The sequence below is a fragment of the Pygocentrus nattereri genome, chromosome 8 (assembly GCF_015220715.1).
Source record: "Pygocentrus nattereri isolate fPygNat1 chromosome 8, fPygNat1.pri, whole genome shotgun sequence".
In the NCBI taxonomy this organism is placed as follows: domain Eukaryota; kingdom Metazoa; phylum Chordata; class Actinopteri; order Characiformes; family Serrasalmidae; genus Pygocentrus; species Pygocentrus nattereri.
In genome coordinates this window covers 44,003,787-44,147,965 of record NC_051218.1, presented here as the reverse complement: position 1 = coordinate 44,147,965, position 144,179 = coordinate 44,003,787, and the positions used below count along the sequence as shown (strand labels likewise).

Below are 144,179 nucleotides of genomic sequence, written 5' to 3'. Positions count from 1 at the left end.
CACCACTTTTTTTCTCTCAATTAGTCACCAAACAAGGCAATGGTGGTCAAAATTTAGATTGCATGAATGCCAAATTACTGGCTTAAAAGCAGCATCTCTGGTTTTAATACCATTATACATTTTATGATTATGTATTTTGTGGTTGGTTAGCGTAGTGGGTAACAACTGCCTTCCACACTGTAGACTAGGGTTCAATCCCTGCCTTGGCAGACACCCTACACTATACCAATAAGAGTCCTTGGGCAAGACTCCTAACACCACCTTCCCCTACCTGTGTAAAAATAATCAAATTGTAAATCGCTCGGGATAAGAGCGTCTGCCAAATGCCATAAATGTAAATGATTAACAATTTTATTGTCATTGTATGTTCTATGCAAGGTTAAAGGCACTTTGACAAGATCCTGTAAACAGATCTTTCTTTTTCTTGATCGTGACCTGCATTAAATCCTTGCTTGCTTACCTTGTAGATGGTTCAGAGGGCAGCCTCTCTTTTAGGACACGGATAGTGGCAGCTGCACATGTGGGGTCCTCCTCCTCGTCACGTTGCTTCCTTTCGAGTCGGACAAGAGTCCGGGGCATGGGAGGAGCCGCAGGTCTGACCACAAGTTTTGATGTGATTGGTTTGGCCACAGAGGTAGACGTGGAAGGCAATGGATCAAGACCTTAGAGAACAAAGTGAGAAGACCACAGTGAGCTTTTCATGTGTAAGAGCCACACGCTTTGAATGTGCAGGCTACTTATAAAGTGCTTTTATTTATCAACACAAGTTTAAAATCCTTACATATGTTACAAATAACCTTCAACCACTCCTTTTTGATGTCTGGATCCTTTGAAATGCTGCAAAAATAGATTTTGCTTCCAAACAACCAAATATTCAGTTGTTTTTAACCACACTTTCTATTCTAATAAAACTGCTCTAGACTGTCTGCAGTAACAACACTCCTTATCACTTCAACACAAATGAAGTGACTGGCCAGTCATATGTAAATGCGTTCATGGTTGCAACATCACAACCATGACAAATTCAAAACAGGCTGTTTTTGCAACTTTGACTTCACATATGGACATAAATAGAAAAAACAAATTGGCCATAATAAATGGCCCCGAAAAGCATTTGGACATTTGTGCATACTTAAATCTATAAGTTAATAGTGTTTGGAAACAAAACATCAAACCAAAAGCCATTTATTTATAAAAAGACTAATTTTCTTTTTTGGTATTATTACAGAGGCAGCTGGTGTGTCTCAGACGGTTTTTATCTAAGCAGTTTATTTGCAGACCTCCGTCTTTTTACATCTCTGAATTCACAATCCCATGAACACAAACTCACTGACATCACTATAAGAAAGGTTTACAGTTCCCTTGGAATTCTTCCCCAGCCTTTCTTCACACAAAGGATCTATCAACAGTTTCATGTTTGTTGCTAAAAGTGTTTTCTTTTCACAAACAAATATCATTTTGTGTTTTATGATAATATAAAGAGCTTCATTACCATTTACCAACGGTTCAATGGTTAAAATGTCCAAACTCTTTTTTTGGGCCAGTGGACGACCCCTTTAAATCAGAGCAACTGAAATGGAGCCATGGCAGAGAGGAAGCTCCCAACATTATTAGTCCACTTCAGCAACACTGCTGAAATGTCTCTTGGGTGGGCTGTGGGGGTCTAAGCAGGGTATGCAGGGGCTTAAGCTGAGCTTTAGAGTGACACTGAGATCTAAGACTGACTGACTCCAAACCTGCCCCAAATCCCAGGAGTGTGGCCAAATTAAAACTTTAAAGGAGTGGTTTAAACCTCTTAAGGGTCTGATTAGGGAACACCTGACCACTCTGAGTGTGGGTCATCAACCACGTGGACTCAAGGCCAGGTTTACAGAAAAGCCTGTCGCTGCAACCTCATTAGAATCAGCGGGAAACGTCCAGACCCTTCTGTTAAAAACTTATAAACTATGTGTTTTCTACCCTAAGAAGTACAGAGTAATTTTGCTAAACTGTTTAAACAGAATTGTGCAATTACCTGATTAATTACATTTTAATTTGGTTTACTTATCGACAAGCCTGAGTCGATATTTTTCCAAATCTAAATGAAAATAATATCTCATCTACTTACAAACACAAATGTGGTATCAGTTTGTCAGTTTAGAATATGCACCTTCATCAAAATCCCCTTGGTTTCTTTAGTGAGCCATGAGTGAGAAATAATCAATATTAAACAACATGCTTTTGTTGTACTTGGTGGTAACTGTGACTTACGGTTTCATCAGCTTTAAAAGCATAAACTCTACTCATACAACAAGTATAAATTATTACTTTTTGCCTACAGTGTAACTAAATTTAAGCTCTATAATAGACACAGAAGGGAATGTGAAAAAGTCGGAGACCTTTGTTTATTTCATTTTCCAAAACAGCCATTAAGTACAAGTTACTCATTTTCAGGTAATATTTCTGAGGAGATTAGATGTAAAATAATTCCTTAAGGAATGGGAAAGTCAAAGGAAAGTAAGTGGAAAAAACAGCAGTTTCCAAAACTGGAGTTCAAAAAATGATTAAAAGTTATGGAACAAATGGAACGCCTAACAACCATGCAAGACCTGGTAGGCCACCAAAACTGCCCCCATCAGATTAACAGCACTTAAAGCTTTCATCTCTGAGAGAGAGGAGAACATCAAGCTGCTTCAGATCTGAAAACATCCACAGGTGTTTCTGTCCATCCTTCCACTGTGAGAAGATGACTTGGCGCTATGGGTCTGAAAGAATGTGTAACTGTTAAAAAGCCCCTTTGATCTAAGCGTTGGCCCTGTCATGAGGAGATCGTGAGTTCGATCCCTGGTGATGCTCCAGCCGTCCGTAGACAGGAGTCAGGTGGAATCGTGTGATTGGGGGAGTCCAAACTAGCGGGTAGAAACAACTAAATTGGGGAGAAAATTGGGTAAAAATTAAATTAAAAAACAAAAAAGCCCCTTTGAGAGTCCAGACCTCACTGAATGTGTTTGAGATTTCTTGGATTGTGTGAAAGAGAAAAGTACCAACTTTTAGAACTGAACTTTGGAGCTGTGGAAAATATCTGTGCAGACTTCTTTGAAAAACTCAAAGCAAGTCTCTTGAAAATAACGGAAGCTGTAGTAAACGTACAGGGCGGACGCGCTAAATACTGGCAAAACTGATCTCACGTTTAGTTGCTGAGGCTTCTGTAGAAGTTTCTGTTACATACGTCTCCTGCCTTTTCACCCAACACTGAAAAATGAAAAAACGTGTATTTGAAAGCCATTCTGAATGGAAATGAAATACACGAAGAGTGGTCTCTGACTTTCGCACAGTACTGTACACAACACAACTTAAAAAAAAAACAACAAAAGTGTTTCCTGCAGTGTCTACAAACAATCCAACACTCCGTGGCGGTGCGGTAGGAAGCGAAACATTTGGCAAAGGTTTTCACTTTCCTGAGCCTGATCCCTGAGGCATACAGTTAATCCAGGCTCACTTGCTCCCCACGACTTATTGCATCATAGCCAGTCTCTGGACCACGCAGTCATGAAATACGACCAAATCCTTTCTTTTTCTGTTCAAATTGACCAAAATGGTAGCTATTTGTCTGAAGCAATAAAGTTGCAGGTGTTAAAGAGATAAATCAATAAGAGGAAATAGAGAGGCCCAGCAGTAGACACAGAGTGGAGCTGCCAATGGTGGCATTATTGATTTTCCTGAGTTCAGCAGGCCTTGTAATTAAAATGTAAATTTGAGAAAGAGATAACGTCCTGACAGGAATGCCGGGATAAAGGGATAGATAAAAGATCAGCAGTGAAAGGAGCAGAGAGAGAGAGAGAAAGAGAGAAAGAGCGAAGGAAAGAGAGACAGAATGGAAGAGACGAGAAAACAGAGAAATGCTCTCCAAATGAAACAATTTTTCTCCAGACGAGAGCTGCAGGCCGCCTTTGAAAGGAGTGGGAGAAAAAGATTAGCGGGAAATGAAGTGAAGTCGTTTTGACGGCTTAATGTAATGCTAAATGAAAGCGCTGATACTAACTCGTGCTGATTGATAGATCTGGGACCAGGTTAAGATGGTGGTAAATCCAAATGATATTTTCTGTGTCACATTTTAAGTGTGCCTGATATTTTAAGCATGTTTTTGGCCGGTCAGTCCAGACCCGCAGCCTCTATCGAGCAGGTTAAACTGAGAAACGCTTTGGCGCCGGGTTTCGTCTATTGTGCTTCACTTTTAATAGCTCTAAAAATATTCCCGGGCACAAAAGCCAAATTATTTTCAATCATTAAGCTCTGGAATCATCTTAGGAGCTCAATTACTGTACGGTGCGTACTCATCACTCCTGCGGAAACTGGTTAGGAATGAGTCTAATTCATTCGCGCAGAGCTCCGTGTAGAATAGACCTGCCTGGTTGTGTGCAGAGGATAGATGCTCCCAGAGGTTTAGCCCCCCCGCTGCAGTAAGGGCAGGTGGACGTTGTAAATTACAACACTGGGCTAATGGGAGCTCATTAACACCACTGCATTGTTAATTTGGCATGGCCGGCACACTGATCATTACATACTTTACTAATCAAAGCAGCTTGGCTCCATGGAAATTACAGCCTAATGAGTCTTTAGTTAATACCGCTGCAGAGACAGTGGGAAGATTATGTAGCAAATAATAGAATTATCTGCAAGTGTGTGTGTGTGTGTGTGCGTGTGTGTGTGTGTGTGTGTGTGTGTGTGTGTGTTACAGCGCTCATCAGATGGTGAAGGGTTATGAACAGACATTGACAACAAACAGAACACCAAACATGCAGGTTTCACAAAATCATTACAAGTCATTACTGATTATAAAGACTTTTGTTACTTAGTAGCCAATATATTAGTAACTAAGTAAGCCAATATAAAAGTAATTACTCAACAAAAAAAAACACTAAAAAAAAAAGTTACTAACCAGATATTCTTAATATTTTGAGTTCACTGAATATCAAATAATAAAGTTAACAGAACGCAAGACACAGATTCTTGTTCTATTAACAACCATGAAATGTTTAATTCACTCAAAATTTTAAGGCAGCACAGCAGCTTACTTTTTAAGATGCCATTTTTACAGTATAATCTAGTAATTGTGTTGACAATTAACTAGTTTGACAAGTAATCAGGCCCAACAATGAAAACATAGCACAAAAAGAAAAATGATCAAAATTAGAGGATCTGTTTCTCTCTGGGTTGTTCCATGCCAGCTCACAGAGAGCTTGTAGGTCATTAAACCATAAAGAAGCCACTGCACAGCTGTAATACGTTTTGTATGTTAATCAGACAACACTGTTTTGTTTAAAAGGAAAATATTTAAATGAAGCACCATTCGTCACTTAAATGATAAACCAATGTGGAACATATGGAGAAGCTTTAAATACTGCATCCAGAAATGATCCAATTCACAGATTTGCTCCAAAAAGAGGAATACTACATAAAACATGTATTTGAAAAGTAATTAGGTTCAATTTCATAGATATTCAATACTGAACAACCCAACATGAAAAGTACATTCTCTAATAAATTAACCTGTTTATTAACATGAAATCAGATCTTAAGTGAAATATTATTCTTAGCGTTTATACTCAGTAAAAGCCACAGTATGTAAGATGTGGGGATTTGGAGACCTCTCTGGTGGAAACGTGTAATTGCACTCAAGGTGCATTGTGAGGGTCTTGAAAGAGCGTTCAAAAAGAACTCAGTCAAAACGTGGTGAAGGGTGTGTCTTTTAAGTGAATTGCCTGCCACCATCATCACATCTTCCTCAGTATAATATTGATTTTGCATTTGAGAACATCAAGCGGGACCTTCTTCTCTTCGAGTCGGATCGTGTGACGTTAATATGTAAAGACAGTGGCCGGAGAAGCATCCATTTTTTTGTTTAGAGTTTAGGGCAGGGGTGTCAAGCTCAACCACTAAAAGGGTCATATTAGGAAATCTCTACAAATTTGTGGTTTAGTTTTACTTAACATTTTGCCAATGACCCCAACTGACCATTGTTTATTTAAAATAAGCCAAAACAGAAAAAAAACGGAAAACTTGAACGATTCAAAAGTAATTGTAAATAAAAGATTGTCTTATATAAAACAGGAGACTACATTAGCCACACCTCTTTAAATGTGCTCAATGGACAGCAGGTTCGTTTTAAAACTGCCCATTTGCTTGAACTGCACACCTGGCATATTTTTTGTGGTGCATAGATCGTTTTTGGGGAGGGGGTGGGAGCACAGCTTATGTTGAGTGCATGCTGGGAACTGTAGTGCAGCTCATGGTGAAATGGGCCAATATTGATAGAAAATGTAAATAATTGTGGGGGCCAAATTGGATGGTGCCATCTGACTTCGCGGCGGCGTGTGAGACACATGGGTTTTACAGGATGACTCACAGCTGCGCATGGACACCATATTTTAGCATGTTTTTGTTTTTAAGCTTTAAAGTGAACATTTAATAATGCTTAATTGTAGCACACCTCGGAAATTCTGCGCGGCTAAATGGGTCAAGTTGTTTTTGCTCGAGTTTGTTCATGGAAATCCATGACGTGGCCAAACAGGGCCACAGCGAGCTGAGTGGAATGACCCTACTGTAACAGAGAGCAGTAAAGAATTAGAAAAGCCCTCTATGATCTTTGCTAAATTTGTCCAGAAGGTTAAAATTTAAACAAGGATTTTTAAAACATATTCAGGTTTGCCATTCGGTCATAAACTTTAACAGTGGACAAGATTTTGTGTCAAATATAATCTTATTATTTAGCTTGCGCCTGACCTACTGCTTGACCTCTGTCGCTTTGTGGGCAGCGTCCTGTCAATATGGTTGTCCTTGCACAGATGGAGTCTTCTGCGTGTACAAACAGTCGGCTGTCAGAACAGATTTTTATTGGATGCCCCCAGTGACTGTGGGATTGGATTGATTTAATTGATTTAAACCAGGCTTAAATTGATTCATTACTGCCAAAGGAAACCCAATGAAGTTTATAATAGGTGCTGTTATTTGCAGGGACAGTATCACAAAGTGTGTTTCAGTCCGGATTTGATAATACTTTGTAAAAAAAAATGTTAAAGGCTTATTTATTATGTGGTCAAGCACTCCGACGTCCCTCCGCATAACGTCAACTTCCTAACTCCAAATTCTAAACCCGAGCCGCTTTATTCTCTGTGGTTTGACGACCACTCTAAAGTAAACATGGTGAAGTATCTCCCTCTAGTAGCCCTAGTTCCACAAATAAATATTCCCCGCATGTCTTATGATCATCTCTATAAACAAACATGACACTTCACAAAGGATTTTAGAGCCTTTGTACTTGTAACTCGCCGCTTTGATTGGCCTGCAGGGTGCAGTGATACGCTATGAGAGATTATTGGGGTTTTGGGTGCAGCTAGAACTCATTGATGTCTAATGAGTGTCTGCCTCAGTGCTGGCGTCTGCACCTGAACAAACTCACCATACTCCGCTCGCAGATGCTCAGGGATATGTGGCTCATAACCCTCCTTCTCTGGCACCTCCTCAAAATCATCATCGTCATCGTCATCGTCCTCTCCGGCTTTTATCTAGTGTGGAAAATAGAGATGAAAATTATGGCAAATTCTTCTGAAAGATAACTGACTGTAATTAGTCGGCGATTAATCGCTAACTGACAAAAATCACAGACGTCAAGCATGAAAACCTCAAACGCAGCACTGTTTCATACAAACAAGGCTCTGTTGGAGGAAAACCGCAGCCTAATGTAACAGATATGACAGTAATGTAATGCAGCCTACTCACTTATATTTAGATATTAACAACCCAAGTTAAACATATATGGCATAACTATTCATAAGTATAGTTTTAACAACAATCGACATAGGATTACACAACATTTTAAGCTTTGGTGTCACGTGACATTTGCAGGCTTAAGGCTACGCTAAACAGAAGCTGGTGTTTAAAAAAATAAATAATTAAATCATGTCATGTGTCTAAATGTCCTAGTTGTGATGAGGCTGTAAACCCACATTTAGGATGATTTAATTTCTGCTGTATCCCTTTCATAACAACCCTGGCACGAGAGTTTACTCTAGAAAACTAAGGCCTGTGCATCATTACGGACCCATTAAAAATGTTGTTTTTTCCTTTTTTAATTTGCCCTCACACAATCTGTCTCTCCACTCTGATGTGCATCAAACCTACATTTCACAAGTCTCCAGAAAAGGAAGACAAGATTAAGATTAAGACTGAGGTGTTTATGCTCACTCTATTCAACACTCTTTTCACATGCTCGCTACAAGTAATCCGATCCAAAATGACATGCATGCGTAGTTACCATGACAGCAAGCATCACATGATTCCAGTCAGAGTGAGATGAGCAGCAGTGAGCAGTGATTGTGTTTTTAATTGCTTTAAAATGACGTCAGACTCAGGAAAACGTCCTTCACATGTCCTTATTAAAGAAGGCCGAGAGGAAGACGTCGTGCTCTGAGACACATAAGCTGGACGTTCATCCCACCGCCGTCTTTTAAAGCTCAGAGCATGAACTTCGTCCTCTGCAGACCGACAAACATGCAGGACGTACTTAAACGTTCCGATAGGGAATGTAATCGGATTCAGGCGTTTACACTGATATTATTCTTATATTTAACGGATTATTTACACAATTACCCTCCTCAATCAATCAGACAGAAACTGTATTCCAAGTGGCCTCAATCAGACTAGACTACTCCAATTGAGGTGTTTACATGGACGTATTCTTTTCCAATTGCGCTATTAGTCGGATTATTAGGCTGCATATAAACGTGGCTGGTGAAGAGCGCCGTATTCAAATGGAGAGCCCTCCCCCGCTGCAGGTTAGCCTCAGTGAGCTGATAGACTAGACATGCAAACTTTGCAAAGCAAAAGTTTGAGCATTGTGTGCATAACATCTGTAAGCATCTGCTTTGGTTATAAACTTGTAGGTGTAGTGCCATTCTTTTTGTTGTTGTTACTGTAGCACAGCAGAGGAGAAGTAAGCCCAGTAAATCAGATGTTATGGTTTTGAATTATGAAGCATTTTAAAGCACTTCTCTGCAATGGCTTATAAACAGCTCTGTCCACAGTTATTTTCAGGTCTGAAAAGGGAAATGAGTCGGATCTCAACGATTTCGGGGCAAGTTCTGTTAATGAAGTTGACACATATGTCCACTCTCTCATGTCTTTCGCCCCCTTCTCGGGCTCATCTAACACCCTTCACTTCAGCGAACAAATTAATGCAACAGCCCTTAAGACGGTGTCAGGGATTCCCCCGAGGGGAAATGACAAGGCCCATATGTCGAAATATAACATGCTTGTTAAAACCGGCATTGAAACAGGCGGTAATTTGGGCAACTGGAACAAGCGGCGTCCTTACACTTTTATGTATACAGTTAAAAAAACATTCATGAAGCCGAACTGAAAACCAACCTGTTCAAATGTTAAATGTTTATTGGAAATTAAATTCACTTTTTAACTGAAAACATTGGTCGAAAAAACTGATGCATCAGTTAATCAACATCTCAGAAAGGCGAGACTGAATATAGTTGAGGGGAAAATAATAAATGTGTTGTTTTTTTATTCAAAAGTTTCCAGAATTTTTCCAAAATTAGCAAAAATATTTTTTTGCCGAAAAGATTTTAGTTAAAAAAACTTATATCATAAAACAGAACTCACAGAATTATTTGGTGTGATCACCACTTGCCTGTACCAGCACAACATTTCTAAGAAAAAGCCCTGGATTTTTTCAAACAGCTGCAAAACAGGAGCATAAACAAGTCTTGCACATTTTTGCTTGGCATAAAAGCAAAAAAATTAACAGATAATTTTCCATTTTCCACAAACGGAAAGCCTCCTATTCACATAACACAGCACAGGAACACAGACGATCAGTACACCACAGATTTGTCTATGAAATTAGGTACCTCAAACGTGCCCCCCCGACCGTTCTCCACAAGCGCTTGTTTGCAAAACTGCTTACCCATGGCCTAGAACCTCAGCGGTTCTTCCCTCACTGATTAACACTCAAATGGGATTGACTATGGCCTCAGGATATTCCAGAGATTTACAGCGCCCTGAATGGCAAACTATGCAGTAACGTCGGAGCCCTTTACATTTTAATTCAAACTCGTAATAGAATTTCCAGTTGACCACATCCAATTTTTTTTGTAGCCGTAGTCCATCTGACCATTGTGGCATCTAATTGTGGCCGCATAAAACAGTGCTCCTTTACATTTGGCCAATTTTCCCACATCTGCCTGCCTGTGGAGGAATTAAACAGGTCAGACTTCCTTCAAACCTTTCCAACATTCTTGATGTTTTGGACAAACAGCATCTATGAGAGTGGATCAATGAAAAGAGCCAATTAAAAAAAATGACTACCATTAGAGATTCAAGAGAATAAACGACTTTCAGAGCCGTGTAAATCTAGAGAAATCTGCACTCAAAGCCCAAACTGCAGGCTTAGCCACTCTCACGCTCAAGAGAGCCAGAGGAGGAAAGGGGGGAAAAAAGGAAGAGAACAAAGAGATTGACAGATATGCAGGTAATATTGGGTTATCTTAGCCGCAGCTAGCCAGGTGGAGGTGTACCTGATAACAGCTCTTTGCGAGAAAAGAGAGCTCAGCGGGTGAGATGAGGGTTTCTCACCCTTCAGTCTCAGTCTCTGGGTTAGCATCAAGCAATCACTTTAAGGAGATCAACCCAACACCAGCCACCAGATAAGGAGACGATCCAAAGGAGATCCAGCTTGTAAGACTCTGACTGCGGTAGCTCTTTGTTGTAACCCTCCTACGGCTTCAAGGAAGCCGGCAACTACTTAAAACTTCAAGGTTCTGCATGAGATATAAGTCTGAAGGGATCATGAATCCTCTTAGGTTGCAGTTTAAACCTCAAAAATCAGAGTTGTCATCTGTGTCGATTCAAAGCTTTCGATGGCAGATATTTTAGACTGGATTGGATTTGTTATTATTTATTATTAGTGTGTACAGTCTTATTTTGTGCATATCCTATCCACCTGGGCCATTTTTAGACATTTAAATAAACGGAAAAATGTTTGAAGTGCAAACCCAAACCTGTCAATATGGAATAGTTTTTTTTCCCATATTTAAGCAGCAGAACACAGAGGGAGTGTGTTGTTGTGAAATAATATCACAGCCGTGATGTTACTGGTGATAACTCCCTCCTCGAGTGCTCTACTGCTTTAATACAGCAGTTAAATAAATACAGTAAGAAATGAATAAACTGGCCGTGAACGCGGCGTTTAATATGTTTTAATGTTCAGTTCCTTCCTCCTAATTAGAGCTCCTTAACGAGCAGCTCGTTGCTACGTCAGAGTAACGAGCTCCGCCCACTCGCTGCTCAGCCGGCAGTTTGTTCTCCAGCTCCTTACACTAAATTCCCAAACTGTCGTCACCACTGAGCAGCTTTTCAGTCGGCAGCTGTGACAGAAGAACAGCTGAACAACCTGGAATCAGCCAGAAATGAACCCAACACCATTCGCCAGACGTGTCTGACCAAATCAGACTGAGCCGTAAAACGGAGCCAATATCAGGTTCAGCTCAGTTTGGTCAGTTTGTCCAGATCAGTATTGATGTTGTTTTGTTCCAGCCGGTCTGTAAAGCTTCTTACAGCCCGTTTAGTTTGGTGAATGGTGTTGGGTTCATTTCTGGCTGATTCCAGGTTGTTCAGCTGTTCTTCTGTCTCAGCTGCCGACTGAAAAGATGCTCAGTGGTCACGACAGTTTGGGAATTTAGTGTCGTCTCATCTTTAGAGTCTGACCAAATCGGCTGTCGGTCAGATGTGGTCTTAACAGTGTCCGTTTTCTGTTTGTGTGCAAAGTTAGAAGTAAATACGTTCAAATAGCTTGAGCGTCTCCTACAGCTGTCGAAGTGGTTGCTAAGCACCTGCGTCTCAGTGGAGTGATACAGGATTGCATGGCTGGAACTAACTGTTGTATACAAGTATTTAATAAATTATGTAATTATACTTAAATAGTTCAGCAAAACAACAGACATATAAAGGTTCAAGTCCCCAAGATCCCAGGCAGATAAAACAACATTCCTGCTTTGTGTATATGAAGCTGACGTAGGCCTTTTTCAGATAAATGTCAAATTTTCATAATAAAGAGGAAGCAAGTGCAAAGATATGTTTGTTTATTATTATTCTTCAGAAACAGGAACAGCAAATAATTCTTTACTATTGAGCTCTGAGGTGAAACTGATACCCATTGTTTTAATACCTGAATCCATAATATACAAACCAATACAAAGTTATGCATTTGGGGCCTTTAAACACTAATTTAACAGGCTGCCTGGCTTGCTGGTGGTTTGAGGTGGCAGGTGAGCTCTGCTCCCCCCACCCACCCCCCACAACACCTCTCCCGCCTGGAGCCTGCACGTGCTCATCCATCACCCGACCTGTAAGTTTTGTTATCACTCTAACACTAATCAAAAGAGAAAACTGTCACCGGTGCTGACCTGTGGAACCTCCCAATTATGCTCTTCAGGAATGACAGGAGCACTTAACTTCCCCAGCTGGGTAAATGACCACCATCAATCTATACAGAATAACAATGAGCCGCAGGCCTGCAAATTATTATTTCTTTTCTTTTTTTTTTTCTTTTTAAGGTATAGAAAATCCCGGGCCGGAATTTATGAAAGGTGAAAAGCAACCCAAGGCTTTCTTATCCCCCTCCTCCCCTCCTCTCCTCCGCTCCACTCGGCACGAGAAACCCTGCGCTTGGGGAGGCGTCCGCATCAGCGCTAAACAGAATTTATGCCTTTTAATTTACTCAAAAGGTGCTTAACCGTTCCCTGCGCTACAATGCATAACAGAATGCCAGTTTTTAAATATGGGGGTCGTTTTCATAAAATGGTATACATAATGTGTGTGCCCTTCCTTTTTCGAGGGCATTGCGCGAGGTGCAGTTCCCAGGCACGTTTTTTTTTTTTCCATTTATTCTGCTTAATTGCCTCCATGATTACCTCTATATCAGGCACTAAAGGGTGATCAAAGCTCGCTTTGCCTACTCCTTTTTATTCCTCCGCTTTCTTTTTTTATTTTCTTTTTCATTACCGCGGGCGGGCCGTGTTGACAATTGCAGATTAAGGTATAAACTGTCTTTGGATGAGGTCTCAATTACTCGCGCTGGCAGTGTTGGCTGAGTGAGGCGCAGTGATAGCTGCACTTTTACTGGAGCCGCGGAGGAAAACAAGCCCTTAGCCGAACACACAGCCGCACTTTAAAAGGCCAGAGTCTGCAAATCTGTTCTAAATGTTATACATAATAATGAGAGCATGTGGGGAGAAGGAGGCATATACCTCTGAGAAAGGCACTGCAGGGCACTGGCTACTTAGGCCTTGTAATAAAAGCAAAATCAGAAATGTTTAAGAAATGAATACCGTGTAATTAGTAGAAAACATGGGTTTCACTTGTTCGCACAGCGTTCACCTGTTTTTAGTTATTAGGTAAACATTCAAACAGTTTTACTCATTTCTTTCTGGTTAAATGTTGCATTATTAGCTGAGAATTGGCCCTGAATTCCTGGTGGAGATCCTTAGACCAACATAGTGAACCTGTATCTTAAAAGTAACTTAAATTGGGGGGGGGACTTAACATTATTCCCAACACTGGTACAGTTTTTCATTCCTTGCAGCAAACAATCGCGGAAAAGGAGATTGCTATTTTGTTTATAAGTGTTGTCTTTTTTTAATCTAATGCAGTTATTTCCACCTTGATGGATTAAAAAGCGGTGGAAAAAGATTACCAAAAGAACAGAACCGAAACTCTTGGCCAGCCGGCGCTATTTTATTTTTAATTCACTTTAATTCTGCTGTGATAAAATCTGCACTGCCAACTTGTGATGGCAGCATTGTAAGTCTTCTACAGAAGAAGCCGTGGTGAAGAGAATCGGTCTCTATATGGGGGCATTTCGCTGACACAGTCCCAGTTAACGTATGGAGCCCACTTTTTAGTGTCTCCTTTGCATTTAAAACACACCATTTGGCTTGCCTGCCTCTATAACTCGTAAGGAATAAAGAACACTTCTTTTCATTTCTCTAGTAAAAGTGCTCCTGGAAAGTTTTTCGGAAGGAAAAATGGCTCCACAGTGAGCGCAAAGTCTGACCAGCATACTGAGCTAAAGTGCGCATGCTGTTAACAAATTGTGGTTGGAATAAAACCTTGTAACTTCGCCGGAAAAGGACAAACATTCCTAACTTTCAATGAAAGTTAGCAGAACGAGTTTTTTTTTAAAAAGTAATTTTAGAGCATTTATGTTCATCTGAACATCATTAACTAAATATTGTAATGAGAAGTCGGCCTTTTCATATGACATAATAAAAATAAAATGATAAAAAGGTTAACAGCAACACAACACTACATTTATATGGCATTTCTTATTGTCTACTGCTCCTTGCTAATCACAGACTGGTCTAATTAAAACAAATCAGCAATACAACTACACTTGAACTAACGCTAGTTTGGGCTTTTAAAGTTTTACATGATGAAGTGCATTTAAGGAAATTCAGTTAACCTCTTAAACTCCTTGGGACCACCGGTGGGTCCAAACCGCACTCGGTCATGTTCTCCATAACGTTCATACTCCATAAGCTCCATTCAGAAGCTGGGCGTCGTGTGAGGCTGTAGCTCTTCTCTCCAGTCTAATAGACGGTGATGTCATTTTAAACCCTTATAATAAAAGAAGCTGAACTTTGTTTTTCTACTGAAAGTCGACCCATTTTTCCCCAAATCTGGGCTCTAAACTATAAACAGACGGCGTCTCTTCAGTGATCTGCTCTGGAAACATCACTTTTAGAAAATAACACAAAGAGCGTCGGAGATTTTTGGCTCTCAGCAGTAAATTGTAAGCGTATAGTGAAATGTGGAGATCATAAAACACACGTTCTGTTCATTTGAGGGGCTTTTACAAAATAAATAAATAAATAAATAAAAACGTACATTTATTTCATGCAGTTACTGAATAATGTGCCTCACGATTTGGTCATGAAAATTCAGTATAAGAGGTTAACTGGGTGTTTAGTAGAAACAGTGAGATATCATCTCCCAGCAAGGCAAAAAGGCCTAAGCATTAACAGAGCAGGTCATGCAGAATAAAAGTGAATATTAAACACCACGCGTGCTCCCGAGTAGACCGCTTAAAGACATTCGCGGTGAACTCTATTGATTGCGCGGCGGCTGTGTCAACCTCCGTCTCCTTGGCTGGGAGAGGGGGCAGAAAATGAGGTTCCGGTTAAATATCCCCCACTTATGAGGAAAAACACATTCCAGCAGGGCCAAAAGTGCTCTCTGCGCCCTCCCAATATATTTTGTATGGTCTAATTAACTCTGTAAGCAATCTCAATTACTTTGTGCCCAGGGAAGCGGCCGGCGGGCGCACTCCTTTAAGCAAGTCTGTTATCCTTTTAAAAAATGATCCGAGGAGGCAGCCTCGGACAACTGAACTCTCGACTTCATTTGTCTTTGGCCAAGTTTGATGGCTATGCGTTTAAAAACCCATTCAATCTTATAAACTAAAAATTAAATGTACTCAGCTGTGATGGTCCTCCGTGCATCTGCTATTTATATGCTAATCTCCTCTCTTACTGGGAAGGTCTTGCAAATTATTACAGCAAACCAATAACTCAGGTGTATGGACTGGCAGGCTCGCTGGCCGCCGAATGGAATGAAATGCTCCGAAGCTTTGCGGGGTACTCAGGCTGCCCGCGAGAGAGAGAACCTCGTGAAGTTGCCCGCCATCGTCTCTAGAGGCAATTTAACGTTCCTTTGCCACAAAGCGCCTCTTTGAGACAGCGCTTCACTTTAAAAGCGACCAACTTTGCATACATTATTCTAGTGATATGTAGGAGCCTACTTTGAGATGCATGTTCTGGAAGGTAAGGACTGCTTGCCTTTTATGGAAATAACCTTCAGGTGTTTCTTTGCACCATTTTAAGCACACAAAAGAAAGAAAATACAACTCACTGATGGTAATGCATTAAAAAGTATTCAAAAGCTGGTAGGTAAACATATCAGTGCTGTCGGAAGAAAACCTTGTATCTCCAAAATGGTAACTTTACAGAAGAAGGAAAAAATATACTTTACTCTCAATGCAAGTCAGTGGAAGCAGAAGTTTTTCCAAGTCATTTTGGGCCGTTTCTTTTGGCCCAATTATCATGAAATTTACACACAACATAAAGGACAACAGGCATTTTTTAGATAGTCAAAAACGAAAAAAATGGACATATGAGGTTTTGTTCCGACAACAGCGATGCGCCACTGAAGACAGAATGTTTTTTTTGTTTAGATGAAATTGGACTACCACTTAAAGTCATCTCCTGCTTTTAAACATGGCCTGAAGTTTGATTAGCGATTATAGGTAAGCAATAGTGACGTTGGTTTGATGGTTGCTGAAAATGTGGGTGATGTAGATAAACAGCAGGTGATGGATGGAGGTCTCTTAATTCACCACAGTGTAATAGGCCCTCTCAGAAACTGCTGCTGTCTGGAGGATTGGAGTAAATGAGACCTCAACGCCCCTAGAGCCCCAACGGTTCTCCCCTGGGGTTAAATTCGGGTCAGGTATGGTCAGATTTGATGAGTAAATTTGAAAGGGATCCATTTCCATAAAACTCCTAGAATTTAAATACTATGACGCATTTAATGTCTATCTTGTAATGAAATGTAACCGCCAGCAGAGAATTAGAGACAGGTAACAAACTAGATTAATAAATTAAATCAAAATTAGGCAGAAACAATGGGCAGAATGAGAAAAAAGTGAAAAAATAAATCTTAATTTGTAGAACTGCACTCTGATGATTTTTAAATCGGACCTGATCGATGTAAATATTTTGTGATCAATACTGATTCTTAAAATTCCGATACACTACTTTATATAAAACATCTATTTTTGTATTTTAGATTTTCTTTTTATACGTATACTATAATATTTTATTTTTGGAGCAGAGAAAAAAAAATCTAATTTAAAAAAAGAAATTTTTTTAAAGAAACTTTTTTTACATTTTTACTGAAACTGAAATTCCCTTTTTCAAAATTTCTAGAAGATTCCAATCATTCAGATGTAATTTGATGTGAAATGATTCATTGTACAGAAAACATCTTTACAGTGCTGGTTTTAGGAACCAGGAGTCATAGTGTCCACAATGTAAAAATAGCCAATTTTATCCAAAACAACCGGTGAAACTACATGTGTCTAAGTGTTTATATGGAATGATAATAATAATAAAACTGTTTTGCCTCACAAAATGAAATGAAATAAATACATATTTTTATTTTATATATATCTCTGTGGAAATTCCGTTTAATGTTTCACACACTGGGCTGCTAAATCCACATAAATCTAATTAAACGGTCCCAACTAAACTCCCTTACTAATGAAACATGGTTGGTGTTCTGGGTTCTTTAGGTTTCTCCAAATTATTCTCAGAAAAGCATGTTCTGACATAATGTGACCATTTAGCATAACGATAAATATTTTTATATCGTCAGTAACCAGTCTGGCTTTGATCCATCATCGGGATCTGTCGTCACATCAAACGAGCCAGTAATTAGCTATATTTTTGCCGATATCAATAAAACTGCAGGTTAAGACTCTGTTCTTAGCCATTCCCAGGTGAGGTCAAGCACAGATTAACAGTTCAGGCCTTTGTTTCATATTTATGAATCAGTTTGGATCCAAAACGTATTAAATTTACGTTACAGCCAAACCCTTTGCTTAAATCCAGCTTAATAAGGTATTACCCTGGAATTGCAGAAAACACAGTAAAGAATCCCTGATAGGTCTGGAATGAAGAAAGGAACCTCGATAGACGTGGTTTATCTTGAATTTGCCAATGGGGGGGTGGGGGGGCGGTGGGGTGGGGGGGTACCACTCTGAGACACATCAATTATTGCTCTTCCTCACCGTCCTGATAAGATGGCTTATCGGTGTAAACAATGCAATATTCCCCCTGGCCGCATGGTAAATGTGCTCCCCTTTTGGGAAGTCGAAAAGGTGTCTGCTCTACAAATTCAGGGTGCTTAACACAAAACCCCCGTGACCAATAATTAAACGGAGGCTGCGCGATCACAACACAGCAGTGCATTACGCCTGCTCGCAACGTCAACAGCCGCCGTTATCTGATGGGCAAGCTAAGAGCGCCAAAGCTTTATGTATAAGGTAAACATTTCCTTAACGTCATCATTAGAACAACGAGAGAGTAAGTGACCCCTCGCATTTTATTTGTTTGTTTGTTTGTTTGTTTGTAAATTTACGTTGAGTGAAGCACTGTTATTTGTAATGTTATTTCAGGTCTTATGCCATTTGAATTTGAATTTTATGCCAAAATAAAAACAGTTACATGTAATTAAGTGTAAAATCCACAACTTAAAGGAAAAAAGCAGTTATTTAATGTTTTTACATTTCTTTTTGCAATATTACCATTTGACAAATCAGCAGACGTTTATTGCATAGCCAAAAAAAAAAGCAATTCTATCCGTGTCAGGGCTATGATAAAGCGAATAAAGTAATGGAATGCTTTTAAGGGTAAAAAGGAAAAACTAATTATGATAAAGGGCTTTAAGTTGTTGCTTTATCACAAAGCACTGGCTTTTTGCATTGGAAATGGCCGCTGACAGTGATAAACCTTTATAGGGTGCGGTAAAGCGCTTTGTCACTGTCACTCGCCTCCGTTCCCTCTCCCCAGCTCGCTCTTTTCGCCCAGTTAAAAGCGGATATCATGTGTCATAATGATGTGTCTCCTAACTGCTAGGTGTGTCCCATTCCGCCCTGCGCTGCGCCGATCTCCATTAACAGCCGAGCTGTGCCTCCTGACTCGCTCGCCGAGCTAATCTCAGGCCTGATGCATTGGCTCCTCGCTACTATTGTCAGCGCATTTGCAAAATGTTCCACTACCCATTTGCTCATTGCTGTAGCGATTTAGTTGGAAATTCTGTCATCAATTTGAAGTTATGGCACTGAATGGCGAGTGGAGAATTCCCATGAAAACTGATATTCCTTTAGAAATTACAAATATTAGACTTCTCCAGTCCTTTCTAGAAAACAGTAAAGTGGAATCTCTTATAGAGTGATCAAAATCAGGATGTTCTCTTGCACAATCCCGCTGAACTTGGACACATCAGTCTCATATGTTGTGAAATGGTGCCATCTCCTGGTGAACGCTGGTTACTTATTTTTGCTTTACAGTCAAAGGAGCGTCTTTTATACGATCTTATGTCGCTGCTGTCATAACAAAAAACCTCACATCTCCATTTTTCTCGATTTTCGGTTTTTAACATAATTTGAAAATGCCTGTTGGCTTCTCTTTTCCGTGTAAATTTCATGAAGGATGGACCAAAGTGAATGGCCAAAAATGACTTGGAAAAAACTCTGGTTCCATTGACTTACATTGAAAGTCAAGTATGTTTTTTCCTTCTCCTGTAAAATTACCATTTTGGAGATACGAGGTTTTCCTCCAACAGCAGTAATATACTCTTATATACACAGCCTGGCAGAAAGAAACTGAGGGAGGCTCACCACTCTTCTCCATCTTGTTTTGTAGTCTATATGAAGCTCGTCATGTTTCCTCAAAGCTTTCTCGAGAGATTTCTTGAGGTCAGTGGCTCGCCTCATCAGCTGCTCCTCCACACCAACCTTCGTAAAAACCTGGAGACCAAAGCATACAGAATTAGAGTTCCTTAAAACACAAAAAGAAGTGCATGAATAGTTACTAGCTTGGGTTAAAAGGGTCAAAATGCAAAGGCAAGAGTGAAAACATAATTAATATGCAGCCCCAGTACTGTGGGCTGGAAACAGTATTATTACTAGATATTTATTTAATTTCCAGTCAACATGGTTCTTATGTTGTTAATATGTCAGCGTCAGGAAAACATTTAACAGAAAATTTACCTCTGATTCACCAGGGTATATTTTGGTTTTTCCATCTCAATTTAAATGATCAGGCAATAAAATATTGCCTAATATAAAAGGCAACTTATTCAATAACTACATGAAAAAGATTATCATTTTTATTTTATTTATTTATTGGGGTTTTTTTGGTAAAAGTTCCCCTCAAATGAACAGAAAATGCATTTTATGATTACACATGCTGCTATATGCTTACAATTCACTGCTGAAAGCCAAAGCCATTTGGGGAAAAACGGGTCGACTTTCAGTAGAAAAACAAACTGAGTTCAGCTTCTTTTATTATAAGGGTTTAAAATGACATCACCGTCTATTAGACTGGAGAGAAGAGCTACAGCCTCACACGACGCCCAGCTTCTGAATGGAGCTTATGGAATATGAACGTTATGAAGAACACGACCAAGTGCGGTTTGGAACCACCGGTGGTCCCGAGGAGTTGAAGAGGTTAACTGAATTTCCTTAAATGCACTTCATCACGTAAAACTTTAAAAGCCCAAACTAGCGTTAGTTCAAGTGTAGTTGGATAAACTGATTCTGAGCTCTCAAACTGTGGCCACTGCATACCTGAATCCAAGACTGGACAACAGGAAGGTGTCTGCTGCTGATGAGTCTGTGCAGGTCTCTTATATTGTTCACTACTGCCTCATTCTCTTCAGTCTCCTTCACATTCAAATCTAGGGACAAACACAGATTAGGTCACAAAATTACAAATCATCAAATAATATGAATTATTGTAAGTATGACCGTTCTTGATGCACATCACCGGAATCTAGTTCAAAACAGGGCTGGGGTTGAGGCTGGCCTGGCTCAGGCCCTCTGGGATGACTATTAAAACAATGTGTCTGATACAGAAATGGTGTATTAAGAATATTACAATTATGTTAATTATTACCATTATTATTAATATGGTTTGGTATTTTATGTATGTGTATATGTATGCATGTATATATCATTGGAATACTGACCGACTGCTTTTAACCATACACTGACCAGGCATAACATTATGACCTTATTTCTACGCTCACTGTCCACTTTATCAGCTCCACTTACTGTATAGCTGCACTCTGTAGTTCTACAGTTACAGACTGTAGTCCATCTGTTTCTCTGATACTCTGTTACCCTGTTCTTCAGTGGTCAGGACCCCCATGGACCCTCACAGAGCAGGTACTATTTGGGTGGTGGGTCATTCCCAGCGCTGCAGTAACACTGACGTGGTGGTGGTGGTGTGTTAGTGTGTGTAGCGCTGGTCTGAGTGGATCAGACAAAGCAGTGCTGCTGGAGTTTTTTGTTCTTTTTATGTTCATATCACCATAAAAGTAAACATAATCTTTGTGATGGGGCAAAGTGAGAGGAAACCAAAGAAGGCACAATGGCTCCACTGATTAATCACATACTAGTCGACAGATTGACTAATTAAAGAAATAACTGCTAGTTTTAGGTCTACAAATAACATTAGAGATCAAAAGCCAACTAACCTAAAGACACATTCAGGTCCAGCCGATAGGTATGAGACATCAGCCCGGTGCTACGGATAAACATGTCCCCATCCGGACCCTCCTCCATGTCAGCCTCTTCGCCAGGCTCCTCTTTCTCCTCAGCATTTTTGCTGTCCTCTGCCATCCTTCCATCACCCCCATCGCTCAGGTCTTTGCTGCAGCACGGCTGTTCATCCCAGACACCCATGTCTCGGTCAGGCTCAGCACATGCTGAGGTCGCCCTGCTGCTGGGCACGTTTGGCTCGGTGCTAAACAGGCTGAAGTTGTCCGGCATGAGCAACGTCATGCAGTTGTTGATCTCAGTCAGGGATTCCTCGATCTCGGAGTACATTTCTGAGAAAAAAAGATATTTAGACACAATGAGAGCGTTTATAACACTTAATAGTCTGATAAAAGCAGAAAATCAGATTCTGTCAGTAATCCGATCAACAGGTTTAGATGCACTTGGAGTCTACATGCCCTGCGATGGACTGGCGACCTGTCCAGGGTGTATCCTGCCTTCAGCCCAATGGCCGCTGGGATAGGCTCCAGCAGATCTGAGTATGGTGTTTACATGACCATTTGAGTAATCGGATAAGTGCAGAAATCTGATTATGATCGGATTATTGAGTGCACTGACTGCACTCAATGTTAAAGATGACCTTCACAAATGTCTGTGAAGTTATTCTGAATGAAGTCATTTTCTCTTCTGAAGATTACTTTCATAAGAAACGGCGTAAGGGCTTAGATATAATAGAAAGATGTGTAGTCATACCTTCCATCTCCTGCTTTGCCTTTTCAAGCTTCTCTTTATAAATTCTCTCAAGTCTCTGCTGTTTCTCCTCCTGTCTCTTTCGCTCAGCCAGCGTTCTGGCTTCAACATCCTGAAAATCTACCTGGGAAAAAGAAGGAAAACAAATAGGTTGAGGTAGCTTGCACCAATAATCAGTATTGATAACCAGTACAGCACAGTGCAGTTACTAATCCATGATCACGCATTTTGCCCTCATTTCCACCACCACGTGAACCATAACAGAGCTGAGCTTGTGCAGAATCTGATTACCCATCTAACCAGCGTACCAGGTGTAAGGAACCAGGACATAAGGGTGCAGAAGCGTATAGTATAGTATAGTCACATCACTCAAGTTAGACAAATGCCATATTTAAAAAACAGTAGCTGCCAGATACTAGATACAGTTAAGACCTTCTGAGTAGACCATTAAATAAATGAGCTTCATATAAAACCAGAGGAAAAACAATCACATCAACATGTTCTCTGCCTCACCAACCACACGACCATATCTACACATAACATCATACAGACAGGAGTGTGGATCCTGTCCCACTTTCTGAGAGTAATATTCTTGAAATAGTGGAATTCTGGACATTATTTTTCTTAAACTGCCGCTCTGTAATGGTACTGGATGCAGTCCAGCAGCGATGTTGACCACCTAAAATTGTCGGCACTGTTGACGTATCTGACTGGATTCGACACGGCATCTAGGTGTGTCTGTCTCTGGCTGTACCACAGTGCCTAATAACACTGTACCACACTGCCTAATAACACTGTACCACACCGCCTAATAACACTGTCTCACACCGCCTAATAACACTGTCCCACACCGCCTAATAACACTGTACCACACCGCCTAATAACACTGTACCACGCCGCCTAATAACACTGTACCACGCCGCCTAATAACACTGTCCCACGCCGCCTAATAACACTGTCCCACGCCGCCTAATAACACTGTCCCACGCCGCCTAATAACACTGTACCACGCCGCCTAATAACACTGTCCCACACCGCCTAATAACACTGTCCCACACCGCCTAATAACACTGTCCCACACCGCCTAATAACACTGTCCCACACCGCCTAATAACACTGTCCCACACCGCCTAATAACACTGTACCACACCGCCTAATAACACTGTCCCACACCGCCTAATAACACTGTCCCACAGCGCCTAATAACACTGTCCCACACCGCCTAATAACACTGTCCCACACCGCCTAATAACACTGTCCCACACCGCCTAATAACACTGTCCCACACCGCCTAATAACACTGTCCCACACCGCCTAATAACACTGTACCACGCCGCCTAATAACACTGTACCACAGCGCCTAATAACACTGTACCACACCGCCTAATAACACTGTACCACGCTGCCTAATAACACTGTCCCACACCGCCTAATAACACTGTACCACGCCGCCTAATAACACTGTACCACAGCGCCTAATAACACTGTACCACACCGCCTAATAACACTGTCCCACACCGCCTAATAACACTGTACCACAGCGCCTAATAACACTGTACCACACCGCCTAATAACACTGTACCACAGCGCCTAATAACACTGTCCCACAGCGCCTAATAACACTGTCCCACACCGCCTAATAACACTGTCCCACACCGCCTAATAACACTGTCCCACACCGCCTAATAACACTGTACCACACCGCCTAATAACACTGTACCACACCGCCTAATAACACTGTCCCACGCCGCCTAATAACACTGTACCACGCCGCCTAATAACACTGTACCACGCCGCCTAATAACACTGTACCACGCCGCCTAATAACACTGTACCACGCCGCCTAATAACACTGTACCACGCCGCCTAATAACACTGTACCACGCCGCCTAATAACACTGTACCACGCTGCCTAATAACACTGTCCCACACCGCCTAATAACACTGTACCACGCCGCCTAATAACACTGTCCCACGCCGCCTAATAACACTGTCCCACACCGCCTAATAACACTGTCCCACACCGCCTAATAACACTGTACCACGCTGCCTAATAACACTGTACCACAGCGCCTAATAACACTGTACCACGCCGCCTAATAACACTGTCCCACACCGCCTAATAACACTGTACCACGCCGCCTAATAACACTGTCCCACACCGCCTAATAACACTGTCCCACACCGCCTAATAACACTGTCCCACACTGCCTAATAACACTGTGTCCTTGTGAAAGTAAATCAGATTTAGCACCAATCTGCAGGAAAAATGAACAGCCATTCATTTAGACTGAAGGATCTGTAAAGACTTACCTTTTTAACTTTCTTGAGGAAGTGATAGCCCAATGCCAGCTTCTTATAGGCCTCTCCATATGTGGCCTGCCATGCCTGCACAGTCTGGATGGCCTGGCTCTTGAGCTTCTTGGCTACTTCTTTAGGTGGCGGCAGCGGCTGCTCAATGTCCGTCTCCACCGTTAGCTCTAAAAACTCCTGGAGGTTAGTTACGAGGAGGACTCTGAAGTGGTGAGAACGGCTGAACAGCTCAGTCGCCATCTGGAAGGCAGAGAGGCGAATCTCAGCGTGATCCTGGTTTAGCTGGCTCATGATGAGGTGATAGAAATGGTCGATGTAGTCGTTGGAGATTCTGCAGGGTGGAAAGATAATTAAGGAAAACTGTGAGTGAACGTTTGGAGACATACGGCAGGTGACGGTAGGTAAAATTAGTAGCTTGGGTTGAAAAAACTGGATCCTTTCAGTGAGATTTAATCCCATCAACTACCATTCAGTCCATAATATCCATCTTACTTGCAAATCTTTTTAACTTCTTTCATTTTTGCTTCATTGAGCTGTGGTTCTCCAGAGGTAGTCAACTCCTCCACCAACTCAGACAGCTTATCCCGCTTTTCTTGGTCCATCCCGTTACCGAGTTGGGAAGCCACCTTGACTGTGAGCTACTCTACATGGGAACCTGGAGGGATAAAAAGACTATTTTAAAGGAGCTGTGGAGAGAAAAGTACTGTCAGGATTTCTTCAGCTGCATAGCTCCAGTGTTGGCATAAAGCATTTGCATAATGCATTCTGGGTATTGTAGTGCAAGAAAATTATTGTTTTCTGTGCTTCCTGTTGTTGACTACTTATGTCAGTAGTTTATCTTTAACATACATGTCCTTTATTGTAATTTTACATGTCATCGCTGTTCAATGAAAAACAAGGATCTCCAAAATAGAAACTTTACAGGAGAGGACAAAAACCTTCTTTAGCTTCAATGTAAGTTAATAGAAAATTTTTTATTCTAAGCAATTTTGGAGCAGTTCTATTGGTCCAGTCATGATGAAATGTTCTCACAAGGTAAAGGACAGCGGCGGAGTTCAAATGATGCAGAAAGTAAAAATCGCAACAAATGGAGACACGTTTTTCACCGGACAGTGAAGATATATTAATAAAAAACAGATAGACAGACAGACAGAAAGACAGGTAGATAGAGAGACAGACAGGTAGAGAGACAAACAGGTAGATAGAGAGACAGACAGACAGACAGAAAGACAGGTAGATAGAGAGACAGACAGACAGACAGACAGGTAGATAGAGAGACAGACAGAAAGACAGGTAGATAGAGAGACAGACAGACAGAAAGATAGGTAGATAGAGAGACAGACAGACAGAAAGATAGGTAGATAGAGAGACAGACAGACAGACAGACAGGTAGAAGGGTAGACAGAAAGACAGACAGACAGGTAGATAGACAGACAGACAGACAGACACACAGATAGGCAGGTAGATCGACAGACAGGCAGACAGACAGATCTACACACAATACAGAAAGGACAGAGAACGGTGAGGTCTTTCAGCCTGAGGAGTACCCACCACATCAGTGCAACACACACACACAACGGCAGACACGACAACCCCAACTTACAATAACAAACACATCAGGACGCTGCCCACCACCGACGGACGGTCACCTAACGCCACCCTCAGTGGACCGATAACAGAACCACTTCAGAACAGAAGAGGTCGGATCATCCCCGGAGAGCAGAGACAACAGCAGAACCCTCCCGGCCCGATTCTGGACTCGTCCGTGTGAACGCAGCTAAGCAACTGAAAACGCGGAAGGTGACGCCTTTCAAAGTAAAAGTTTAACACTACTAGTAAAAGTCTTAAATTATTCAAAGTTAAATGTTGTTGTTGTTGTTTTATAATAATAATAATAATAATATATTAAAATATATATGTAAATATACATAAATGCATCACGCAAAGTGCTAAACCAGAAATTTAATAATAATAATAATAATAATAATAATAATATATTAAAATATATATATATATGTAAATATACATAAATATATCACGCAAAGTGCTAAACCAGAAATTTAATAATAGTAATAATAATAATAATAATAATAATATGAAGAAAACATAGAAATTAAAAAATAGAAATATAAAAACTATTTTATATAAAATTATTATTATTATTATTATTATTATTATTATTATTATTAGTAGTAGTAGTAGTAGTAGTAGCAGTAGCAGTAGCAGTAGTAGTAGTAGTAGTAGTAGTAGTAGTAGCAGTAGTAGTAGTAGTAGTAGCAGTAGCAGTAGCAGTAGTAGTAGTAGTAGCAGTAGCAGTAGTAGTAGTAGTAGTAGTAGTAGTAGTAGTAGCAGTAGTAGTAGTAGTAGTAGCAGTAGTAGTAGTAGTAGCAGTAGCAGTAGCAGTAGTAGTAGTAGTAGCAGTAGCAGTAGTAGTAGCAGTAGTAGTAGTAGTAGTAGCAGTAGTAGTAGTAGTAGTAGTAGTAGCAGTAGCAGTAGTAGTAGTAGTAGTAGTAGTAGTAGCAGTAGTAGTAGTAGTAGTAGCAGTTCCCTGCGACGGACTGGTGACCTGTCCAGGTTGTATCCTGCCTTCCACCCAATGACTGCTTTGAATTAAATTGTGAAAAGCTGTGCCGTCTGTACAGAATGTGTACTTCTTTTTACTTAGAAAATAAACAAAATGTTCACTTGACCAGCGGCGCCCAAACCTCTACAGATGGCTGTACAGAAGCTTAATTAATAATTATTGGGTTAATATTGTAGCCAGCCTTTTCTTGTTGAAAAGGACATTTATTGTTGTTGTCCTTATTCATGTTGTTGTTCACAACCTTGTTTTCAAGTATGCAAAATGTAAATAATGATAGAATGCAATTATTTGCAGGTCATTTAAACCCCAAATTTAATTAAAAACACCACAAAAATGAAATAAAAAGTTGAAACTAGACAGACAGATAGGTATATAGACAGACAGGTATATCATTTTTTTTAAACAATACGAAAACTTTATTTTGAATTTGATGCCAGTAATTTCAAATTTTGATTGACCACAGGACCCTTGTCCGCTTCACCTCAGTCCATTTTAAATGAGTCCGGGCCCAGAGAAGGCGGCAGCATTTCTGGATCCTATTCATATTCAGTTTCTTCTTTGTATCGTAGAGTTTTAACTCAGCATTTGTGGATGTAGCAATGAGCTGTGTTCACAGACAGTGGTTTTCAGAAATGTTCCTGAGCCCATGCAATGATTTCCAATATAGAAATATGCCTGTTTTTAATGCAGTGCCGCCTGAAGAAGATCACAGACAGCCAGTATTGATTTGCGGCCTTGTCCCTTCCCGGGATTTACAGAGAGGCTACGGAGATTTCTCAGGATTCTCTGAATGTTTAATGACATTATGTGCTGTAGATGATGAAATCCCCAAGTTCAAGGCTGTTCAAACACACTGTATTCAATGCACCAGTCAATCGCCAGGTTTAGGAGGCGTATTACATCAGAGAAATCAGTCAACTATGTTGGTCCAGCCCTCCGTTCACCCCTCAACCCACCCTTGCTCACTAGGCCTTTCCTGGATGTTCTTTATACCCAAGCAAAGCTCCTAGTCTTAAATTTGCCCTGTCCCAACTTGTTGTGCTGCAGGTGTCAATTTCAGAATGAACATATATTTACAAAAAACTATGAAGTTGATAGGATATAATATTAAATATCTTGTCTTCATTCTGTTTCCTTTTACATTGTGAATGGACAAATCACTTTTATTTGCATTTAACTGTCCTAACATTTTATGGAATTGGGTTTGTTGTGCAGCCTCTCAAAGACATTTTACACAAGCTCATGAATATGAATTATATTTATATAAGTTGTTCGGATACACTACTCACAAAAAGTTCGGAATATTTGGCTTTCAGGTGAAATTTATGGAAAACGTAAAAAGTTCACGCTACAGTGATGTTATATCATGAAAGTAGGGTGTTTAAGTAGAAGCATGCGGTGGTGATTTCCTCGTCTCAAACAATTTACTGAAACAAAAGCCGACAGCAGTGGTGGGTAAACCCCAACAAACAATCTCGGTGTCTCGATAACTCGTCATGCGCCCTTCAGCATCAACTACAGCTCAACAACGACGTCTCCTGCTGTTCAAAAGTCGACTCGTGGGCTGCTGAGGCACGGCGTCCCACTCTTCTTGAAGGGTGGCCCTCAGGTCATTGAGTTTCTGGTGTACAGAGTTACGAGCCTCTGCACGGCGACTCGGCTGATCCCATAGGTTTTCTATGGGATTCAGGTCTGGAGAAAGTGCAGGCCGCTCTATTTAAGGTACCCCAGTCTCCAGCAGCCGTTCCCGAATGATGTCACCTTGATGAGCTGGAGCATCGTCGTCCATGAAGATGAAATGAGGCCTGTGTTGTTCATGCAGAGCCACAGTGACTGGATTAATGATGTTATTCAGTAGTTTGGGCCACTGGGTCACTGTACCCTTCACAAAGTGTAGGGCAGTTCTGCATTGACTGGACACACCTGCCCACACTGTAACACCACCAACACCACCACCACCACCTCGCCGTTAAGCTCCTTGTTAGAGAACAGCAAGTCGTGCAAAAAGTACTGAAACACTGAACAGCTCAAAAGTTTAGAGAAGGTCACATTAAGTTCACCTGTAAATGTTAGAGTGCGTTTTAGGTTCATCCTGAGATTTCACCTGAAAACCAAATATCCCGTCTTTCTGTGAGTAGTGTATATTTGCACATGAGCACTGATCCTTTATCTTTAGTGTCCAGGCCTGTTACACTTCCATGTTGGTTCCTATAACCACCACTGTAAGAAATCAGAGTCTGTCAGCTTCTCTACAATAAAACTTTTCACATCTGTTCACTCTGAATGACTGTCTCTGTCTAAGGGTAGGGTGGGGAACTTTGTGTTTCAGCACGGGGGCGTTTTTCAGCTCAAACACACCCCATTCAATTCATCACTTAATTGTCAGGTTTGGTAGGTGTGTTAAATCAGAGAAATGAACTGTCTTGGACTCCTGCCCTCAGGTCCGCACCCCTGCCCTAAGGTGTGACGGGTGTTTATATCAACAACCAATTCAGAAAGAGATTTTAAACACAGCTGGTGTGGGCGGGAGGTTTTAACGAGGTAACAATGAAAGGCGTTTTTCAGATATTGATATGGATACACGTGAACAAGGCTTTAGTCAGACTTAGTGAGATGCTTAGTCCTTTAACAACTGGATTTCTTGTGTTCGTTATACATTCAGAAAAAGATCATTTTTCAAGGGCTTTAAAGAAAATGTCAAGCTTGACACACTAGAATAGGGGTCGCAACATGCAGCTCTTTTACTGTCTGGTTTCGGCTCTCTGGAGTTTTTAAACACTGTGTCCACTCACTGTCCACTCTATTAGACACTCCTACCTTGTCAGTCCACCTTGTAGATGTAAAGTCAGAGAAGACAGCTCATCTGCGGCTGCACGGTTTGTATGAATTCAGAAAAAAGCCGCGTCAGTCTCGACTGCATATGTGGACATATTTCTATATTGAGCTCTATTTACACAAAGTTAGGTTAGTTCATCATTTATGTTGAACAGACTCTCCCAAAGTTTTACGCTGCTGCGCTGACGTTGAACCGCGTGCTGCACTGGGTCGGTATGACCAACAGGTCAAAACCAGCTCTAAACAAAGTGACCGCTGGGCCCTGATTGGTGCTCTGGCTTTGCGCTTCTTTCGTTTAGACATGTTACGTTTTTATACACACAGAAACCAAAAGGAACGACAGATTTCTCAAAATGTAGGAGGAAAAAGTCGGATATTAGACTCTGAGATGTAGTGGAGTGAAAGGAAAAAGTCGCCCAAAATGGAAATACTTAAGTAAAGTACAGATACAGAAAAAAACTACTTAAGTACAGTAATGAATTACATTTATTTAATTACTGTCCACCACTGCTATGTTGACCATGCTACTGATGAATTTGCTAACAGTACTAGTCTAGTAAGAGTTATGGATGTTCGTACAGTGTCATATGTCATGATTATGCCAACATTGACCTTCACGCTCCAAAAGCAGGGATAATAGAGGGATCTCAAAAGGTTGTTGGCGTAGTTCTTTAAATAGAAGGGAGAAAATTGTCCATCACTGTTTATTCCTGTATTAAGTTGCTAACAGTACAAATGATATTTGCTGTTTTACCTTCAGTGAACTTTATTACTTTTTTGAAAAATCTGTTTTTTGTAAACATTCTAAATACAATGCCTGGCTTTTGAACTTTACGCCGGTAACAGTCTGGATTGTTCTGGAGAACACAATCCATTGTTCCAGGAAACAATCTGCAAGGTTGCTTCATCAGATCACAATACACGTTTCCTATTGCTCGATGAGGAATGTTGCTACATTCGTCACTGACACATTTTTGGCAATGTGTCAAGCCTACAACCATCCCAAGTGATCCCTCTCCTGAACGTATCCTGTTACACCCAAGGCCCATAGCAACATCTATTTAAGATTTGTTTTAAACAATGCACGACTTAAACTGGCTTTAAACGGGCCCTGTCCCAATTTTCTTGGAACATGCTGCAGGTATCGATTTCAGAATGAGTGTATGTTTACAAAAAAACTATTAAGCTGATAAGACATTAAATAGCTTGTCTTTGTATTTTTTTTTTCATGAAATACAGTTTAAAGTGAATTTACAAATCACTGCTTTCTGTTCTTATTTGCATTTCACCTACAGTCCCAACATTTTTGGAATTGCTGTACAGCCTCTTGAAGACGTTTTACACAGGCTCATAAATATAACATTTACGTCAGTTGTGTAAATATGTTTCGGCGTAAACGCTGGTCCTATGTCTCGGATTAGCGTGTCCGGGCCTGTCACAGTTCCACACCTGGCCCTAATATCTTGATCTTGGTTACGCCAAGATTGCAACTAAACTCTGTAGAGCTGGGTGAAGTGTTACACACCCCCGTCTCAAATTCTGGCCCTAAAGAGTGGCTTGGACAGAAAGCACAAACCTGAGCTTGAGCTGAACTGAGCTGTTTCTGCAGGGATCCCTGTTGTCTCTTTATTCCAAAAAACACTTCTGACAATGTATGTATATTCTTTCATCTTCCGTATTATAGGATCAATTCAAATCGCCTGTTTCCCATCATTATGATTTCAATCGCTTGCACAATTGGCTACAAACAAGTACAAAATGTCCAAAAGTTTGTAGACGCCTGCTCATCCAATGTTTCCTCTAAAATCAATGGCATAAATAGGAAATTTGTTCCCCTTTGTTGCATTAGCAGTCTTTTCTCTTCTGGGAAGGCTTTACACTAGATACTGAAACATTGCTGTGAACATTTGATTGCATTCAGTCACAAGAGCTTTAGTGAGATGAGGTACTGATGTTAGGTGATTAGCTCTGGATCAGTGCTTTTCTATGGAGATTACACAAACTATACATGGGCAGTAGAACACCTACCAACTTTAAAGTGGCTAAATTCATAAAAGAGAGTCTGGATACTTCTGGACATAGACTGTATAAGTTCTTTTTGCTGGGCTATTTTTATTTGTACTTGAGTCATTATTTGACAGAAGCACCAATACTTTTTCTGCTCAGGTCACTGCCTGTATTACCCCTCTGATGTCCTTCATTCTGCCTTGAGTTGTTGCTCCTGGGTCAATTCTAGCACAGGCATGGATGTTGATCTGTCCAACAGAGGGTGATTTTTGTTCCTGCAGCCATCAGGTCGATCAACTGTCTGTCTGTCTGTCTGTCTGTCTGTATATCTATCTATCTATCTACACTATATTTCCAAAAGTATTCAGTCAGTTCTCCAAATCATTGAATTCAGGTGTTCCAGACACTTCCATGGCCACAGGTGTATAAAGCCGAGCCCCTAGGCCTGCAGACTGCTTCTACAGACATTAGTGAAAGAATGGGTCGCTCTCAGGAGCTCAGTGAATTCCAGCGTGGTACCGTGATCGGACGCCACCTGTGCAGCAAGTCCAGACGTGAAATTTCCTCGCTACTAAATATTCCACATTCCACTGTGGAACTGCTGAGTCAATCACTACAGACCTCCAAACTTCATGTGGCCTTCAGATCAGCTCAAGAACAGCGTAGAGAGCTTCATGGAATGGGTTTCCATGGCCGAGCAGCTGCATCCAAGCCTTACATCACCAAGCGCAGTGCAAAGCGTGGAATGCAGTGGTGTAAAGCGCCGTCACTGGACTCTAGAGCAGTATTTTTATGAATTTCAATCAGGCTCCTGACTTCACTACTGTACTGAACTGGCTTTTGTAACAGTCATTCTATGGAAACATCCATTTTTGTGTTCCAAGCATTTACACTATATTACATATTACAACATATTACACTTCAAAAAACACGTTAGGTTCACAATTTATTTATATTTCAAAATAAAACAATAAATCATTTTAACAATTTTAATAAGAATTCCATGCACCACAGAAGAGCTTATCCTCACAGTCATATGTGGTGAGGCCATGTTTTGAGGTAAGAAACATGTTTTTCTGTAATTTTAAGAATAATCTATACATGACTATGAAATATAAAAAAGTTGCTGTCCCCAGGACTCGTGTCACTGGTGTTACCGCATAAAAAAAAAATCTCATATTTTGAAATAAAAGTCACACCGATGACGTCACTCGACCTCCTTTTACCTGCTCTCTGAGGATCTATGAAGAGAAGCTCATGGTGAGTCCGCTGCGTCTCTCAGTTCTCAGAGATCTTCTCATTCAGCTCATGACCTCATATGAAGCCTTTAGCTGACGTCACTGGTGTGACCGACTTTATTCTGAGCTAATTGTGAAAATATAGAAGACAAATGAATTAAATTCCATATTTGAGTGGATGTTCCATGACGGACAGCGTGTGGTTTCATTAAAAACTTCTCTGGTGTTTCCTTTATCATGTGTAACACCAGTGATGGTCAGCAACACCAGTGACTCCCATGGACAGACAGAAAAGTGGACGTTTCTGTGGAATGACCCTCAAATGAACTTGCCTATTATGATGATCACGTTTCATGGCCAGTTTAAGAATCACAAATAAAGTTTAGTAAGTTTGAGTTTAAGCCACTCCACCAGTGGCAGAGCTGATCTAAGATCACAAAGCTGAAGCCCCGCCTGTGGGATGGTGCTGAGGGGGCGGGAAGGAAATAAGTAGGTGGGCCGCTTTCGTCCGGCTAGTTTCAACCTGTAGACAGTCGTCGGTGAGACTACCAGTGTCCTGGTTCGGTCCACAATGCTCGTGAGAGTCCTTCTCGTCCTCCTCTCCGTGGCTGGTGAGTCCCGCAGGGGTGTTGTGGTGGGAAACTGCTTTAGGCCTGGTGTTTCATCAGAAGGCTTCGTTATCTGCTCCTCCAGCAGGTTTCAGGGTTTATGGGTGTGTGAGCTCAGGACTGAGGATTTTACGTGCTTTCTCTTTCTCTTCCTCACAGCGTTGACCAGAGCAGCCGCAATCCCTAACCGCGTGAACGACGGAATGGTGGGTGGAAGCCTAACTGTCTCACCGTCTCGCCGTCTCACGGCGTGGCCTGGTGTCTGTTTGCTCTGAATGTTACATAAAACCTGCTTGTTTTCACAGCCTAACTGTGACCTGTACCACCTTCCCATTTGCACCCGGGAGTACATACCTGTGTGTGGATCGGACGGGAAGACGTACTCGAACGAGTGCATGCTGTGCCTCGAGAACCTGTGAGTCTTTATACTACAGAAAATCGCCCCTTCTCTGTCCGCAGAGACCCTGAGGTGAAATGCTGATTAGGGGGGCCACTATTTACTGTGTTGCCTACTTATCACTGAAGTCGAGACCACAGACTATATTAGGGTCTTGCATTACTATAGTAACAATATTACTGTCGAACATGTTAATATATCTAGGCCTCAAATAACTGTACACAAATTACTATATTAAGACATTGCGTGTTAATATACTGACAATTTTACTGTTTCATTTACTGTATTATGGCCACAAGTTATTATACTGAGACCTCAACTAACTATATTTAATATATATGTTACTAGATTGGGACCTTGCATTACTATAGTCACTGTTTTACTGTTTAATTTACTGTATTATGGCCACAAGTTATTATATCAAGGCCTCAAATAACTATATTGAGGTCACAAATTACTATATTAAGACCTTGCGCGTTAATATAGGGACAATTTTACTGTTTCATTTACTGTATTATGGCCGCAAGTTATTATACCGAGACCTCAACTAACTATAATATATACATGTTACTAGATTGAGGCCTCAAATTACTAGATTAGGACCGTGCATTACTATAGTCACAATTGTACTGTTTAATTTTCTGTATTATGTCCACAAGTTACTATATTGAGGTCTCAGATGACCATATTGAGCTCACAAGTTACTATATTGAGGCCCCAAATTAGTTATGAGAAATTGAATGTGGCCTCAATATAGTAATTCAAGGCCATGCTTTATTAAAAATTAATCACCTATTATCTCAGAGTCTCTGTATGTATCTGACAGCATTATACCAGAATATTGACTTGGTATGTATAAATTGTCATTTATTTATATTGACATATCTTAAAATAACCAGTTCTCTTGGAATCATCTGTCCAAATAAGGAGTTAGAAAGTTTCCAGAAAGTAACTAATGTTATGGTAAGTTATTCATTTGTGATACTAAGTAATTATTTTGACATGGTTGATATTTTTATATTATTTTGGCTTTTTTCATGAAGGTGTTTTTGTGATTACCGTTAAGTAAACCGGGTGGATGCAGTGTGGAGAACAAATCGGCGACGCTGACTGACAGTTGTGTGCAGTTTCATTAGACTTTTGGGAATAACTGATTGGGTGTGTTTTAATAGGAACTGATGGTCTAAATTCAAATATAAGGAGTAAATTAGTTTTTTTGTTTTTGTTTTTTCTTCTCTTGGAAGTGTAATTGGGTAAAAGTGCAAGTATTTGGTTTCAATACTGTTGGAGTAAAGTACAAATATTCCAAAATAATACTTAAAAATACAATACATAATTATGCGAGCATTTTCCACCCTGTCAGTAAACGGAAGCCAACACACTTCCCTTCTTTTGTTTACAGGGAGAAGAAGACCAGCACTCACATAGTCAGAAAGGAGGCCTGTTAGGTCAGACGTCCACAACATCAGCTGGCCCTGCAAACCAAATATGATCTTAATTTTTTAATACCATGATTGCTTTGTGATCTTACCATTTTAATTTTCTTTTATTTTGGTCTTTGTAGTATTCTAGCTTTTATCTTAATTAAAGAGTCTTCAGTTGTATAAGAGTTCGAATGTTCTTGGTGATCTTCAGTGAATTTCTGCACTCGTCAAAATGGGCTGTTTTGTTACATTAACAACATTACTTGCAGTATCACAAGCAAAATAGTCTTCAATCTACTTGCTGTGAGCGTCTCGGGTCATTTTTTTGAGGTTTCAGGTGGATGTAGAGGTCAGTCATGTGGGGTCATCAAAGTTTGTGTTTAGATAAGGTCCTAATATAAATGATAATTACTTTTCCAAGTGAATTTACTTTCATGTCTGCATGGCAACCTGAGAAAACGTAAAAACTGTAGTAGCTTTGGTTTCATCTCTCATATCAGGATGGCCAACTTGGTTCCTGGAGGACTAGTTCTGGCCTTTATCTACCACACATGGCTTATTCTACCTCATCTGCTTCCAGTTTGCTCCTCTAAAACCTGAACAGCCAGATTAGGGTGGGTTAAATTAATAACTAAGTATTGAGTAAGTTTTCCAGGAAGAGTGTTGGGCGGTTGCTGTCTTTATCATTTGGGATTCTGGTACATTTAAATCCACCATGCCAGTGTTTCCCAGCAGATGTCTAGAGTTCCACCTTCATTTGCATGGTTTTGTTTACTGTCATCATTGATACTTAATGAACAAGTCCTTCTTGAAACGAATCCAGTTTGAGCGAATGCTAGACTGTGCCATGCAGGTGGGCCTCCAAGGCTGAGCTAGGCACCATTGTGGAGTTGGTGGTATTCAATGGCAAAACAATAGCTTTTCTTCTAAATCACCCATCCCCCATCTAGGTCCCCAAAAGAGCTACCTGCAGGCTTTAGCTCCAACCCTGTTATAACACTATTGGCTGAGTTCTCAGACATTCCTGAAAAACTAATTTAATTTTAGTCTTAACCCACTACTGCATGCTTTATGAGGGCAATTTAAAAACTACACTTTTTGCATAAAATGGCTTGATTATTAAATTATATAATCATAAAATGATGCATTAAGATTAACAATCGGACCCAAATATTAAATTCAGAAACATTTTTTTAAATAATGTGTGCGGGGTGTTTTTGGAGTATGTTGCCTTGAGGCAACAGTGTGAGACTATGGCAAGAAATGACCTCTCTGAAGTGGTGAGACCTGGCTTGTGACTGGCTAAGTCCATTCTGTGGTCACACAGTGTTACTTCTAGGCAACAAACATGTTTCTGCAAATTCTCATTACAAAAAAATTGATACTGAATGTTAAAAAGGCTTAAATGTGTCTACAAAGACAGTGACCCTATATGCTTTTAATTGACGTACTTAAACTCTTCCCTTTATTGTTAACCCTATTATTGTCTTTAAATATGCATAATGTTATTGTAAAGTGAAGAAAATGTTTGTTGCCCTGAGGCAACATCGTGCAATAGAGGGTTAAGTGATCCAGTTCAGTTTTTCAGGAATACAGAAGTGCTCCAACAAGTTGTTCTACAAGGGTCAGAACTAAAGCCTGCAGGGAGCTCATGAGAAGCCTGGTTTGGACTTAGAGCTTAACTTTAAGCCATCTTGAATCTCTCATTTTGTTAGTACCTTTATACATAAAAACAGGTTTTAAGGAAACCGGAAAGGCAGGTATTCATTTGAGTAGAAGTGTTCATATCAAAAGAACAGCCAAACCCCGGATTAAAATCCCACAAACTGTCCAAAATTTCATTTTTTGTTGAGATGCAAACGAGGTCATTCGGAGTGGTTTGGTGTGAGACAGTGCATTGTAGTGAGATGTCCAGCCTGATTTCTTTACAGTGGTGGTGATGGGAACCAGGGGTCACAATGTCTACAATGCAAACAGAGCCATTCTAATTACTATAGTGAAAATGAGTTTTTATGTGCAATGTTGCTCATGGTAAAAATAGTGGTGAATCTAACTATTTGCGCACCGTTTTGTTTTAAATTGACTTCTTCATGCAGCAGGCACCTTTTAAAGAATGTTTTTGGCCAAAACCTCCTTAAAACGATCATAAACCTGAGTATGAGGCTATAGCTCTTCTGTCCAGTCTAATAGACGGTGATGTCATTTTAAACCCTTATAATAAAAGAAGCTGAACTCAGTTTGTTTTTCTACTGAAAGTCGACCCGTTTTTCCCCAAAATCTGGGCTCTAAACTATAAACAGACGGCGTCTCTTCAGTGATCTGCTCTGGAAACATTACTTTTAGAAAACAACACAAAGAGCATCTGAGATTTTTGGCTTTCAGCAGTAAACTGTAAGCATGTAGTGATATGTGGAGATCATAAAACACATGTTCTGTTCATTTGAGGGGCTTTTACAAAAAAAAAAAAAAGAATAAAATCAAGATTTACATTTATTTCATTATTTCATGCAGTTTCTGAATAATTTGCCTTACGATTTGGTCACGTGAATTCAGATGGACAAACCAAAAACCAAAATATATTCTGGTGAATAAGAGGTTAAAGAATCCAATTCAGAAATTCTAATGTTTGAAAGTCTTTTAGTAAATTACAGGAGGATGTTCCCCCTGGGATTTCTTCAGCTACAGGAAAAGAATGCATTTAATTTCTCTTTACATAAACACAATTCTACATAATCACACAGCCATAAAAAAGAAATAAATTTTTACAAAAAAAAAATCTCTTTATATATTTATATATATATATATATTTATATATATATATATATATATGAAAAGCAGTCCTTATCAATGCCTTCTGACACTGGGTTCCTGTTGGGGGCGTTGTTGTGTTCCTTGTGCTGCAGGTTTAGCCTAATCTCGATTAAGTGCAATAAATGTCCAAATGCATCAGAAGTCATCATACATATAAAGGCATTTTTTATCATCAATCAGACACATAGTTACCTTTAAAATATCAACCCAGAATCACTCTCATTGCCCCGCTCTGCTTTTATCAAGTATACAGTGCTAACAGATGCAGCTCAGCGTCCCTCTGATGAAATTCATATATTCCAGAAATCCAATCTATACAAAACATATCAAATATGATTGTCAGCTTTGTTTAGAGGCAAACTTCAAAAGGCACTAAAATGTCTGAGCACAAATCAGACAAACCCCATTTGTGGAAAGAAAAAAAAAGGTATCTAGGCTGCCTTTGGCTTCATGGTTTAAAACAAGCTTGAAATTGCTAGGCAGAAGGGGTGGTGAAGGAACGCTACGGGAAACAAAGCTACAGAGCAGCCCAGGAAGGACCCACAGTTGGACAGTCTTGTGCTGAGTTCGTCGCCGAGGGGTGCGTCTGCCCCGTTACGGCCTGTAGGTTTTGATCACGTCCTTGATGGGTCTCCGGCAGATGGGACAGCAAGCGTTGATCTGCTTTTTCAGCTTCAGGCCGCAGTCGTTACAGAGGCACATGTGTCCGCACGTATAAATGACCGTGTCCACCTCCTGATCAAAGCACACGGTACACTCGCCGCTCTTGCTGCCCAGTGGTGTCTCGGGAAAGGCGAGGCTTGGCGAGAGCGGGGGGCTGAGGGGAGAGCTGGGGGCCGTCACTGAGGAGGAACACACATAACTGTCACATTCCAGACTAAACATGATATGTCCCATGATATTTACTTCTTCTTCTGAGGTTTGCAAAGAAGTTGGGACAGGCGACACATCAGTCAACAGTGCCACAGTCAGAGGGCTATGAAAAACAACGGGCCTCATTCACTAATATCTTCCTGAAGAAACATCAGATTCATGACGTGATCTTAAACCACCAAACTGTTTCCCTCTCAGTGTGTAGATTCTGTTCTAAGGACAAATTCCAAATAAGAAAACGTTTCTAAGCGTCAGAATCTTTGGGAATACTGTGTAAATGGGTTTTAAGAAGAAATTTCTTCTGAAGAACAGTTGGTGGAATGAGACCCAATGTTTTTTTTATTCATGCATGAATAAACCATTTTAGAAGAAGCAACTAGTAACAATAAATGAAAAAAATAAGATGTAAAATGGCCTCTAATCCAATCAACAACTTGTTATTATATCATTTATGCAGTTATTATACATGCTTGTTGTTGACAGGCTTTTATAATTGGACAAAATCTGTGTTTTTATGATGCATGAAGCTGTTCGGTGTTCTCAAAGTGCTGACTATATTCACTGTGTGAATATATATATATAGTGAAATAACTATAACTAGGCCTTTCACGGTCATAAAATGCCAACTGACAATTAATTACCATATAAAACAATATTGACTAAAGTTTTTTTGTTCACTATATGCAGCTTTTAAAGAAAATGCCTAAAGTGGCCAAATTGGCTGACTAACCAACCTGATGACTGACGTGTTTCTTTATAAGACACATGATGCATTTTCCGTTTTTGCTATGATGTAAACAGATTAAACTTAAAAGTGAAAAACAGTGGAATATGATTAAGATCAGCTCATATAATTGTGATCAGACAATTATGTAACCCTTGTGACAGGCCTAACGATGACATACATGGCAAAAATGGCATTTCATTAGGTGAAATTATCCTAAATCTAGTCAATATTTCTGAAAATTCGCATTTTGAGATCTTTGTGAGCTTTTGTAAAGAATTTTTAAGTTGTATCTAGACATTTTACATCAAACTATCTCACTATATTGGCAGATCATTGTTGTTGTAGTAAGAAATATGCTTTATGGAAATATAATATATGGTTGGTTAGTGTAGTGGGTAACACCTCTACCTTCTATGCTGTAAAATACCCTACACTATACCAATAAGAGTCCTTGGGCAAGAGTCCTAACACCACCTTCGCCTACCTGTGTAAAATGATCAAACTGTAAGTCGCTCTGGATAAGAGTGTCAGCTAAATGCCATAAATGTAAATGTAAATATGCCCGAAACAAGCAATATTATCTGCCAAAATACCAAGACTTGTCTTACTAAGGTGACTTAGAACAAGTAGGACACATAAATAATTTATAGTATTCTTACAGCAGAAATGAGACATATTAGGTGTATTAGTTGAATTTAAGATAATTTCACTTGACAACTTAGCATGTTTGCAGTGTGTTGCCCAAATAACTGTTGGGTTCACATGAAATAATAATAATGAAATAGCAATTTACTAATACTTACAGTATATTTACTATACTTCCAGTATATTTTATAGAACTCAGCTTGATAATGAAAGGCTTTTCACTGTAGGAGTGGAAGGGGCCTGTTCCAAATGCTGCCCTACTCCCTGTGGTCCGCCTTCAAGGGCACTAGGTTAAAACTTGCATCTGGGACACACTCATGCAACGTACAGGCTATAAGCATAATGTGCTGCCTGAGGACCCCTTAAACTCAGAAATGAGTAATGGGACATTATGCGATGTGCCAAATTGAAGAATGGGACAGGGCCCAGGTTTTTGCCAAAATCCAAGGAGTCCGAAGGCCACTAAAGCCTGCAACGCTGCGGCCCACCTCAGAGGTCTGAGTGCTGTTGAACACAAGTCACCAAATAGCAAGATTTAACTGGTTTTCTATTTTCTTCTATTTCCTCTAGTTACTGCAAACGACAAAGAAAACATGCTCATCTTTTTTAAAAACACAGGTGTCCCTAAACTTTTTAATATTCCCAGGCACTGAAGCCAAAGCTGCATATAGCAGTCAGCTAATACGGATTAAAGTGTACTCAGCATTAAAGGGAAGCTTTGTGTATTCTCACTCACCCAGAGAGGACTCGGAGGCAGATGAGGATCTGTTGACACTGAAAGCAAGGTCGGAGTCACTGTCGTCAGATGTCGTGCCTCGGGACACGGAGGGAGAAGTGGAGGGACTCGCCTGCAGAGTTCCTGGAAGGCAGAAAGAGGGCTATGGTTCATCATTTCTGCCCCAGGCAGAATTGTTTGTCTCTCTAAGAGAAAGGCTGCATGTACCAGGTACCATGTACCATCACTGATCAGTTTAAACTTTCAAATTCCAAAAAAACCTGTTCCTTATGCTGTTTCCGCTATGTACTGGTTATCCAGTGCACCACAACACAACCCATCAGCCATACAAACAGCATAGCAATGCGTTACGCATCATTGTCAAATGTTAAATGTGTGCCGACAGCGTCTGGTTCTGAAATCCAGCAGCAAAGAATATCATATGGGACTTATGTCATGTTGCTTAACTTGTCTTTCCTCTGTATGCACTGTTGACTGAACAATATATCAGCCTGCATAAGCTCACAGCCTGTCATGCTGCTATAAATCACATTACTGGGCTCAGAAGGACTCGGGTCCTATTTTCTACAGAGCGAAATAGCATCCCAAAATAAGACAGACGAAAGGATGTGCCAGCAGTTATTTCTGGGGGCAAGAAAGTTAGCCTGGGAGAAAACAGCTTAATGGGACTGGGCAGTAATGCCTACTCTCCAGCACAGAGGAGCTAAAAGACTGGGAAGAGCTGAGCTAATCTTTTGCTGTAGCCTGCAAAAATGTCCAGTAGTAGCAAAAACACCCAGAGCACTTGTTTAAGAATGATCTGTGCTGGTGTTTTGGTATTTTGCATTTTTCTTGCAATATTATAAGACTGTAAACACACTTGTACTAAAGGAACAGCTTTTGGTTTTCACAAAAAAAAAAAAAAACGGCACTGGGGGCAGGAGGTCGGCACCAGGCTGACTGTATAGAGCAAATGTCAACATGACAGCAAAGGCAAATTGTTCATTTTAACCTTTTATGCTGCAGGGTGTATTTTGATTTGTCCATCTGAATCTACATGACCAAATCTTAAGGCAAATTATTCAGTAAATGCATGAAATAAATTAAATTTTTTATTTATTCATTTATTTTCTGTAAAAGTTCCCCTCAAATTAATAGAACCTGTGTTTTATGATCTCCACATTTCACTACATGCTCACAATTTACTGCTGAAAGCCAAAAATCTCCGACGCTCTTTGTGTTATTTTATTAATGTTTCCAGAGCAGATCACTGAAGAGACGCCGTCTGTTTATAGTTTAGAGCCCAGATTTGGGGAAAAACGGGTCGACTTTCAGTAGAAAAACAAAGTTCAGCTTCTTTTATTATAAGGGTTTAAAATGACATCACCGTCTATTAGACTGGAGAGAAGAGCTACAGCCTCACATGACGCCCAGCTTCTGAATGGAGCTTATGGAATATGAACGTTATGGAGAACATGATGAAGTGTGTTTTGGAGCTACTGGTGGTCCCGAGGAGTTGAAGAGGTTAAATACACTTCAGACATTTTGCATATTTATAAAACTGCAAGTTCTTATTTTTACTTGTCCTCCTAATTTTAATCAGTAAAAAGTGCCGTATACTGATCTAGATCTCAACTCAGCGCCCAGAAAGGTACACAAATTTGCCCCAAGTCAGCTCCCAGTACACCTGTTCCAGGCATTCGGTGTTCTTATTCACTTGGTTCAGGTATGCTGGGAGATAGTTTTACACACGTAGAGGAAATAAACTGGAACAGCAGCCACTGGTAATTTCATAGCACAGCAAATAAAATCTTGTAAAGAGGAGCGCCTTTTTTAGCATTAAAAACGGATGATTTATGTGAAATTATTTGTAGTCTTTGCATTTTTTCAAAATTGTTCTTATTAATCAAAGTAAATAGGATTCTGTCCGTTTATGTCTCAACATAACATTTTAATAAGTTACGTCAAATGACAAAAGAAAAGAAAATAGAAACAACTGAAATGACAATTTGACCTTTAAGTAGTCCGTGATATCATTATTATTATTATTATTATTATTATTATTATTATTATTATTAATAGCTTGCAGGTGAACTGCAGGTGAAATTCAACTTAAGAAGCACTTTGTCATTAAGAAATGGGTTGTGTTGGTTATTAGTTTATTACCGGGTTTAGAAAGTACTTTAATCATTTAGGAAGGACTCTCTGATGAATGAGCGTTCACTAAGTATTTAGCATTGAACAGCTTTGTAAAATGCACTCCAGGTAATTAACCAGCTCATCCTGAGTTAAATTGGGTGAGTTATAGCAGGAAAACCACTAAAACATGCAGAACAGGACCAAGTTTTGGAATCAGTGCTTCTTAACTCTAGTCCTGGGGACCCACTGCTCTGTTCTGTCTTTCCTGCCCCAACATATCTGACCCAGCTCATCAGCTCATGATCAAGTCCTTCGCATGCTGGACCTGGTGTGATGGGGCAGGGAACACTGGAAACTGCAGGGCAGTGAGCCCTCAGGGCTGGACTTATTATCTAGAGGTCCCATTTCGACACTTGCCTAATATCCTGAGTCGGTTGACGGCGCCATGCAGGGCAAAGAAGGCCCACAGCACTTGTGAGGAGTCGACGCACAGCAGGCGTCCACGAGCCGCTCCGTTCACCCCATGATGCACCTCTCCGTTGGCCAGCAGGGTGAAGCTGAGCACATCGCCTGGTCCAGGAACAGGGAAGCCCCTATACACCACCCAGTACTCTTTGCGGTCCAGTAGCACGTCCGGGTCGGCTGGCAGCTCACCAGCATGAAGAGTGCTTGGGTCGCAGGAGGTCATCCCAAACAGGAGAGCTCCGAAGTAGGGGAGGCCCAAGTGGCCCACCTCCACGTACAAGGTCTCTCCGACACGCACAGGCCTGTCGCTGAACACCAGAGTCCGGCTGCTGTCCAAGAAGTGGACGCAGGCGACCGCTCGGTCGTTGGACAGCACTACGTCAGCCCCCCGCACAGGATGAAAGTGCAAATCAGTGTCGAGGGCTGGGAGTATACCACGGCTGGCCCTCTGGATGCTGAAGGATGCAGAGGAAGAGGGGGCAGACGTGGAGGAGGGGGAAGAAGAGGAGGAACAGCAGGGACTGAGCTGGCTGTAGCCGCCAAGTTGAAGGGTGGCCATCTTGGCCGCGGCCGCCTGGTTGGTCTCCAGCTGGTTGTTGCTGTAGTTAGCCGAGTCATGGTTGCTTTGGGGCAGGTAGGCGCTGAGGCGCGCTGCACTCAGGCAGCTCGTGCCCACGCTCTCAGCAAATGTGCTCTCTGAAAGAAAAAGTCAGTGACTCGGTCATTTAAAAGGGCATTAGAGTTATTCTGCTCCAATAACAGTGTATATGACTTTTCAAAGGAGAGTCGCAACCACAAAACGAAATGTTCGCAGAATCAGTAGAGCAGAAAAAAAACTCTGCAATTCTTCTATTTAAAGAACTACACCAACAACCTTTTGAGATGCCTCTATTATCCCTGCTTTTGGAGCGGGAAGGTCAATGTTGGCATAATCATGACGTATGACACTGTACGAACATCCATAACACTTACTAGACTAGTACTGTTAGCTAATTCATCAGTAGCATGGTCAGCATAGCAGTGGTGGACAGTAATTAAGTAAATGTAATTAGTTACTGTACTTAAGTAGTTTTTTCTGTATCTGTACTTTACTTAAGTATTTCCATTTTGGGCGACTTTTTCCTTTCACTCCACTACATTTCAGAGTCTAATATCCGACTTTTTCCTCCTACATTCTGAGAAATCTCTCGTTCCTTTTGGTTTCTGTGTGTATAAAAACGTAACATGTCAAAACGAAAGAAGCGCAAAGCCAGAGCACCAATCAGGGCCCAGCGGTCACTTTGTTTAGAGCTGGTTTTGACCTGTTGGTCATACCGACCCAGTGCAGCACGCGGTTCAACGTCAGCGCAGCAGCGTAAAACTTTGGGAGAGTCTGTTCAACATAAATGATGAACTAACCTAACTTTGTGTAAATAGAGCTCAATATAGAAATATGTCCACATATGCAGTCGAGACTGACGCGGCTTTTTTCTGAATTTCTACAAACTCCATTTCATTTTATAGTAAATGAGTTTGGGCTGGTTTATGTTTATGAACAGACGCCTACAGATCAACATAGTAAAGGAGCTCATCTGTGATCCTGAGTTTAAAGCCAGTTTTTATTCAACTTAAACTTGGAACTAAGTTGTAAATAAATCTGAAACTGAAACTTTGCTTGTGTGTAAAAAGTGATTTCAGAGCCACTCGGTTCTCCCTGATGGAAACTGTTTACCTTCAGTGTTTTGTGCTTCTGATCATTTTAATAGACGTCAGCGTCACTAATTAATGACGTTCTATTAAAAGACTGGTTTACCAAGAGAGACGCTGGAGGACTTTCACCTGAAATGAGTTCATGAAGCCAGTCTGGTTATAAAAATGATAACAGGACATCAGAGCCAGAATTACTCTTTTAGTACTTTTACTTTATACTTAAGTACATTTGAGGGAAAATACTTTAGTACTTTTACTCAAGTGGAGGTCTAAAGGGAGGAACTTCTACTTTTACTGGAGGAATATTTTACCTTGGGGGTCTCGACTTCAACTCAAGTACTAACTATGTTTCACAGCATCTCTGTTTGAATATATGTGACAGGGCAGAAACAAAGCCTCCAATGGAGCTGTACTAATCAGAAAGATTCTGTCACTCCAGCACCAGACACTCGGCTTTATTATCAACTTCTATCTCTGGGGTCATCTCAAACAAATTGTGTATGCTGAGAAAATCCGCAACAAACACCACCTTCAGCACCGCATGTGGAGGCTTGTGACAGCATAAACAATAAAATAAGATAAAAGTGTCCTGTGACTTTTGACTCACCCTGTACATTAAAGGTAGCTTAAGCCACAGCTCCACAAACAAAAAACACAGATTTACCGGCTCGGATTTGAGTCTTTATTCCCTAAACATGCGTCAGTGAGGCTTCAGTAAACTGTAATGAACAGAGGCCTCTCTCTCTTTCTCTCTCTCTGTCTCAGCTCAGGTTCTTGTGCTGCCCTTAACGAGAGCCTGATGCTGGTTTGGCATTGGCAGTGCAGACCGTGATAAGTTCAAGCTCATTTGTGATGTACAAAAACTGAGCTCCATCGTAGCACCACATAAACTTTTTTGGATGTACTGAGCCTCTGACACAAATATCATTCAACACCTCCAAGAACCATTTAAAACAGGTTTTTGAGTGCAAGGGGTCTTTAAATGTACCATTACTCTTCTTGCATTCAGTCAAGATTAACGTATTTACTGTACTTTTCTGGAATTTGACCGGTGTTGCTTTTTTACTCCTTTACGTAGTCCTGCTCTAAGTTTAATTTATCATGTGAAGTCTGACGAGCTAATCAAGGCACACGCCTTGACTGACAAGCTAGACACAACATTTGCATGTGTCTGGTTTTACTCCACTGGCAGACTTGTGGCCTCCCAGAATATCAGTCTCAGCAACAGAGGAACACTTACTCTCCAGGGATACGCAGCGGCCCTTACCAAATATGGCCAGGGCTCCCGACGGACAGAAGATAAACAATGTCACAGAGCATCAGGGAGAGTGGAAGAGAGGGAGTCACTGGTTTGTATCTGGTTTCTTGGTGCTCCTTTTGGTCTCATATGCTGTGAGTGTGTGTGGCTTTTAGGAGGAGTGTGTAGGATATGATTCACCTCGTTGCCACACACACTAGAGCCGTCAGCCTGTCAAGGTGTGATAGTGACCCATGGCACCTCTGCCACTATGACGTCCGTTCCTCTGGCAATATGCCCCTGTCCACTACTCAGGGCCCCCTTCCAAAGTAGCTGAGGCTCAGCTGGAATCTTATCAGGGCAAAAAAAAGCTCTTGAATATGCTGCTATCCTAATTGTCTTGCACTGCTGCCAGTGCTACTTCTGTGAAGCCAGAATGGACCAGATAGTGGGCTTCCACTGCTGGGAACTACCTTGAGCTGGATGATGTGACATGTGTCTGTACATGTGATTCTTAATCCTAGTCTTGGAGTTCCTACCCTGGACATTTTGAAGTATTCCAAGCTAGAACACACCTGAACAACTAACCAGCCCTATTTACTAAGAAACCTCAATGTAGAAACCCCAACGTACACCACTGGGGAACAACTACTAAGGTACTGTGCTACCAAACTATTACTGATCTAATAGACATGCACAGAATTAGAATCAGACTTTTTTGTTATCCTGACTTTGAAACCAATTCCTTCATGTCAAAAAAATATATATTGTGTTAAAGTCACCTAAAAAAGGCACCTAAATAATGTACATTAAAAAAGGCAGCATTGTAGCATTAACTTCTATTGAAAGAGACACTGATTTCACACAGGTTGTGGTGCTTTATTCTCCAGCTGTTGTTGGCCACAGCCATGCCATACATAAGCAGAGTTTTCCCTAACAGCTCACGTCTCTTGTCTCCGCTCTCTCTTGGCTCCTAGCCCCGCCCTCTACAATAAGAGTCCTTAGCAAAATAAACCCATTGAATAAATGCTGAAGAACACCAACCTAAATTTTAAATGTAAACATCTCTTGAACATGCCACTGTATTTAAACAGGCAGTAAGGGTAAAACACTAATATAAGACTAAATAAAGACAAAATTAGTAGAATAAGTAGTTACATCAAGGTGCTCACTTAACCTTTTCCAGATTTCTCCACCAGCAAGCCCAGTGTTATTTGTAGTAGTAGCTGGTGTACCTTGCTTCAGCCACTAATTCGATCAATTAAATCAGGTGTGCTGTCATGGATTTGAAAAAATCTGGAACAAAACCTCTACTCGAAGTAGCTTGAATGGTATCAATTACTTCTTTGAAAACAAACAATTCTTGTTACGTTCTACTGTTGGATTACTTTTGCATTTATGTTGATGCTACATACGGGTTTTATGAGCAAACATACCATTTTTGTCCGGATAAACGGTTTAAAACGATTTGCGCCTTTTGCACAGTACTGAAACTTCATACCTATGATAAAAAAAATCACACGTTCTTATTTCTTAATTTAAAACGTCTATTTCAAAAGCTGTAGTCACAATATAAAACTCAGCAGCCTTGGATTTCTGAAGATGAGTTATGTTCAGAGACACTGCTGTATCATATTTGTATTTGTTTCGTTTAAGTGTGCTAATGTTAGTGACATACCTATCAGCCAGTCACCAGCCTAGATTTTATAACAAGGATGTTTATTGGCTCCCTGACCCTGATAAAACTGACTACTTAAGCGCTGAAATTTTGTACTGAACAGCGTGGGATTTTTTGTGCTACTGCAGTAATTTTGTACCATGCCATAAAAGTAGGCAGAATGTTAATAACTCATACCGTACGAACTCTCCAGTCGAATCACTGACCACCACAGCTCCTGACTTTTGTACCAAAGATTTTTTAGTGTCCACAATATAAACCACATAGGTGTCCTAATGTAGGCCAATAAAGATGGACTTGTGACTTGTGCTATTAACAGTAGCTTTGTTTTATGTTATCTGTTTGTATATTTAAACTGTGGCATTAATTGAAATCACATTCTACACTATGCTCCTCATTGCTGTCAGAATTAATCCTTGGTAAGATGATGAGGCCTTTCTCTATGCAATAATATGCAGCTTATAGAGCTGTAGATATTTTAAGAATCTGTGTGAACTTGGGAAACTGCAACACAGGTTTGATTGCTACAACTCACCTAACAAAGTGACCTCTTGTGTGATCCCGTAGATGTCAATGATGGCCCAGAGCGGGCAGCCCACGCTCAGGCCGCAGTGGAAGAGGATGGGCTCGCCCTCATTGATGGTGTAGAAGACACGGCCATGCCTGTCGGCCCAGAAGGCCAACACGTTATCCCGGGCGGCCAGCCTCTCCGGCAGAGCTTTTGCCCAGTACCCGGGCCGGGTCACCAGGTCAGGACACGCATACTTTGGGATGTCGGTCGATGCAAGCTCACCAGGGTCCAGGCTAGTAAAGCCAAAGCGCAGCGCCCCGCTCCAGCCGGTATGGACCCCAGACAGGCGCAGACGCACCTTTTCATAGAGACGTACAGGCCGCTGGCTGAAGGTGATGCCATTGCAGAAGCTGTTCTTGCGCGTGGCACGCCGTAGCTGCGCATCCAGGCGGATGTTCTTCCCCTTGGCATGCGGATGGAAGCGGGGCAACTCCAGGTTGGTTGGCTGCTGGGCGGATGTGCGCCGCTCCACTGCCACTGCACCATGCTGCAGGGCGTAGTACTGGCGGCTGGCCACCGGGCGGTGCTGCAGACTCGCATCTACTGGAGCAAAACATTAAGACGTCAAACAGTTTAAGCTCAATTCTGGTCCTTTGCTACAAGGAAGAAAACAGCTTGTATGTCAACTCACTGATATTAGCACATCATTCAGTATTAAACTCCAACTAAGTCAAACACTTAAATTCTCAGGAAACCACATTTCAATTCCTCACTTTCAATTCCACACATAGTTTCGTAGCCTTTAATGTATAGTAGTTACTACATATAAAGATTTAAGATTATCCACTGAACAGTAAGCCTGCAGTTAAGGAGTTAAATCTTAAAAGGAGAATTCAACAAGAAGCAAAGGCTGCTCCTTAGAGAAAACACTGCTGAGTTTATACTCGTCTTATGACATCAATTATTTACATCCAAGTCTCTCAAGACTCTTTCCCACCCTGTCCCATTAACCAAAATACACTGCACTGTATCCGGTAACCCTCTTCAGACGGGGAGGGAATATGGGGGGGGGGTGTTGGGGTGGGGGTTTGGGGGTTCCCACAATGTCCCTTCTTCCTTCTGACATCCCACATCTGCTGATGCTGGCTAGATAAATACACCCTCCTAATTTCACCCTAATGAGAGCATAAGGAGAGCATTTGCCTTTCACCATGAACTTGGTGCTCAAGGGCATGGAAATGGCATCACCCCTGGAACAATAGCATACCACTGGCGGCACCAAAGGCTACAGTGATGACAGCATTGATGGATGTCCCACCAGCCAAGGCAAATATAGCTGTATCAAAGCACAGCAAATCTATGGTAGTAGAAAAAAATGGTACAATTATTCTGTCCACTGTGACCACCTGTACTTAATCACAACACAGGTGAGGCTGGTTTCTCATGCTCAGGATATGAAATACACACTGGTTGTGTGCTTATGAATAAATAAGTATCAAGGGAATCATTTGAGCAATAACTGCTTCCAAACTGCTTTCATTAAAGCAATCAAGCAAAGGCACATGAGCAGTATAGTGTATATAATGTATACAGTATATAATGTTCATTTACATTGCATTCATTCTGCCATAGGGACGGGTAATATGATGACAGGCTGTTGTTATCTTGATAAATTATGTCACAATAGGCTTTTCTGAACGTACGGTTCACATCCTCAGTACTCAGAGAACACTGACCAATGCTTCTTTAAAAAGGGTATAATTGGTCCTGTTTAACTGCATTCAGTGCAGTGCTTTATGTACATTATTGAAAATAAATGTACTCATGTTTTCCCCAGCCCTTCCTAAATGTGGCACTACTATCAAACCTCCAAAAAACAAAATATTGTGATGCACATTCATCATTTACACCAGGGGTGCACAGCTCCAGTCCTGGAGGGCCAGTGTCCAGCACAGTTTTGAGGTTTCCCTACTCATACACACCCAATACCCCTGCCAATTAATGGATGAGTGTAATCAGGTGTGGTTGAGCAGGTAAATCACCAAACTGTGCTGGACCTCCAGGACCGGCCCTCCAGGACCAGAGTTGTACATCCCTGATGTACACCCTTAAATATAAAGGTACCAAAAAACATTCTTTATGCTGTGCTGTAGAAGAATCACTGGTTCCCTAAAAAACTTACTTTTCAAGGAACCACAAAGCATTAGGAAGAAAGGAAGAACATTCTAGAAAGACCGTTTACACTGGACCCGGATTTGTGGGCTCGGATCTGGATTTTTTTTTCTGTAAAGCTGCTTGAAAAAAGCGCTATATAAATAAACTTTGACTTGACATTTACTTGTAAAGAACCTTTACATTATGTGAAGTTTCTTCAAATGTTTAAAAGGTTCTTCACACTCACAGACAAGATTCGTTAAGATTAAGTGACCCTTATTAGTCCCACAACAGGGAAATTTCACCTCCAGGTTTAACCCATCCGTGAAGTGAAACACCACATACACTCTAGTGAGCACACACACTAGGGGGCAGTGAGCACACTTGCCCAGAGCAGTGGGCAGCCCAATCCACAGCGCCTGGGGAGCAGTTGGGGATTAGGTGTCTTGCTTGAGGACCCCTCAGTCATGTGTTGTCGGCTCTCGGGATCGAACCGGCGACCTTCCGGTCACGAGGCAGGTTCCCTAACCTCCAGCCCACGACTGCCCCCAAGGAGCCAACTAAGGCTCTTCCAAGGCACAGCTATTCTCTAAGACTCTTCTGTGGTACTTGAAAATACCTTCAGGTATTATGATGTTATGGTCCCTATCGTACCACGTGCTTCATTCAGTACCCTATTAAATAATCATCAGATAATCACTCTTAAATTCTTTTAACTGCAGGACTGGATTCCAGAGGAACACTGGCAACTTGCTCCACCGTCAAATGTTATTTGCTCATTGATTCAATGAGACTGGATTTCTGTTTATCGGAAACCAGTTAGTTGAACATTACTTCTAATTATATACGAGTCCATGATGCAGCAAAAATGCCAGCATCTGCTACATCTCAGTGAATCTCACAGCAAGAGCATGTTGTAAACCTCCAAGCTGCTGTTACCGATCTGATCACCTTCCTATTTGCACTCAAAGTGCTGCCATTTAGCCACTTCCACAAAAAGGATAAAGCACACCTGTTACAACAAGCAGAGCACGCTGCCCGTTCACTTCTTGGCTTTTTGTGTGAATCATCTGATGTTTTTATGAACTCCATAAGAACAGATCACAGCAGAGTGTCTGATTAGTCAAATGCATGTAAAAATAACCGCACATATTTTTAGTAACATGGATGATGTACATGATGCACGTCAGATTCTTTCATGGGAATCTTACAGTTGTCAAGCTCTGGCACTTTGTAAGACATGAAGATGATTAGAGTCAGTACTGTGGATGGTCAGGGGGTATTTTTAGGGAGAAGAAAGGTGAAAGGTGTTTACATCCACGTAATTGTTGGGACCCAACCAACAACTTTCATATCAATGCTGATCTTAGGAGCTAGAAACTGTGCTAAGTGAGAGTATTGGCTGGTATTATTTTATAATTATACAGGGTGATTCAAAAAGACTCATCCGAATTCAAAGCACCATATTTTTACACCAATCACAACCCAATTGAAAAAGGGGGTCACAGAGTTTCTGACTGTCAGTGGAAGATGGTTCCCTTCAGTCTGAGATGCGACCCCTGAGCAGAAAGCGTTCTGTGTTCTCCATGTCAATAAGAGTGAATCTGTCATAACTGTGTAGCCTGATTTTCGTGGGCAGTGAAGCTCCAGCAGCTCAGAGCGTTTGGCGCTGGTTCCACAGCACTGGATGATCTCCGAAATCCCACTGAAAGAGCCGTGAGAGCAGCGACGCCCGACACGCTCAGTCCAGTACGGGATGAGTTTGATTGTGGTGTTGGTGTCGTCCGTACAGCTGGAGGAGGTTCAGACTGAGACCTTGTATAATTACATAATAAACTTTATAACAGAGCAGGTACTATTTGGGTGGTGGATCATTCCCAGCACTGCAGTAACAGTGACATGGTGGTGGTGTGTTAGTGTGTGTTGTGCTGGTCTAAGTGGATCAGACACAGCAGTGCTGCTGGAGTTTTAACACCTCAGTGTCACTGCTGGACTGAGAGTAGTCCAACAACCAAAAATATCCAGCCGACAGCGTCCTGTGGGCAGATTCCTGTGACCACTGATGAAGGACTAGAGGATGACCAACACAAACTGAGCAGCAGCAGATGAGCTGTCGTCTCTGACTTTACATCTACAAGGTGGACCGACAAGGTAGGGGTGTCTAATAGAGTGGACAGTGAGTGGACACAGTGTTTAAAAACTCCAGCAGCACTGCTGTGTCTGATCCACTCGTACCAGCACAACACACACTAACACACCACCACCACGTCAGTGTTACTGCAGTGCTGAGAATGATCCACCACCCAAATACTACCTGCTCTGTGAGGGTCCATGGGGGTCCTGACCACTGAAGAACAGGGTAACAGAGTATCAGAGAAACAGATGGACTACAGTCTGTAACTGTAGAACTACAGAGTGCAGCTATACGGTAAGTGGAGCTGATCAAATGGACAACGAGCGTAGAAACAAGGAGGTGCTCATAATGTTATGCCTGATCGGTGTATAACGTTTTAATTGTTGGGAAGTGTGGTGGTAATTTAGGGAAAATTATTCTGGACCTTCCTTCTCTACAAATCGGCCAGTCAAATCACGCACAAATTACATTACCGGACCTCCTCTAATAAACCTAATCCAGCTTGAATAGAGTTTAGGACTTATAATTCATCAAACTCTGAGCTCCTTTAGTGACAGAAGTCCTGTCTGAATCAACCTGAGTGATGTAGTAATAAATCCAGGTAATATAAGGGCAGCTGTTGGTGACAGGGAGACAAGTCCGACCGCTAAAATGGAGCTCTTGGCACAGTTTCTTATCCTCAAATTCACGTCAGGACCACTGTAATCGAAAACGTTTTGAAGATGGGCTACTTAGAAGAACGGAATGAGAGATCTGAAGTTTGATTTTAGTTTGTTTGTTTGTTTATCTGGATCTACTTAATTGTAGCGTAATTCGGGGTATTTTGGGGGATTTACATAGATACGGTATCTCTCAAAAATCGGCCAGTCCAATTACTCCCAAATTACATTAATGGCCCTCGCCTGATAAAACTACAGAGCCTTAGAGCCTTATATAATATAAAACTGCAGCATGCGGGGTGGAGCTACCCTGTCTGTAATTTTTATAATTTTCTATGTTATAACATGTTATTTTCACACTAAAGGTTAGGTCTGGATATATTTTACGTGGTTTTGTGATTCTAACCATGATGGCATTTTGTGTTGCTCTTCTATATTGAAACAGGAAGGTTTTATTGGCCAATCATGTGAGTTCTGCCCTTATACTTCTCTAAACGTTCGAAAGGTTCCAATAAACCACCAGTGCATTGCCTACGATTGCTGATTTTGCTTTCAATACCTTTTTAATATTTTGGGGTTAATGCTGGTCATAACTAGTGTCACATGGGTTTTCCAGGGTTTAGTTTTACTTCTGATGATCACGACATTAGAGCGAAAGACCAAACACTGAAAAAAAGGAAGCTGACATTAAAAGGGGCCTTTACGTTTTATTTTCCAGGGTGGGAAAAAAATTCCAGTGTTAGATAAAACCCAGCTGACTGCGAGGAGATGGTGTTGAGGAGATGGAGACCAAAGGTCTTTTTTCATAAACAGAGACGAGGCGCAAGGCATAAAACACTGGAGTCGCCTCCTCACAAGCTGTGTGATTTAGGGACCTTTTCCGCCACTCCGTGCACAAGCGAGGGCGAGATGAGAGCCGTGAACTGCACTTGTGAAGCGGAGCGCGGTTTTGCTCGCCTTCCAAATATAGATCTGCCTGATCTGACGGCAAACCAGCACTGTGGCAGACGACGATGCTGCAGTCCACTCCTCCAGCGCCTCGCTCCGGCACAGGCGTGAAAGGCCTCGTGCCATCTTGTCACATTTCTGGAGCAAACGCCGCAGGCTTCAACAGGCTTTGTGTCTAAACCAGGCCCCGAAAGCAAGAAAAGACACCCGCAGCAAGAAAATGCAGAAGTCGAGGGTTTGAGGGCCCTGATAAGACACATGCTGAAAACATGCCAGCTGTGTTAACGTTAGGGTGCCAACACTGGGTTCGTACATATCTTCTAAAATGTAATTACTGCAATAATACCAAGTGTGAAATTATCACTTTCCAGTATGTAGGCCAATTGTGTAACAAAATACACACAATATGCTTGATATCTTGTCTAAGATGTACCTTCAAGTGTTTCATAGTCATAATTAAAAGACAGTTTAGACAGAATGTCCTAGTTGGCACGTCTTGCACAGATCTATGAAAAAATATCTTGCAAGACAACTTGGACGTTTCGGCCCGTTTTGCTTCAAGAATGTGTTCATGGCGAAACTGAAACAAAACTGATTGCTCAATAGTGGAGGGAGGAGGTGATGACAAAGCAATTTCTGTCACAGCAGCCAAGCTCAGCGGTGGACAGCGCTGACCGTCACTGACAAACAAACCAGTGGTGGACAGTACACTGACCTTTTGGGACGTTTTCAATGATCTGTACTTTTTCCACAGCATTTCAATTAGACTTTTACTTTCATTACACTCGTTATATGATGCACCCCCCAAACTGAAGCAAACTAATCATAGCACACCGTTCCCGAAACTCCCCCCTTTAAATATTGATTGACCAATTATAGCTTTGTGACTGTAACTAGGCCCCAGTTTTACAAGACAACGATTAATGGGCAGTCGTAGGCTGGAGGTTAGGGAACCAGACCTGTGACTGGAAGGTCGCCGGATTCGATTCCCGGAGCCGACAGTACCTGACTGAGGTGCCCTTGAGCAAGACGCCTAACCCCCAACTGCTCCCTGTGTGCTGTGGATAGGGCTGCCCACCGCTCCGGGCAAGTGTTGTGTTTGGTGTATAATTGAACTGGATTGAACTAATTTTGCTTACTGCTATATGATGAAGCTACTCCCTATCTGACTGTAATTTGCAGGATTTTTGCCTTTAAGCTCTATTAGGCTTCTGAGAGATCATGGTGTAACATACAGCCTTCAAACGGAGACCGAAGATATTTTTATCTGCTCCTTTCTGAAATTTTGAATGTACAGTGTTGTGCAAAAGAGGAAAGTCAAAGGAAAATGTTTGAAAAAACTGCAGCTCTTAACGACACTCTTAGCAACCATACAAGACTTGGAAGACCACCAACTGTCACCAACACATAAACAGTAATCAAAGTTTTGAGCAAGAGGGGAAAATTAAGCTGCTTCAAATCTGGAAATATCAGGTATTTCTGTCCATCCTTCCACTGTGAGAAGACAACTCAGCGCTATGGATCTAAAAGGATTTGTAGCCCACAATAAGCCATTACTGAGAAAAGGAAACAGACAAAAAGGAAGAACCTTAGCACTGCCACACCGAAACTTGACATCTGAGACGTGGTTTTATGGACTGATGAGTCTTGTTGGGATTACTTGGATCATTAGAAGCAGAAAATGCAACCAATTTCTAAGACTGGACTTCAGAGGGGTGAAAAATTATCCCTGCAGATGTCCTTAAAAAGGGGACCTACTACATACTGAAAATCTTTACATATACTTCAGTGCTGAAGGTCTTGTGTAATTCAGTGTTAATTACATGTTTTCTGCTTTGTTTGCTGGCCCTAAAATGTATATTTTAATTGCCGTTTTTGACTGGAATGACCATTTTTACTGGTTCTCTGGTCTCTGATGTTTTGTACAGTACTATTTTAATCCTAAGTACTTGGAATTGCAAAGGTGAAATAGACAACTACTGGGTCTCTTCTGTTCTCTTCCGCCGCCGCAGTGAGTGGCAGCCAATCTATCTATCTATCTATCTATCTATCTATCTATCTATCTATCTATCTAGCTATCTATCTATCTATCTATCTATCTATCTATCTATCTAGCTATCTAGCTATCTAGCTATCTGTTCCATACTACAGTTAACATGTCAGTAGTTTATCCTCATCATAGTTAATTTGGTTAACTTGCTTGTTTCTTGTTTCTGATTAATGCCATTTTTCAGATGATGCGCATTGCTTAATGTAATTGGTCCCTACAGTGAGTGACCTGAGCCTGGTGCTTACAGTCAGGGAATGTGACAAGAGAGGCACCAGAGAGTGAGAGAGTAATCTGGCCAAGCACAGTTCGCCAGTGCGGCACTTTAATGTCTGCGAAGAGCTCCCCTCTGAGGACTAACACATGTGATGTAGTCTCGTTTATTTTTAGAGATAGTGCGCCATTGTAGCACTCTCTAATCCTGCAAACACCCCAAGGAAAAGTGGGAAAAGGGATCGCAAGGAGAGCCCGTTCGCGCGTTTTCCAGCTGAAAAAGGCGTCCAGCTGACATTCCGTGACCCGAACCCACGCAGTTCTCACAAAATGCCTCAATCAGTGTGGGCTTCTCTCGGCGTGGACAGCAGGCTTTGTATTTTAAAGGAAATGTCCATAGCTCAGCGCAGTGGCTTAGCTGTGCATATTTATTTGGGCCACATCTAATGCAACTCAAAGCATTCTGTCCATAACTGCGCATCAATTATCCATGAGCGAGGCCTATCACAAGGCTTTCCCAAAACCAAAATTTTCAAAGAAACCATTGTATTTCTACTTTAATGCACATCTGCTTATCATTTCGAATGCAGTGTTGCAGTCACGTACATGCTAAGCCACTTAATAGGGCTTTGTGTTTTGTGGGGAAAAATGTTCATCATTCAAATATCAGTGGGGGCTATTAAATGCAATTGCTCCACGCACAATTGATTACTGGAGGGTGGGGACAGCACACAATGAGGGGTAATGGATTGCAGTCTGGAGCTGCGTTCCATTCAGGGGCATTAAAACAAAGATTACTTTACATTAGAGGGCATGAAGTTAAAGGACTGACATTATGCACCCACTGCAGGAATGTTTTAGAGGCTTTGTATGCCTGATCTGAACCACTGAAAGACCACAGACTGTTAAATTAATATGTGTTATGTGGTTTAAATCATGTCACATTTTGCTTATCTGTAAAAGATTTTTCAAATATTCTGCATAAGTAAATTGTAAAAATATGCCATTCCAGAAAAACTTCACAGTGGTAGTGATAGGAACCAGACGTCTGAAGTGTTTAATGCTTCTGAAAACCTACCTCACAGAACGTTTCTATGAAATAAATATACATAAACTGCCTGATGGCAGTATTATAAGTATTATAATAGCTTTTTGACCTAAAATTTAGATTTTAAACCTATTCATGGAACATGCAGGTTGCAAAATAGGCAATATAGTCCCCAAATAAAACATTTTTTTCAGATTTACCACAATTGTACAACATTACATACAAAACCAGTCACAACGTGGGAAATATGATAATATATTATCAGTACAATATCATTACCGTGATAAATTATGCTACAATATGCTTTTCTGAACATATTGTTTGTATCGTCAGTACCTGTAGACACTGACCAACTGCACGTTTCTTTATAAAGAGAGCAAAATTAGTCCCGTTTAACTGGATTTAGTGCAACACAGTATGCCAAATATTGAATAAAAATCATTACACTCACAGTTTTTGATGGTATTTTTTAAATGTAGCATTACTGCTTCTTTTTCCAGTTCCAACTAATCCGATGTCTGAAAAAATGTATATTGTGTATTGTGAAAATTTCCTGAACTATCGTGATATTTTTTTTGTATTGCCCATCATTTTGAATGGTAAATGAAAAGGGTATGTTTGTGTTGTCGACATCGTGACCCCTGGTTCCTCAACAATACAACATATGGCAAGAAACCACTCTCAGTAACTTTGTGCACACATCAATCATGACTTATGCAGCCATTTGGAAAAGACAGAGGCATTCCCCTCTAAAAAATATCACATGACTGAGACTAGACATCAGCTCGTTCTTTAGAGGAATAGCCTGCGGACCTAATTTCTCAGTAATTATTTATACATTTTACAGTACATTTATTTATACCATTTACAGCTTACTGCACTGCTCTGTTTATTTGTTACACTTATTTTTTTAATATTAAGAATAGGCGTTTTTCCCCTCTTTCTGAGCTATTATAAGGACTGAACTCCACGTTATGAATAAATTCTAGACTGTGACATAAGCTGCACTATGGTGATTTCATATTTATTATTATATATACGTAACTGTTTATGCCACTGAATACCCTCACATGTCTGAAACAGACAGCGCAGCTCATTTGGGTGACGAGCTCTGCTGAAACCCTTCAGAGACCCTTCGTGCCGTTGCAGCGGTAGAGCTATGATGTAACATGTAACTGTGCACGCCGAACCCAATTCGGTGCTAATGATGTCATTCATCCAAGACAGGCTATATGGTGGAATCGTGTCACTTTGTTCTGTGATCTATGAACAGCATGATGAATAATCACCAAAGAAAACAACATAATCAGGAGGGCGACAATAGCTGCTCTAAAAATACCAACTAAGGTCATTCAAGCATTGTCAGCAGTGCATACCTGGCAATAACATGAACAGATGAATGGATTCCAAGGGGCACAGACAGCTATCACACAAAAATATGGAGTCAGCTGAAAATCTGCATAATTACTTTCCGCATATGATTTAACGCTGTGTTTTTCGAAGTGATCAGCATAAGCCGAGGTTGGAACGTGCAGATCGTGTTTGTGCAAATAAAAGGGTCAATTTATCGCTTTTACTTTGGCTGATCTGTGTTGCCATGTTGACGTCAACGACGTGATGGAAGTAAACTCATCTGCTACACCTGTAGCAACGTCATAGCATATTTTGGATGTCACATTATGATAAAAATCGCCAGTTGCCTCTTATTTTCTGCTAGAACATTTTATTTGATTCATGTTATTTAAATAGGAGATTTTTTTTGTTTATGAATACAAAATGGCAGTTTTAACCAATTCATGCACAAATAATGTTTTTATACAGGGCGATTCAAAAAGATCCAACCGTGAGGCGCCGAGGAACCAATCACACTCCAACTGTAAGAGGGGGTCATAGAGTTTCTGACTGGCTCCTTCAGTCTGAGAGGAGATGAGACCCCTGAGCAGAGCGTTCTGCGTTCTCCACGTCAATCAGAGTGAATCCGTCAGAACTGTGCAGCGGGATTTTCATCAGCAGTGAAGCTCCAGCAGCTCAGAGCGTTCGGCGCTGGTTCCACAGCACTGGATGATCTCCGAGATCCCACTGAAAGAGCCGTGAGAGCAGCGACGCCCGACACGCTCAGTCCAGTCTGGGATGAGTTTGACTGTGGTGTTGATGTCGTCCGTACAGCTGGAGGAGGTTCAGACTGAGACCTTTTAAAGTTACATAATAAACTTTATGCTCATTTAAACCGTTTACAGCTCACTGCACTGATCTGGAATGATTTACATATGAAATAAATCACTTTGGAAATGTGATAAAAACATTTTTATCACTCTGTATTGAAAGTTTGGGTAAAGCACTGGGAATGCATTAGTGTGTTTCATGTGTTCATTCATGTGTGAGAGTTTTGAGGAAAACAAGCTAATAAACATCTGCCAATTTGGCTATAAAGAAACCAGAATTTGAATCAGCTATAAAAATTTAAAAAGATCAACGCATCCTCCTCTTACACAAATCCCTACAAGTCGCTTTGGATAATTCCAATAGAATTAGTAGTAGACTACATTCCTACAGGACAGTAACAGACATTTACCCAAAGGCAATAAATACTGTAGATTGATTATGACTGAAGTATTGTGCAGCACTATAGAAATCCTACAGTATCGCCATAGATTGTGCCCTACAATTAGTCCCATATTACTGCATGTAAAGGAAAAGTCTTTCCAAAAAACCCTCTATTAAGATCGTTCAGAAACTAGACAGCAACTTAGGGTGGCCTACTTAACTCAAAGCTGGAAAAACAGCTCCTCCGAGGTGTGCAAGAGGAGGACCAGGTTGTGACATGACAAGGTTTCTCTCATGATAAAGAATGAAGTTCTTCAGACAGTACGCCTATTTGTTTTCCCCACAGCTGTGCAATCTGATCTGGACTCACACGCAAGTTCATCAGAACTGATCAAGCACTCACTAGAGATCACTAATACGCGACATAAGCAGCTGCTTAGGGCTTCTCGACTGCCAGGGTAGCCCCCAAACAACTTCTGGGTTATTACTGCACCGTTTTATTGAGCAACATGCTCAAGTGAGGAGGAGCAGGTCTGGCTTCTGATGTTTTTAAAAACAATGTACACACCTGGAGCCAAAAAGCAAAAAAAGCTTGACGATGAAGGTACGTTAACGTTATGCTGTTTGTTTTGGCCTGTAGTTGGACAGTAGTGGACCGGAAGTCTGTCTAACAAAACAGATTCGAAAGGATTTCTGAAGTTTCAGCTTCTCAAAACTTGACAGCCACAGCAGCGTTCAACTCATTTTAAAACAGAGGTTAACAACTTTCTCTGTCAATCCAGTTTTCGATACTCAGGCTGCGATTAATCCACGAAAGCTTGGCGTTTACGACAAACAGCCAGTCGTGTTAAACGTGATTTAATTAAGGGTTTCCAGGGTGTCCAAAGAAAACCATGCATCTCCGTTTTTGTCGATTTTTATTTTTCCACATCACTTCAACACACCAGCTGTCCTTTACATTGTGTGAACGTTTCACGATGAATAGACCAACAGAAATGCTCTAAAATCGCTTGGAATAAAATCCCTTTACATTAACATACATGGAAAGGTAAGAGGGTTCCTGCCGTCTCCTGTAAAGTTACTATTTTGGAGATTCTTGCTTTGTGTTTGGACAGTGACGATAAATAAGTTTGGCCCAATATTACTGGAATTGGGCTTTACATAACCAAGACATATGGCTTATTTTGATTAATACCATCCTTATCAAAGAAATAAGCACCTTTATTATTACTAACATCATTCTTATTAGAAAAAAAAGGCGTTCTCCTTTATACATCTGCTGTTATTCTGTCAAAATATGCGTAATATCCAAAATAGATACGGCATTTTTTTAACATAACTCTTCACATGTAGAAACTAAAGCAGTAAAAAAGCAATGCTGTCGTCACGGCAACCAGGGTGGATCTAACTAAGTTTAAAGTCAGCTGAGAACACAACAAACACTGCGGATCAAGAAAGCTGAGAAGGTCTTCTATCATTTAAACTGCAACTTATTAGAATACACAACTAGAAACTGGCCAGTTCTAGATGTTTATGATTCAGACAGCTTATTATTATCAGACATCACGCATCATTTTACAGCTCACAGCAAGATGGGGGCCCCCAAAGGGTCCCCAGAAGAGCTAGACCCAGTCCAGGAACCAACACCTGAGCTAGCAGGGTCAGTCTCCAGCCTAACAGCACCACGAGGACTGCTAGATATAAGAAAGCCCCCCTATACAAGGCCATGAAAAGAAGCATATCCCAACACTGTGGACCACAGAATCTCCACTGGAACATCAGGTGCGTCAGTGAGCCCAACGCCAGGCTTGTCCATCACGCTCTGTCCAAACGCGCTGACGAGCAGCTCGTATTCCGCGTTAAACTGGAAAATCTACATTTCTCTACAACTCGCCGCGCGGCCGCCGTCTTCATCTTCCGCTCCCACGCAAAACACAGGAGCAACGCAAAACGCAGAAACGATGACAGGCGGCAGACGGTCGGGGTCTCTACCCGCAAGATCTGCCCTAACACGAAGCCCTGGCGCTTCTCTTACCTAAGAGCGGTTTGGGCGCAGTGTTCCCCATTACTGCGAGCGGTTCGCTTCCCTCGGTGGCAAGTGGACTCCGGATGCAGCTCCTCCTCGTCCTTCCATCTAGAAGCGAAATGTGGTGGAGCGATCGTGGAGAACCTACAGCCGCGTTTGGTCAGCGCTGAGGAGCGCAGGGTTCTGCTGCCCCATCGCACCGAACGCGCTCATCCTGTCTGCCAGGCGTGCGTGTGTGGAGCTCTCTCCACAGCGTTCGCCCTCATTGGCACTCTGCCGCCCCCTCCTTCCCTCAGAAAAAAAGGAAAACAGAGCCTTCACTCCAGCTCAACTTTAAAGCAGCACACAGGCACACCACCCACATGCAGCACGCCACTCATCACGCGCCCTAATTAACGCCCCCCTTTCTCCAAAGACAGCTCCCACCACAAACAGCGCTCACCATGAACTACTGCCAACACTTGAGGTTCACGACTTTGTCCCACTGTTTGTCATCCACAGGCCTGATGTGAGCGCTGACACCGGGGTCATTCTACAGAAACGTCCACTTTTCTGTCTGTCCATAGGAGTCACTGGCGTTACTGATCGTCAATGGTGTTACACATAAGAAAGGAAACACCAGAGACATTTTTAATGAACAATGCATTTATATCCAGAACCTCCCCTCCATCATCCAAAATACCTGCTACAGAGCATCAAACCACACGCTGTCCATTTTAGTTGGAACATGGAATCCATATTTTTTTCACAATTAGCTCAGAATAAAGTCGGTCACACCAGTGACGTCCGCTAAAAGCTTCATATGAGATCATGAGCTGAATGAGAAAACCTCTGATCACTGAGAGGCACAGTGGACTCACCATGAGCTTTTCTTCATAGATCCTCAGAAAACAGGTCAAAGGAGGTCGAGTGATGTCATCAGTTTGACTTTTATTTCAAAATAAGAGTTTACTGTTGCGCAGTAACACCACTGACACGACTCCTGGGGACCACAACTTTCATGACACACTCACCGGCCACTTTATTAGGTGATTTTACCTTGCTAGTAAAAGGTTGGGCCCCCGTTTGCCTTCAGAACTGATTTAATTCTTCATGGCATACTTTCAACAAGGTGCTGGAAACATTCCTCAGAGATTTTGGTCCATATTGACATGATAGATCATGCAGATTTGTCGGCTGCACATCTATGATGCGAATCTCACATTCCACCACATCCCAAAGGTGCTCTATTGGATTGAGATCTGGTGACTGTGGAGGCCATTGGAGTACATTGTCATGTTCAAGAAACCAGTTTGAGATGATATGAGCTTTGTGACCTGGTTATCCTGCTGGAAGTAGGAAGCACTGTGGTCATAAAGGGATGGACATGGTCAGCAACAATACTCAGGTAGGCTGCGGCATTTAAAAAATGCTCAATTGGTACTAAGGGGCCCAAAGTGTGCCAAGAAAATACCCCCCACACAATTACTCCACCACCACCAGCCTGAACCGTTGATACAGCGCAGGATGGATCCATGCTTTCATGTTGTTTACGTCAAATTCTGACCCGACCATCTGAATGTCGCAGCTGAAATCGAGACTCGTCAGACCAGGCAACATTTTTCAGATCTTCTATTGTCCAATTTCGGTGAGCCCGTGCGAATTGTAGTCTCAGTTTCCTGTTCTTAGCTGGCAGGAGTGGCACCCGGTGTGGTCTTCTGCTGCTGTAGCCCATCTTCTTCAGGGTTCGACGTGTTGTGCGTTCAGAGATGGTATTCTGCATTCTTTGGTTGTAACAAGTGGTTATTTGAGTTACTGTTGACTTTCTATCATCTGGAACCAGTCTGCCCGTTCTCCTCTGACCTCTCACATCAACAAGGCATTTTCGTCCACACAACTGACCGCTCACTGGATATTTCCTCTTTTTCGGACCGTTCTCTTTAATGCAATGTAATTATCTATTTGTGTTAACCAGCAATTGGAGAGGTAAACCTAATAAAGTGGCCGGTGAGTGTATATTTTATCATATTTATTTGCCCTTTGTTTTCTTTATGTCATTTAAATCATATATTTCATGGTCATGTAGAGATTATTGTAGTTAAAATTGCAGAAAAACATGTTTTTCTTCAAAATATGGCCTCTGCCTTCACACATGACCACGAGGACGAGCTCCTCCGTGGTGTTTGGAGTTCTATGTGATTGATTTAAAAACCAATATTGCTAAATTGTGGCTCAAGAAGGTGTAATTGTCAATACAACTATATAACGAAGTTGTAACCTAAGCATGTTTCTGAAGTGTAATACATCTGTAAATACTACAGACACAAAAACGGACGTTTCTGTAAAATGACCCATGTGACTTTCTTAGTTTGGGCCATCTTGAGATGTTCTGAGCATCTGGTTGACACAGTGTAGTGGGTAACGCCTTCTACACTGTACAAATAAGACTACCAACACCACCTTTGTTTAAAATGATCAAATCACTCTGAATAAGAGCGTCTGCCAAATGCCTTAAATGTAAATCTGCTCAAGTCACAAAGTGACATGTTCCTCGAGCTGAAATTGCTAACAGAAGTTCATTGTGATAGTCAGATCTAAGGAATGGAGACAAATCCCTTGTTAATCTACCACGTCTTCCCAAAGAAAAGCTCCTAAATCGCCAAGGACAAATCATCATGCACGAGATTACCATTTTAAGTTTTAAAGGCTCTATAAAAGCCTGTTTGGGAATTACACAAGCCCTTATGAGGAAATTCCCTGCATCCCAACCCCGGCCCCCCATCCCTATCCTTCCACAGCCTTGACCGCTGGGATCCTTGCAAGCTGTTTCCTGTCTTCTGAACCGAAACCGTCTCTGAGGAGCTCTGTCCAAATGGGCTGGGTCTGTGATTGCCGGCCACGTGCCAACGTCTGTCCAGTCCGCCGCCAAACCGCCTGGGGGGAGGCTATAGGCTCACATTAAGCCCTGCATGTCACCTAGCATGTGTGCTCGGACGGCAACAAGAGAAATGCCCCTTTTTTCATATTCACACACATGGAATGAAGTCAAGTTGCTTTGAACATGTTCCACTCCAGCTGATGTAATTGGTAGAAATATGACTTGGCTCCACTGGGGGCAAAGCAACGTACTCAACACAGATGGGAATAGGACAGAAATTGGAAGACGAGCAACATATTGTTTAATTTCCAAAGTCTGGCCTAGGAGTAGGTGTCATCAGCATTGCGTGGAAATAACTGGAAAGCACTCTGTTCCTGCCTTCACTGCACTGCGTTACACATTAGACCATCCCTCCTTCAGCAAAGTGCTTTGGATTCCTTGTCTTGATGTAAAATGGGAAAAAGTGAGGATGTATGTGTGGCATGATGGATCACCAGTCCAGCGGCTGCTCCAAAATTCCAAGGCGGAGTTAAAGTAGTTAGCCCTGACGGGTGGTCTTGACAAATCTGCCTTCTGACAGAGCGGTTGAAGGTTGAACGGATTTCGCTTACTGAGAACAATTCTCCTTCTGCAGTCGCAGCAGGAAATAGTAGCACTCTTAGCTCACACAGGAGACATTAGAGCAAAACCGAAATTCCTTGACGTCCTTGTCACAGTTAGAGAAGAAAGGGCGGCAGTGGCCGTGGGGATTTACGCAGGAAGCGTGCATGAGACAGTGAGCGTGGCTGCAATATTGCTTGTGGTGTAAACAAAATATCACAAGAACAACGGCTCTTTGTTTTTGAGTTTAATCATATTTACCCTCAGCGTAACAGGATAAATGAGTCTGATAACTCGAGCCGTCAGCAGAGAACAAAAGGTTTTGAGGCCCGGACTTTGATCGCGACAGCACGTGCATGTCTCCTCATTAGACACACAGTAAAATCATCAGTGTTAAATTAAGTTCTTACGGAGTTAAATGGACTCCCGCCGAGTTTAATTTAATGCCTTTTAATTCCAGAGGCATTACTCCAACACTACTCGTCTGAAGGCCCACAGTAATGGAGAGATAATGCTGGTTCTCCTTGAAAAGAGGCCTGAATTTTAAGCATTTTTCCCAAACATCTCAACAGCATCTGCTCTCCTCTGGTCCAGTTAACATGAAGGAGTCACTCCGATTTCACTGACAGGCCAGACGCTCTGGGCATGGTCAAAAGTGTCAGACAAGAAGAGAATGTGACTCAGCATCAGAGTAAACATGGGGCAGTTCCCTTAGCTATTCCAGGATAAAACGGGTGAAGGGCACATTCAGGGAAGGTCAGTGGTCAAAAAAGTCCTTGTTAATACAGTCCACACGACTGTGAAGACAAATGCTTTTGGCCAACGTGCATTTGGCTAAAGCTCCTATAGAATTGAGCAATTTTGTTTCTAATGAAGCAGTATGCTTTTCTAAGGGATGAAGCTGTCATAATGTGCAAGGAAACTTGGCCTATCATATCGAAATCGTTGCCATGCGGTGGAGTGAGTGGTCCTTGGACTGCAAAGTGTTAGATTTGCAGTCTTCTAATTCTCGTTCGGTTTCCAAGGCGCTGCAGAAATGCTAAGCAGATGGCCGATTGGGAGGATTGCATGTGGTTGTCTGAGCAGCAGGGAGCTTTTGTCCAAACCCCAACTCACAGATCTAATGACAAAGTGAGTCATAAGCACCCTCCAAGAGGACCCGGGGTTTTCATTAAACACATGTGCAAATACCTCAAGTAGAATTTATTCTCTAAATCTAATTAGAAAAAGATCCCTGCAATATGACTTCATTCTGACAGTGTTTTTTTCCCCCTTAGGTGATCTATGGCTTTATAAACAGTACTTGCATGACCTGTTGACTGAGCGAGCAAAGGGAAGGCCATTTGTCATGTTTTCTATTGGACAACACAGAAAACTCTAAAGAAGTTGTCGACTGGAGCATTTGATGTCAGCCAACGTCTGTATGAAATCCAACGACAGCATTTGTGTCTAATCAGAGTTCTTTAAAATGAGAATTATTGCCATGTGCTCTGTGCCTAGCAGGTTTTTCTGATTTCAGGAGAAAGCCAGGGCTTGAGATTGCTAAGTCGGGGTGTTCTGGACAGACATTTTTTTAGTTCAAATAAAGAAAGCTGACCAATAATAATAATAACAATAATAATACGTAGAACCAATTGTACCCATGTGCTGTGAAAGGATCAAATAGTAAATGATTAGAGTAGTTCAGCTCAAAATCTTGCTAGTAGGCACTACAACCAGCCTGTACACTTAAAAAAAAACAGAAATACATAATAAACAGCCCAGCGTTTATTAAAATTCGTTAATGTAAATCAGGGAGTGCTGATGGGAGATAAAAGTTGGTTCACCAAAATAAAGAGAAACATCCATTGGAAGTACAGCCCCATTTCCAAAATGTGCAAAATGGAAATAAAAACAATTTTCAATGATGCGCAAATCATTCAAACCCTATATTTCTTCGAATATATTACAAAGTCAACATATTAAATCTTGAAAATTAGATATTTAATAGTTTTTTGAAAAATATATGCCCATTTTGAATATTATGCTACAAAATATGTTTCGAAAAAAGTTGGGACGGGGGCAACAAAAGGCTGATAAATTTGTGTGATACTAAAAAATACCTAGAGGTTAAATGGCAATAGGTCAGTAATGTGATTGGGTTTAAAAAGAGCATCTCAAAGATGCGGAGTCTTTCAGAAGTAAAGATGAGGAGGAGTTCACCACTCTGTGAATGACTGCACCATCAAATAGTGCAACAATTCAAGAATGTCTTTCAACATAAAAGAGTAAAGAACTTTTGCTTTTCATCGTCTACGGTACATAATATCATTAAAAGACTCAGAGAAACTGGAGAAATCTCTGTCTGTGAGGGACGAGGCCAAAAACCAGTATCTGCTGGCCGTGATCTTTGGGCCCTCAGGCAGCACTGCATTAAAAACAGACATGATTATGTAGTGGAAATCACTGCATGGGCTCAGAAACACTTCTAAAAATGGATCCAGAAATGCTGCCACCTTCTCTGGGCCTGAGCTCATTTAAAATGGACTGAGGGAAAGTGGAAAAGTGTCCAGTGGTGCGACAAATCAACAATTTAAATACTTTTTGGAAATCTTGGACACTGTGGCCCCGGGCTAAAGACCACTCAGATTGTTATCAGTGCACAGTATTCATGATCGTTTAGGGGGGCATTAGTGGATATGGCATGGGTGACATGCACATCTGTGAAGGTGCCATTAATGCAGAATGATATATACAGGCTTTGGCAACATATGCCGCTGTCCAGATGACGTCTTTTTCAGGGAAGGCCTTGTTTATTTCAGCAAGACTATGTCAAACCACATTCTTCATGTATTACAGCAGCATTGCTCTGTATTAAAAGAGTCCAGGTGCTAAACTGACCAGCCTGCAGTCCAGATCTGTCACCCACTGAAAACATTTGCTGCATTATTAAATGAAAAACACAACAATTACCCCGAACTGTTGAGCAGCTAAAATCTTATAACAAACAAGTACAGGAAAATATTTCACTTTCAAAACTACAGCAGTGTCTCCTCAAACATGCCCCCGTGCCAACTTTTTTGGAACGTATTATTGGCGTCAAATTCAAAATGAGCAAATATTTTCCAAAGAACAATAAAATTTCTCAGTTTGAACATTTGATTTGTTGCCTTTGTACTATTTTCAATGAAATATAGGCTTTAAACCATTTGCACAACATTGCATTTGGTTTTTATTCACATTTAGCACAGCGTCCCAACTTTTTTGGAAATGGGGTTGTATATAAAGGCTGTCATATTAGAGAAAAGAATAAGGAGAATAGATCTCTCTGGTGTGGTTACTCTTTTGACGTTAGTGATATGGCTGGTCCTGCCAACATGTCTCAGAACAAGGGGTTTGTGTCTTTAACAGATGTGGACCACTGGCCTCATTTCCCCCAGCTGTGCTATTGTGCTTGCATTCTCTGGCAAGACAAACGGATGCACGGCTACCTTAGTTTAAGGAAATGCATACTATCACGTAAAAAGAGAACAACAAACTCGTTTCTCCTATGTGTGAAAGGTAACACGTATTGAGCAGGACGTAGAACAAGTCATTCATCTTAATGTATTTTAACTGCACTGATAAGTAAAACAACTGTGTTATTGTGTATACTCCCACACATACATATGCAGTACTGTAGCAACGTCAGAGACCTTTTACTTATTTAATTTCCTGTCAAAACAACCATTAAGCACAAGTAATCCATTTTTAGATATAAGAGATTAGATATAAGACAAAAGAGAAAATAAGACATAAGAGAAAAGTCAAAGGAAAATAAGTGAAAAAACAGGAGTTTCCAAAAATGGAGTTCATAAAATGATTAAAAGCTACAGAGAAAATGGGACCCCTAACAAGATCTGGCAGAGACCCAAGACCATCGCATCAGGCACTTAGCTTTCATATTTGAGAAACAGGAGAAAATCAAGCTCCACTCTTGCTTCAGATCTTAATCAATGCACAGATAGTTCTGTCCATCCATCCATTGTGAAAAGACAACTTAAGGCTATGGGTCTGAAAGGATGTGTAGTTGTCTCCTGTGATCTACAGGCTGCAAATGAGCCTAAGGTCACCATACCCAACACAAAGCATCAACTAGAGGGGTATAGCCCCCCCCAGCACTGGACTGCAGTCCATTGGAACTGCATTCTCTGGAGTGATGGAGCTCCATCCAGTACAAGTGGGCTGAGTTGGGGTGGCACTCGTGATCCAGGACTAATCGTCCAACATCACCCGACCTTATTAATGCTTGTGTGGCTAAATGCAATCAAATCCTCACAGCAACGTTCCAACATCTAGTGTGACCTCAGCTTCATATCTCCAAAGAATTAGCAGTGGGCGATAATAAATGCACCCCCAGCCCCCCCCCCAGCCGCCGACCTTTGGAAGCATATGATGCCCTGAACGTAACTAAAGCCCAGCTGTGAGGAGCTGAACATTTCCCTCCTCTGCTATCACTGAAGACAGGCCGGGTCGCCTACAGAGCAGCGCTAGTAGCTGTTAATGAAGTGATGTTTTGTTTTTGCCCATTTCACAGGGCAAGATTTCAATCACTACCCCTTGTAACTCAGTTCCAAGCATTGACACTCGTAAACAAGAGGTTAGAGGTAAAAAGAAGAGGTTAGAGGTAAAAAGAAGAAATGGGATTGCGCCTAAAACTTTGTGGCCATACACTGTATTGAGTTTAATACAATGGCGATATTTGCTCGACTTTCTATGTCTGCAAAATGTATCTAAGAGATTTGTTTGTAGTAGAAAGCAGATGTCTGGTACTGATGTGATGGTCTTTGCGTGAACAAACACAGACAACATGTTCTCGCAGGCCGGGCCTGGTGCCTCAGAAGTATGCGCCCAGAATAGCCACGCAAACCTAGTAATACCTGCAGGGTCATGGCATGCTAACTCCATGTCAGCAAGTAAGCAAAATAATGAGTTGGAGAAAAGGGGATAATAATAAGACTGTCATACCAGCAAAAGTGGTAAAAAAAAAAAAGCTTCAAATATTGACTATATGAATACGAGACGATAAGGTGAGGCTGGATGTGCCCCTTGTTTTCCTGCAAGCACGTCCCCATGTGACTCGAAAAACACTGCACTTTGAAAGTTGAGCCAAGGTGCTTCCAAAGATGTGCAGATATGCCATCATTAAACCATAATGAATGTAAAGTACAGTGTTGCGGTGGGGTGGCGTCGGTGGTAAATATCAACAAAGGAATCTGTGTTTTAATGAAAAAGCTTATTTTAGCCACATCACATCATTAAAAGTTTACAGCACAATTCAGGAAATAGCCCTGAAAAGCATTTTGGGGCAATGTGATCCTGTATCCACAGCTCAACTCTTAAAATGTGACCTGTAAATGTTCCCAAGATATCTGGCATGGGGTGAAAATCCAAAATCCTGTTATGCCAGTGGTTAGGAGCAGGTCTGCCGGATTTCTTTCGGATTTCTTGTGGTAAACCATTTTGCTTCTCCTCTCCATAGCTCCCTGTAACTGAGTCATTATCCCAACCAATGCCATGTTCCCTAAACTACCGGAGTAACTTAGCTGTATTCCACATATACAATAACAGCAGTTTCTGAACGTGTCACACAATACCAAGACAAGGTCCAGAAGGGCAGCGGGACCTTTCGCATCTCGCTGTGCTAATAACAACCTGGAACTTAACACCACTACAACAGTGCAAATTATAACTCAGTTCTGCAAACACCCCCCCCCCCCACCCCCCATAACCCACTCCCACCCTAGAAATCAGTGACACACATAACTTTGGTTGGGTATGGGTTGGAGTCCACAGTAATGCAGCTTTTCTTGTCAGATATGTGAATTTTTACTTTTAAATCATTAAACTTTAATATGCTAACTAGGGATGACACGATACCAATACTGATATTGAAATATTGAGGAGCAGCCAGTACCGATACCGGTCTGATATTTTTTTGCTTAAAAACTGCTAAGATTCAAATTGAGCTATTTTTAATTGAAGCACTTTACTTAAAATGAGCATCTAAAAGTAGGTGATCACAACAGCTACACTTTCATCCAAAGAATGTTTTATGAAAAATGTTCATCACTGTAGGCTGGAAACTGTTGGTAATATTTAATGTCAACAAAAGTTCTTTCTTTTAGTGAAAACTGAAGCGGAACCCCCTTTTTTTTATAGGTACCTGAAATATTGTGAATCCCAACATCGGCAACTTTTTTCAAGGAAAAATAACGCATAGTAAACAATAATAAAACAAAACAATACAAACAAAAATTCCTCATTACGTTATGGGGACAGCAGAGAATCCAAAGGTAAGTTGTGATATATATATATATATAATTAGAAATGAAAACATGCCGAATACAACTTTAATAAATCAAAACAACCGCGGGAAATGACATCATTACACAAAGCATTTTTATTGTTAAAAGTCAATTTGATGGAAAACATTTTACGCATTTTCATTTTATCGCTCTCAATTTGCACATAAAGTCAGCGGAAACTTATCTCATGGAGATTTGGGCTACTTCAGGCTAGATTAGTTACAGTACTGGATCAGACTAATTCCTTTTTTTTTGGTCATTTTTTATCGATATCCAATCCAGTGGACCTCAACCCGATACCGATATCCATTAATACAGATTTGGTGTCTCTGTTGCCATCATGTAAGATTATGAATCCAGCTCATTCACACAACTGTTTAGCTTGTACTGTGGAGAATAAAAGCTCATGCCGCAATTATTATTATTATTATTATTATTATTATTATTATTATGAGAAAAAAAACTGATTGTATTAAATGTATTTCTTTGTACAATGTGACTCACTGCTTCACACAGCAGTGCATAAACCTTCCAAACCTCAATGACACTATTTCAATCTGTTCAATTAAGACCATCTTTAAATCTCCTTGCTGCCCTAACATTTAGGGTTAACTGCTTGAAAGGCAGCAGTTGAGAACGTACATAACACGCTGTGTGAGGTTTCTCGGTGTCATGTGTTCAGTGTTCTACAGAGCATATACAGCCACAAAATAGCAGGAACCTTGGCATCAAAAGAGGTCGAACGCCACAGGGCAATTGGAATAAATGGATTGCTACCTCTATTATTAACTGCTGTCAACCATCTGAAAACACTACATCCTAAACCTAATGTAATGCTTTTTGACGAGGGCAAAGGCTTTTCCCTGTACGGAAAGAAGGTTACTGTACTGCACTGGAAGAGCAGGAGCGTGGCCTTCCTTCTAGCGAGGGCGAAGTGATTACATAACGCACTGACTGATGAAACCTGTCAGTAGATTTAAAGGGCTGTCAGACAGCACGGATGACGTGTGCAGTGAACCGTAGCTCATGAGCCCTGGACACGAAAGTCTTATTTTACGTAACCGTTTATTAATTTCACAACGGCAGCAAACAAGTGATGGTCAATGGGATGGTGCTGAGTTGTCCTGCTTTGCCTTCTTTGATGAAGTTCCTTTTGCTGACCTGTCCATAAGATGGGCAGCTGCTAAGGTCGAAGGTTAGTCAGCTGTGGAACTCAGCCTAAACAACTGCAGCACAGAACCAACCTCTCAGATCAATGACTCCCCTAAACACATAGGCGTGCTTTCCAGTGAGAACAAGGGGGGAACGTCCCCCTTCCGCGTTTAAGTTAGCAAAAGGTTTTGGGAGAAACAGCTCAGACTTCTGTTAATAACTATAATAATAACAGTAAAATTCATACAGCAGTTTTCATACCAATGGCAGCTCAAAGTGCTATACAGACAGGTGATAATGTTTATACACCAATCAGGCAGAACATGATGAGCACCTCCTCGTTTCTACCCTCAACGTCCATCTGATCAGCTCCACTTACTGTATAGCTGCACTCTGTAGTTCTACAGTTACAGACTGTAGTCCATCTGTTTCTCTGATACTCTGTTACCCTGTTCTTCAGTGGTCAGGACCCCCATGGACCCTCACAGAGCAGGTACTATTAGGGTGGTGGGTCATTCTCAGCACTGCAGTAACACTGACGTGGTGGTGTGTTAGTGTGTGTTGTGCTGGTGAGAGTGGATCAGACACAGCAGTGCTGCTGGAGTCCACTCACTGTCCACTCTATTAGACACTCCTACCATGTCAGTCCACCTTGTAGATGTAAAGTCAGAGATGACAGCTCATCTGCTGCTGCACAGTTTGTGTTGGTCATCCTCTAGTCCTTCATCAGTGGTCACAGGACGCTGCCCACAGGACGCTGCCCACAGGATGCTGTTGGCTGGATATTTTTGGTTGGTGGACTATTCTCAGTCCAGCAGTGACACTGAGAAAAAAACTCCAGCAGCACTGCTGTGTCTGATCCACTCAGACCAGCGCAACATACACTAACACATCACCACCACGTCAGTGTTACTGCAGTGCTGAGAATACCATACAAATAGTACCTGGTCTGTGAGGGTCCATGGGGGTCCTGACCACTGAAGAACAGGGTAACAGAGTATCAGAGAAACAGATGGACTACAGTCTGTAACTGTAGAACTACAGAGAGCAGCTATACAGTAAGTGGAGCTGATAAAGTGGACAATGAGGGTAGAAACCAGGAGGTGGTCATGATGTAATGCCTGATCGGTGTACAAAGCAGATTAAATTGAAAAGATGAATACCAAATAAGGCATACAGATCAAACTGAAAGGATAAATAAGTTTTCAAATGTTTCTTAAAAGTGAGCACTGAGAGCTTAACTGGCTAATAAAAGGTGTGAGTTTCACAGTTTAAATGCAGAATAACTGAACGAGTCTCTCCACATGTTCTGTATTTTATAGAGGGTGTTTGTAGAAGGTCAGTATCTGCAGAGCTAAGATCACGTGCTGGAACAGAAACAGACAGACGCTCTGTGATGTAAACGGTGCTTGAAATCTTTTAGAGCCTTAAAAACTCAAGACAAGATCTTCAAAGTCTATCATAAAAGATGCAGACAGCCAGTGCAGCTCTAGCGAAAGAGCCAAGCTTCTGAAAAAACGTCTCATTTTTCTCTGAGTTTTAGTACCAAGTATCAGCATTTCCGTTTTTACATGATTAGTTTATAGAACATTTTATGACATCCAGTGAGAAATATCTGACACACACGTGGTCCAGCTTGTCACCGGGATTTTCTGGAAATGTACAACTGGGTGTCATCAGCACAGCTATGAAAATCCATACATTTACATATTTACATTTACAGCGTTTAGCAGACGCTCTTATCCAGAGCGACTTACAAGAAGTGCTTTGTCAATCTAGAGAAAGTATCTCTGCTAGTTACCAGTAGGTTAGAGAAAAGACAGTCCTGAGCTCAGATACTGCTAGAAACAAAACGTCACTGCAGACACCAAGAGAAAAAGAACCAGAGTTGAACGCAGAACTCTGAGCCATTCAATGCAATGTTTACCATGTTTCCCAGTGACCATGTCCAAACTAATGCTACACCCATTTCCATAGTTATACTACACCCATTTCCATAGTTACAGTACACCCATTTCCATAGTTATACTACACCCATTTCCATAGTTACAGTACACCCATTTCCATAGTTATACTACACCCATTTCCATAGTTATACTACACCCATTTCCATAGTTATACTACACCCATTTCCAGTTATACTACACCCATTTCCATAGTTATACTACACCCATTTCAATAGTTATACTACACCCATTTCCATTGTTATATTACACCCATTTCAATAGATATACTACACCCATTTCCATAGTTATACTACACCCATTTCCATAGTTATACTACACCCATTTCAATAGTTACGCTACACCCATTTCAATGGTTACACTACACCCATTTCCATAGTTACACTACACCCATTTCCGTAGTTGCGCTACACCCATTTCAATGGTTACACTACACCCATTTCCATAGTTACACTACACCCATTTACATAGTTACGCTACGCCCATTTCCATAGTTACACTACACCCATTTCCATAGTTATGCTACACCCATTTCCAAAGTTGTGCTACACCCATTTCCATAGTTACACTACACCCATTTACATAGTTATGCTACACCCATTTCCAAAGTTGTGCTACACCCATTTCCATAGTTACACTACACCCATTTCCATAGTTACGCTACGCCCATTTCCATAGTTACACTACACCCATTTCCATAGTTATGCTATACCCATTTCCACAGTTATGCTACACCCATTTCAATGATTACACTACACCCAATTCCATATTTACACTGCACCCATTTCCATAGTTATGCTACACCCATTTCAATGATTACACTACACCCATTTCCATAGTTACACTGCACCCATTTCCATAGTTATGCTATACTAGAAGTGAAAAGCTCTGAGAAGATGTGCTCCATTACTGCCTGAATGCTATGAAAAGGCAAAAAATCCCATTGTCCCCAGCACCAGCGCTACAGTCTTGCTTACACATGTGTTTTGATTGTGCTCTAAAGCATTAGCGTAGGGTACAGTTGATTCCAGTAATGAAGGCTGAGAATGTTTGAGACATTTAACACGAAATATCGAGACTCACAGTCCGTTTTATTTGGAGGTCAGGAGGTTGCCGGTGGCTTTCCCACCCCTATTGATGTAACGTTACACGGACCTCCACTTTTGCAAACCAATGGAATGTAGCCATGTGCTCTAAACAGGGCTTACACATCGTAAGATTTAATGGGAGCCATATGAATTTGAGATTAATGAGAGGTGAAATCAATCGCTCCGTAATCCACTTGGTGGAGGATTCTGCTCAGAGGCCAAACATCTCATCAGGCTGCAGTCTGTTTTAAAAGGCTGGTCACCCATTTCCATAGTTACACTACATCCATTTCCATACTTATGCTACACCCATTTCCATGGTTACATTATACCTATGTTCATAGCTATGCTACACCCATTTGCATAGTTACGTTACATCCATTTCCATAGTTATGCTACACCCATTTAATTGATTACGCTCCACCCATTTCCATAGTTACAATACACCCATTTCCATAGTTATGCTACACCCGTTTCAATAGTTATGCTACACCCATTTCCAAAGTTGTGCTACACCCATTTCCATAGTTACGCTACTCCCATTTCCATAGTTATGCTACACCTATTTCATTGATTATGCTACACCCATTTCCATAGTTACAATACACCCATTTCCATAGTTATACTACACCCATTTCCATAGTTACAGTACACCCATTTCCATAGTTATACTACACCCATTTCAATAGTTATACTACACCCATTTCCATAGTTATACTACACCCATTTCAATAGTTATACTACACCCATTTCCATTGTTATACTACACCCATTTCAATAGTTATACTACACTCATTTCCATAGTTATACTACACCCATTTCAATAGTTACGCTACACCCATTTCAATGGTTACACTACACCCATTTCCATAGTTACACTACACCCATTTCCATAGTTGCGCTACACCCATTTCAATGGTTACACTACACCCATTTCCATAGTTACACTACACCCATTTACATAGTTACGCTACGCCCATTTCCATAGTTACACTACACCCATTTCCATAGTTATGCTACACCCATTTCCAAAGTTGTGCTACACCCATTTCCATAGTTACACTACACCCATTTACATAGTTATGCTACACCCATTTCCAAAGTTGTGCTACACCCATTTCCATAGTTACACTACACCCATTTCCATAGTTACGCTACGCCCATTTCCATAGTTACACTACACCCATTTCCATAGTTATGCTATACCCATTTCCATAGTTACACTACACCTATTTCCACAGTTATGCTACACCCATTTCAATGATTACACTACACCCAATTCCATATTTACACTGCACCCATTTCCATAGTTATGCTACACCCATTTCAATGATTACACTACACCCATTTCCATAGTTACACTGCACCCATTTCCATAGTTATGCTATACTAGAAGTGAAAAGCTCTGAGAAGATGTGCTCCATTACTGCCTGAATGCTATGAAAAGGCAAAAAATCCCATTGTCCCCAGCACCAGCGCTACAGTCTTGCTTACACATGTGTTTTGATTGTGCTCTAAAGCATTAGCGTAGGGTACAGTTGATTCCAGTAATGAAGGCTGAGAATGTTTGAGACATTTAACACGAAATATCGAGACTCACAGTCCGTTTTATTTGGAGGTCAGGAGGTTGCCGGTGGCTTTCCCACCCCTATTGATGTAACGTTACACGGACCTCCACTTTTGCAAACCAATGGAATGTAGCCATGTGCTCTAAACAGGGCTTACACATCGTAAGATTTAATGGGAGCCATATGAATTTGAGATTAATGAGAGGTGAAATCAATCGCTCCGTAATCCACTTGGTGGAGGATTCTGCTCAGAGGCCAAACATCTCATCAGGCTGCAGTCTGTTTTAAAAGGCTGGTCACCCATTTCCATAGTTACACTACATCCATTTCCATACTTATGCTACACCCATTTCCATGGTTACATTATACCTATGTTCATAGCTATGCTACACCCATTTGCATAGTTACGTTACATCCATTTCCATAGTTATGCTACACCCATTTAATTGATTACGCTCCACCCATTTCCATAGTTACAATACACCCATTTCCATAGTTACGCTACACCCATTTCCATAGTTATGCTACACCCCTTTCAATAGTTATGCTACACCCATTTCCAAAGTTGTGCTACACCCATTTCCATAGTTACGCTACTCCCATTTCCATAGTTATGCTACACCTATTTCATTGATTATGCTACACCCATTTCCATAGTTACAATACACCCATTTCCATAGTTACGCTACACCAATTTCCATAGTTATGCTACACCCCTTTCAATAGTTATGCTACACCCATTTCCGTGATTGTGCTAGATACATTTCCATAGTTATGCTACACCCATTTCCATAGTTACGCTGCAGCCATTTCCATAGTTATGTAACACCCATTTCCATCGTTACACCACACCCATTTCCATAGTTATGCTACACCCCTTTCAATAGTTATGCTACACCCATTTCCGTGATTGTGCTAGATACATTTCCATAGTTATGCTACACCCATTTCCATAGTTATGCTACACCCATTTCCATAGTTACGCTGCACCCATTTCCATAGTTATGTAACACCCATTTCCATCATTACACCACACCCATTTCCACAGTTGTGCTACACCCTTTTCAATAGTTATGCTACACCCATTTCCACCGTTATGCTACAGACAACATACACCTGTACATTTTAACACACTATTATTTAAGTTTTACACGTTGTAAAAATATACAATATGAAATGTGCTTTATCTTTTGCAAAGAACACAGTTTATTAAAATATGTGAAATAAAGAGATGAACAGTAATTGTGCATTAAAATGGACTCGCATTTTGCATAATATGCATTTTGCATATGACTGCATAGGGTAAATAGTTCTATACAGTTATATTTGTATATTCAGGGCAAGCTTGGGCAATAATGGAAATTTAGACAAACAATTACCATCTGCACACAATAGACACCATCATAGTCTAGATTCAGTTACAAAGTACCCCATGTGAGCATTATAGAGTCTTATACGAACAATGATTCATATAATTACTATCTGGGCTAGCTTCTAATATTTCTTCTAATTTATAATGAGCCAGTTTAGCAATATTTTGTTTTCCAGCCAAACAAACTTGGAGAACTGTTGTGCCATCTGTGCAGAATTAGTAGCAAGAGTAATGCTACCAATTTACAAGGACATTTCAGGACACATCATACAGCTCAGTGTGTTAAACTGGGTCTGGTTCCTAGCAGAGCAGAGGGTCTGTTGAATCAACCAACTGGCTCCCTTGTTTAGAACCAGATAGGCCGTTTCACTCTACTGGTAGATGTTTCAGATTTGCAGAAACCCCAGCGTTCTTTGCCAGACTGAATATGTTATATTCTTTCCAAGTGGCATCCAAACTATGTTTGCATGTAAAGCTGGGCAATATGACGATATCTATGGTTACTGTGATAAATTCTATCACAATGTACCACAATAGCTTTAGACCTGAAAAATCACCTCATAATTAGTCGTGTTCGATTGGATTTAGTGCAGCACAGTGCGTGAAATGTTGACTACAAATCATTGGATTCATGGTTTTGACAGTATTTGATAGTATTTTTTAAACGTGGCACTTTTTTTTTCAGAGAAAAAAATATTGTCACACACCGTGTATAATAAAAAACTTCCTGAAGTATCATTATATCACATTTTGCTATATCGCCCACCACTATATTGCTGCTGTCAGAAGAAAACCTCATATCTCCATTTTTGCTGTGATTTGAATACCCTTTACATTGTGTGTAGATTTCATGATGAATAGACTAAAACAAACGGCCCAAAATGACTTGGAAAAAAGTCTGGCTCCACTGACTTACATTAAAAGTAGGTTTTTTCCCTCCTCCTGTAAAGTTACCGTTTTGGAGAGGTTTTCTTCCGACAACAGCGGTGTGCGTGTATATAATAAAATGTCGATGTTCTGTTTGTATAGACCATAATAAAGTGCGAGCTTTACTATTATAGACATTTTTTAACTATCCATAGATTTGAATGATTGTACAAAAGAAATGGTGAAGCAAAAAAATAAACAAATAAAAATCACACGGCACACGAAAGAGAACAAAAGCATATTATCTGCAGTTATTTATATTATCATGATATTTGACACTGTCAGTTATTACCAGTTACTAGTAATTCTGTATTTTGCTAAAATAAGTCTAATAACAGCGGATTTTGAGATTTCCTACAGAATTGTAAGTAAATCAATCTAAGTCAGAGATTTATAACCAGGGTATAAGTGAAGGACAAATTTTCCACATGGTTCCCAGGGTCTACTAAAAGCATGGTGAGATATGCCGGAGTAGGCGCTTTGGGAGATCCGCTGTACTCTAATATCACTTGTCACAGATGCAGTCTTCATGGCCACTCCCCGATAGCCATCCCCAGCTGCCCTGTCCTCTTCCATCTTTAAATGCTATTTTAATACCCTTTAAAGCAGATCCAAATTGGCCCGTGGAGCCTCGTGGCATCTCCTCTGCACAAGGTTAACAACACCCAGAGAGCCGTTACCATAGGAAAAGGGGCCCTCCAGGGTGGTAGGCTATAGGACTCGTGGTGAGCATTGGACATTATGCCTCCTCCTCTGGACACCGATTGTTTACTGACCAAGGGCCCAACGCAATGAAAGACATGCATCCAGTCCACATGTTGCTAATCATACGAATGACCTCATTCCACTGATGTTTGACTCTATTAATACAACCAAGATAAAAGGGATCCATCAGGGCACAAACATACTGTATGAAGCCAAACTTCAATGCAGTATCGCCCACCATATGCTTAAGTATGTCAAATGAAAAATTTACGGCCATAGGACTCCCCGCCATGTGACGGCCTAAAAAGAATCAATGACATTTGTAAGATAAGTCACAGCCCATCCCTGAAAAATAATCTCTTTCCATCATCGTCTGCTATCTCGCGCTCATGTTTCTAGACTGGAGGGGAGTTGAGAAGGCTTGATACCGCCTGAAATGTTTAGTATTGGCTGATATCAATACTGATCCAATTTCTTTTTCTTTAAATACTAACAAGCTTAAAACTGAGCACATCAGTTAAAATAGCCATCTAAACATATGATTTAACTGCTCAAACAACCTGCAATCTACAATAATATACAAAGAAACATACACCGATCAGGCATAACATGATGAGCACCTCCTTGTTTCTACACTCACTGTCCACTTTATCAGCTCCACTTACTGTATAGCTGCACTCTGTAGTTCTACAGTTACAGACTGTAGTCCATCTGTTTCTCTGATACTCTGTTACCCTGTTCTTCAGTGGTCAGGACCCCCATGGATCCTCACAGAGCAGGTACTATTTGGGTGGTGGCTCATTCTCAGCACTGCAGTGACACTGACGTGGTGCTGGTGTGTTAGTGTGTGTTGTGCTGGTCTGAGTGGATCAGACACAGCAGTGGTTTTCGTATAAAGTGGGCACATTACAATAGGAACTAATTTCTTGAAATGGATGTGATTAGGGCTTTTCTAATATGTTGCTATGTGCTTTCAGTATATCACTAGACATACAATGGCATTATGAAGCAACATCAGTGTTTCCCCTACCATAAAGTGCAGCCTGGTAAGGTAATATTGCTGCATAGCCATTATTTTTATGCAGTCTGTGCTATTTTTTGTACAAAATAAAATTTTCAATCTATTTTCAAGTGTAAATAAGCACTAAATTCAGATCCCACATGTGGCACAGATCTAGTGTGATACCGCAGTGTGTTGCAGAGCTTGTGCCAGAGGAGCAGCGTCTAGCTCTAGTCCTCTAGCATCGTCGTGTGAAGCTTTAATCACAGACCTTCTTGGTCCCTAATCCTGTAGCCTCTTAAAACTCCTTGTAACCACCGGTGGTTCCAAACCGCACTCGGTCATGTTCTTCATAACGTTCATATTCCATAAGCTCCATTCAGAAGCTGGGCGTCGTGTGAGGCTGTAGCTCTTCTCTCCAGTCTAATAGACGGTGATGTCATTTTAAACCCTTATAATAAAAGAAGCTGAACTCAGTTTGTTTTTCTACTGAAAGTCGAGCCGTTTTTCCCCAAATCTGGGCTCTAAACTATAAACAGACGGCGTCTCTTCAGTGATCTGCTCTGGAAACATCACTTTTACAAAATAACGCAGAGAGCGTCGGAGATTTTTGGCTTTCAGCAGTAAATTGTGAGCGTATAGTGATATGTGGAGATCATAAAACACATGTTCTGTTCATTTGAGGAGCTTTTACACTAAAATAAATAAACATTAAATAAAATAAAAATGTACATTTATTTCATGCAGTTACTTTGTTTTATGATTTGCTCATGTAAATTCAGACAGACAAAACAAAATACACCCTGGAGAATAAGAGGTTAAGGCAGGTGCAACAACATGGCCATTTGTGATTGCTCATTGCTCTTGTAGCATTTATTTGATATGTAAAGAATATGATCTCACAAAGCTGAAAATTCGTAGATTTTTTGACCAATCAAACACACGATTACGACACACCAGTGGTGTTTTATTATTGCTTTGATGAAACAACACGATTAGTGTTTACCAATCTGAGCTGCGCTCTGAATGAGCTTACACACTCACTCACTCATACATATCACAAGACATCCAGCGATAAAGGCTCGGGAATCTTTTACATAGTGATGCAAAATACAGCAGTACACAGAAAGCTGCGATTCTAGATGCTGACACGTTTCACTGTGGCCAACAGGGACAAGCCATAACTCCTATGGCACCTAATGGCCAGCGAGATGCTCGGTTCGCTAGGTTAGTGTTAAAGATCTGTTTTCCTGCAAACTGAAACATTAGTTTGGGGTTTTTTATTGAAATATGGTGTTGTAGCCTTGAATAAGTGATAATTAAAGACAAAGCTCAAGCACAGCAGTGCATCTTGGCTCTTTTATGATGAGAAAACCAGTGAGAGTTTGCAGACATAAGCAACTTATAGTTATAGCTTTCCTAAATCCCTAATAATCAGGTATTAGTGCTGCTTTAAGAGACTATTAAACCTGTTCTTATATATTATCTATAGAAATACATGGAAACTGCAAAGTGACCCAACTGCCAGTGGGGTGGTACTCTCAAGGGTACAGACTCAGTACCATAGGCTGCCTTGTTTCCAGGCTTTTTTTTACTTTTTTGTCCTGTTTTTAAACATAAACTCATGAACAGGTAAAACTATGTAGCTTTCCTTTAGGAAAGACTTATTTAAGGTACACAGTTCGACCATAAAAACATTGGAAACAAATCGAGGGGAACCCCGACTGAAATAGCAATACGTATTTTGCTCTAATCATCAAGTCCCAGAGTTAATCTAGGCTTTATACTCAGGACAGTATATAGTAAAAATACAAACTTATGATTCCTTAATATTTTTCACAACACACAACATTGAGGTCTTCTGAAGTTTGTAAACAAGCTACAGACAAATGTGCCTGCAATGCTGTAATGCCATAATGCAAAAAGGCTTTAATAACTATGAATATAATCTTCAATGTTGCTCAAATGTACTGTATGAATTTAAAATCAAACATTTTTTTAAAGATGCTTACCAAGCAGTTTTTAAAGTTGCTATACAACGGTTGTTTTTTATAAACAGTCTAAATCTGCAACAAACAGCCTGTTCATTTGTAGGTGTTCCTAAGATAATGAATCCTTGTTCAGTGAGAGCAGTAAGCGTAGTACAGTCCTCTTAGGAAAGGCTGTAGTGTGATACGCATGATAGTATCTGTGCAGTTTCCAGGGCACATCGCACACGCCCTGCGAACTGCAGCAGCTGTAATCAGCAGCAAGCTCCAGCGCGGCAGTGGAAACCCCAAGGCAGGCCGTTTATTTTCTTATGATTAAATCTGCTTATTTTGGCTCCCTACTCCCGAGTTCCACCCCAACACAAACAGCATTGTAAAAAGGGGCCTTTTTTTTTAGATGAGGGCAAAAAAGTCAGAGGAAGGCTCTTTTTAGACACAGCTTATTGTTAATTTTTCTTCTTCTTTTAGACTGAACTTCGGCTCCCAGTCATGCTAGTCACGCAGAACTGGACACCTCACTATGAGGCCACGATGACATCCAGGTGCATCTTCTGCTGCTGCCATAGATTCGAGAGAGATGTGGTTTGCTAATCCCCATTGTTAAGGTACAGAAACCCAATTCCAGCACAAGACGAGGCAGACAGGCAATTACGTACTGGTGGTTCCACCCATTGTTAGTTGACTGCTCATTTTATCCCCCTAACAAAGCTAACCAGGATGAAAGAGGATGAGCCATGAGCTCTCTGACAGATCACAGGGCATGACGTAACCTTTTTTTTCCCCTCTGCGGACCAATTTAACGGGGAAGTTTGACCGTTTGCTTTCAGAGAGGGTCCAGTCACCTCTAGGCCCTTGACTTTCTGCCCACTTCCGCCCATCTGTGCCCTTCTTCCCTTCCACTTTCCACCTCTGCTCGTGACACCAGGCCATGTGTAGGGAGAAATTTCCCTGGGCCCCCTCGCCTCTGAAGGGGACACTGATACACTGAGTGCTGGCTGAGTAGGCTATTTTGAGGAGCTGTAAATATGGGAACTTCCTCCCCGAAAGTGGATCTAATAACCCGGAGGATCCTTTTACATTATTAACAACAAGCAGCGAGCGCAGTAGGCAGCACTTCCATATGCTACTAACTCTGTTTACTCCAGATGGACATGCATGTAATGTGGGTTATAAAAGTTATTGTGCAGTTACACTTCTGGCCAAACATTTGGAAGCAGCACTAACTTTGTAGTAGTGAACATGAAATGTGCAGTTATATGCACGGAACAGTAACGTAAAGGAAAATGTTTATTCACACACAAAGTGTCTCAGCAATAGCGTCGAACTAACTGATTCCTTTTTAGTTTTACTCCTGGTGATTCTCCTTCAGAGTTTTATGGCAGCTATAATCAGATCTGTCAGATTCCTCCCATTAAGATGCTCCTGAAGGCTTGAAGAACTGAACGTATGTTACATTAGTACTTTGCATAACATGCAAAAAATAGAAGATACTGGTAAATATAAGGAACTGTCCTACTAAGGCCCCACATTTGAATGATATAAAGCATAACAGAACGGACCACCAATGCTGCTTGCAATGCTGTCGTGTCATCAGAAAGGAGTCAGTGTGCAAAATTTGGTAGAGAAAATATTTTTGATGTGAATGTTATTAAGCTGCCAAGGAAAGTGTTGTTATGAATGAGGCGATGTTGCAGGCAAAATATTCATTTGTTTATGATTAAACACCGTCATACTCGGTGTTTCTACATTCATTATCCACTTTATCAGCTCCACTTACTGTATAGCTGCCCCCTGTAGTTCTACAGTTACAGACTGTAGTCCATCTGTTTCTCTGATACTCTGTTACCCTGTTCTTCAGTGGTCAGGAGCCCCATGGACCCTCACAGAGCAGGTACTGTTTGGGTGGTGAGTCATTCTCAGCACTGCTGTAACACTGACGTGGTGGTGGTGTGTTAGTGTGTGTTGTGCTGATCTGAGTGGATCAGACACAGCAGTGCTGCTGGAGTTTTTAAACACCGCAGTGTCGCTGCTGGACTGAGAATAGTCCACCAACCAAAAATATCAAGCCAACAGCGTCCTGTGACCATTGATGAAGGACTACAGGAAGACCAACACAAACTGTGCAGCAGCAGATGAGCTGTCGTCTCTGACTTTACATCTACAAGGTGGACTGACAAGGTAGGAGTGTCTAATAGAGTGGACAGTGAGTGGACACAGTGTTTAAAAACACTGTTCAATTGCTTGTTGACACAAATAGCTAATCAGCCAATCACACGGCCGCAGCTCACTGCATTTAGGCATGTAGAGGCGGTCAAGACAACTTGCTGAAGTGCAGACCGAGCATCAGAACGGGGAAGAAAGGGGATTTAAGGGGCTTTGAACGTGGCGTGGTTGTTGGTGCCAGGCGGGCTGGTCTGAGTATTTCAGAAACTGCTGATCTGCTGGGATTTTCACGCTCAACCATCTCTAGGGTTTAGAGAGAACGGTCCGAAAAAGAGGAAATATCCAGTGAGTGGTCAGTTGTGTGGATGAAAATGCCTTGTTGGTGTGAGAGGTCAGAGGAGAATGGGCAGACTGGTTCCAGATGATAGAAAGACAACAGGAACTCAAATAACCAACCAGAATCTCTGAGGAACGTTTCCAACACCTTGTTGAAAGTCTGCCATGAAGAATTAAGGCAGTTCTGAAGGAAAAAGGGGGTCCAGCCTTTTACTAGCAAGGTGTACCTAATAAAGTGGCCAGTGAGTGTGTGTGTGTGTGTGTATATATATATATGGATGTGTGTTATTTGTTGGTAATTTGATATGTAAAAATATGTGAAACTTCAAAAAATAATCACTGCTTGTCTCTATATTTTTGGCCTGTGGCGTAGCCTGGACGCACGAAACTCGGCTGGGTGGGACAGCAGCAGCACCAGCTGAGACTTCCTGCTGTTGTTGCACACGGAATGTGAAGACAGCTGAAGGGAGAGATGTCCACATTGTTAAGTGCTTTTTATGGCTCTGTGCTGCTTGGTGTGGCGAGGTATTCGGCCAAATAGTCACTGTCATCCTGCTGTAAAGCCTATAATGCGTGCGTTGTTAAACGCACCCGTGTATCCGACCCTTCTTGGAACCGGAAAGAATGAGAACAGAGACTCTTTTGAACGTAAAATTTCTTTTTTTCTTAGAGGAAGTCCACTGTGGGATGAGAGAAGGGTGCATGGCCTCCGCACCAGGGCACTTCCTTCTGGCACTTCGTCGAGCCAAAGACACTTTGACATTCTGGGCAGAGAACGGCGCTATCTGTTTCTGCATCACTTCCTGCTGGTGCTGTTGCTGATATTCCCGGCCCGCTATTTCTGGTCTTCAGCACCCACTGTGTTTGGATCAGGCAGCATGAACACAACATGCTCTGACCCCAGACATGATTTAACCAAGGGTGGGTGATATGGCGACATGTTATCATCATAAATTACGTAACTATGTGCTTTCCTGAGTATATCATGGGTATTGTCAGTACTAATACTGAACACATGCATGTATCAAAAAGATTTAGACCACTTATGTAGAGCCTGTAAACAACAACAACTAACCGTATAAACTACATATCATCGCATTTCATGAATTTATTTTTACCCATTGTTTGATTTTTTCATTTTTCCTGCTTTGATGTCTGGTTTGGAGACTGTGGCTCTGTCTAAAAGACAGGAGGCAGAGCTGGAGGTGGCGGAGATGAAGATGCTGAGATTTTCGTTGGGAGTGACGAGGCTGGACAAGATTAGAAATGAGCAGATCAGAGGGACAGTGAAGGTGGAGCAGTTTGGAGATAAAGCCAGAGAGGCCAGGTTGAGATGGTTTGGACATGTGTTGAGGAGGAATAGTGGATATATTGGTCAAAGGATATTGGAGATGGAGCTGCCGGGTAGAAGGAGAAGAGGTAGACCTCAGAGAAGGTTTATGGATGTAGTGAAGGTGGACATGGAGATGGTTGGTGTAAAAGTAGAGGAGGCAGTGGACAGGGCAAGATGGAGGCAGATGATCCGCTGTGGCGACCCCTAAAGGGAGCAGCCGAAAGAAGAACAAGAAGTTTGATTTTTTCATTTTTTTATACGCAGTAAAATCGGTTATCGTTATTATTTATTGATGGTGATAACAAAAACATATCATTATATATCATATAATTATTATTATATTATGTATTACATATATATTATATAATTCATATATTCATTATTTCTCACTCATTGCACATTGAAATAAGCAGATCATTTCTAACGTACGAGCAGATTCACAGCTTTCAATCTGTTTCAACAGATGAGACGGCAGAATAAAAACAAAGCTCCCACTGTAACTTTAATATTTAGACAGCTTCTGTCTTTCTGTCACTTCAGCACCGGTCACTCAACTACACTCACTCATATTTGAGTCTTTACCTTCTGCATTTGTGTCAATGAAGCTTTAATGAGCTGGAACGAACCTGTGCTGTGGTCAGAAGCTGTACCATGCTCATTATATTGCCAAAAGTATTCGGTCGTCCGCCTTCACATGCATATGAACTTGAGTGAGATCCCATTCTTAATCCACAGGGTTTAATATGATGTTGACCCACCCTTTGCAGCTACCACAGCTTCAGCTCGTCTGGGAAGGCTTTCCACAAGGGTTAGGAGTGTTTATGGGAATTTTTGGCCGTTCTTTCAGAAGCGCGTTTGTGAGGTCAGACAGTGATGTTGGACGTGAAGGCCTGGCTCACAGTCTCCACTCTAATTCATCCCAAAGGTGTTCTTTAAGGTGCACCATAATCTGAAGGCCACCTGAAGTTCTGTAGCGACTGACTCTGCAGAAAGTCGGCGACCTCTGTGCACTATACAGGACGATGTTGGCTGGATATTTTTGGTTGGTGAACTATTTTCAGTCCAGCAGCCACAATGAAGTGTTTAAAAACTCCAGCAACGTTGCTGTGTCTGATCCACTCAGACCAGCACAACACACACTAACACACCACAAACACGTCACTGTTACTGCAGTGCTGAGAATGACCCACCACCCAATGGGGGTCCATGGGGGTCCTGACCACTGAAGAACAGGGTAACAGAGTATCAGAGAAACAGATGGACTACAGTCTGTAGCTGTAGAACTACAGAGTGCAGCTATACAGTAAGTGGAGCTGATAAAGTGGACAGTGAGGGTAGAAACAAGGAGGTGGTCAGAATGTTACGCCTGATCGGGGTATATAATATATACAGTACTGTGCGAAAGTTGACCAATCAGTGCTCAGTAAATTGAGCTCATGATGTAATTGATGATATTAACGAGTCTCTGTGGCGGCTGTGAAGGTGTCGAGGAAAAATATGGACCCAAGAAACTCTTCTTACTTTTTATTGTTTTTATGTTTATTTGAATTATGAATAGGACTTTATTCTAATGCATATCGTGATAAACTCACTGCTGAGGGAAATTGTTAAAAAAATTGGTTAGGTGCCTAAAACTTTCGCACAGTGCTGTATATATATTATTATCTTGTACTCTTCCCCACCTTCATGGTGCATGATAACACAGCCAAAACTCCAAAAACATTTTCCAGGAGGCTAAAAGTCATTACGCTTTGTTTGAAGAAAGTAAAACCAGATTTTTTGTCGTTATAATAATAGAATGGTATGATGAGTCCAGCTTAATATAACCAAGAACAAATAAACAGGTCAATTCAACATTTCAGGTTGAGTATTGTGTTAATTTTTTCCATAAGGCCCACCCTTAGATTCGCCCTATTACAAAACCATGTGCTAACCTGGCTATCATTCAACGACTGTTACAGATACGTGTCGAGCAGGTTGGTGAGGAAAGCAGTGCCAAATCTTGGGTGCTTCCCTGAGACAGGATAACACACACAGGCAAGAGCCAACCTCATCAATAATGCAGACACCTTTAAATGTTTAAGCATGCAACCTTATGCCTTCCCACTGAAGTATATGTCGAGAAATGGGTAGATCACTTAAACCATATTACCACACAACAGCATTTACATAGACAGTTATGGTAAAACCTTTAAGCAGCTGACATGAACAATCGGGCTTGAGCTGGGGATCAACATGTGTAGATGATTTTAGACGTATGAGACACGTCTACACTCTCAGAGATGAAGGTACTAAACTGTCTCTGGGGCAGTTCCCCTCTTGTCACTGGGGTGGTTTCCTCAAGGCTCCATCTCAGACCCTTTAGTCAGGGAACATAACTGAACCATAATCCACTGAAATGATCTGTTCTAAGCTGTACTGACTCCACACCCCGCCTCGCCTCGCCTCCAGGCTTTTACTCTACTGCTCTGTTTTAAAACATTCGGTTATGAAAAGGAACAAATACCAACTTTTCACCTGGAGGAACTGATTTAAGCTTCACAATCAGACTTTAAAACCACTGCTGGAGCTTTGAGGGAACATTTACACTGTTTGTACCTTGATGAATGAAAAATGTACCTGCAGAGAACCTTCATTTCTAGTATGTAAGTATGTATATTAGGGCCCATTCACCAAGTTCCGCTTTACAAATTGTAATAAATATAATTAAAATTGTATTTTAAACCTTTTCTTTGAAAAAACACATTAGTTTACCACAAAAATGTAGAAGGATTTTTTCCCTAATAGAACAAATTATTTACTGTGTTTGCCACTAAATTGGCAAAACAGTCTTGCTAGACTCTTTGTCTGAGTTCAAAGCTAGAATGCACAGTGGCCTCTTGAGGCCTAATATAAACCAATAAAACCATCACACTATTGTTGTTAAATGTCCTTATTTGAGTTACAGTGACTACCGTGAAAAGCAGTTCACTCAATACGCTTCTAGGGAGCCCTGAGATTTCGGCCAAGCAAGAACTGGCAACACAGCTGATGTTTAAACACACACTCTCTAGTTTAGCACAACTAAAACACAGTAATAAAATAATCACTGGAATTATTTTAATCAACGTTTGATCGCCGTTGCTTGTAATATCAGTCCATTGATTGTTTATTGCTCATGTCTAGATGACCCTTTATCAAACTGAACAGGTTTTGCTGTGAGAATTAACACATTCTTGCTGTAACTGGCCTGAAGTCCAACTGATTGTCCAGAACATCCAAGCTTAGTAACACATAATCATATCTGTATTAAATACCGGGTGATTTAAAAAGCTTAATCCAATTTCAAAGTAATTTATTTCACTTGTAAATCGTTACAGATCAACGCAGTGAACTGTAAATGGTTTAACTGAGCATAAAGTTTATTATGTAATTGTACAAGGTCTCAGTCTGAACCTCCTCCAGGTGTACGGACGACATCAACACCACAGTCAAACTCATCCCAGACTGGATCGAGCAAGTCGAGTGTCACTGCACTGTTGCTGGGAGTGGCACATAAACAGGATCCTTAACATACCCCCACAAGACAAAGTCACACGGCATGAGATCTGGTGGTCTTGGGGGCCAGAAGTGGAGCGCTAAATCATGGGCTCCTTTACAGCCAATCCAGCAAAGAGGGAGCCATCTCCTGGTGACAGCCAGAAACTCTGATCCCCTCTTTCAATTAGATTGTGATTGGTTCCTAGGTGCCTCACGGTTGTTAAAAATATGGCACTTTATAATTGGACGAATCTTTTTGAATCACCATGTGTTAGAAATATGGCCAGGGAAATTGTGTTCAAGCATGATAGAAGTATCGCTTCCACTTTGTTATAATCCCACTGACAGTGGACTGTGGAATATTTAGTAGTGAGGAAATTTCACGACTGGACTTGCTGCACAGGTGGCGTCCGATCACGGTACCACGCTGGAATTCACTGAGCTCCTGAGAGCGACCCATTCTTTCACTAATGTCTGTAGAAGCAGTCTGCAGGCCTAGGGGCTCGGCTTTATACACCTGTGGCTATGTCTGTTTATCTATCTATCTATCTATCTATCTATCTATCTATCTATCTATCTATCTATCTATCTATCTATCTATCTATGTCCTTGTATCTTAAGACCACATTGGAAAAAGCCACACATACTGTGTTCAATTCTATTCTAATTCTAACCAAATTATTAAAATCGGTTATTCAACACAGCAGAGTAATTCCGCTGCTGAGTCACAGGATCACAGATGCCATCTGCTGGTTGATACTCCCCTCTCAGGTTTAACCACATTCACTGCCAAATTCACCCAGTCTGCCCAAAAACTACAAAATCAACACTGTTATCAATAACGGCTGCTTTATTAGGCCTTTTACACGACAAAACGGACGACAGATCTAACGTCTCTACTTCATTTGGCTCATAATTGCTGACATCAATTCAATAAAATACAAGCAAGTGCCATTTCAGGGGTCAAATGCCATTCTATTTCTCTCCCTATACGTCATAATTATTCCCAACCAAGCACTCCCACTGCCCCAAAAGGTCCTGGGAAAGGACAGCTCCACCAACTGTGCATAGCTCAGTAGCCAATAGTGACCGCTCGATCATCCCGGGAGCAACACTTCCTGTCTCACTCTGGAAACATCTGGTACATCATGTCTGGCCATGCAAGCATTCCCATGAAAATATTAAATACTTTTTTTCATATTGCCACAAGATGTCCTTGATTTGATTCGTCAAATGTTTCGAGTAAGAGACTGTGAGGGTCAGAGAGAGACAAACTCGACGAAATGACTCTGAATATATTTACACTGTGTGTATCTGTAAAATAGATCTGAACATTTGTGTTAAATTAATATTGATACTGGCAAAGGTTAAGCGCCCCGTCACACACATGTGTTCTAATGAACGTCTTCATCTCTCTCAGAAATTCCTTTAAAAGGGCAGGAGCTCTTACACCAACAAGAGCCGACTGTGTGTTTCATATGTAAATGTAAATATGTAAATCATGTAAGCAGAGTAGTTATTATTAGTATTATAGTATTATATACATTATAGTATTTTGTGGTGCATTAATGTAGGTTCTTACACACATCTGTGACTGTGAATGTGTCATTGACTATATATATATATTTCAATGGTATATCAAAATGTAGTTTTTCTGAGGTTTGATAAGTTAGAACTGACAAAAAGTGGTTGTTATAGTTTAGTGGGTATCACCTCTGCCTTCTACACTGTAGACACTGTAGACTGGGGTTCAAGCTCTGACTGAGTGATCACCCTAAACTACCAATAAGAGTCCTCGGGCAAGACTCCTAACACTACCTTCACCTGCCTGTGTAAAATGATCAAGCTGTAAGTTGCTCTGGATAAGAGCGTCTGCCGAATGCAGTAAATGTACAAAGAAAAAAGAAAAAAAAATTACATTTTTGTCGTTTTTTTCTGTTTTTGATATAAATTGAAAATGCATGATGCTCTTTATATTGCATGTAAATTTCATGAAGGATGGACCAAAAGAAATGCCCCAAAAGTACTTGGAAAAAAGTCTGGTTCCATTGACTTACATAAAAAGTAAAGAAGTAAAGTAAACTACAGGAGAAGGAAAAAAACCTACTTTACTTTCAATGTAAGTGAATGGAACCAGAATTTTAATTGGCTGTTTATTTTGGTCCATCATGAAATTTACATACAATGCAAAGAGCAACAGGCATTTTCAGATTATGTGAAAAACTGAAGAACAAAAATTGAGAGACAAGGTTTTCTTTCGACAACAGCAATATATATATATATATATATATATATATATATATATATATATATATATATATATATATTCTAAAATTAAATACACTATAACATCAATTCCATAAAAAATAAATAAGAACCCTCACACTATGTAACATGAAGCTAGCACACCAGTAATATGAGTCATGCATGCTATTCATACATGAATTTTATCATATAGTGTTCATATATGTTGATGTATAGCTGAAATATGTCCCATACATGTGGGACAAAACAGAAATCCATATATGCTCATATATGTCCTACATTTGAAGTCCATATATTGCCATATACCAGAGGCAGCTTGGACCAGCATGAGGTTCATCCTGCTGTAAGCTGTGTTTTCAGCAGGGACCTCTGGACTGTCAGTCCAGAATAAACAGACACAGATGAGTAAAATCCCGCCAGATTCGCTCCACTGAGGTCTGAGTCCAGAGGAAACCTGCAGCCCTGTCAGCGGTAGTGAGGCTGAAGCTCAACTCACCTTTTCTGGTGGACGTGCACTGCCAGGCAGCAGCTGGTTCAGGCCTGGAGAGCTGCTGGGAAAACAGCGAGGATGACTCGTTATTCCCCATTCGGCTCTGCTTTCTCTCAGATATGAGGGGGAAGCTCGGTGTGACCGCTTGTCTCCCAGCTCCGGGGTGAAGTCTGATATGATGAAGCGAGTAAACAGAGAAATCCCGCCTGAATTCAGTTTGAAATCTAAAACCGGCCAACTCGTGCCCGCCTGCCCTTATCTCAGCACAGCCGGCCAATTGCGTCGCGAACGCCTGAGGGACAGTCGCCGCCTTTCCAACGGTAGAAAGTGGGCAGTGTTTGGTGGGCTTAGCGGGCAGAGCTACTGAGGGGACACGACTTGAATCGTTAGAGAAGTGGACCGGACACTTTCGACGTCTTGTGGATGAAAGAGTAACTACATATCGAAGCAGGTCCCATCACTGTGTGCTGGTCAGACTCGCTCTTTATAGCCGTGTTTATGATCCTTTACGGGGCAATTCAACAGCCATTAATCAGCCATTGTGGTGTAACGGTCCAGCCTTTATATACCCGATACTGACCGGTAGTGTGAGTAACTCCCCAGAAACTGCCCACTGTTATTTTGAGTCCAGCATCACGGACTATCTCATTAATATGAAATACTATCTCATTATTTTCAGATACCAAGTCATTATTTTGAAACATGTCATTAATTTGAAATACTATCTCATTATTTTGAGATGCTAAGTCATTATTTTGAAATATGTCATTATTTTGAAATGCTATCTCATTATTTTGAGATGCTAAGTCATTATTTTGAAATGCTATCTCATTATTTTGAGATGCTAAGTCATTATTTTGAAATATGTCATTATTTTGAAATACTATCTCATTATTTTGAGATGCTAAGTCATTATTTTGAAATGCTATCTCATTATTTTGAGATGCTAAGTCATTATTTTGAAATATGTCATTATTTTGAAATACTATCTCATTATTTTGAGATGCTAAGTCATTATTTTGAAATACTATCTCATTATTTTCAGATACCAAGTCCTTATTTTGAAATATGTCATTATTTTGAAATACGATCTCATTATTTTCAGATACCAAGTCATTATTTTGAGATACTACATCATCATTGTGAAATACTATCTCGTTATTTTGAGATACGTTCTTATTATACTGAAACACTAAATTATTATTTTCAGATACCAAGTCATTATTTTGAAGTATTAAGTAATTATTCTAAGATTCCAAGGCATAACTTTGAGATACTAAGTCATTGTTATGAGATTCTAAGTCATAATTTTGAGATACTGAGTCATTATTTTGAAATACTATCTCATTGTTTTAAGATAATAAGAAACTAAACCATTATTTTAAGATACTTTCTCATATTTTGAAAAGCTATTGCATTGTTCTAAAATACTATCTCATTATTCTGAGACATCAAGTCATTTTTTGAGACACAAAGTCATTATTTTAAAACATTGTCAATATCTTGAGATGATGAATCATTGTTCTGAGATGCTTTTCTCATTATTTTGAGAATTGTTGTCATTATTTTATAAAAACTTTTTCATTATTTTCCAAAACCTTCTCATTATTTACATATAAATATTTAAATATATATTCACATTTATTGATCTTTTCATCTCAAAAGCATAACCCTTCTCAAAATCATGAGAAGATATCTCAAAATTACAACGATTTTTCTCAAAATAGCCAGAATGTTTATCAAAATAATGAGAAAGCATCTCAAATAATGACTTAGCATCTCAAAATAATGAGATAACACCTCAAAAGAATTTCTTGCTAATATAAAATAATAATGGCATAGCCGTTCACTTAATGACGAAAAAATAATAATTAGGTGCTGGATTTTTTTTAAGTGGCAGGAATGAGTTTCCATACAATTCAGTACACGTGCTATAGATAAAAGGAAAATTCCCTAAAACAGTCAGCAGGGGTCGCCCTTAACTCAGAAATCACATTGGCTCGCCCCCTCTTTCTCTCTCTGTCTTTCCCCTCATTCACTTAGCTGTCTCTCTCTGTCGCTTTGTGAGTCTCTCTTTCTCTCTATGTTGTTTCTCTGACCCTCTGTCTGTCTCTCTGTCTGTCTCTCTCTCTGTCTGTCTGTCTGTCTGTCTCTTTCTCTCTCTGAACAAGAGAATGTCAGTTGTGCTTTTGGAGATACTAATCAAAACTGTATTATTGACCTTCCAGCTTTTTATAATAAAATACACCAGTCAGGAATATCATCATGAGCACCTCCTCGTTTCTACACTCATTGTCCATCTTATCAGCTCCACTTACTGTATAGCTGCTCTCTGTAGTTCTACAGTTACAGACTGTAGTCCATCTGTTTCACTGATACTCTGTTACCCTGTTCTTCAGTGGTCAGGACCCCCATGGACCCTCACAGAGCAGGTACTATTTGGATGGTGGGTCATTCTCAGCACTGCAGTGACACTGACATGGTGGTGGTGGTGTGTTAGTGTGTGTGGCGCTGGTCTGAGTGGATCAGACACAGCAGTGCTGCTGGAGTTTTTAAACGCCTCAGTGTCGCTGCTGGACTGGACAGAGCTAAGCTCTGCTGATGGTCACTGTTTGTTGTGATTTCTCAGCTGTCTGAAGGAAAAGAAAGAGAATTCCGCTCACGAGGAAACCCGCGGTGTCACCGTGAATCACACCAACCTGATAGTGTACTTCTCTGTGAAAATGGAAAGCACCTGATTAACCTGAGAAAAATAAACATGGCATTTTTTTCAGTATATGACACATGGCAGCATATCGCTGCTGTCGGAACAAAGCCTGTATCTCCAAAACGGTAACTTTACAGGAGAAGGAAAAAACATACTTCACTTTTAATAAAAGGCAATGGAACCAGAATTTTTTACAAGTCATTTTGGGTCGGTTCTGTCGGTCAGTTCTTCATGAAATGTACACACAGTGGAAAGGACAACAGGCATTTTTAAATTATGTCAAAAACTGAAAAAAGGAGATAAAAGGTTTTTTTCCGACGGCAGCGATATACAGTGGTAACAGCAACAATATGAAATGTTCACTGACCTAGAGTTGGGATTTGGCCTCGAGAGCCATTAAATTTTCCATTGACATCTGGGATTCTGGAATTTTTTTTACACTCTTAACCTTCTTCTAATCTTCTAAGCCACTTCTCCTGGGTCGCGGAGGGTGCTGGAGCCTATCCCAGCGGTCATCGGGCAGAAGGCAGGATGCACCCTGGACAGGTCACCAGTCCATCGCTGTACCCATTTTCAACATTTACCAAAAGAAAAAATGATGTGGTTTATTATTATTTCATCCTGATTTCTTGGACTTTGCTGTGAAGAACATATAAAATAACCCATTTTCAGGGTCTTCACTCTGTTCACCCCCCCACACATTTATATTACACATGTGGTGTTGGGCTGAACCCGCAGGGAGTGAAAGTGTGGAGGTGCTGTGTCCTTCACTCTGTTCTCCTCCTACATGGCCTGCTGTTAGTGTTTGTGTGTGTGTGAGGGTGGACAACATGGACAGGCTGCTGACTGGCTACAGCTGCTAAAGGAGAACCCCAAGCTGTACACTTATGATATTTTAAACATCTGGTATTTTTACATAAATTGTTGTGGCTGTATTGATTCAAAAACCAATAATGTGGTGGGTCCACCGGACCACTGAGTAACAAACACATCAACACCACACAAGGGGTAAAAACAAACGTTCCAGAAAGGGTGCTTTGGAGTGATGCCCTAGAAGAACCACTTTACACTAAAGGAGTGTAGATGTTCTACTCCACATGTGTTAAACTCCAGTCCCAGAGGCTAAAACACCGCAGACGTCAGGACACTGCCTCTTTAAACGCACCTGACTTAGCTTATTAGCTAATTAGTCAGGCCGTCGAACTGAATTCAGAGCATTAAATGAGGGTAAATGCTAATCTCTGCAGTACCACGTTTGCCATTCCTGCTCTACACCAAGTAAACTTTTCCCACATCTGTAATTTCAATCTAAGAACCATTCAGGAATCTTACACTCTCAGAAATAAAGGTACTAAACTGTGACTGGGGCAGTTCCCCTCTTGTCACTGGGGTAGAACCCTTAAGGGTCCATCTCAGTCCCTTTAGTCAGGGAATATAACTGAACCATAATCCACTGAAATGATCTGTTCTAAGCTGGACTGACTCCACACACCCCGCCTCGCCTCGCCTCCAGGCTTTTAGTCTACTGCTCTGTTTTAAAACATTTGGTTATGAAAAGGAACAAATACCAACTTTTCACCTGGAGAACCTGATTTAAGCTCCACAGTCAGACCTTAGAACCACTGTAGAACCTTTGAGGGAGCATTTACACTGTTTGTACCTTGATGAAAAATGTACCTGCACAGAACCTTCATTTCTAATAGTGTAGGTTCATCTTCAAGAAGAACAGACCCTGTGCTACAATGAACAGTAAGTCAAGGCAGGCTTCCTTTGGCCTTTTCCATAGGGTGGAAATACTTCTAACCAAGCAGTCACTTCAGTTTTGTGAAGCTCATCGATTTAGGTTGTTGTTGTTGTTATTGTCGTTCTTGAGGATCAGATAAACAGGCCATGTTGACTTCTGTGGTTCTGTCTTGTCCTGTCAGTGAACTTCGACTGTAGACGTCCTTATCAGTGTACAACATGATTTTTTACCAGTTTCCCATTACATATTGCATAAAGATTCTGTTCCTGTTAATTCAGTTAATGTGTTATTCATTATTTTGCCTGACCTTTTCTAACTGCCCTGCTACAAAAATTAAATTTAGGCCTGAAGAGAAAAAAAAAAGGAAACCAGTTATATAACCAAAAAACTTTTTAATATGCGACGACTGACATTATAACACAGGAAATCTCTTACTTCGGTTAAAACCATCTAAGCTGTCGCATCATGACGAGATTAGGTGGTTTCAGATTTGACTACCTAGAATGGGTCAACTCTGAGGAAAAAGCCGTTTTCAAGATCTGCCCCTCTGGACGATAATTTCCGGCCTTTTCTGTTAGAGTGGCTGCCCAAAAAACCGGGTGGGTGTAGTAATCTTCTTACTTTAGGCTCTCATCTCCCATGACATCAGAGCATTACCCTGAAAGCTGCCTAGTCATGCTACAGCCAGGCGGATTAAGACGTGCATTGGATAAGGATAAGGTGTGAATACCCTCAAAACAGCAGTCAAAATAGGACAGCGTCGCTTTGAACATTAGCCTTCAGGCTTACTTGCCAGTCTTGCTAAAACAAAAGCCGGCAGGGTGTGAACCTGAGACTAAAACGCCCTCGTTACCTAAATAGTAAAGTGTCATTCTGAGAGATTGCTGAAGCCACACTTATGAAGAATAGAGAGGAAAAGGCTGGTGGGCTGGGTTTGACCCCTTCTTCCTTCTGTAATGTGGGAACATTTATCATTTCAGAACAGACACAGTGGTTACACTTCATCCTGAGACCTTGATAGAGATTTTACTTAGAGACTTTGTCCAGATCGGCAGCTTAGTGAGTGCGAGCGTCTATGTGCATGTCCGTATAAGCGCTTACGTTTGTAGGATTTGTCGCATGAGATTATTTTTGCCTCTTTGTGTCAGAGATGGGTGTGGCTGATGTACTAAGCCAGCCATTGTTCCTAAAAGGTTATTCATTGACAGGCGATTAAAAATGTTTCCTCTGTCCATTCATTTCTGCTGTCACCTTTCAACACAGTCACTATTAAAAAAAGTCAGAGAAGTAGCCAGTAATAACTTTTTTTAAAGAAATCATTAACTCTCCTCTCTCAATTGCCAGAAAAATGTTGAGAAGGTGGGAACCTCACCAAAATCTCTCTGAGCCCTGTCAGTATTGCTTTCACCCACATCACAGCTCTATGTCTGCTCACCTTGAGAGTTGTGAGATCACCTCAGTGATGCTTTCAAAATGGTTAATTACAAAAACTGTTGCGTCCTTCTAAAATACACATTTCCGTCTGGTACTGTAGACACGTCTCTATAACAATTCAGATTATACCTTTTAAATTAAAAAAAAAACAACAGTTTGTTACTACAAAAACAGTGAATCATTTGCTGGCAGTGTCACTCAAGGTGTGCCCCAAGGGTCTGTTCTTGGCCCCCTTCTTTTTATTTTTTAATGTGTAGCACATTGGGCAAATTATCAATAGCTTTCATTGTGACATTCAGTAATATAGCTACGTGTTCCCACCAAAACTGCTACTTTGATATAGATTTTGATGGGATTATTTGCTGAAATAAAGCTTGAGACTAAGAACTTTCTTAAATTAGATACAGACTGTTCTACCGGGCCCCAAATGTCAGATACCCAGGTCGTCCATTTTTGTCTGTTGACGGTGATGGTGTGACAGTTAAGATGATTCTATATTAATTTGCCAGATCAATAGTTACTAAATAATGTATGATTAGTGTTTCAATGCGGTGCAAAAATACAAGACTATGATTTTGTGTTGTTTTGATATGACTGATGCTGTCAATAGGTTGAGGTTAAGCAGTGTTTTGGTTTTTCCCTCCCTCCCTCGGTTGCCTCCTCCCTCTATGGCTCATGACTAATGGAGAACAACAAACAGAGATCCCTTCTTTGAGACACAATAGATCAGGGTGAAAGGAGGGGTAGGAGACAACATATGCCACCAAAATTAACCAGCTTTAACCGGAGCCATTGATGACTAAAGAACGTGCCTGAAGCCTTAATCTGAGTATATCATTATCTGATCATCTGCGTAGTCGTGTTTGGATGGAGGTAGGCCTAACGTAACATAATGACGAGCAAGTTTTAGTAAAGAGAAGAGGTCAGTGGCGAAAACAGCTGGGAGAAAGCTTTTTCATCCAATAGCCTTTCCAACGTCAGCATAAGAACAGGCACATTTGGGCACGGCTAAAAGCCGTGATCAGCTGGAGGCTATCACTGCCAGGCGCTGTGCTCATTTGCAAGCTGAGTATATATGAGCCTTCGCAGGCGCTCTTCCCTGCCACCGTTCATGGCACCCAGGGCAGGCTTTAGAATACTGCTGTTTGCCCAAACACTAAGCGCGCTATAGTTGTCACACTTTTCCCAAACGCCTTGCAGCTGCTCCTATTGTGCTCAGAGGAGGGCCTCGCCAAGTAGTCGTCCAGACTGCTCCGGCCAGCCCTCCCGCCGCCCGACAGGGATCAGAGGACCTAGCTGAGACTCTGCGGCCCAAACAATAGGGGACATTGATAATGATTCTATATGGTGTAACCCCAACCAACACGGCCAATGTGAAATTCCAATGCACGGTTAAAGGCAGGGCAGCGTGCCGCTACATATGGCCGGATAGGTTTGAATATGAAAGGGTCGTTCTTTTTTCCCACCGATATTTAAGCACTAGCTGCGGCCTAAACTTTTGGTTTGAACAAATGCGGTCAAAACTAGGTACAAATATTATAATTTCTATTTTCTTTTTTTTTTTCTTGTTCTGTATGTTTTGTTTTTTTTCTCCTAATTTCTACTTTTTTTTTTTTTTTGCTTGTATGTTTGTAGTTTGTTGTCCTCCCTCTACACGATGGCAGAATATACTAAAAGAAATTTGTAATACCAGTAATAAGGAAAAATCAGTCCTCTGAAGAGGAGGGTGGCGGCGGGCAAAATTTTTAAAATAAATAAATAAATAAACAAAATGAGGTCAAAACTTACTTTCTGACCAGCTGGGAATATCTGCTTACGAGGTTGTGATATAATACGGTCCCTGTCGAGACCTCGTGTCTCATGTTTTGTAGGTTTAAAAATTCCAACTGCCCTTTACATTGTGCGAAAATATCAGAATGAACAAATAGAAATGATCCATAAATTACTTGGAAGAAAAATCTAGACTTATATAACTTTTTACATTGACTTTCAATCGAAGATTTCTTTCCCTTGTTCTGTAAAGTTGCCATCCGAACAGTAAAGATAAAGGCGTTTATAGCTGCTGGCATTACATCACCAGAATGAAAACTATTCAGTGTTCTAGTTATTTTTGATATTTTGTGTTGGTCTCACCATTAAATTTTTACCCAATGAAAAGAGCAGCTGTTATTTTCAGATTATGGCTAAAATCCCAAAAATGGAGATACAAGGTTTTGTTTCAACAGTGATGTGAATAGCCAGAAGGTTTAAAACCATTTAAAACAACCTACATATAATTAACATAGCATTAAACCATTACTGTACTCTATAATTATATAATAGACATTTCTCACCACTCCCACAGATGCCGTGGCCAGAGTCCACGTGTGTCGGGTTTCTCAGCTTGCTCCTCTGGACTCTACGCCCCAGCTGACGGCTTGCTGACACTTGATACAGAGTGCGCCCTGACCCAGAGGCCTTTTTCCAAGGCTGTGTTTACCTGAAGATTTCATTTCAAAACTAAGAGGTTGAAGTTTGAAAACAAAGTCAAATGGTCAGGCAGTCCTACACGTGCCACATGTGCCATAGGGTGCTCTGGCAGTGTTATAAAGGGGGAATATTTAATATTACCTACTCAACATTTCCAGCCGAGTGGTGAGAGATTTTAAACTCGAACTCCTTTCTAAGATGCCAGTATTTACCTAATAATTCTCTGGATTGATGTGGTAGAAATGTTTAAGACCATCTAGCATTACTTTAAAGTCAGTATATACTCAGTAATTCAGTGTCTCCTGTTTAAACGGCTTTAAAACGTCACACAAGTAACCACAATCAAGTCACTATTGTAGCAAAAATTCATTTATTCATCAGTATCAAAACATCATATCACAAGCATGTAAAAATATACCATAAGAAATATATTAATTTAGGAAATAAATATCATATATCAAAACAGTCTCCTGAAAGTCACTCCCATTAGTGCTCGAGGGAAGGTTCTTACAGGGCTGCCAACAAACAGACACATGAGGTATTTCGTGTTTGCTTCCGAAGAAACAAACGTCTTGGTGAGTTGGATTAAGTTCTGAAAGGCATAAATGGCCCTTGAGCGAGCCATACGTTGAACTTTCATTGTCTTAAGGCAGAGCAAGTCTAGCCAGAGATGATAAATACATTCATTGTTCAAAAAGGAAACCAAAGAGGGGGCATTCAGTCTGATTAGCACCTTCAAGCCTATTGACACATGGTCCCCTCAGATTACTTGTCTTTGCTTAAACAAAACAAAAAAAAGTGTGTCAAACAAATAAAAGCTAACTTTTCCTGAGCAAACTGTAAGACCTGCTGCTTTATTGGTGATAATAAATAAAAACAGAACGTGATTATCAGCTGCGACACTCCAATTCCCGGAGACTGACCTAGAAAGACATTCGAGAGCTTTGTGCATGTTCCACTAACATCACACACATGCACACTAATGAATGCGCAACCCCTTCAGCTCAGTCAACGTGAATGACTGCCGTCTTGTGTTCAAAACACAGCCAGACTGGAAGAGTGAGGCTGGACCAGCCACCTACTCCTCTCCAGAAAGCTGTGCAAATACTGTTGTATAGCAACAGAGGAATAAGGTATTGAGGTTGTCCAGAAATGCAAAGACCAGGAACGTCCTCCTTGTCAAAACGAGGGTGTCCCGTCAGCAGGTGGGCGAGGGGGTAATGGGACTGTGCAGGAAGGAGAGTGGGCTGGCCGCAGCGTGGACGGGGATGGAGACGGGGAAGTTGAAAACGGTGCTGCTCTTGCCGAGCGCCGGGCTCCCTGCCTCCGAGGAGCATTTGGACGAGGCCAGAACCTGCGACTCGAACTGCAGCAGCTGGCCCATGAAGCTGAAGTTGGGGGAGATGATGCTGCGGCGCTGCTTGACAAACTCGAAGGCCTCATCCAGCTTGACCCGGTTGGTGCGCATCAGGTAGGCCAGGCATATGGTGGCCGACCGTGAGATGCCGGCCTGGCAGTGGACGAAGACACGGCCACCTTTGTTCCGTACCGAGTCTGCGTGAAAAGAGACGGAGGACATTAGTTTAAATCTACACAAAAGGCCTCAACACAGAGAATCGCATCAGTTAAACTGGACAAAGATATTAATGTAATTATTTCTCGTATAAAATACAGCTTTGTCTAAAGACCTGGGAACCCTAAGCCGAAAACGGCCAACGGCAACTCCTTCCCAGTCGCATTTGCCTCCCTCCACTTTCAATTGCAAATCATAAACCCTGCAGTTCAGCTAACGGAGGGAGTCGTCTCATTAGGGAGACAGGAAGAAGTTAAATGAGGGCTGTGGGGTGGGTGATGGGGTAGCACTCTCTCAGTGGCAGGTCTGAATACACAATGTGGGGTGGCTGCCCCCCTGCTGTGAGCATTGATCTGGGGAGGAAGGCCAGTCGAGAGCCAGAGAAAACCCTCTTTTGTTTGACCAGAACAAAGAGAGCCAGGCAAGCAAAGAGAGCCAGTTGCTCCCTAAAAAGCAGACCGGGTCGTGGCCTGCTGCTTTCCATGAAAAGGGGGCACCTCTTCAAATGGGATGAGAGGCGATGATGTAAGCTATTGTAGCTGTCAAGCTTGGTCCATCCAGCTGGTCGATTTGGAGGGAACTTTTGAAAAATTTAATTCAGGCCTCACTCGGAGAGGGGGTGGGAGGATGGGTGGGGGTGTGGGGGGGTTTGCTTGTCAAAACCCTCCTAAAGCAACATCTGTTCTTGTTTTGTAACAGAGAATCAAACGACAGTGGATAAGGAAAAAATTCTCACCGATAAATTCAATGGCCTCATTGAACCAGGAGCTGATGTCAGCTTTGTGGTTATCTTCAACCGGAATGCTCTTGTACTGATAATGGTCCTCGAAGTGGTTTGGACAGTTGGCAGAAACATTTATGAGGGCCGTGATCCCCAACATGTCCAGCATGTCCTTCCTAGAAGCATGGTAGGCGCTGCCGAGGTAGAGAAAGGGTAGGATTTCCACAGGGCCGCCCTAAAAATACAAGATTTGAGGAGAGGGTTAAAGACGGCGAACGTGAATCAAACCGAAAAGCAAAACTGAAAGTGTTCCTCGGGTGAAGTCATTCAACAAAAATGGCCTAATGAGCCTTTTACTACGCTCTTACCTGATCGTACAGGGGGGTAGTGCAGGTATTACAACCGGATCCAGCACTGTCAGGGTGGCAGCTGGCACTCAGAGGCAGACTGAGTCCTTGTGGGGGGGCCGGTTTGGTGCACATGTCAGGGAATTCAGAAGCAAATGTGTCAAATCCACCTGAAAAATAAGGAAACAAGAAGTGGACGTTTAATTACACAGCATAATTTACAGGTGTCAACTGTGACTGACAGTTGTTGGGACATAAAGGGTGAGAGAACAGTTGAGAGGGGCAACAGCTGAAGTAAACACCGGAGGGCAGTTACCGTACAAGGCCAGAGAGCCACAAATAACCAGAGGCTATAACGAAGTCTAACATGAGGGTAGTTACTACTCGCATTCAGTCAGCGCCGTATAGCTAACGTTAAATTAGCACAAATTCGACTGGTTTGTACTCGAGTACTTAATATATGTGAGGAAACAAGTCAAGCTTTTGTATTTAGTGCCTAATTAATTTGTTCGGGCTTCAGCATTTTACTTCAGTTAAAAAAAAAGTTAAAAAAAATGAAAAAAGGGGGAATTTTACTTCAGTTCCCCTCCGGTGTAACTTAACAGACGAAAGTTACCTCAGATAGCTACGAAGCTAAAGTTAGCTAAACTAGCTTAGCTTCCTATGCGCCGGCTTATTGTTATAATTTTCCTGAGGCGCCAGAACGGAGGTTCTTCTTCTTTTAAGGTGGACCGGGAAATTTCGAACAAGAAGCTGGCGAGTAAGAAGCTACCGCTAGCCTAGGAGTTTTACAGGTGAGCCACCGTTTCGTTTATGTAACAGAATTCATTTCAGTTTTGTTCTAAAGTTCCCTCCGAACACAGGTTAAAGCCAGAGGTGTAAATATCAGGTCAATAAAGTAAAAATCCTTCCCGGGATTTTGTTCCAGCTGCCTGGACAGCGCTGCCGGTGGGTTGATCTAACCAGAGAAGCCAGGCCGTTGGAACGAAACCCTGGGAAGGATTTGTACTTTCTGGACCTGGATTTTAACCTAACCTACCTTTTAGGAAGACCACGTTTGCTCCGCACGGGTTTCTGTAAAGCGCGGACACGGCCAGCATCAGGGTCCCGTCTTTCTTGGTCTGGGCTATGTCAGAACTCCTCTCGTCGAGCAGAACCACGGTCCGGTACCGGCCGGAGAGAAGCCCGCTCCTCGTGTCCTCGTTCGGCACGATGTGCTCCAGCCCGAGCCCGCCGCGTGCCCGCCGCCGCACGATGGTGCTGAAGCGGACGTTGGTGGATCCGGGGATGTGAGACGAGCTGAAGGAGAAGAACGAGCGGCAGTCCAGCACGAGGCAGCCGGGCTCGTCCCCGTCCAGCAGCGCCCGCAGGGCGACACAGTCGATGCTGGGAACTTCCATAATGACCATAGTAGGGCGGCGCGCGGGAAGAGATAAGTCTAAGTACATAAAGTTGGGAGAGATAGATTAAGTCGCTCGCAGCTCGGGGGGTTTGATCGCTGAAGAGAAGTTTTCTGTCTCGGGAGATCGACGAAAAGTTTGGTAAAAAATCCGCGTCGACGATCTTGAAATTCGTCCAAAAGTTCTAACGTCCTTCCTTCCCGTTTTCCGTTCTGCCCCCGCGACTTCGGGGCGCTCTTTTATAGCTCCGTCAAGGGGAACTGTGGCGTCACGCGCCGCCCAGTCTGGCGAGCTGCCCGCGTGAATTCGCACGTACGTCATACACAGTGAAGGGAGACCAAAGCCTGCGCTGTAGAGCTTCACACCTCGGCCAGCCTGACCTAATCAATACACTTCATCAGCGGAGATCGGTGCTCAGGTTTCACCGATCGGGGAGTGATCAGAGGGACCAGAGTGTGTTTTAACATACGCGTACTAATAAACATAATGTAATCCAACTACTAATACCACTACTACTGTTCAGGGACTATAAACTACTGTCCAAAACAACAACAAACCACTACTAATACCACTACTACTGTTCAGGGACTATAAACTACTGTCCAAAACAAAAACAAACTACTACTAATACCACTACTACTGTTCAGGGACTATAAACTACTGTCCAAAACAACAACAAACTATTACTAATACCACTACTACTGTTCAGGGACTATAAACTACTGTCCAAAACAACAACAAACCACTACTAATACCACTACTACTGTTCAGGGACTATAAACTACTGTCCAAAACAACAACAAACCACTACTAATACCACTACTACTGTTCAGGGACTATAAACTACTGTCCAAAACAACAATAGTAGTAACAATAATAATGAAATTATTTGAAATGTATTGTTATTATTATAGACCTAATACTATTTAAAGAGAAGAGAATTAGTCATTTTACACTCAAGTGGTCTATTAGATTAGATTAGAATTTTACTATGAATATAATCAGAATTACCAGAGAGTCTTTTCATATAAATGTATGCATAAATAGAAAGCAATATTACTACTACTACTACTACTATTACTACTGCTAATAATAATAATAATAGACCTGATACTATTTGAAAAGAAGCCCTCTGACTTGTTATTTTTATGTGTGTGTGGTCTGGTAGATACATTCATTGTTCAATGTTTCACAAAATGTTCAGAATTTTACGTTGAACATTATAATAACAAAGGTGGGGAGTAACTAGTGACATATACTTAAATACATGTGCTTTAGTAAAATATTGATGGATTTGTATTCTTTTGAGTATTTTCAAATCAGAAACGGTCTAATCAGTAATATTAGAGAGTAAAGGAATCTACTGTTTTACATTTTAGCCGTTCTAGTTTAGTTACTAATTCATTTTTGTGTTTAATTCAAGTTTTGTCACTGACAGCATCTGTCTTGCTTTACAACTGGTCGCATTACTGACTTTGAAGCTTTAGTATTTTCCTTTAAACCAAAAAATCCTGAAAAGAGAAGAAAAGAGCCTAACAGACTTCAGTTTGTGTGCTGATTGAGTCTGAATGCATGTTACTCAGTACTGGGGGGAGGCTGCGTTTACTTGAGTCATTATTTCAAGTATTAATGTTTGTTCTTGAGTATGGGTGAAGGCCTTTTCACCCTCCTCTGAATAATAACAACAACAGAAAAATGCAACAAGCAGCAGCAACAGGAAGAATAATAATAGACCTAGTGGGTGGGTTTCACTAAGCAAGATTTCTTGGATCGCCTGACAGTTTAGGCCCTAAAAACAAGCCGCCGCAGCAGGAGAAGAGCTCGGGAACGTTCCTATTGGACAATCCTTCACTTGCTTTAAGTTATCCAGCTTGCTGAGAACCCCCCCCCCCTCCCAGTGCTAATGCTAGTGGAAGAGAAGAGAAACAATCTGAATTCAGCAGTGGTTAAATTCAGAGTTCACTGTTTTAATCATAAAATGTTCAGACCATATAGATCAATACATTTCTGCGTTACTATGTATAGAATAATAATAACAATACTACGACGATTTAACAACAACGACAAACTGCTTTTACTCAAAACAACAACAACCTACTTCTAATACTACTATGCATATACAGTAGATCAGTATATTTCTAGTTTAGTATGTATAGAATAATAATAACAATAGAAAAATACACCACCACCAATAACAATAGCAACCACAACAACAGTACTAAGAGTAAAAGTAAAGGTGGTATGATGACGATGATTATTATTATTATTATTATTATTGATCTGTTTTAGAAGAAGATGAGTAGATGCTCAGTGTTTCTCCTTAGGCCGCGGTTCAGTATCAGTCGAGGAATGTAACAAATTTTCCATGATGTGATTGTTTGTGGATGTGATCTTTGCTCTCCTCCTTTGATGAGTTCTAACAAATAACAAGATAATTAGCGAAAACCTGTCACTGCACTCATAAAAGTTTATACTTTGTTTTTATTGTACAGGCCTATGCAGTGTGCAATGCGGCGAGAGCGAAGGCGAACCATAAAAGTTAATCACTGTATAGAAACTGGAGGTCTGGTAAATTTCCATCAGCTGAAAAACACTACACAGGTTCGGCTGCATGGGATCACAGCGTGGGACTTGCCTGTTTGTTTGTTTATGCCGTTAGACCTATTTTGGGCTTTGAGAGACTAAAAAATGTGAGGATCTCTGATTAAGCAATTACATGAAGGATCTTCCAGCAGCTTTGCAGCAAGTTGACCAGTCGCTTTAGCTGTCTTTGCATTGCACTCTTGCCCGTCAGGTTTTATCAGGTCGTTTGTTGTGTTTCTCACGTCTGAAGTTTTGCTTTGTTGTGTAACCTGTCAAGGCAGTCCTCATAACAAGTCCGCCCGCGTTGCCATGGATGCGGTTACGTTAAAAACGTGTGGGTTATTTCCTCTTTGTGATGGCTTACTTCTGGTTTAGACCATGTTGAGACATACATAGCAGTCAAAAGTTTGGACACACGACTGAACATATGTTTAATCTCAAAGACTTTCTGATCTGAAGGCTCGTGCTCAAAGGTTTACAGTTTGCTTCTAAGATGAGTGTAAACAGGGAGGCCGATGACTGTGTGTGTATTTATTTAAAAAAGGAACATTTTAAATGGGAAAAAAGTGCCGAGCAGTTTCAAGGTAGGGGTGGGCAGTATCGCGATGTTCATCATTATTGTGATAAATTCCGTCACAATATATTTTTCTAAGCAGTACTGAAAGAACACAATTAGGCCTTATTTTATGGATTTAGTGCAGTGTATTATATAGTCGCTGTTGGAACAACACCTGGCATCTCCCTTTTTGTCTTTTTGATGACATAATTTGAAAACAGAAGCTGCCTTATACACTGTTTATGAATTTTTTGTACCAATAGATCAGTAGGAGTGATACTGCTGAGATAAGCTCCAGCTCCCCCCACAACCCAGAAGAATAAGCAGCTTATATATAAAAAATAAGTCATATAAATAAATGACAAAAATAAATATTGTGATGTCTATTGTGTATTTTGACAAAGCCTTCAAGTCATATAATGTCATATTTTTGCTATATCTCCCCCCTCTTTTTCCAGCATATCTCTGATGTTGGAAGAAAACCTTGTATCTCCAATTTTTAGTCGTTTTTATGTTTTTGACAAAATTTGAAAAGGCCTGTTGTCCTTTACATTGTCTGTCAATTTCATGATAAATGGACTAAAAGAAATGGCCCAAAATGACTTGGAAAGACGTCTGGTTCCATTGAGTTACATTAAAAGTGAAGTAGGTTTTTTCCTTCTCCTGTAAAGTTGTCATTTTGGAGACACAAGGCTTTGTTCCGACAGCAGCGATATGTGGAGCAAGCCTGTTGGAAAAGCATCTCAGGTATCTCTTCATAAAGCTGCTTGGGAGAGTGTGTAAAAATGTTACTAAGACAAAAGGGGCCACTCTGAATAATTTAAAGTGGAAGATATAATCCTGAACACGTCATTTCATTGCTTTGATATGCTCACGTGTAAAATACAAGCATGCTAATAAGAATATGCATCCAAACTTTTGACTAGTACTGAAGCCTGGCTGGCTTCTAATTCATAGCAGCCCCTGTTGTCTTGAAATAGTCCATGACTGGGCGACATGGCATTCCTGAAGTTTAGAGAAGTTCTTGCAGCTCATGCAAGCCAACGCTTGTGCTTTGCTGAGCTACATGTATATAGTAGCAGCTCTTTCCAGCCTGAGCACGGCTCTGAAATGTTTACCACATTTCCTGCTTCACAGAGGCAGAGTGTATACCAAACTGAAAGTAGGACAGCGTTAGAGTACAGTTGCTGACGTCAGGGGTACGTTTCTAGTGCCTGAGTCAGGAGGTGGACTGCTGGAGCGCTGCTCGAAGCCTGTGTGACCATAACAGAGGAAGAAACAAAAAGTAACAAGAGAGGGGAACTTGGCAACGCCTTGAGATGCAGCACATCTGCCTGCTGAGCTGGACTTTACTGTCCAAACCCCACTGCGATGAGTCAAGCCTGAAATGTGAGCCGCAGAAAGGGAATGTTACTCATTGTTGCGGAGTATGTGCAGGGGGAGGTGGTCAGAAAACACAATGTGCTGTACCCACACTTACTGTAAATACTGGTTTCTCTGTGGGGGATTGTGGATTAGGGAACCTCAAATATTTTAATATTTCATAAAAATGTCCTATATTTATCAGAAAACGATACACAGTTCTCAAATACTACATATAAGGTCAGTTTCCAGTATGTAGTGCGTCCACACTTTGTCTTTATTAGAGCTTCCATTCGTTTGAGAAATTAGACATCAGTTTTTTTAACCTCTTATTCTCCAGGGTGTATTTTGTTTTGTCTATCTGAATTTACGTGACCAAATCATAAAGCAAATTATTCAGTAACTGCATGAAATAAAAGTACATTTTTATTTATTTACTTACTGTAAAAGTTCCCCTCAAATGAACAGAACATGTGTTTTATGATCTCCACATATCACTATATACTTACAATTTACTGCTGAAAGCCCAAAAATCTCCGACGCTCTTTGTGTTGTTTTCTAAAAGTGATGTTTCCAGAGCAGATCACTGAAGAGACGCCGTCTGTTTATAGTTTAGAGCCCAGATTTTGGGGAAAAACGGCTCGACTTTCAGTAGAAAAACAAACTGAGTTCAGCTTCTTTTATTATAAGGGTTTAAAATGACATCACCGTCTATTAGACTGGAGAGAAGAGCTACAGCCTCACACGACGCCCAGCTTCTGAACGGAGCTTATGGAACATGTCAAACATCATTTAATTCAATTCAAGGTAACGCATAGGCTTCATTATTCAAAAGCTAAGTTACATAGAATCTACCCTACTGTTTCTCCCTTATGTGATCGATCGATGTGAGTCTGCTGAGGGCTCTCTTGTCCACCTTTTCTGGACATGTCCAAATCTGTATAATTTTTGGAGTGAAATATTCAAGTGGTTTTCTGAAATGTATGAGAGTGAATTTAAACCTGATCCCAACATAGCGCTGTTTGGATATTCCCTGTCCCGACTGAACCAAAGCCTCTCCTTACAGAAGACCCTTATGTATGGAGTGGTAATTGCTAAGAGGCTGAGCTTAAGACTGTGGAATTCAGAAACTGTGCCCAATTTTACGGATTGGCTGTCAGAACTCACAGGTGTATTACACATGGAGAGACTCAGATATGGATTATTGAGCAAGCTTAAGGGTTTCCGTGAGATTTGGCAGCCATTTCTGAACCCTTTTGTAAAAATTGAATAAATATACAATTAAAAAAGAAATTTTGGAAGCACTGATGGTTCCAAGGATTTCAAGAGGCTACAGAAATCTCCACACCTCCAAAGTTCAGTCTTAGACGTGGGTTGCACTTTGTGCTTCTTATGGTCCAAGTGATACATTCAGTGCTACTGAGGTCTGGACTCTTGGGTGGGCAGTCCATTGTCATGAAGACACCAGCAGCTTCTTTGTTTGATTTGTTCTGTTTCCTTTTCTCAGTAACGGCTTGTTGACAGCTGTAAATCCTTTCAGGCCCATAGGGTTGAGTGGAAGGATGGACAGAAACACCAGTGGATTTTTTCACATCTGAAGCAAAACTGTGTTTTCTCTCAAATATTAAAATAATAAAATTACTTAACAGCTGTTTTGATTAGAAATCAGTCAAATAAAGGGTGGTCTCTGATATTTAGACAGTACTGTTATGAATGTGAGTCCAGAAATCTTTGAATATCCAGGGTCCGTCAGTAGGTCCCGGCTTCTATTCATCCTTTAATTTAGGAATAATTCCGCTTGTTTCCATAATCACTGAAATATAAGGTGTAATAAGCCTGGAAATTTAAGGTGTTAACCCTCACAGCTTGTAAAGAGACATAAGAAATGGTGAAACAATGACATAACAAGGCTACAAGAGCATAGAAAGCAACAGTATCTATGACTATTCCAACACATGACAATTCCAAGACACTTCCAATAATCAGACGAATCTGTGTTTGTATGAGTCATCTTTATGGCAAACGTTGCCTCCTTATTTCTGTTTACCACGATTTTTGCTCTCGGTATAAAAGGGAACCGAAAGAAGGGTATATGCAAGACGTTTCCTGTGTATAGTGTTGTTGTAAGGCTGTATCCCTGGCGTCACTGGTCATTTACTGACAGAAATGTCTGGGTGAGCACTGCAAGCCGTGGGAAACTACAGGGTATATCCTTATTTCTTTTCTGCTATTGGCTGCAATACCTTCTTTCAAAGTTTCTGTCTCTATATTTACACAAGTTCAAATGTCCACAATGACACATGATATCATCTTACTTTAAGTACATTAAGTAATGCTTCATAATGTATGGCCTTTTCATTTCTTTTTTTTTCTTTTTTTTTGTACAAATTCCAAAAAAGTTGGGGCAGTATGTGAAATGCTACTGAGAAAAAAAGCAGTGATAAATTCTGTTCCACTCGTATTAATAAAAAACATGATATATCAGGTTTTACCGTATTTTTTTATTTATTCATTTTAAAGATATACACTCATTCCAAATGTGATGCCTTGGGACAGGAGCATGTTTAATGCTGTGTTACATCACATTTCCTTTTCACCTAATAATCATTTGAGGACTGAAGATATCAGTCGGTCTAGTTTGGAAAGAGAAATTTTGTGCCACGTGTTTTTGGTGGGAGATCGTTTTGGACTGCAGAGAAGTTGGTGGTGTTTTTAGGACATTGCCGACATATGACTTCTGCTGTGCATGGAACAGTCTTAACTCGCATTAGTGGATGCAGCGATGAGCTGTGTTTATTGACAGTTGTGTCAGAGAAGAGAGCTGGGTTTTAATGCAGTGCCATCTGAAGGATCAGAGGCCACAGGCATTCAGTTGTGGTTTTCAGCCTTGCCCTTCACACACATAGATTCCCCTGGATTCCCTTTGGATGACATTATGTGGTGGGTTTTGATCCACCCTTGCTCATGAAACACTGGGGCTTTCCTGGTTGCTACTTATACACTAAACCTTGATTGAATCAACTGACATACAATATAATTAGAGTGCTTGAAGAAGCGCTCTATTGTTATCTCTATTGTTATCTCTATTGTTATCCTTCATACGTCTTATTCTTCTTCCACACTTTTCTGCGATTAATACAGCTCAAACCGCTAAACGTACAGACTCCGTTCAAACTGCGTTTCGAAGGTCTCACCGCTGTGACTTGTGCTCTGTATGTTTGGAGTCGATCGGATTGATAGTTTTTAATCAAATTAAGTTTAACAATTAAAAACCTCCCATAAGAATGAACAACGAAATGTTCAGAACTTCAGATTCTAACTGACATCAATGACGTCACAGCAGGCCACTCAGTCTCACAGACACAGCCGATCACGCAGGGAATCTGCTTTAAAATCCTTAATCTTTCACCCAGAAACTCTGTTCAGTTTTAAATGGTAGAGAAACTTGTTCTTCCTGAAACCTCAAAATATCTCATCATTTTATCAATTAGCTTTAGAGTTATGAGCGTTTGTTTGGCACTAGGCACAGAAAACTGTCCCATTCACTCCCATGTAAATTTCTCAAAATCAGAATCTTCTTATTTTAAGATTTTCTCTGTGTTTAACTCATCATAACTCAGACGTTTTCTTCCCAATACACGCAACATTACACCAAAATAATCCTCAAGGGGTCTCATCTCACACCATCTATCCGGTTAAGCGATAGAGTAAACGTTTCCCGAGTTATGACTGTTTGTTCAGAGGGTGCAAATCAGACTCAAACAAGGCTTCTCCACTAAGAGCTGCATAATAATAAAGTGACAGTTCATTTGCATGGACCCCCCAACACACACATCTCTCCCTCTCTCTCACACACACACACACACACACACACACACACACACAGACACACACACACACACACACACACCACACACCACACAAACACACACACACAAATACTACACAGACACACACACACATACAGACACACATACTACACACAGACAGGCACTTACACACACACCACACAGACACACACCACACACATACAGACACACACACACACACACACACACACACACACACACCACACAGAAATACATACACACCACACACAGACACACACACACAGACACATACCTAAGGAGGTGTTGTTCAGCTACACAGACACGCACACATACACACATGCAGCTCTTTTTTACTGTTTTCATTAAATACAGATTGAAGTAGATTTACAATTCACGGCTTTCTGTTTTTATTTATCGTTCAAACTTTTTTTGAGTAAATGCTGGACACACTTAACATTACAGTGAGTCCTATATTTGTCTACATTTTGAAATAGTGTCCACCACAGTGTCTTTACTGTAGAACAATCAGCACTGATTCAGTGGAAGATTTGTGCAGGACGGGAATCGAACCAACTGCTTCAGAAACGTAGCTGTAAGGATCCACAGTTTCATCCGAAACTATTCCAAAGGGATCAAAGGGATTGACAAGCATACAGGCCTATGAATACTGTGCTGTTTCAAGAACTTACATCCTGCCTTAGTGGTATAACCTTAACATCAAAAGTACACAACACCCACTTGCCCTGTGATTTCATCATTTTACCGCTTTTTGACCCGTGTTTATGTGGATTTATACACTTTATATGCTCATTGTTCTTCACATGTATACCATTCAATAATACATGCACTAATTATAACCATATTAATGACTGTGTTCCTGTAGGTCACAGAGGATGCTTATATTTTTTTATTTACTGTATATTTCTGAACAAATGATTCGAACACAGAATTTTATATGGGCTTATACACCCACATATATTTATATAGGTTTAAATACAGTATAGTTTTGCAAATTCAGTCCCTTACATTGATGAAACCTTTAGGAAAATATATATATATATATATATATATATATATATATATATATATATACATATATATATATATTTTTTTTTTTTTTTTTTTTTTTCAATCGTAATATATCTGTAAAGGCTGGGGACTTTTTCATGTAATGTAATGGCATACAGTACTCAGTACATTTAGGACAGTGTATTGAGTATTCAGCCATCAGTACATACTACACTGATGAATGCTGGTGCTAATGTGCTGCTTTTGAGAGATTTAGAGACGCAGCCTGAGACTAACTGATAAAACGAGCTTCTCTTCGCTCAAATTAAAAGGAGAAGCTACACCGGGCTTTCGCAGACCTGTGGCTGAGGCACAATGGCCTTCCAGGCGTAACGGACTACAAATCCCAGAGGAGCAAGCCTCTCCTACGCCGGAAATAGAATCATCCGTTGTGCTCGAACCAATGGGATTGTGCAAAGCGTCCTTAGCTGACGTCAGCTCCGGTCAGTTCGGCAGCCGGTAGGAGTGAAGCTCGGACCTCTGGCCCCTTTTGCCCTGATACGCCGTTCTGCTCCTTTAGCGTTGAGTTTAAAACGTGCACCATGACGTTTGATGTGCGGAGGTGAGTAGGAAAGCGAGACCGACGTGTTGTTTATGTGCCGGCTTGCTGACTGAGACACGAGCCGTTGGCGCCGAGCTTACAGCAGCTCTGCACTGAGCCACTGTGTCTGTTACCACTCACTACCAAAACAGCCGTTTAAAAGCGTTTTTTTGGGCTATTTAGTGCATAGTTCAGAGGAACCGACCCGCTTCTGACCGATACCCGGTCTGTTCAGTGAGGTGCTGCAGTGAAACGAAGCTGAAGTCGACTTCTCGTTCTAATTCTCCCGGCCCACCTTAAATGGCACAGCAGGTACGTTCTGGCGCCTCGGATGCCAGAATGTGACCGCTGGACCATTTAAGGTGGACCGGGAGAATTGGAAAAGGAAGCCAGCTTCAGCCTCATTAGTGAAGCTAAACTGTGGGTCATCTTTAATTGGTAAGCCAGTCTGCCAGCCAGCTCTCAGCCTCTGCACACATGGACCAAATTACTGACTAAAGTCCGACAATCCAAGGATGAAAATCTTTATTCCTCTCCACACTAAGCTTGACCTGGCTTGTCCAGTTCACGGTGCAGTGTTTGTTTTGGCTGTGCCCTGTGATTCACTGGCCTTCTCTAATAGACTTAAGAGTGAGCCAGATTGTGCCTGTTCTTATGCACACATGCAGTTGTTTGCATAGTCCTGTGCTTGAAGGGGAATTCCACCAGTTGTTCCAAAATTCATTCAGTGGTTTGATGTGAAATAGGTAATTGTAGAGAAACGTATCAACTGAGTATAATGATTTTATTTACTATCCATAACTCAGCTCTTCTGAGTCTTTTTACAAGGTAAGAAGTAAGACGTTTCAGTCCTGTTTTGGCCTACAGTGCCTGGATGCGTCTGTCCACTGTGGATGGATTTGTACATTTTAAGCCCAATGATGATATAAAAGTGTGATAGACCAGTGTCATCGGGCGCCGGGCAGCGCATTCCTAACTGTTTTTGGTATAATGACTTTGCACAGTGAGCTTTTTGCCATTCATTTGAATTAAATGCTTCAGGCGTCTGGTTCCCATCACCACCTCTGTGCACAGTTCTGGCTCAGTAGGTTTCCCTAGAACAGAGCATTTCACACCATACCACTCTGCGTGATTTTGTTCATGTCTTAACCATTTAATTCTGCGGGAATTTTGAAGAATCAGTGGAATTCCCCTTTAAGGATCCAACAGCAGCCCTGTGTTTTGCATATTTCAAAGGGTTCCTTTGATGCTTTTGTACAGAAATATGCAAAACACAGCTGGGGCTTAATGTGGACAGTCAGTAAATGACCGCACTACAGGGCAAACCGGACTCTATTGAAATATGTATACATTACGAGGACGTGCAGAACAGGGGTGTCCAGTCTTATCCGCGAACGGCTGGTGTGGCTGCAGGTTCTCACTCCCAACGAAGCAGGAAGTCACCTGATGACATGTTTGAAGATCAAGACCAACTGATTAAACAAGTGAAGTCAGGTGAGCTCCGGGAAACCTGCAGCCTCGCCGGCCTTTTGCGGATAAGATTGGACACCCCTGGACTGGATGTGCTACATATTCCATTTGATTTATTGCAGTTCTTTCATATACCTGCAGTCGGAAGGTTTATCAAAATACAGCAAAATATTAAACTTTTTTAACTCTGTGGAACCACCGGTGGCTCCACAACGCACTCCGTCATGTTCTTCATAACCTCCGTATTTCATAAGCTCCATTAAGAAGCTGGGCGTCGTATGAGGCTGTAGCTCTTCTCTCCAGTCTAATAGACGGTGATGTCATTTTAAACCCTTATAATAAAAGAAGCTGAACTCAGTTTGTTTTTCTACTGAAAGTCGACCCGTTTTTCCCCAAATCTGGGCTCTAAACTATAAACAGACGGCGGAGTGCAGAGTGCCTAAAACTCCTTTTGTCATTATAAAATCACAGTAACCCACGGCCTCGAGTGGCTTATTGCTTTAGTGGCGGCCAACATAAAATACACTACTCACGAAAAGTTCGGGATATTTGGCTTTTGGGTGAAATTCTTGGAAAACGTAAAAAGTTCACGCTACAGTGATGTTATATCATGAAAGTTGGGTGTTTAAGTGGAAGCATGCGGTGGTGATTTCCTCGTCTCAAACAATTTACTGAAACAAAAGCCGACAGCAGTGGTGGGTAAACCCCAACAAACAATCTCAATGTCTCAATAACTCGTCATGCACCCTTCAGCATCAACTACAGCTCGACAACGACGTCTCCTGCTGTTCACAAGTCGACTCATTGGCTGCTGAGGCACGGCGTCCCACTCTTCTTGAAGGGCGGCCCTCGGGTCATTGAGGTTCTGGGGTACAGAGTTATGAGCCTCTACACGGCGACTCAGCTGATCCCGTAGGTTTTCTATGGGATTCAGGTCTGGAGAAAGTGCAGGCCACCCTATTTAAGGTACCCCAGTCTCCAGCAGCCGTTCCCGAATGATGTCACCTTGATGAGCTGGAGCATCGTCGTCCATGAAGATGAAATGAGGCCTGTGTTGTTCATGCAGAGCCACAGTGACTGGATTAATGATGTTATTCAGTAGTTTGGGCCACTGGGTCACTGTACCCTTCACAAAGTGTAGGGCAGTTCTGTATTGACTGGACACACCTGCCCACACTGTAACACCACCATCATCACCACCACCTCGCCGTTAAGCTCCTTGTTAGAGAACAGCAAGTTGTGAAAAAGTACTGAAACACTGAACAGCTGGACACGTGCATTCAAAAGTTTAGAGAAGGTCACATTAAGTTCACCTGTAAAGGTTAGAGTGCATTTTAGGTTCATCCTGAAATTTCACCCGAAAACCAAATATCCCGACTGTGAGTAGTGTATGTTCAAATACACAATGTTTTAGATAATTACTTAAGTTATTATTAATAATAACTGACATAAACAAATATTCTGACAAGAAAGTTCCTTTAGAGTACGATATTGTTGCTAAGCAACCATTAATCATTGAATGAGGAGAAGAGCGTTTGGCCACCAATCACTGTAAACTGCAGACAGTTCATGATTTTTAAACTTTTTTTGTATAACAGTGAACATATGATAACAGCACTGTTTAATGCAAAAACCTTCAGTTTATAAGTACTTTCTGGTCACCAAATCACCACCACGACTTTTCTGCCAGTCTGACGATGCCACATTTCTCTCGCTGGGGCTCAGTCTCAAACGGTTCCCTGCTCCCTACATGGTGCACAGTGTAGAAACCTAAATACTGACTCCTGCAGCCCAACAATACGAAATATCACTAAAGCTGGTCATTTGGGATCTGTACACCTTTATACTCGACAGACAGTGCAGTATTTGGTATATTTCATTGCAAATAGTACAAACACAACATATCAAATGTTGAAACTGAGAAGTTGTATATATTTTTTAAGAATATATGAAAAAGAAACCACATATAAACAGGATTCAGAAATGCTGCCACCTTCTCTGGGCCCAATCTCATTTAGAATGGACTGAGGGGAAGTGGAAAAGTGTCCTGAAGTCCCAAGAATCTACATTTGAAATTCTTTTTGGAAATTTTGGACTCCTGGATAAAGATCACTCAGCTTGTTATCAGTGCAGTATTCATGATGGTTTAGGGAGCATTAGAGCACATAGCGTGGGTGACCTGCTCATCTGTGAAGGCATCATTAATGTGGAACAATATATGTATGTTTTGGCAACGTCTGCTGCCGTCAAGATGACGTCTTTTTCAGGGAAGGCCTTGTTTATTACAGCAAGACGACGTCAAACCACATTCTGCGCGTATTACAGCAGCATTGTTCCATATTTAAAGAGTCCGGATGCTAAACTGACCTGCCTGCAGTCCAGACTGGTCACCACTGAGAGCATTTGGCACATTTATGAAATGAAAAATATGACGAATGAGACTCTGAAATGATGAGCTAAAATCCTGTGTCTGAACAAGAACAGGAAACATTTCACTTTCAGAACTACAGCAGCATCTCCTCAGTTCCCAAACACTTAGAGTGCTGTTAAAAGAAGAGGTGATGAAACACAGCGGTAAACACGACCCTGTCCCAACTTTTTTGGAAAGTGACATTGGTATCAAATTCAAAATGGGTATATTGTTGTTTTTTTTCCCCCCAAAAACAATCAAATTTCTCAGTTTTAACATTTGAAATGTTGTCTTTGTAGAATTTTCCTTTAAAAATATGATTTACATGATTTGCATATCAGTGCATTCAAATTTTATTCACATTCTGCACAGCGTCCCAACTTTTTGGAAATGAGCTTGTCCAATTTTTGAGTCCTATTCTGCTTTGGGGTATTGTTCTGCGAGCCCTGCATGTACCTCTCTGCTATTAATGAATTTTAAAAAAAAAACTTATCTCAGAAGTGTTGATTAAAAGTTCTAAGGGATCAGGCAATTAAAAAACCTTATCTTTCTGTGAGTTCTAGAGGCCTTAACGTCTTAGGATGTTTGGTTTCTGTCACCACAGCTGTGAACAACTGCGCGTTTGACGTTTGTTTACATAAAACATTTGACACGAAGATCAGATGTGAAGAAACTTTGAAGGGCCGGTGAACGTGTCCCAATTTCTATACCTACTTAATTGAATAAAATCTACTTAATTTGCTGTCCTTAATGTTCTTTTAATGGCCAGTGAGCTGTTTTCTGAGAAGAGGTATATCAGTGTAGATAGCAGTCTATTGCTGTGGTTGTTTATGGCTCATTTTTTCATTAACATGTCCTATGCAGTGGTCATTGGCCCCTCGACTAATACACTTCTTAGAACAGCTTGGGACGTTCGTTCTGCGTTAAAGTGCAGGAAATGAGAACCGCTTTTCTGAACCGGTTGAAGCAAATGTAAATATTACGCTCCATATATTCGTGTGTGGGTACGGAATGTGCTTGAGTGTAATCCTGGGAAGCCTTTCTGCACGGAATGTGCTCATTTTGCATAATGGCCCACAGTTTTGTGTTACAGTGTCAACAGCTGAGCTAAAGCATGACTCATTATTTGGGATGGTTTACCCAAAAAGGACGATCCAGTTCAAGAAAAGAGACTTAATCTGCTGGAAGAGTTACTTTTTGAGGTAAACAGGTAGATGGCCTTTAGAATAGGGGATATATTGCGTACCCATTCTGACTCTTGTAAATGCATTGAAAGGGCTTTTTGCCTGAATGACTGAACCCGACACGTACTGCACGTAGAGCACTAATGACTGTTTAGCGAGTGGAGTCATATGTCCTATTGACTCTGGCAGGCAAATTCAGGGAATTTGCATTGTAAAAGTGGAAGGAGGGTAATGGGCTTGTTTATGAATCAGTGACGTGATGGTACTTGTGCCATTAATGAGGTCGGCTCTGCCCGTATTTTTAACCAAATAGAAGAAGGGGCAGTAAAACAAGGCACACCTGTGGCCTGGCTCGTTTCCCTGAACATTCAGCCTAAATCCAAGGCCTGACTCACTGATGGAGAAGATATAGCCTCCCTCCCCTCCTTCAGATAGTCAGGTAATAATCGCAGAGACGCCAGGCACATCTTATTTTGTAAGAAAAAGACTATAATCCACGTATTTTAGTTGCCTCATGATGGTGCGTTCTGATCTGCCGCTCGCGTGACTTCCGAAAGGGGATTAATCAGCATGTTACTTGATTAGTAGATTAATCAATTAGCCGATTAATCAGGTAAATGGACACGATTAAGAAAGATATGAAGTATGTGCACCTGATTTGTGACTGTGATGAGTGTTGGTTAAAATAAATACTGTTGACAAAAGGATCTATTTTTTTTTTTTCCTTAAATCATCTAAGAATAAGTCGTCAAGAAGGAAGGAAATTTATGCCAAGTGTCCCTTCCCTAATCCGGAAGGTTAGAGCCAGACAGGAAATGAGATTCAGCTGTCAAGCACTTTAGGACAGTCTGCCTCTATCCAAAATATCCTCCAGCGAGGTTTCTACATCCCTTCTGGAACACGGCAGAGCCCGCTAGGCGGTGGAATATGAGGCGGGATTGATGGAGCTACTGAGAAGCGTCAGGTTATTTGATACAGCAGGAAGTCAGCCCCCTCCTTGCATCGCGTCAGCTGTGATTTTTGTGGGCAGCACTCGGTGGAAGAAATGCGCCCAGATGTTCATGTTTTTTGCAAGGCTGACGAGAGCGAGGGCAGGGCCGGGCCAAGGCCGTGATGGAGGTGTGGAGCAGGAGTTTAGCGCCGAAAAAGGCGTTGCTTTGAGTCTCGCAGGCTCTGTGAGCAGAATAGTTTGGCTGTGGAGCAGGTCGGCTCGAGAAAGCTCCTAAAAAAGGCAATGCTCAGGCTTTCTCTACAGGGCAGATCAGATTATCCGCACGCTGAGAGCGGAGGCTGTCGCTGATATCATTCAGGTCCATAAGGTCCTTTTTACAGTGTTTTTATGCTGTTTTAAAGGAAAGTAAACAAACAAAAAAATCCTGAAATGCATTTGTGAGATGGAGAAGAACGAGGCTTCTGCTGTGAGGCTGTAAATGAACTCGCTTCTCCTTCATCAGAAGTGCGATCGTCTATTTTGCATGCAGGTTTTGCATACAAACGGCTTCACGTCTCACATAGATGTTCAGCCTGTCTGTATCTGAGTATTTCGAGTGGCTTTATATTTCTCTCCTTTTTAGATGTTTCTTTGAATAAGACTCTTACATTTTTTGTATTTTTATTTATTTATTTTTAATATGTGTGTTTAAATATGGGGTTATTTTTATTTGTTTGTTTGTTTTGTAATGGTCGTGTGGGAACCAAAACTGGTCGTAATTCCTCTTTTAAAAAATTTTTCATGTACCCTTATTATTTAACCCATCCGTACAGTGATACACCACATACACACTAGTGAAGACACACACATTAGGGGGCAGTGAGCACACTTGCCCGGAGCGGTGAGCAGCCCTATCCACGGCACCCGGGCAGTTGGGGGTTAGGTGTCTTGCTCAAGGACACCTCAGTCATGGACTGTCGGCTAAGGGGCTCAAACCGCCGACCTTCTGGGCACAACGCTGGTTCCATAACCTCCATGCCACCCTTAAGGCTGTTTTTTGTTTCTGGGCCTCTGATGCATATGTAAATGAGCTCTGTTCTGGTTGGCTGCCTTGAAGTACACCTCTTTCAAAATGCAGTCCAGGCTAAAACACTTCTTCTAACCTCAACGTGCATGGGCAGGGCTGAACTGCTGTAGGCTTTAAAGGGGCATATATGTAAATGCAATCACAAGCAATAAATTCAAAATGCGCTGTTTTTGCAGCTTAATTTCCAAGCGTATTAATTCCCAGTGACTTTATGCAGTGAGAAGTGTTGTTTCCATAATACATCAAATTTTTTTCTCACTCTACTTGTTTTTGTGTGATATAAGAATTTTAAAACTTTAAACACAGTTTCAGAACCGTAAACCTTTTTAACCTTACTTTACAAACAGATACTGCAGAGTAGACTGAAATCCCAGCCTTATGGCCTTCAGTTGCCCTTTAGTCGGGTTCCAGTTTGCTGTGTATGAACATATCAGCACTGCTGCAGCAAAACCTCATATCTGCAATATGGTCATATTACAGGAGAAGGCAGAAGCTTTAACTTTTGAATGGAAGCTAATGGGAGAAAAATTTACAGGTCATTTTGAATCATTTCTTTTGGTCCATTGGCCATTAAATGGCAACACATTGCAAAGGGCAGTTCACGTTTCCAAAGTTATAGAAAAAAAATAAACAGAAAATGAATGAGATACAAAGTTTTGTTCGGACAGTAACAATATCTAGGTGTGAAATAATACAGAGCAGCTCTGTAAAGCCTGGTAATTTAATATTGGCAACTAGACATTTGATATAAAACCAATATTTCAATAAATGTTTTATATTATCAGTACTGTATTAAGGTAAACGACAGTATATATAAGGTACCGTGTGCTGTAATAATTACATGTCGTGTCCTGAATGTGGTTATTTTCAGTAGCAAACAAATGGGGGATTTCATTTCAAGTCCCTGACAATGACAGTCATGCCATTGGTTTCATCTGGGTTTATTATCTTGGTGACCAAAGAGCAGTGATAGTATTTCAGGTATCCTGGGATATGTAACAGTATTGTGCGTCTTAAATATCGTAGTATACCTTGTATTTGAATAGCAGTGCTTCTCTTTTGGCAGCTGGGACTGATACAGATTGGTAGTTCTCCATATGATACAAGCTCTGGCAAAAATTGAGAGATGTGGAAAACTGCAGGATGTATTTTTTTAAAAGACATTTATTTAAAAAGAGCAGTGCAACACAGTTTACATCAAAGCACGAGTGCGATTCATTACTGAAGCAAAAAGCATTCGTGTTTTTATTTTATTATAGTCAGTTTTTCAACCAGTGTTTAGCTTTGAGGGGGAAAAAATGGACCTTCGTTTTTCCACATACGTGAAATCTGGAATGCGGCTTTTTGACGGAGCGCTGACTTAAGTGCATATTTGTGCAGAGCCTCACAAATCACGAGTGCTGCGGCCAGTCAGGCCCATTACTGTGGAATTTGCTAGTGCACGTCCGTTTGGCAAAATAAATCAACCTGCTTTCACCTCTTCATAGTTTTTCAGAGCAGCACTTCAAATGCTCATTCTTCCCGAGGTTTACTTTGTGGAGAAATCGGGGGCTGTTCTGATTGTTTACTTCCTTTTAGATGAGAGGGGCCCATTCAGCCGGTGTTGACAGCCTTTGCTGTGACCTCAGTCACACTGGAATGAGAAGTGGCCCCGGGGCCGAAGGGTTAAAGGCCGAAGTCCGGAACGCAGAGGAAGAGGTGTAGCTCCAGAGGCCGCTGCGCCTCGCTGTGTCTGGGTTTTTCATGGCTCCCTGCCATAGTTAACATTCCTCAACTCTCTTGTCATAACCTTCACCACTATGGGAACAGAATGTGCCTTCACACGTCCGCTTCCCAGGAGCTTGGCGTGTTTACGTTTTCTTTCCCCACACTTCCTCTGAACATTCTTCCTCTTTTTCTCCCCGCTCCCCCTTTCCCCTTCTCTATCTTCCTTCCAGGTTCGATATCTACAGGAAGGTGCCCAAAGACCTCACCCAGCCCACATACACTGGAGCCTTCAGTGAGTATTGTCGTGCACCTCTCTTGTCTGGCATCGCCATCAGTCCATCCGTGTCCAGTTTATTTATAAAGCGCATTAAAATCAACAAAGGGGCTGCATACAAGTTGGAACCAGTCCATTCAAAATAGATGACTTGTAAATAAAGTATGAGGCTAAAATAGAACCAAAACAAACGCGTAAAAGACTAAAATGCACAATAAGATGTCAAAATAAGGGGCGGCACAGTTTACAGTAGGCCTGTCACATAATCGTCTAATCGCAGTCATTTGAGATGACCGCATTTGTTTATGCTGACTGTCACTTTCCACACGTGTTGTATTTCCACAACAAGCAGGTTGTGAGTTGAGTGTGTAAATAAAAGAAAGCAATGAATTCCTTTGTTGGGGCACCATGTGGCTTATGAAAACTTGGTCTAGTACAGAGGTCACTAATAGGTAGACCGCAGTCCGAGTCCGGACCCAGATGCTGTCCTATGCAGACCTGGACCTGTAACCAATAAAATATGGAGAATTCTTTCATTTCGACAGGCTGTTTCTATTTTAACCGGCGTAATCTTTCTAGCCTTTACAGTAGCTTTAGCAGCTGGAGACTCAGACCAATCACGTGTTGTAAATATCCCACGTGACGCTACTCAGCCAATCAGATCTGTGCATTACGATGAGCACCGAGACACGAGTGAGTGACGCCACACGAGGAGAGAAACAGCAGTCAGAGAAGAAAGTGAGTCAGAGGGAAGTTATTCCACATGACGTGATCTAAAAAGAGAAAACTGACGGTAAATGTTGTTGAAATCTGACTGAACTGGACTTTATTTGATCTGATATTCAGTTGTCGACTGTATAAGATGCTGATATTCCTATTAGGATACTTTAGTAAACAGTATATGGACCTGAATCTTGATGCAGGTTAGACATTATGATGTTCTGGACCTTCGCTTGAGGAAATTTTCTCTAATTAAAGACCCCTGGTCTAGTACTTTCAGAGGGTAGCATGAGTTATTATATAGTTTTTTATATATATATATATGTGTGTGTGTGTATGTGTGTGTGTATATATATATATATATATATATATATATATATATATATATATATATATATATATATATATATATATATATACATATATAAGCATATATGGTAGCATGTTTAAAATGTTTACTTCCTTATATTTTAGCTCTTCTGAAAAATGTTTGCTTGACTCTATGGATGATTTCCTGTAGGTGTAGGGTGTGTGTTTGTGTGTGTGTGTGTGTGTGTGTGTGTGTGTGTGTAGCATGTCATTTCAACAGTACAACAGGTATTAGCTCCTAAGTAAATGTAGCTAGGATGCCAGACGGACTAATCAGCCGTCTAGGCCTCTTTAGGTTTGTGAAAATAATGGTTGGATACAATAAACAAGAAAGACTGTTTGTGAATGAAACCATTAAGCCCAGTTATTTCTATACAATCTAACAGGAGCTTTAACATTCATGACGGCGACGAACAAACACAGGTTCAAATGCCGCAGACTTCACACAGAGACATAAGCCAATTAGAAAAGATGGGTCCTTCCAGCTTATCCTTTACAGGCCTTTGGCTATCAGGCCTTTGTCTTTGTAGTCGTCTGCCGTCTCCGCCACCCCCCACCATTCCTCTAGTACATAATCGTCAACCCTGATTGATCTGATTCTACCTCCTGTGCTCGATTCCATGTGTTGTCACCATTTCTCAACTGCTTCCTCGCTGATTGCTCATTGTTCCACCCTCGTGACGTGGCAGCTCTTGGAGTGAGATAGCTTTATGTAATCATAGATTATGCTCTGCGACTTGTGATGTGAGTAGCTTACTCTTACTCGCATGTCATTCCCGCTTGCATTCCTGAGGCCTGCTCTGTTGTTGGTGGGCCCTCAGGTAGATTAGCTCATGTTTAGTCATATGGACTGAAACCCGTTCTAGCTGACCCAACCCAAAGACTAAATATTTGGACATGCTGGCCAGTTTTAGGACCTAGAAATGTCATGAGCTTAACAAATGAGCACACACGGATTCAAAGACCTGACTTTTCAAAGGCCTGAAAAGTTCTACCAGCCTGTATGTAATGAAATGTCAGTAAATTGGTTTGAGTGTAGGAATATTTATATGCAGGAAGTGTTTATATGATCTTTATAAATGTGCTTATTCAATTGCCAAATGTTTACCCCCCAAACTAGTCCTCGCTAAATGGAAGCAATGATGTATCCTCCGCTGAACCTTAATTGGTGGCGTATGTGTCATAGTGACACTCCCTATTGTTTGTGCTGTAGGTAAACATTAGCTTGTGTAAACTGGAAGAAACCACCGGCCAAAGCATGACGTGTTTGCCATAAAGTCATGTGACCACTGAGTCAGTGGAGACGGTCTCCATGTAAATATGTCCTGCTCTACCTGCTTATTCAGGCAGATTTTTTTCTCTCTTTCTCTTTACTCATTCGGCCACGTGACCACTGATGTGTTCGAAAACCATGGTAGCACAACCACACGCTCGTGTATCGTTGGCCTCCAGAAGTGTGTCATGGCCACAGTTTCATTTCAGGTTGACTGTGCTGGTTTTTTTCATAGGTTTAAAATGGAAGAGCGTCAAATGGTGTCGAATCAGTGTTGTGATGCGCGTTAAATGCAAGGAAAATTACCCAAGCACTTCCAAAAGTGAGAAAGAGGGGGAGGAAATGAGCCAGCGCTGTATATTAGCATGATGCAGCGAAGGCACTGCAAACAGGTCCCTCTGATATGAGTCAAAGGTAAAGAACGCTCAAGTTCCTCTTACAGTGAGGCCAGAGAGCTGAAATTACTATGACGTGAGGAAGTAGGGGGTTAATCTGGTGCAGAGTAGTAAACAGACATATACGGTGTGACTTACTGAGTAAAACATTCGTAGGGGCCCCACTTTACATTGTGTCTCTAATAACTGTGTAGCTACAAATGAATAACATGCAACAGCCCTGTAACTACTGTTTTAGTCAGTGTTGCAGAAGTCCAGCCTATGTAATTACACGTGTATCCGCTTCAGTTTGGCCTCTTGTAATAACACAGTCTTTTTGATACACTACAGATCAGGAGGTGTTTTACATAACATTGCATTTGTTTTACAGAATTACTGTGGAATAGCTGTGCTGTAACAACGTGACCATCACATCATATCAATTAATACCATTCTATAACTACACTGTACCTTTATAACAAGCACATGGCACTGTCCTGCAGTTGGACAGTTCCTGTGTAGTTGTTATGTAGGTAGATAATATGTAATAATGCAGTGGTAATATAGACACTGCTTTGGGTTTAACGCAACACATTTAATCAATGTTATTAAAGGTACATGTTAATATAAGCGGGCGCCTGCTGTTCTGTCTCGTTACAGACCGGATTAAAGCTGAAACTGGTTACCGTGTCACAGCACTAACGACATAAATGCTGGCTAAATGTGAGGAAAGCAGACAGACACAGTATAAATAAGGTCTTAATGTAAGTTATTGGAAACTTCCTTTTACTGCTGGATAAGACGTCTGAAAACAACTGCTGTCCCAGTCTGATTACAAATGTAATTACATTTGTTATTACCCTTGTAATACATGAGAGAGAATAGGCTGTTACAACTATTAACATACACTTGTGTAATTACATGGTGTACTTCTGTAATCCATCTGTAACCGTCACTAAATCATTAGTAGTTACTTTGATGTTGCATGTCATGTTATTAGAGGCACTTCCCTCTATTGCACAAATTATGAAAGCAATGTTAAAAAAATGTTCTTATTTCTTGCATAAAATAATTCTTGATTTATTTTTTTGGAGTCGATTATCATAAATAAATAAATAAATAAATAAATAGCTCTGTGCATGGGTCCTTTTGGAGTATGTTGCCTTGAGGCAACGCTGTGTGACAATAAGAAGAAATGATATGGAGCTTAGCCAAACTCTTCCCTTTATTTTTAACCCTTTTGTCTTTAAATATGTATAACGTTATTGTAAAGTGAGGAAAGTGGGTTTGTTGCCCTGAGGCAACATCGTGCAATAGAGGGTTAATAGTGGGGCCATTCTATGTCCTGGTTTGCTTTATGCTGGTAAATAGTAGGAAACTGATGTTACGGTGCTTTTCAACACACAGATCACTTCTGAGCTGAGCTACTTTAGTGTTACCTTGAATTTAGGAATATCAACAGCAACATTTATTTCTATAGCACTCTTTATAACTAGCATTGTCTCAAAGCAGCCTTACAGAAAAACAGTTCATGGAAGGACCAAGAGAATAATAAAGGAAAATGAGAAAGAAAGTATGAAAGGAGTCTCTGTATAAACGTCAGGAGCTGAATCCGGTCTGAGCCCCCCATGAGCGAGCCGGAGGCAGCAGTGGTGAGGAAGCACTCCCTTGGAGTAAGTGGAAGAGACCTCAAGAGGAGTGGAACTGGAAAGTTAAACGTTTCGGTTAAGACGTCTCCTCAGCCGCAGAGCAAAGCGCCCCCCTTTACAATATGTCCACAGAAATATTAGTTAATATTTCTATATTATACACCGATCAGGCAGAACACTCTGACCACCTCCTTGTTTCTGCGCTCACTGTCCATCTTATCAGCTCCACTTACTGTATAGCTGCTCTCTGTAGTTCTACAGTTACAGACTGTAGGCCATCTGTTTCTCTGATACTCTGTTACCCTGTTCTTCAGTGGTCAGGACCCCCATGGACCCTCACAGAGCAGGTACTGTTTGGGTGGTGGATCATTCTCAGCACTGCAGTAACACTGACGTGGTGGTGGTGTGTTAGTGTGTGTTGTGCTGGTCTGAGTGGATCAGACACAGCAGTGCTGCTGGAGTTTTTAAACACCTCAGTGTCACTGCTGGACTGAGAATAGCCCACCAACCAAAAATATCCAGCCAACAGCGTCCTGTGACCACTGATGAAGGACTAGAGGATGACCAACACAAACCGTGCAGCAGCAGATGAGCTGTCGTCTCTGACTTTATAAAACAAAAAAGGAAGATCACATCACTCCCGCGTTGAAAGAACGCTGCTGGCTGCCTGAATCACTCAGGATAGATTTCAAGGCTCTGCTGCTGGTGTTTAAAGCTCAAAACAACCCTAAAGCACCTGCTTACATCACAGGGTGTCTGTTTATGTTCCGGCATGTAATCTAAGATCTGCAGGTAGTGGCCTTCTACAGACACTCTGTAACACACAGAAAGCATGGAGAGCCTCTTTCAGTCATGATGCATCGAAAGTGTAGAATTCAATTCCACCTTTTATTGGACAGTCAAGCTCAATGCTCACTTATAAGAAGCACCTAAAAACGCATCTCTTTAAACTAGCATTTAATTAAAACTGAACGCCTCGTGGTTTTTATCTTGCAACTTAATCGTCTTCTTTTTCTTCTTATTCTAAATAAATACTAATGATCTCTTTTATAACTGTTTTATTACCTGCCTGTTCATGCCGGTGGCAGCTCAAGGTGCTATATAAATAAAAAAATAATTATTATATTATTGTTATTATTATTTTCAAGGTGGACTGACATGGTAGGAGTGTCTAATAGAGTGGACAGTGAGTGGACACAGTGTTTAAAAACTCCAGCACTCTAGCACTGTTACTGCAGTGCTGAGAATGACCCACCACCCAAATAGTACCTGCTCTGTGAGGGTCCATGGGGGTCCTGACCACTGAAGAACAGGGTAACAGAGTATCAGAGAAACAGATGGACTACAGTCTGTAACTGTAGAACTACAAAGTCAGTTAAACTCAAATAAAAATAAAAAAAAGTTTATTAAAATGAAGCGGGATCAATAAGACACATTGATTGGGGCCTCAATTTTATTTTAAAATAATTAAAAAATGTAGCTATTTTAAGTAACAACAGTTTGTTTTTAAGTAAGTTTTTAAGTAACAACAGTTTGTAAAAATACAGAATTGATATGATTGCAAAACTATGTAAATGATCAGTTTTAAATTTGGAAGCAGTTTATAAAGTAAGAGGCCGCGGCTCCTTTTTTGTGCTATTAAACCAAAACAGCTGCCCGTTTATTTCTCTGTGTGTAGGTTTGTATATCATCATGCTGTGCATGAAGCACATATACAAATACACATTTTAGCTCTTCAGTAAAAGGACATTTATTAACCCTCTACTGCACATATTATGAAAGCAATTACAAAAAAATGTTTAATTCACTTTTCTTGAGCAAAATGATTCTTGATCTATTTGATTATTAAATTCAAAACCATAAAAAATCATTAAATGTATTTTTAGGAAACATTGTGTGACAGTAAGAAGAGATGATATAGAGCCGTGTTCCCTGAGGTGGTGAGATCTGGCTAAATCCATTCCACTGTCGTGCAGTGTTGCTTATAGGCAACATATTTCTTTAAATTCTCATAAAACAATTTGACACTGAACGTTAAAAAAAGTTTTAAATGTGCACACTAAGAGATAATTTGACTTAGTACATGCTTTTTATTGACCAACTTTTTCCTTTATTGTTGACTCTTTTGTTGTCTTTAATGAGTTTGTTGCCCTGAGGCAACATTGTGCAATATTGGGTTAAGGGGGGGGCATTTCCCCCATTTCTCACCTGTTTGAAACCCATTTTTTGTTGGTTGGCCTTTAAATTCGTTTAAATAATGGCAGATTCATTGATTACCATACAGTCAGTAGTTGCAGTCCTGCTTGAATGATTAGTTTTGTGTATATTGTGATTGTGAACGTAACCGTCTCTGGCTGTGACGGCAAATAAAGTGACTTGACTTGAATGTTATTCCACCTGATTCCCTCATTGCTAAAGTGTGTTCCTGACCCTTTGCTGTCCTTTCCCTGCAGTCTCGATCTGCTGCTGTGTATTCATGCTCTTCCTCTTCCTCTCCGAGCTGACGGGATTCATAGCCACAGAAATGTACGTATTGCTGCCATTTTGTCCAAGTTTGCTTCATGTGACGGGGAAAAGCGTTCGGGGACAAGATGTAACTGTTAGTTATGACTCATCCAGGTCACGATGGCAACGGCCTCATAAACCGCCTCGAACAGCATGTACATTTACATATTGCACAGCAGTGCAGACTGTACAGCAAAAATAGACATTGCAGATAAACCTGAGTATTCAATGTTTTCCACGTTCCTAAAGGAATCGTGAGGATGCAGAATGTGGTAGTGCGTGTTGCACAATGCACGGACCTTGTGTGACGGGCCTGCCACCCGGGCATTTTAACCTCTGTGACAAGTTGAGCTGAGTTTCACACAGGATACTGAGGTGGCCTCGTGTGTCAGAAGCATCTCGTGCTCATCTGCCATTTAGCAATTCTGTCTCATAGACTTTATTTTTGAATCAGCTGCTTTGGTCACTGATGAGTAAACCTGTATGCAGCAAAGTGTCTGTAATAGGGCCTCTTATTCTCAAGCGTATATTTTCGCTTGTCCATCTGAATCTACGTGACCAAATCATAAGGCAAATTATTGAGTAACTGCATGAAATGCACGTTTTTATTTATTTATTTATTTATTTTTTTGTTATTGTTGTAAAAGCCCCTCAAATGAACAGAACGTGTGTTTTATGATCTCCACATTTCACTATACGCTCACAATTTACTGCTGAAAGCCAAAAGTCTGCGCCGCTCTTTGTGTTATTTTCTAAAAGTGATGTTTCCAGAGCAGATCACTGAAGAGACGCCGTCTGTTTATAGTTTAGAGCCCAGATTTGGGGAAAAACGGGTCGACTTTCAGTAGAAAAACAAACTGAGATCAGCTTCTTTTATTATAAGGGTTTAAAATGACATCACCGTCTATTAGACTGGAGAGAAGAGTTAGAGCCTCATACGGCGCCCAGCTTATGAAATATGAAAGTTATGAAGAACATGTGCCTTTTGGAACCACCGGAGGTCTCAAGGAGCAAAAGCTTAATGTCATCGTGATGTCTTAAGCCTGTCTATTATATTATGCTCTGAAACAGTAATGTGACTATAATTTTAAAAATATAAATGTAAGAGGTGTATTGTTTTTTATTATGTATCCAATGGATATTGCGTGTCCTTGTTTGCAGAGTTAATGAGCTCTATGTGGATGATCCAGATAAGGACAGTGGAGGGAAGATTGAAGTGAGTTTAAACATCAGTTTGCCAAACTTACACTGTGATTGTGAGTATATAAATATATATATACATATATATAAAACATACAATGCTCTCCTTCTTTTGCCTTGGTTTTCCATGACTGTGTGAGAGTCCTTGTTAAACATCTCAGCAGCTTTTTCATCAGTTTTGAGTATTACTGCTTTTTTTTTGATGGATCAAGACCGAGATGTGTTGTGCACAGATAACTAGACCAAAGTTTCCTGCCCAAAAGCACGAGTGGTTTAATTTACCAGCATTTTATGTGAATTTTCTCAATGGTAATGTTGTTGACACCCGTTTCCCTCAGGGTGCGGCCTTTTCACACTTCTTTGTGGAAATGTTGTCGCCAGCAGCGCCGCTTCAGCGAGCACTTGTTTGTTTTTAACAGTAAAGTTGTGAAACGCCACGTCATCGTCTGCTGTCTGTACTGTTTACCAGTCACGTTCTACTGTTGTTTACTAGTCATTGACTTGCAGAAAAAGGGGTGGTCAATATAGCAAAAATATCATCAAAATACTTTTTATTTTCACGATTTACTGTATGTAGCATTCTGTTCATACTGATACCTTTACTTTTATTCCAATTCCCGAATCATTTTTTTTTCCCAATAGTACAACCTGAGTTTTTGGGGTTGTGGGTGTGGCTTAAACTCCACATTGGGTCACATTGGATCACTGATTAATCAAGAAGTGCTGATGTTAATAACATGCATATGAAATGTAATTCAGACAGCCGACTGCTGAAGTATTGAAATTTCTCTTTGAATGACACAGACTTGTTATGATACTCAGTACTGACCATGAACGTATTCAGCTTTGATACCCAGGCCTGGTCAAGATATTTCATGTTTCTGAGGTTTGCAGCATGAAGACCTTTTTAATTCAATATTCAGATATAAATATTGTGCCCGTATTATGAAAAAACTAATTTTCTTCACTTAACATGAGTTTGAATTAGTATGTAAACACTGTTAAAGTATCAAAACACACCATTCACTCCGTCTTTATAGTCCATAGCTGGAGTCTGGTTTTCGTGTTGAAAAACAAATGCATTTATATCTGTTGTCAGGGGGAAAAAAACCTTGTATCTCCGAAACGGTAACTTTACATTAGAAGGAAAAAACCTACCTTACTTTTAATGGAAGTCAGTGGAACCAGAATTTTTTCCAAGTAATTTTGAGTCCTTTTCTTTTGGTCCATTCCTCATGAGATTTACACACAATGGAAAGGACAACAGGTATTTTAATATTATGTCAAACAACTTCTGACAGCAGCGATATATTTGCCTTTTTAGCCTGTAGCAGGTTAGCCCCGCCCACTACAGCTGAAGGTATAAGGAGTGTTTCAGCCCAGACTGCCTTTTGAATACATTTACATTTACAGCATTTGGCTGACGCTCTTATCCAGAGTGACTTACAGTTTGATCACTTCTACACAGGTAGGTGAAGGTGGTGTTAGGAGTCTTGCCCAAGGACTCTTATTGGTATAGTGTAGGGTGTTTACCCAGGCGGGACTGATCCCCAGCCTACAGCGCAGAAGTGTGTACACTATAGCAACCACTGTGAATAAAGTATAGTACAGAGCAGTGAATCAGACTAGAACATCATATATATTTATGCCTTTAGGCAGCTTTGTAAATCTATCACCAGAAAATCTTTATCGTATAGTCTGACATGCAGACATGCAACATGCAGTTCACACAGTCTGACACGGGGGGTTGGCCAGGATTTTATTTGCAGCATTTTGTGTAAAGTGCAATGCTTTAAACCTATAAGGCCGCTGTGATTGTACAATGTAAAGCAGACTTTAAAGGCACAGTAACAGTAAAAGCCTATGTAAATGTAATGTACAGAGAAGTTGGAATATTTTCATCATTTAAATATATTCAATATAGGAAATATGTATGTATGTGTATGTATATATATACATGTGTGTGTGTGTGTGTGTGTGTGTGTGTGTGTGTGTACATGAACTTTCTCAGATGTATGTGTAGGATGTAGGATATGGGCCTTTTAAGAAAGGAGGAAAAAGTGTAAACAATATAAATATAAAATATTAAATAATGGACTGGCATCCAGTCAGTTACTCGTTTCTATAGAGACATTTAATCTGAGCCTAATTCTGTCTCCTTTAGGGTGCATGAAGTTGTTCAGTGTTGTAGGTGCACAGTACGCATGATGTACCCATAGTAAAGTGTATTGTGCTATAATGTGTCGCTGTAACTATGAAATGTGACCTCATTATCCTGGAACAGCGCACAGTCTGTCTTCAGGAGCTGAAATCGCTGTGTACCCATCATGGATCATCTCACACTGAGCTTGTACTCCTGCTAGACTCTGTAGGATCATACTTTAGATGGCAAAACTACTAAATAGTGAATGAAATTCTCTGGATCCTGATTCTGTTTCCAAAGCCAAAAATCCAGAAAAGGTTCCTGCTCCCTGTCGTCCCCGAAGGCCAGGTCCTCTGCATCCTGCCAGAGCGGAGAGTAACTGGCTATTTCTTACACATTACAGAGTACAAAAACTATGACTTGGGACAAGTCTGTTCAGATTTGGACAGGATTCTGAAAGTGAAGAAAGTGCTTGTACCAAATACGGCACATTTTTTTTCTTTTCTGTAACTTCTGCCTTTCTTGCCTTTTCAGTGAGTCATAATCACAAAGTGCACAATGCGCTGCGCAACAGTGACCTCATGTACTGTAATAGCGTGCTAAAAAAAGCACCTAGAAGCTTGTCGCCTTAGCAAACGTCAGTCTTGATGACAAAAATCTTGATGACATTCTAAAATTTTCAGTAGGAAGTGTTTCAGTTGTCTGTCATTTCATGCTGTAAAGCTGGCAGCCTTAACCCGTGTGTGGTGTTGGTGTGTTTGTTACTTGGTGGTCCGGTGGACCCACCACATTATTGATTTTTAAATAATAACCATAAGAATTTATGTAAAAACACCAGATGTTTAAAATATCACAAGTGGCCAGCATAGGGTTCTCCTTTAGCAGCTGTAGCCAGTCAGCAGCCTGTCCATCATGTTGTCTACCCCCACACACAAACACATTCTAACAGCAGGCCGTGTGGGAGGAGAACAGAGTGAAGGACACAGCACCTCCACACTTTCACTCCCTGTGGGTTCAGCCCAGCAGCACATGTGTAATATAAATGTGTGGGGGGTGAACAGAGGGAAGCTCTGAAAATGGGCTATTCTTTATGTTCTTCACAGAAAATGAGCAAAGACCAAGAATCTGAGGCTGAAATAATAACAAATTTATTCCATTTAAATATTATTACCATTTATTCTTTTGGTAAACAATGAAAATGGGTCCCACAGACCTGAACACCACACAAGGGTTAAAGAATGGGTTCGTTTTGGTCCATGTCACCAACAACAACATGAGTAATGACTCTAACGTTTATTTGTGGCGCTGCTGTCGGAGGAAAGCCTCATATCTCCAAACTGGTAACTTTACAGGAGAGGGAAAAACCTACTTTACTTTTAATGTAAGTCAATGGAACCAGAATTTCTTCAGTCATCTTGGGCCGTTTCTTTTGGTCCAATCATCATGAAATCTACACACAGTGTAAAGAACAACAGGTGTTTTCAGACTAGGTCAAAACAGGTCAGGCAGCGATGTGTTAATCCCATTTTACAGTCTGTTTTTTTATATTGAATTGATTGACCGTCATGATCCTTTTCCCCATAGTTTGTTTCTATCTTAGCTTCATGTATTTCATGATTACAGATTAAACGTGGTCTTTATTCCCTCTCTGTTTTCCATTAACAGCTTTTTAATGAAGGACCTCAGAGCTCACATTCTGCCGTTTGTCGTGACGAACACATTTTCTCCGTTACTGACCTTTACTAACCAGCCTTCACCACTTGGTTTATTCTTGAATGGAAAAAGTGCAGTGAAGAGCTTTTTTCCTCTGCACACTTCCCATTAATGCTTTGGATTAAGATTCGTTTTCTGGATGCACATCTGGCCGAACATAAACACAGCAGAAAGTTCCACTTGGACCTTTTTTGACCAACATACACAAGTGAAAAAATCAAAGTGGGGATGGATGAAGTATAAATTTGTTCTGTTATGTTCAGTGATTTTAACATCAATTCCATTTTGCTTTTTACGCATAGCGAGAGTTCCTTCCATTAGGAGTGGTCTTGATGTAATGGAAACAACTTTCCATGGAAAGGCTTTTATGAAGGACTAAGAAAGGCCTCCTCAGTCATTCTTCCACTCAATAGCAGAAATGTCGTGTTAAAACCTCACCAGAGCAAAAGGTCAGCATTGCTCCATCATAACCCTGTGACCCCTTTAGCAAGATCTTATTATAGCATCCGGTCAGCATTCTGACTTCAACCAGGCTTAACTCCTTTACAGCCAGACTGACCGGCCGACGTGCGTGGCTGAGGGTGCTGGTTTTACTGCTGTAGATGAAGATGTTAGGCCTTCTCCCCACAGTGGTCTGACTGGGTTTGGATTCTGAAGTGGGTACCAGTTACTATGGCAACAAATGTGAAATTCACCCTGCAGATGTATTTCTGTTGTCTTGATCTCATATGTTGGCAGATTTACAGGCGAATGGTAAAACGTTCCTAACTATAATGTATGTTGATGTAATGAGATTTTATTCCAGGTCATTTTGCACCATTTTTATTGGTCCATTCGTCGTGGAGGAAATGGTCACACAAAGTCAAGAATATGTGACTTTTTTCAAAAGAGGAAATTTATAGTTTTGAGGTTTAGATTTTTTTATTTTGCATGTTGTGTAATGATGGCTTGTAAATTTTCAGATGTAACAAAGCAGTGCGCTCTCTCTCTCTCTCTGTCTGTCTGTGTCTGTCTCTCTCGCTTACTCTCTATCTCTTTCTGTCTCTCTCTCTGTCTCTCTCTCTCTCTCTGTCTCTCTATCTCGCGCGCTCTATCTCGCTTGGTCCCGCTCTCTCCCTGTCTCTCTGTCTCTGTCTGTCTCTCTGTCTGTCTGTGTCTCTCTCTCTTTCTCGCTCTCTATCTCGCTCTCTCTCTGCCTGTGCCTGTCTGTTTCTCTCTTTCTCTCTCTCTCTGTCTCACTGTCTCTCGCGCACTCTCTCTCTCTCTGTCTCTCTGTCTGTCTGTCTGTCTATTCTCCCCCTCCCTCTCTCCCAGTGGTGGGCTTGGATATCCAAGATGAGATGGGCAGACATGAAGTGGGCCACATAGACAACTCTATGAAGGTGCCGCTCAACAACGGTTACGGCTGCCGCTTCGAGGGCGAATTCACTATTAATAAAGTAAGAAAGTGTCGACCTTGTAATGTACAGTCGTAGTCATAGTCCGCCCCCTCTGTGTTAAGCTGGGTTCACGGAGATCGCAGTATTGGACATGACGCATGAAGAAGTAAGGGTTTTGATGAAATAGAAGGAAATGATGGCATCATGGAGCAGCGTAGTAATGACCCTTCGAATTGGAAAATTCATTTAATCGCTGTGCAGACTGCATTTGGCAAATAACTAAAGATTGGATTCCACTCTAATTGGGAGGAAGGAAGCCCATATGCGAGTCACAACCCGTCCCAAATTTCATTATTCCGAATAGAGCGTCCTAATCAGCCACTCAAAGAGTCATTGTTTTGTCCGTTTTCCTGGACGCCTCAAACTGCACGTTGAACTTTTAAAATCAAGTTAAACATTTACAAAGAGTGCTGACCTATTCAGAACTTGAAAGGCCGGCTTTGTTGAATAAGTATCACGTTCCCTGATGGTGGTTTGTGTGGTTTTTTTTTTTTTGTTGTTTTTGTTTTTTTGGCAGGTCCCTGGAAACTTCCACGTGTCCACACACAGCGCTACAGCACAGCCACAGAACCCTGACATGACCCACATCATCCATAAGCTCGCCTTCGGGGAGAAGCTTCAGGTTGTTCTTTCATCTCTTACATAATCCTTTATGAGGCCACAGATGGTGTCAGAGACGTTCACCTCATTCAGAAGCCAATGTGCACTTCGTATTGCAGGTCAAACACGTCCAAGGAGCCTTCAACGCTCTCGGCGGAGCCAACAGACTTCAGTCCAATGGTACGTTACCCCAGTGTTTGATGTTCTGGAGTCTGGGAAAGGATTATGTACAGTAATCAAAAGCCAGAAGGATGTTTTTTCTTATTTTTACCTTTTTCTACTTTTCAGAATAATAGAAAAAACATGAAAACAATTAAATTACATATGAAATCACTGCAGTCAGACACATTGGGCTTCTGACAAATCTTCGCTCGACCCAACCTCAGAGCACAGCTTGATTGGCTCAAGCACATTACATACTGTGCATTATATGCATTATACTAATTAACTTTTATTATACTAATTAACTTTTATAGTACTAATTAACTTTTATAGTACTAATTAACTTTTAACAGGCACACATAACAATTGGGACGATCTAATCATTGTGATACTAACAGAACTTTATAAATAAATGAAAATAATAAATTATAATAAATCAAAGGTACTTGTTGAAAAAGGCACTTTTAAAATACATTTTTGAAAAATGTAATGTTTAGAAAATAGTGAACTTTTATACTGTTTAAACAATGTTTTATATATAAATAATGTTTGTTATATCTTCGCTGTGTAGCTGCAAAATTGTAACTTTACAGGAGAAGGAAAAACGCTTTTAAACTTTTAAAGTAATTTAATGTAGAGATTTTATTTTACATGATTTTGGAGTATTTGGGCCATTCATCGTGAATTTTTTAATATAAATGGCATCTGCTGATCTTGAATGATGACGAAGAAAATAAAAAAAAATGATGTGTTCTTTTTCAAGCATTTAAGCATAAGCCTCCATATTAAAATGCCTTTTAGTTTCTGAAAATCATTCATTCAATCAAGTGTGTCCAAATTTTTGACCAGAACTGAATGCCTCGGTCAGCTGACTGTAAATGATGACAGAGAACGATGGCTTTGGCACATGGTGTGTTTTCCTGGACACTCGTACCGTATCCAGCGAGTGGGGAAAGTAGTGTGCTTTTCCTATTTTGTAATCAGATTCTATAGGCGAACAATCTATACGTCCTTTTAATATCTATACAGGATCGTATCTCCTTTAAGAATATTATAATTAGATATATTTCTGAATTATAAAATCTAATGGCTTCAAAAAACGTATTTTATTAAAAAATAAGTGTTTTCTTTAAAAGGCTGAGGTTCGGTGATGTAACGGTTTGCCAGCAGTTCTTGCCACATTATGTTCCACAAACCACAGTGACCGTAAAGGAGAAGTTTTAAATGTCAGCAGTCAGAAACATCGCAACTTCTAGAGTGACTAACACAGACTGAGCCTTTTCCAAAAGCGCCGTCTTCCTTTATGAAATGCTAATGAGGCCACAGTGATGAACAGGTCTTAAACTCAGTCTGTGTAGTTTAGGGTAGGAAGGAAACACCTGCCAGTCCAGTAATGCAGCGCGACACCACAGCACAAACTGCGTTTTTGAGAGCCATCTAGTGGCCAAACAGGAGCGCATGATCTCCTTTCATATATTTTTATGAATGTGTCCTATATATTTCAGTGGTACTTACAGTTGTTATGACCAGGCTCATTTTTCTCATATACTCTTGAGTTTTAAGCAAAGATTACAGTTCATTATAGCTTTGTGACCCCTCAGTAAGGTCGTATTACAGTGTCCTGTCAGTATTCTGACACTGACCCACCTTACACCCAGTGTGGCAGTACAGTGTGAAGAGCTGGGAACATTTTGTCCTCATAGTTGTAAAAGCCTGAATAGCCTTGGATCCATAAGTGATGGCAGCAGTTCTGGCCACACATGTAAAGTTCATACAAAAGGGTTAAGGATTGTAATTCCTTGTGAAGACATTTTCACAGTACACAGTGTGCATCTATATTTTGAGCAAGATGGAATTTACCAAAAGCTGGAAAAACTATGATTATAGTATTATCCTCCAAATCACTGGTGTCAGATCAAAGCCTCTTATCTTCACTTTTGTTGTTGTTTGTGTGTCTTTGACATAATTTGAAAATGCCTGTTGGTCTTTACATTGTGGTAACATGGTTAATGACTCCAGACCAAATGTGTTTGAGAGCAACACTGACTAAACTCCAAATAGACTTTTTTAACAGACAGCAGTAAATTATATGTAGTACGTTTTTGTGTGTGTGTGTTTGTACACTTATGTATCCATTTCCAGTTTTTGACAGAATTTGAAAAATACCTGTTGCTCTTTACATTATGTGTGAATTTCATGATGAATGGACGAAAAGAAACGGCCCAGAATTACTTTTAAAAAATTCTGGTTCCATTGACTTACATTAAAAGCAAAGTAGGTTTTTCCTTCTCCTGTAAAGTTTGGAGATATGAAGTTTTCTTCTGACAGCAGTGACTTTATCATGTATTTATCAAAGCATATTTTGATGTAATTTATCACAATAGTTGTAACATATTGCCTGAATGTAACTCTACACTGTTTCTCTCTTTTACTCAGCTCTGGCCTCACATGATTACATCCTCAAGATCGTCCCTACAGTGTATGAGGACTTGTCAGGAAAGCAGAGGTTTTCCTATCAGTACACCGTTGCGAACAAGGTACGTTGAGGCGTTTAGCTCCATGTTATTAAAAAGCCTTATATAACACGGTTGTAAAACGTGGGTCTATAAACATACGTGTATTTTCAGCAAGTATGTTGAGTTACGGGCTCCTAAAGTGGCCCGTGGTTACTATAGACACAACCTGTTCACTGGGAGTGATTTGGAATTACGGCGCTGAGTTTATGAAGTGGTGACAAACATTTGTCACGGGTCTCTGGGAATCCTAGAGGACACGCACTCCAGTGACAGCTGGTGGCTCTGCCACGGATACGTGACTGGAATAGCGTTGGCTGCTGTCTGCCACGAAAGCGTGTTGTCAGAATGAAACGTCCGGATAAGCTGACTGGGCCTGAAGGCTGAATCACAGCTTGATTCTGCCAGCATCAGTAATGTGTTAAGCATCAGACTAAATCCAGATCAGTAGAATAAATGAGAAACTTTCATCCTTCGCTTGTTTTCCATGGCAGGAATACGTGGCCTACAGTCACACAGGACGCATCATCCCAGCCATTTGGTTTCGTTATGATCTGAGTCCCATCACTGTGAAATACACAGAGAGGAGACAGCCGATCTACCGCTTCATTACCACAGTGAGTCACACAAGCACACACACACACCGTTTAATAGTGGAGCTGTTGGGTATGCTATAAACTATTTACTCATTCATTCAATCATTCATTCATTTATACACCGATCAGGCAGAACATCATGACCACCTCCTCGTTTCTACGCTCACTGTTACTGTATAGCTGCACTTTGTAGTTCTACAGTTACAGACTGTAGTCCATCTCTTTCTCTGATACTCTGTTCTTCAGTGGTCAGGACCCCCATGGACCCTCACAGAGCAGGTACTATTTGAGTGGTGGATCATTCTCAGAACTGCAGTAACACTGACAAGTGGACACTGGTACAAGTGGATCAGACACAGCAGTGCTGCTGGAGTTTTTAAACACTGTGTCCACTCACTGTCCACTCTGTTAGATGATCCTAACTTGTTGGTCCACCTTGCTCATCTGCTGCTGCACAGTTTGTGTTGGTCATCCTCTAGTCCTTCATCAGTAGTCACAGGACGCTGTTCACAGGACGCTGTTCACAGGACGCTGTTCACAGGACGCTGTTGGCTGGATATTTTTGGTTTTTGGACTATTCTCAGTCCAGCAGTGACACTGAGGCGTTTTAAAACTCCAGCAGCACTGCTGTGTCTGATCCACTCAGACCAGCACAACACACACTAACACACACTAACGCACCACCACCACATCAGTGTTACTGCAGTGCTGAGAATGACCCACCACCCAAATAGTACCTGCTCTGTGAGGGTCCATGGGGGTCCTGACCACTGAAGAACAGGGTAACAGAGTATCAGAGAAACAGATGGACTACAGTCTGTAACTGTAGAACTACAGAGTGCAGCTATACAGTAAGTGGAGCTGATAAAATGGACAAGTAGTATAGAAACAAGGAGGTGGTCAGAATGTTATGCCTGATTGGTATAAGCTCAAAACCCAGACCATTAATCCATGGTCCGTTTCTGGCCTGGATTCTGTGATCACTTGAATTGCTTATTACTATATTTTTGATACTTAAGCTTTTAATTCATATACGTAAATAACATTTATTCTGATTGATCT

The 144,179-nt window shown here is 41.1% G+C and overlaps 5 protein-coding genes across 9 annotated transcripts in view; 2 read left to right on the top strand and 3 right to left on the bottom strand.

Moving 5' to 3' along the window:
* Positions 1-26,248, bottom strand: part of uvssa (UV-stimulated scaffold protein A) — a 34,681-nt gene extending 8,433 nt beyond the window's left edge. For both annotated transcript variants that reach the window (XM_017712517.1, XM_037540303.1), the window contains exons 1-9: positions 26,058-26,248; positions 24,947-25,109; positions 24,455-24,785; positions 22,145-22,265; positions 21,370-21,723; positions 20,459-20,568; positions 19,508-19,636; positions 7,439-7,544; positions 461-662 (exon numbers count right to left, since the gene is read on the bottom strand). In XM_017712517.1, coding sequence (XP_017568006.1) covers positions 461-662; positions 7,439-7,544; positions 19,508-19,636; positions 20,459-20,568; positions 21,370-21,723; positions 22,145-22,265; positions 24,455-24,785; positions 24,947-25,056 — 1,463 coding nt within the window. In that variant the 5' untranslated portion in view covers positions 25,057-25,109; positions 26,058-26,248. The remainder of the gene's footprint in view (positions 1-460; positions 663-7,438; positions 7,545-19,507; positions 19,637-20,458; positions 20,569-21,369; positions 21,724-22,144; positions 22,266-24,454; positions 24,786-24,946; positions 25,110-26,057) is intronic.
* Positions 26,249-33,574: 7,326 nt separating this feature from the next.
* Positions 33,575-35,732, top strand: LOC108436182 (trypsin inhibitor ClTI-1-like). The gene is made up of 4 exons (XM_017712516.2): positions 33,575-33,729; positions 33,886-33,932; positions 34,032-34,141; positions 35,526-35,732. The coding sequence occupies exons 1-4, from the start codon at positions 33,690-33,692 to the stop codon at positions 35,569-35,571; spliced, it is 243 nt and encodes an 80-aa protein (XP_017568005.1). The 5' UTR covers positions 33,575-33,689; the 3' UTR covers positions 35,572-35,732.
* A 2,435-nt stretch (positions 35,733-38,167) lies between these two features.
* On the bottom strand, positions 38,168-94,740 carry neurl1b (neuralized E3 ubiquitin protein ligase 1B). Of its 4 annotated transcripts, none has more exons than XM_017712511.2 (5): positions 94,470-94,740; positions 49,062-49,640; positions 43,875-44,618; positions 41,340-41,462; positions 38,168-39,200 (listed from the first exon to the last, which is right to left on the bottom strand). In XM_017712511.2, the coding sequence occupies exons 1-5, from the start codon at positions 94,558-94,560 to the stop codon at positions 38,953-38,955; spliced, it is 1,785 nt and encodes a 594-aa protein (XP_017568000.1). In that variant the 5' UTR covers positions 94,561-94,740; the 3' UTR covers positions 38,168-38,952. The 4 variants fall into 4 exon arrangements, with proteins under 4 accessions (XP_017568000.1, XP_017568002.1, XP_017568003.1 ...); XM_017712513.2 differs by having other exon boundaries at positions 49,062-49,637; XM_017712514.2 differs by lacking the exon at positions 94,470-94,740 and adding an exon at positions 62,820-63,136.
* Positions 94,741-103,168: 8,428 nt separating this feature from the next.
* Positions 103,169-107,084, bottom strand: dusp1 (dual specificity phosphatase 1). Its single transcript, XM_017712510.2, has 4 exons — positions 106,498-107,084; positions 105,480-105,628; positions 105,127-105,346; positions 103,169-104,371 (listed from the first exon to the last, which is right to left on the bottom strand). The coding sequence occupies exons 1-4, from the start codon at positions 106,904-106,906 to the stop codon at positions 104,016-104,018; spliced, it is 1,134 nt and encodes a 377-aa protein (XP_017567999.1). The 5' UTR covers positions 106,907-107,084; the 3' UTR covers positions 103,169-104,015.
* Positions 107,085-116,691: 9,607 nt separating this feature from the next.
* Positions 116,692-144,179, top strand: part of ergic1 (endoplasmic reticulum-golgi intermediate compartment 1) — a 30,057-nt gene continuing 2,569 nt past the window's right edge. Inside the window, exons 1-9 of the mRNA XM_017712509.2 lie at positions 116,692-116,819; positions 125,818-125,879; positions 132,700-132,772; positions 133,913-134,007; positions 139,122-139,246; positions 139,764-139,868; positions 139,966-140,026; positions 142,445-142,545; positions 143,016-143,138. Of these exons, the coding sequence (XP_017567998.1) occupies positions 116,800-116,819; positions 125,818-125,879; positions 132,700-132,772; positions 133,913-134,007; positions 139,122-139,246; positions 139,764-139,868; positions 139,966-140,026; positions 142,445-142,545; positions 143,016-143,138 (765 nt within the window). The 5' untranslated portion in view covers positions 116,692-116,799. The remainder of the gene's footprint in view (positions 116,820-125,817; positions 125,880-132,699; positions 132,773-133,912; positions 134,008-139,121; positions 139,247-139,763; positions 139,869-139,965; positions 140,027-142,444; positions 142,546-143,015; positions 143,139-144,179) is intronic.

What these genes read in the sequence shown, in the direction of transcription:
- neurl1b (XM_017712511.2), bottom strand. Translation starts at nt 94,560, where the DNA reads ATGGGGAATAACGAGTCATCCTCGCTGTTTTCCCAGCAGCTCTCCAGG. An exon ending in GTGCACGTCCACCAGAAAAG is followed by an intron (nt 49,641 to 94,469) that starts GTGAGTTGAGCT and finishes GTTTTGCTCCAG; the next exon opens with TAGATGCGAGTCTGCAGCAC. An exon ending in CAACCGACTCAGGATATTAG is followed by an intron (nt 41,463 to 43,874) that starts GCAAGTGTCGAA and finishes TCTGCCTTCCAG; the next exon opens with GAACTCTGCAGGCGAGTCCC.
- dusp1 (XM_017712510.2), bottom strand. Translation starts at nt 106,906, where the DNA reads ATGTACTTAGACTTATCTCTTCCCGCGCGCCGCCCTACTATGGTCATT. An exon ending in CTACCCCCCTGTACGATCAG is followed by an intron (nt 105,347 to 105,479) that starts GTAAGAGCGTAG and finishes TTGTATTTTTAG; the next exon opens with GGCGGCCCTGTGGAAATCCT. An exon ending in TGAGGCCATTGAATTTATCG is followed by an intron (nt 104,372 to 105,126) that starts GTGAGAATTTTT and finishes CTTTTCACGCAG; the next exon opens with ACTCGGTACGGAACAAAGGT.
- LOC108436182 (XM_017712516.2), top strand. Translation starts at nt 33,690, where the DNA reads ATGCTCGTGAGAGTCCTTCTCGTCCTCCTCTCCGTGGCTG. An exon ending in CGTCCTCCTCTCCGTGGCTG is followed by an intron (nt 33,730 to 33,885) that starts GTGAGTCCCGCA and finishes TCTTCCTCACAG; the next exon opens with CGTTGACCAGAGCAGCCGCA. An exon ending in ACCGCGTGAACGACGGAATG is followed by an intron (nt 33,933 to 34,031) that starts GTGGGTGGAAGC and finishes TTGTTTTCACAG; the next exon opens with CCTAACTGTGACCTGTACCA.